The sequence below is a fragment of the Centruroides vittatus genome, unplaced genomic scaffold, assembly GCF_030686945.1.
Source record: "Centruroides vittatus isolate TY-2023 unplaced genomic scaffold, ASM3068694v2 contig_847, whole genome shotgun sequence".
NCBI classification, from domain to species: domain Eukaryota; kingdom Metazoa; phylum Arthropoda; class Arachnida; order Scorpiones; family Buthidae; genus Centruroides; species Centruroides vittatus.
The window spans coordinates 264,145-397,159 of NW_027122552.1; the positions used below are offsets into that span (position 1 = coordinate 264,145).

Consider the following 133,015-nt stretch of genomic DNA (forward strand, 5'->3'; position numbering starts at 1 on the left):
TGCCTTCTTGAGTGATCGGATCAGCTTACTCGAGTCAATTGAACTTACTGAACATTGTTAATATTATTGACGCACCGAGTTGGTCGCCAATCGAGTACGAATTGTACAGTTTAAACTTCACTGTAGCCCATAGTGCAAATAACAACAAATTGCTAATTGTCTTTTGTGTTTGTAAAGAAAAGCTTTTTTCCCGATTATCAGTGATATGATAACGTATATATTTCATAATATCGAGAATTATGATTTATTTAGGTAACCCTCCGTTGCTTTTGTGAATTCCCATATATTTCATGCAGCTTTCATTAAAAAATCTATTTTTATAAAAATTTAAAAAATCAAAAGTTTCTAACTTGTGGAGTTACAGAAAATGCAATACACAGAGGTTCCATTTTGCAAATTTTAACTAAAAGATAACTTACGTCTATGAGATGCTATACAAGTAACCGGGATGTGTAAAATTTGCACAAGTTGCATAGGCACTACTTTTAAGCATTTCATGTTACTTACATGTAATGCTGAAAATAGTAATACTATCAATCTAAATATTAGTGTAGAATAAATATAATTTTATAATAATACTCTTTATAATATTTGTTTTTCTTGAATGTGTGGACTAAATTTAAATCCCGGCCCACCAGTAACAGAGTGGATAAAACCACTAAACACAGGTAACTGGACGTGGGTACGCATCTGGCCAACCTGAATTGTCCGGTTTTGATAACGTTAGAAACACCCAAATAATGCAAAATTTTTCTTTGGAGACCTCCAGAGAGGCATTCCCCCTTGGCAGATCACCCACATGTCGCATTGCTATAAGCAATAAACCTAAACCAAAATTTTAAAACCCTTAACATGGGTCATTGTATTTATTTTTTGAGAACATGAGCCACTGTGAAATAATGATATTAATAAAGAAATAAAAATCACATTACGAAACAATAAGAGGGAATATTCTATTGGTTGATTATGTTATTATATAATAACTTTCTGAAAAAACAGTAATAAAAAAATATAAATGAATTTTAACAATGGTGTGAAAGATATATTTTCGCCAAAATAATAAAACCATTTTGATATAAATAATAAGACATTTTATTTATCATAAATAAGCCAAACATCTACTTTTTTAAATGATTTTATGAACTCTATTTGACATTATTTTAAGAGTTTTCCTGTCCTGATATATGATTTCGTGCCAAATAACAGTTTTTGCGTTTTTTTTCATGATTTAATTGCTATTCATTACCAAGATACAAAACATGTTTTATATAGGATTCACATTAGTAAAACATGATGTCATTTCATAACCTGCTCATTATTTACAATAAACAACTCTCAAGTTGATTTTGTATTATAAGTGGATGCATCATCTTGTTGAAATTGGTAAAACTTCCTCTAATTTTTCTAGTAAATGGCATCAGGTACATTTCTAGTAATTGCAGATATCCTACAGCAATAACACGATAAGCAATAGAGGCTACACTTGTCATAGCACACTATCAAAATGCACATTGCACTGTGACACTGCAGTCTTGAGCAAATGTATTTATATTTTCAAATAAGCAATTTGATTATAAAAAGTAAATTTAAGAAAATTGACGAAGAGATTGTACGCGTGCCAACTAATAAAATCCTTTATTAATTGAAAATTTAAAAGCACTCATTATGGGGTATTGCTGTTAATATTTGATCGTTAACAAATTTCATTAATGAAATTCATAATAAATTTTATAATAATACTCACTTAAATATTTGTATTATTTATTAACGCGAATTAATTAATATGATTGCTTTGTACATTAATAAATTAATTAATCGTTAAACCATGTTTATTATATAACTTCATAATTAAATGATATATAAATGATGTTGAAAATAAAAAAGTTATTTAATTTCAATTTATCTTATCACATTTTAAAATGTTTTATATTCTGTAATGTCGATTTTGAATATCATTTCGAGTTATTTAATGATTTAATGTATTTATTACGCTCAATCGTCTTGACTTTTTTACACGTGTATATTAGAAACAAATAGTGATCTTCTGATTTTGTAATTCCGCCCATTTTTTAATTTTTCTATTCTAGTGTAAAATATTTTCTTTCTTTTTTAAAATATTTACTTAGTGCACTACTAGTCGCGTCGATAAACTTATAGGGTACGGGTTCTTTAGTCACCAACAGACTGACGAGATATCGAATGTTCTATGAGAACCGACCCCTATTTAAAAGTTTTTTTTTTTGAGAGACACTTCTGTCTGGTAAATTGCTTATAAGTTGCTTAGCATTGTTCCATCAACTATTACATATTTTACTTGTTTTCTCGTTCTCTGGTAACCGCCATACTCCTTAATTGTTTGTATTTTTATCTAATTCATCAAATTTTCCAACTTTTATACTTTCTGATGAAGGAAAGATAATTTTATTTAAATATTATAATCACTACTATGTCGGAAATTTTTATATTAAACTATGGATGTGTCAAATCATAGTTAAAAATATTTCTAAAAAATGTGGAAAGTTCACAAAAATAAGTAACAAGGAAAATCAATTAAAATCCCTTTGATCTATAAATTAGCAGTGAATTCGCTCTTACTTTCGGTTTAATTTCATGAAATACGAGAACACAAACATGAACAATGTGTTTTCCGAGAGTGCTTTCTGTGGGAAATTGAAGGAAACATGGGAAATTTCATGCATATAGCATGTAAATGAGGGGAAAACTAGCTCAACTATTAATTTCAATAGTGATTTTAGAATATTTTGTGAGGTACAATATATCTCACTTATATCGATATAAACAGTTACATTAATATTTTAGTAAAACTTCAGAAATGAGGTGTAAGTAATAAATCAAAGAAGTCATTTAATGCAGTGAGCTTGTTTTATTTATTATCTTAATCAGGACAGTAGCATCTATGTAGTATACCCTCAATAGCAATTATGTTCGGAGATTACAATTTAATTATAATTTGTTTTACACTACTATGAAAAATAAACTATAATTAACTTAAATTTTATTATAGTTAATTATTTTATATCACATTTACTGTAATTATTATCAGTAAACTATAAAATACAGCATTATTAATATTATAATATCTTACATTCGAATTACATTTATATTCATTTTATAATTTAACCTGAATATATAAATTTGAAACTGAACAAGAACAAATCCATGAATCGTAAGGAACCTTTTCAACAATTGGGCAAAATCACCCTAGTTCAAGTATTATATAATTTATACTTAATAATATTATTTTACTTCTTAAAATACATCTCGATTATAATCGAGTAAAGCCATTCAATTTAAAATATAAAATTAAAGAAAATGCTCGTTAGCATTTATTAATTAAAAATTTAATTAAACAGATTAATATAACACCGTTGTTTGTCGCTCGTAAGCAGTGTTAGTAAGTACTGTAGTTGCCTTGAACAGCGATATTATCTTGTGTTGCGAAGGTTATTTTGAATTCCAAACAAATATTTATGTCTACATATAATTTTATTGCATTATTTTATGTTTGTTAAATATCGTCAAAGTTATATTAACGTTATAATAGATTAGAAACAAGTTTTACTATATTACACAAATTTTGATTCATTTTTTCATAACTTATTATTAAATACGTAGAATATTAAATAGGTGCTATCACTTTATTTAGGAATTGAATTCGAATATAATTTATTTTAGAGCACCACTAAAAATAAATTTGTCTGAGAAATATCTCAGACAAATCTGAAGTAATGAAGTAATCGTAACAATGTTTTGAACATCCCTACTTTAATTATAATAAAATTACTTGTAGTTATTCTTATTTTACATATTAAAATTTTTTATTATTCGTTAACGAAATCTTTATTATTTTGTCTATTTCCGAATGACGCTATTTAATTCATAATGTAAATTAAAGGATAATATTAATTAGCGATTAATAATTAAATAATTTAATAAAATGATACATGTAACAACATTATTGTTTTTCATGCATAATTGAAAAGTCACAGTAGTAGAAAGGTAAGTTGAATGGCCACACTAACTTCACCTGTCCTGAAGGTCATGTTAAATTCCAAACAAATAATGACTACATCTGTTTCAGGTGTGTGTTAAACTACTATATTTGATATTAATACAAGGTTTTTACCGTATTATAATAAGAATAAAGTGAGATGAAATGGAAGAGATTCCAAAAATAATCGTTTATATCATTTCTTTTTAAAACACATTTGTTAAACGTCACCCATGTGTGTTTTATTATTTTTTGTATTTTTCTTTTTACATTTATAGTCCATTTTCTGTTCAAAAACAATTAACTGAAATAAAAATTTTGATTTCTTTCCCAACTTTTGTTTTTGTTTTTAAATGAACAAAAGTTATTAAAACGTTTAAAGTAGTTTTCATAATTTATCGTTGTTCCACTATTTTTTAAACGATTTCTTTCAAGTTTAAAAATTGAAAGGTCAATAAAACAAGAAAAAAAAAGAAAATAAACAAGAATAATTACAGATTTCTTTACTTTTGAAAAAGTTATAAAAATCCAGAATGAAATATATTTGAAAAAACTAAACACTAAATAGAAATAAAACTTTGATGTCTTCACACATCCTTCACAATTACAGGAGGAAAATTGACGAGATGTGACTAATATTGTATAGGGCTCTTCTCTGCTTACGGATATATAAATTGATCAATATAATGTACAGGGGCAACTTAATACTAAGTTGAGATGGAGAGCATATATTTTAAGTTAAATAAAATAAAATATAATTAAATGTTGAAGCCCGACATTACGACGATGTCGCAATAAATAATTGTTGGTTTGATAATTATAATTATATAAATAATGTATTATTTTATGTCAATAAATAAATATATAAATATAAAATAACAGAATTTTACTCTCACACACGTAAACTATAACTTTTTGCAACATATTTCCACGCTCAATTTTAATCTTATTTCAAAGTATTACACAAATATATCAATAATAAGATTTACTCAAGTTATTATTTTTTTAAATAATTTAAACTTAAGAGTAAAACTATGAATTAATGTAGTATTTTTAAATATTTAAATGTAAAAAGATAAAAATGACTGTTTTGTTACTTTTAAAATTTAAAACGCGTTTTAATTTTCTCGTTTGACAGCAAAATAGATTGAAGTTAGAGATAAATAAAAATTATTGTATGAATATGTATTTGTTTTAATTATATTTATCAGCTTAACATTAATTGGCTCTTTTCCGGTTTTCAAGGAAATTTTTTTAATCGGTAAAATCAACAAAAAAATAGAAAAAGTTGCAGAACGAATGGATATTACAGTATTTCGTAAAGCACATGTTGAATCGTATACATTATTCCTGAACTGATTCTGTAGTGAAATTCAAGATGAGTGGAATAATTCTCGTCTTTGTTTTCGTCTTAGTAATTCCCTTTGCTGATTTCACAATTGATAAAGATTCATCCAACTTAAACAAAAGTACAGTTTCTGATGACGTAGAAAAAGCTGCTCGTATTTTAAACGATGTTGAGAATGGGTTTAATTATGTATCGAGTAATGTCGCTCGATTGATGCGTCCTGTCATGTTGAAAATCATTCAAGAAGTAAACCTGTCTCGTTCGTGTGTAAAAGATGGGATGCGTTTTTTGAGAGATTTAAAACAAAATAAAGGCTGGACACTAAAATGTAAGTAAACTAAAATTATTATATTGACACGAGCGATTAGTTATTGTGACGTAGTCACAACGCCAGGTTACAATATCTAATCATATTTTAAATTTATTTAATTTAAAATATATACTCTCCACCTCAAATTAGTAGTAGCAAATTAGTAGTCCCTGTACATTATACTTTTCCTTTAACCATAGATTCGTGCCGTAATCTATTAACTGCTTTCAGGAGAAGAGATTTGAATTCAAATAACGTAACTTTCCGTTTGTATCGGAAATTACTATACAGTTAATCGGAAGGATTAACTGTATAGTAAGGCTGCTGCTCCTGCTCCTGCTCCGAAAGGATATATTTCCTCGACTTTTATCTATGTAACTCTCCTCGAGATTAAGAAATGACAGCCTGACTGTGAAAATATATGTCTACAAATTTTATCAAATTGCATTCCAATAATTATGAAGTGAATATAAGTGAATAGTTATTTATTCGCGTACTTGTATAAATAGCATTTTATGAGGTTTAACATGTATCTAGAAATAGGTGTTAAAATATTAACTCAAATCATATTTACTCTATCTTCTTATACGTATCGAATGGTGTTAAAAATATATAATAAAGGTCATTGTCTACTGTAGATAATTAGAGACACTTCTCTTAGTATGTGCAGATGCACTATGAAATAATCTGTTAATATGCAAAATTATCAATATTATAATTAAAAGCATACAATTGAAGTTTAAAAACATATTTAAAAAAACGTTACTTTGAATCGTTTATATATGCAATTTTATTTAATTATTTGTTTATTTACAAAGAAAAGCTGAAATTCCGGCCTTTTTCCTCAATATTAGGTTAAACTACTGAATGAAATACACAGTAACAAAAAATACTCAAAATTTTGTAAAATATGCGGCTCAATTGAGTCTTCTTCATCTTATGGAAACGAAGGAAGTAAATTGTCCTTTTACTGTTTGATAAATGTTATTCGATAGAAAGAAAATTTCATCTTTTGAGTAGATAGATATTATAAAACGTCATGTTCTCACCTAATTTATACTCTGAGGTATAAATGAAAAATATATGTATACTCTTATTATATTGATGCTTTTAATGGTGTTTACAAATATAATTAATTTGTTAGCGTTTCCTTTTAATATTAAATGTAGAGATATTAAAGACTAATGATATTAAATGTTAATTAGAATATTAAATAAGGTATAATTTCAATTTAGAAATAACAAAATGTTAAAATATGTATTAACACGTTTTAATTGTTGCGTGAGTCGCACGGGTCTTACAGACCCGGCGCGAACTTTAGTTAAAATTTTTTAATATTGAATATTTTCCAAAAAATCTGAAAAAATTAATATTCTTCTAACTTTCTAACCCGATTAATATGCTGTTAAATTTTTTTGAATAGCAACGCTCATTTTTGAGAAAAAAAATACTTTGGGTCTATCAGACCCATGCGACTCATGATGGGGGTAAAAAAAGACCGTTTAATTTGTCGCCGTTGCCGATAGCGAGTGTCGCAATAACTTTATCGCGTTTAAGTTGTCGCGCGGTGTTTATTAAATCCTATCATATCGTTATTTATTTGTATATTTATATTTTTGTTTTTTTTTGTTATAATATTGTTTTTAAAAGTAATGTCTAATTAATTTTTTATTATTTTAATTATTCTTCATTCTTATCATATAATTTTTATTTATCACTTTTATAATTAATTTATGATTATTTTTCGTTTATTAGGCGATGCAAATTGGCTTTTTTCACTTTTACTAACCAGAAACTTGTGAAAACAGTCTAGCTATAAAATTCCGGGAAATATCCTGCCTTCTCGGAAATGATTTTGGTAATCGAATTTACACAATCGCTATAAATTCTTTTGTTTTAATCGCGTTATGAGTTATAAATTGCTAATTAAATGTTCGACAGTGTTCAGATGAGTAAACATTAAAAAATTAGCTATATTGAAAATAATTACAAATACGCGACAATCATATCGCATAGCTATAATTATTCTATAATCTAATAATCCGGATTAATCTGATAAAAATATTTTTAATTATAATCTGCTTTTATTATTTATTCATTCTTCATCGCGGCACAACAAAACAAACCTAAAAAGTTAGCCCGATCTACATAACAAGTAATTATGAATGAAAACGCTGCGTTTGATCGCGTAGCGACTGTTTTGTCGCGCGATACACAAAGCGCGACAAAAAAACTCAAAACTAAATTATGATAATACAAATTGTGAAAATTATAAAATTTTTGATAATTGCATTTTGATAACATTCAGATATTGATATGGATGCCTTTTTAAAGTTTTATTATGTGAATATTTTATATTATAAAAAAAACAAATTACAGAATCGAAAACATGTCATTAATTGCCGAATTTTTGATGGTCCTCTCATTATTTTTTCGATCGATTCATTTCGTGCAGAGAAAACATTTATATCTAAACTATCAACAAAGAATTTTGATAGATTGAATAATATTTTGGCCGATGTCAATTTTTGAATTAGGTGATCGAGTTAAGCCTAACACACGACTATATCACATTAAAAATTAAAAATAAAATTCATGTGTAAAAATCTAACAGAACTATCTGTTAAATCTTGAAGAAGACATTCTAGTGAGTAAAACAAAATAAAACAGTTGTCAATTAGTCGATTTGAAACCCAGAAAAAAGCATTTTTTAATAGAGCCATAAAACAATTAATATTTATTGACTCTCGCGATAGGGGGTAACGCGAGGTCTATTATAAAAATTTTTAGCAGTAGTACTGAATTTCTACTTACTTCACACGAATGAGTGATCTTTCTTCCCCATTTGCAAACAAACTCGATAATTATCGGTGAAACGTCAGATAACTTACAGCGAGTTGAAATTTGATATGTTTATTATTTTGTGTTTTTTTCATCAAATTACGTAAAAATAAATATTGAAAAGACAATTTCGTCAATACAGAAGTAATTTATACTACTAGATAGAAAACAAAGCGTAGAATTTAACGAAAAAATTGTAGTTCCTCTACGCGATAGAAAAAATTTATTAATTTCAAAATAAAAATGACAGACCCATGCGACCTAAGTAAGAGAACGATTCCTAGCGACTCACGGAGGGTTAATATACCATACTATTTTAAATAAATATAAGCAATTATAACTTAATTATAACTTAGCTATTTTATATCATATGCATTCCTATAAATTTATAAATATACTAAAAAATAGCATTAATATAAAAAAATCATTCAGTTCAATTATATTTATATTCATTATTAAATTTACTTCGAATAATATAATATTATATATTACATAGCAAAAATTTTTATGTTAATACATAAAAAATAGTATTGAAAATACTAATAATATATACGTAATATAAATATTAATATATAATATTGCATTATTATTTATTAACTTTTTTATTGAGGCCATTACCGAATGAGGTCGTTCAATTTAAAATATATAATTAAAGAAAATAAGTTTATAACGTTCATTAATATTATAAGATTGTTGATTGTCCCAGTTATCAGATATGAGCCATTCGCAAAAAAAAAAAAAAAAAAAAAAAAAACTGTTGAGTAAACTGTCTTGAAAAACAGCATTTATTTATTAGGAAGGTCGTGTTAAATTCCAAACATTCATTTATGACTGGCTATACGTGTTCTGGTTGCTGATTAAAATACTATATATGTATTTAAATCTCTCCAAGTTTATTAGTGTATAATTTAATTATGACTAAAGTGAGATAATGTGAAAGATTTTTCAGAAACTTTACTTTATAGCATTTAACAAATAAGTGTCATTGCATTGCATTAATTGTCGAAGCGAGGCGCTGCTGAGCGACGACTAACACTTGACTTCATGCATCCCTTGTCAACCTGATAACTCTAGAATGAGTAGTCCAATCTTGATGAAATTTCGTAGGACGATTCATCATCACTCAAGGATGAATTCATTAAAAATTCAAATCTCAAAAATGATCATATTTGTAGAACTGGAGATTGGGGTCAAAACGAAGGTCGCGTTTTTCTTCAGTATCAGAGGTCAAAATGAGTTGACTAAGGCAACGTCCTACGTGACAGCGTCTATTTATCGAACCTAAATATCCAGAGATGAACTTGATCAGTTCCAAACGGCAGTAGAGCTACATCCAACAAACGAGCAAGTCAAACAAAGCAACGAAGACTAATTGCAATCAACTGGGTGCCCTGTTGCTTATGTGAGATAAGCAGAGGGTCAGGGGGAAAACCTCGCTGACCACTTACGCTGCACGGGTTGGTAAAACCTGACCTCGTTGTCGTTGGATGGCTAGGAGGGCAAAAAGTGAGTGGGGAGGTGCGTCAGTAAGTCGACAGACATCCTTACTTTGACAGGAGACAGGTTTTAAAAATAACAATAAAGGTTTATTAAATAACAAAAGCGAACATACAAAAAGATACACATACAATGAAGATATAAAGATAACTGCTGCTAAAATGCGGATAAAATATCCCTATCGCTAACCGCGATCTAACCAATAAAGTGGTCACGTGCCTAACTTCTAGTGGGAGAGAGTTTTCAAAGTCGATATACCTTAATATGTGGTCCGATGACCGTATGCGACGACCTCCTGGACTATGGAAGCTGGAATCAATCTTATGTCCGGGGCTGGAGACACTGGATTCAAACTTTCCTGGACGATCGCGCTCTTTCCAAAGTCGATCGGGTTTTTTATACGATCGTTGTTGGCACTGAGCCAGCCTATCATTCAACGTTCGATGACTAATTTGCTGACTCGCGATGACTTGGATTTTTGTTTTCTCTTTCTGATCGGATCGGATGTGTAATCAACATCCGATCGATTTCCTATCGAACTTGCAGGTCATGAACCCCCTTTTAACTCTCGAATTTACGCCCTTAATACCTGCGGGCTCACACTTATATAGCATCTGAAAACACTGCAGATGCCGAGAGTCAACTTATGGGTGCAAGGAGGTCTCGTCAATGGTTCACTAGGAACTATACATTCCATTATATATGCTCCTAATGCTCGCCCTCCAGCTCTTCCTCTAAAATAAACAGACCTATAATAAATATTCGATAGCTATCAGGGACCTTTCATCTATGGTAATCTGTTTTCAATAATCCCCATAACACGCTTTTTGAACGATGGCACTATATTACCCTCTCGTAGACAGTTTTCCCTTATCTTAGCGTACTCGATGACTATACATAAATCACAGTGATTAACTCTTCCAAAAATCAAAATAGATATAGGTAAAAAGGGATAGCTATCGATCTTACCTATGTTGCATTCAGTCGAGTGAAAAAAATAACTGACATAGTATTTTTAAACAGTTACAATAAAGATCGCTACGAGTCAATCTATAAGTTCAAGGCCCATAGTGATACACAGAATTTTATGATACGTTCGCATAGCAATTAATTAATGGCTTATTCTAACCTTATGTTTGTACCTTTAAATGATACAATGGAAGTCAAATGTATTGTTGAAAACGAATGATTCTTTCTCTCTTTTTCCCTCATAATCTGGAAAATGAAGGTGCGAGCAGCCTCGCTCCGACTATACGCTAATACAGCGATACTTAACTAGTTTTATTTAGTTTAAAGTAGAGCGTTAAGAATTACTTGAAAAATTATTATATGCTATCACTTTATCCAAAAATAAAATTCTAATGATCTTAAATACATATCAAAACTGAAAGTAGATTTCTCTTATATATTGCGTTTGCAAATGCATAATATGAAAACAGTTTAATAATTTTACTTTTCGAATCAACACAAATAAAAAAATTGTGACCAGAAAGTCGTTTATGTTCGAACTACGATGCAATTTAGATGTTAAATTACAACAAAAATTAAAAAGTAAGGAAAGAAATATGACAAACGGTAATCTAAAACTAGTGGTGTTTATTGCCACTTCAATATACGTTATAATAATATAATAGAAATAACGCTTGATGTTTTATTAAAATATTATTGCAAATTGAATCTTTTTAATTCTAGTTAGAAGAAAAAAGTATTGGGAACTTTTTGTGATTCTAAAATTAACATTATTAACCTCATTTTGAGAAAGTCAATAAATACAAATTACGGGAGAATTAACAATCATGAATATGTAGATCAAGAATGCAGAAAATTCGGTGACTGAATTTCAATTAACCCGCTGTGACCTTTGTACAGGTCTAAACAATATAAAGATTTATAAACAAAACAGATTAAACAAGCGATCATCCACGAAAATTCATTATTAAAAGGCAAGGATGATTTATCAAATAATGCACACCCGGCTTTCCTCACACACAAAATCACTATAGAGTTTATCATAGGAGAACAATTACTTGCATTAACATGTTTACATGGGACAATCAAAGGAGAATGTTTACTTCATACAACAAATTTTGCATTAAAGATTTAATTTAATTTACTAAAACCTGAGCGGTATCCATACATATAATGCACCATTCATGTTTCGCTGTAAAGAAGGACAATTAGCACTGACTAAGAAATAATTGAAGAAACATCAATTGAAAACAAATATTTTAATAGCGTGTCATAGTTTTAATGATTAGCAAAATTTGTGTGAAGTTTGCATTTTGTAGTTATTGTCAATGTGAGAAATGTTGTAACAAAATCTGTTAATACTATGAAAAGTAAAGGTAGGGTGAACAGACATTTTTAAAAACATTTTTGAAGCATATTGGAGCATAATATAATGTCGAGTTGTTTGATGGTGAAATATTGTGAAAGGACATCGGTACTTTTGAAAACAGATGAAACGAAACTATCATATGTACCAGTGTTTCCCAACGTTTTTTGTGCTATGTCCCACCTAAGCCTTTTTAAAATTCTTATGGCCCCCTAACATATACACTTAATTGCCACAATGTTTAGTCGTAACCACGATAAAACCCGATTCTTTCATCAAAGTCTCTTGCTTTCCAGTCGTTGCCAAACGCGACCTGGAACACCAAAACTCACGTCTGTCCACCTCAAGGTCTGGGCAAAGAATGCCCTTTCTCCTCTTTCACCGACATCAAAACTTCGTTCATCTCTTTGTTCTCGGTGGTTTCTAGAATTGTTAATCCCACCTCAAGGGAAAAGGGTTATAAAGGAAAGTTCTAGAACAGGCCTGGCCAACCCGCGGCCCGTCACGTTAAATTGTGTGGCCCGCTAAGCGATATTATATATCAGGTATGGCCAAACTTTTATCCCCTAGGGGCTACTTCTTCGGTAAAATATAGTCTGCGGGCGACTATGAATATAGGCAAACAATTTTAGGATTTTTCATAGATATTTTAATAAAAAAATAATAATGATAAATAAATAATGATAAGTTTTTATTTTTTCCGGTCTGTACTTGGTTTATTCATTCTAAAATAATAGGATTAAATATTAATAACATTTAAAACAATAATTACTAAACTAACATATCTGCTTCTGTTCGCTGTATGAATAAATAAAAAATAAATAAATAAATGGGGATACTATAGATTACCACCTATAGAATTTCGGGTCTTTGCGTATATACCTGAACTCAGGAGACCGAGATGAGTTCAACGGTATTCTACTTTTGGACCGGAGACGAAAAATAATAAAGTTATCATACTTTATTCCGGCAATCGCGCGATGATAGGGAGTCGCGTCGCTTGCCGTTAAAATTGCCTTTAGTAGACATTTCCCTCTTATTTTTTTACTTTGTTCAAGAACTACCGTGAATCAATAACTAGTGACGTTTAGCACATGGAGGCCTGCCGGCGGCTCCCCTCCGGGAAATCAGTCGGGAGCACGAACAGTAGGAACGGCCGCCATGTTCGTTGCCATAAGTAACATTAACCGAAATGGCGATCGCGCGATGATCGGAAGTCGCGTCGCTCTCTCCGCGTGTTTAACCCTACTGGAGACGACCGTAGTCCGACGTCATGGTTTGCAGACTTTATCGCAAGATGGCAGTATTAGTAACTATGGTGCCGTCTTCGCGAGAGCATTAAAAAAGTATGGTAACTTAAAAAGTATGATAAATTTTTTATTTTTCGTCTCCGGTCAAAAAATAGGGTACCGTTGAACTCGTTTCTGTCCCCTGAGTTCAAATATATAATCAAAGTCCTGAAATTCCATAGGTGGTAATCTATAGTACACCCAAATAAATAAATAAAATTGAAAGTAAATTTAAGTGTACAAACAAGGAGTAACAAGTGAATTGAAGCCAGAGGCTGTCACGTTACTGTCTGACACATGATTTTGCGACATTTTATGCGATTGCCATTTATATGCGCATGCGTGGCGACTACAATTAATTTAAAAGTTAACATTCATTTGCATTGTTCATCGGGATAAATACAAACAGCATGTGCACGTTGCACAGACAATCTATTATTATAAGAATAAGTTATCGAATTAAAATTTTTAAACATTAATTTAAGTGAAAGCAAATTGTTCAACTTTAGCTTCGCGGGCTACGTACAAAACCTTTGCGGTCGACCGGTCGACCGCGGTCTACGTGTTGGCCATCCCTGTTATATATCTATTAAAACTTTTGTTTCCGGTTATGTGTATCTCAAAACAATTAAATAAATGAAAATTTGCATGTGTCATTGTTGTAATGCGCAAATGCGAGGACGAACTCTTCGTATAACAATAAAATCTTATTCATTTTGTACTTCGTTTATTCTTTTACAGGCATGTTTGCCCAAATTGTGGCCCACCGTAATGTTACGCGTAATTAAAGGGTCCCGCGAAACAACTTGGGTTGGCCAGGCCTGTTCTAGAAGGAAAGGGAAACAAAGAAGAAAGAAAACTAAAACTAACTTAAATCAATATTCACAATTAATATAGCGCACTGCGGCTATACGGTTAACTTAAACTCTGGACGAGTCTATTTTCAAATTTTCCCTCTTAAAGATCGAATTTCCCCCTGTGGAGCGCGGGCCCCACGTTGGAAAACACTAATATATACAGTACATCTTAGTATTTAACAAATACTAAAATGTATATATGGTAGTTTGTTTTAAATTTTAAAAACAGGCCAGGACGATCTAATACAATAAAGAAAAAATATATTTCTCTTTGCAGACAATACATACATAATGTGTCTTTAAAACTATACGTCCTTTCTCACGCAGTTGAGGAATAAGACAATTCCACGGCGGAGTCGACCTTTTATTTGAGGCTTCTCGTCCGCCTACAACTGCGTGAGAAAGGACGTATAGTTTTAAAGACACATTATATATGTATTGTCTGCAAAGAGAAATATATTTTTCCTTTATTGTTTATGGTAGTTTGTTTTTAATATTAATATTTGCTTGCTTTGGTAGTTACAAATTTACAAAGGTAGAAATTTTTATAACGTTAATTTGCGTGTACAGGAAATGTGACAGTTATTTATATATTACCTTTCTGGATCTGCTACAGAGAGAAAGTAACGTCATCGGTCAAAAATTGATTCGTATGATTTTTATATTTTTGGACTCCAGATCTCGCATTATCGAGAATTGCGAAAAAAATTTGCGGTATTTTTCTGATATATATGGATGTTAATGTGTGAGTTGGTGTGGCACGATTTTGTTCTCTCATTTTAGAGCTTAATATCTCTCGTGCTTTTTCTGGATAATTTCTGAAATTTTGTACAGAGGTTTACGGATTAAGTCGATTGACACTGATAAATTTTGGTGGTTAAAAGTCGAAGGAGTGGGAAGATAGAGAGTTTCATATCTCGAGTAAGATCGAAATCAATGAGATGTTAATCGTCATTAGATTACAATTTTTATAAAATGCATCCATTTCACAAAATTAGTCTGTTTTTGCTATTTTATAATAATTAAATATATGAAAGATTTTATTAATAAAATATCACAAGAGATGACACCACACACATAATTTTAAAATTTGCCCGGAGAGTTAAGCAACTCTTTGCTGTATTCTTCTATAATTAAACAAAATACTTCGTTCTCAATTACTTTAGGTTATTATTAATATACATTTGAATTAAATTTGTTTTTATACAAATAATATTGTATTTAATATTATTGTTAATTGTCTACTTGGACTTCACTTATTAATAGGACTTTATACTGGTGTTTAAAGATTGGCACAGTAATGAGAGTTATTTCAGGAAAGAACGAAATTTCTTTATTATATCACCTGTAGTAATAATTTCTGTACACATATTACACGTGTTTCGGGCTAGCACGCCCCTCATCAGCAGTATTACTACCAAACACTAAAAAGTAAGAATAACAAAACAAATAAGTTACTGTATATCTTAAAATTTCACAGCAATAAAATACAATTTTAAAAAACTTACTGTAAATACATATTCCAATCCCGAGTACAACTGGATAATATTTCTCTTTTTACAGTTTAACATTTCACTGTATAATTAAAATTAAATAAAGTAAATAAAGACGGTAAATTATTAAAATCTAACAATATCATGTAAAATTTCATTAAAAACTCACATCAAGGTTTCGTTTGCCACCATTCAACAGCCTTATGATAAGGAGACTATTAACTACGATTTTTTATAAACGTCATCAAGTATGGTGCTCCAGGATTGGTGGATTATACGACCCAAATTATTGTTTATTATATTTCTTTCTTTCTTTATGTTTAAATGTTCGTATAATTGACGTTTGTAATTATTCGATTCTTTTTTCTTAATTTTTATAGTATTTTTAGTCCTTTTTAGTGTTTGGTAGTAATACTGCTGATGAGGGGCGTGCTAGCCCGAAACACGTGTAATATGTGTACAGAAATTATTACTATAGGTGATATAATAAAGAAATTTTGTTCTTTCCTGAAATAACTTTCATTACTGTGCCAATCTTTAAACACCAGTATAAAGTCCTATTAATAAGTAAAGTCCAAGTAAACAATTAACAATAATAATAGAATTTAAGGACAGTAAGGCTTTTACATTTAAATGTTGTATTTAGTTTATATTTTTTTATGAAAACAAGATTCTAATTTTGTTTGAAATCAATTTTTGAGAAAAGATCCTTCCTGAAATAACTGATAAAACTTCACAGTTAAGAATGAAAAATTCAACCGTTGGTATTTTAGCTGGACCGCATTTCATCAGAGATAAAAACTACTCAGTGTTATCATTTACGTTAGGTTTTCATCTTGGAATATTTTAACGTCATTATTTATTTATTTATTTGTTTATTTATTGTAAAATTTCAGTTATTTTTAAGCGATTAAATTTATTAGAATTTTCGAGACTCAAGAAATAAATAAACATGAAAAGACTTATAAAATTTTATTTGCTAAATGACTTATGTTTTTTAACGTTAATATCTTTACAGTATATCTAAGAAAGTATTAGTAAAGGAAAAAAATCTTTATTATTGTTTCACGTACAATGCATTACGAAAATGTAAACTTTAATGAAGCTTTTATACAATATTTTTGTTTTGAAAATTACAATATCTGAACAATTAAAAATAGGTTTATATCTGAATAACAAAAATTTTAACATGAATTTTTCAGTGATTGATTCTTTTGGAAAACCATTCGGCTTATTGGGAGGAAAGTTTTGGTATCACGGTGATTACGATCAATGTTTGAATATCGAAGTTAAGGACGATAAAATAAGCAAAAGAAATAAAAGTATAAACACGATTTATGGAAAATTTTGTTCATTAACTTTTGGATTTAATTCGTATAAATTTAATGACGTGCCAGAAGATAATAAAAGTAGAAAACTGTTTACATTGATGGAAGATATTTTTGTAAGTATTGATATAATAATCCCAAATTATACAGGCCAACTGGTATAAGTTTTATATTTCAGAAACCGTTTCCGGTGAGTGTAGTGTTTGAAATAGCAAAGTATTTGAAAAATGTACGTCGTATGGATATTTGCATACCGAGCAAATGTAGTCGAGAAGACGTACAAAGTATTCTTCAATGGGGTAAGTTAATTTAGAAATTGTATTTGTTCTAATATAAAGTGCTTTCCAGTAGTAAACGGCCGGTAATAAACGGTGCATTGTGAAATGACAAAGCTATATGTAGAACACTATTGTATAGAATTGGTTAGCAGTCCTTAACGTTTGAAATAAAATATCGAAATCTACTTTATCGTTATAAATAATTGTGTGTATATATATATATTACTCTGATAATATTATTTTTCGGCAGATTAAAGCGAATTAGAAATTGTCAAGGGTGAGTTAACAGAAGTACAATAAGCATTCTGCTTTCAGAACCGATGATCTGTCCTGCAGATATCAAATTTGAAATTAGCGATTGGATTCGAACCACTGATATTTTCCAGAATTCAATATTAAGTTTACCTTATTGTTATCTCTGTACGTTCTGTACAAAGAATGTGTACACGCAATAAAAAGCTCTGACTGGAGTAAATTTTCTGCGTTTTATACGTATTCACTGATGATATTTTAACTATTGCATCAACATTGAATTGTGATTTCGAAGTTGTAAGCGACATATTATCTTCTTAATCAGAAATACGTGTGTTTTGTTGGATTTTCCGATTTAAACGTACTATCAAAAATTATGTAATGCAGTGTTGTAGTTGGTGTTGAAACAGTAAATGTATTTCAAGTAATTTAGGCTACAAGTATTTTGATAAACATTAATTAATCAATCAGAATCCTTCACAGCCTTCTTGCAGTTTTTCATAGGTTTTCGTTTGTTACCACGTAGCCGTTTTCATACACGAGGTCATGGTAATCTGAAACAAATGAGTGCCCGCTAGACAGAAATGTATACGTATGATATTATTTAACGTTATATATTATATTGCATAGCTACTGTAGTTCATACTTTTTAATATGTAATGGCATCATTTAAAGTGTATATATATATATATATATATATATATATATATATAGTTTAAGTGATGCTGTGCTTATAGTTGTGAGTTATGTATCAAATAAACTCTATACGTGGAAGATGTCATGTATGAAATAATGTTCAAAAGTGCATCACAGGTAATATTTAAAACCTGTACAATATTAATGTTATAATAATTATATGCAGTTATTTAATTGTTCTGATAATTTATATGATTAACGATTACAGCTGTAAGAGATCCTTACAGAGCAGAAGTTAAATTTTGCAAAGTGAGAGACGAGAAGGTTTACTTTTCTACAAGTCAAATAATTTGCATGTAAGTGCTTGTAATCTTTTATTTTTATAAAAATTAAAAAATTTTCACATTTCACAAAATTTTAACATAAGTTTATTGTAAATAAATATTGCAGCATTCTTTAATATGCAATTAATCATAAAAACACTTCATGTCAATAGACATATTATTTTAGCTTATTAATTTATTATTATAAATTTGCAAAAAGTATAAAACATAAATAAAAATTCGAAATTGTCCGAATTAAAAATGTAGGGTGGTAGTAATTATTAAAAAAATATGATTTAAAATACAGGTAGTTTAGTAATACATATTTTTAAATATTTTAGTAAATAAATTAAGATTCATAATTGTTTTTATAAATAGTGTAAGTAGTAAATATATATTGTTTGTTTTTTAATTTGTCAAACATACAAAACTACTGAAAACTTTAGCTGATTTCACATTTGTACGTGAATCAGCGCCTGAAATTTTTTGAGTGTAAATTATTTTGATGTGCAAAACATCAAAATAAAGATACCCTTCCTGACAAATGTTCTGTATCAAAACACGCTAAAAATACTTGTGCTGAAACGATGCTTTCATCAAATATTTAATTATAGATTAATTTCGCTTATTACAGCGTATAAAGAAACCAAATGAAAATTTTAGTAATATTCATTCATAATATTAATTAGTAATTTTTATTAATAATAAAACGCAGGTTTCTATTTTCAGAATCAGCATCAGCATCTTTATCATATGGGTTTTTACTGGAACAATTCTCGACATTCTGTTAACGCTGAATATAATAAATGTTCCTGACGGTAAAGGTATGACCATATGTAATGTCTAACTGTATTGTAATAAAAACGTGAACATAAGTGAGGATTTTATAATATTAGTAAAAATTTAAGTAATAATAGTTTTGTCAAAATAAGTCATGATTATGAAGTATCCGTAAATACTGAAAATAGCATCAATTGAAAGGGAAAGAATTGGGTCCCGACTAAATTGTGATTATCTTTACTAACACTTTGCTTTCACATAGTATAAAATTTTTTTATAAAACTGTTTAATATTAAATTTTTTATGATTATTTTATATTTTACGGTAGAGAACTATGAAATTTTATTCGAACAATATAACCGATAGGGAATTTTAGCTGCTTAAAATCAGTGATGCCAGATCCTTCATTAGGGAGAATAAAGATGCTTTATAAGAATTCATCATTAGGCAAAATAACAATTCAAGGAATGATTGGAAAAGTAGTATTAGTAATAAATTAGTTTTCTCTGTTAAATACAGAAAATGTTAATTTAGAAATAAAAAAATAATAAATTTCAGTAAAACAAAATAAATATACTTGTTTATTTCTTCTTTCTTAATGAAACTGTGTTTTTTTCTTTGGTACTTTTTCTTACACACTACAATGTGCTATAATGAGACAATATGCTATTAATATAATATTTAATAAAGTGAATTTATTGATAGTCTATTGCTTTTCTACACCACTTCCTTTTGTATAAAAGTTATTTCATTTATTAAAATATCAGTTTTCTGCTCGTTAAATTCTATCACTAATAATGCGTATATTCGAGATAAATGACGTGCCACTTGACCTGCTTTTCTATCGAACCACTCAGTACGCAATGTTAATAATAATTACCTAAAGAAATATTGTCGAGTTTAACAATATTCTTAGAACCCATAGCAAAATATCGATATAGTAATTCGTCTTTTTGATTGGGTGATTTAAATCTGTTTATTGTGAAATAAAAAATAAAACATCATCCGGTGACCTAATTTCACTCATTTTACTAATAGTCATTTTGACACAAAATTTTTCTTTTTTGTTCTCACACTTTCTTCTTTCTATTCTGCTTATGAGGAGGTTATGGAATATTGGTATACTGCTCGTAAGATCATCTTACTTCAGTAGTTAATTTGAAGGAAGATCCTACCAGCAGGATAGATTGATTGTTGTCCATTCCATCTTTACAGTAAAGGAAAGAAGTCCCATTATATACAGTATAAATATTTATAATTTTGCAGATATTTTTTATAAAAGTGGTATTACATAAATTTCTGGTAAAGTTTTTTGGGTTTACTTTACTTGATAACGCCTAAATAGGGGAGAAAATTCCTTTAAAAGATCTCACTTAAAACACATTCCTTGAATGGCAAATTGTCCTCATGATGCGTTGCCAGTATCTAAACTGTAGCAACCTATAAAGAGGTTTTAAAATATAATAGTTTAATGAAATTCATTATGTTTCACGTAATTATTTATATTTTACAGATACATTACATATATTAAATATGTAAGCATTTTTATTTTAATTTGTATTATAACATTATTATTGTAATTATTACGAAGTTCTGATAATGATTTGTCTTTTTTATTTAGGCCACATTCTACACAATTTCGTTTCAGTTTCGTTAATTACGTCGACTCGAAAACTCTTCAGTACGGATTCTGATAGAAAGACACGATTCTTATGTGGAATAAAATTCTTACTTGTCTGTTTGGTGGTAAATGCTCATATAATCATTTATACGACATTTACATATACAACGACAGGTAAATCAAAATAATTTATAATATTTATAGATAATTTATATTAATTAAGTTTCTAACAATTATTGAATTTTTAATTACATTTCGTAAAGTACTCTTTTAATTAAAATCAGTAAATATTTAATAAAATAATTATCTTCTATTCTTGGACTAGAAATGTAATTACTGTTACTACTATTTTAATTATTCGATCGATTTTTCCTTTTATTGTTATATTTACGGTCTACAATTATACTGTTGCTTTAATAACTTATACACGTATTTCATTCCTTACATACTCATTTACATAACCACGTTTTATGTCCGGAAACACTAGTCTCCTTTTTTTCTAATGGAAGAAAATTCCATTCTCCAGTACGTGATTATCTGTAGTATTGTTTAATTTAAATTACAATTTCTTTATTTGTTCATTTAATAAAAGGTACCGAAAAACGAAATAGTTTTGATAAGTAATATTAAAAATTTTAGAGTGTAAAAACTTCTTAATGTAATATGGATGCTGCATATTCAAGTTATATATATATATATATATATATATGCGTATCTATATATATAGTCACTCTATAATCCAAAAAAATCTTTATTGGTTAATGGTCTCCCCTCACTTTTGGTTAGAGAATTAAGACTTTATTGCACAAATAAGAGACATTATACTCAAATATGCAGTTTGGAAAATTGAAAGAAATTTAATAAAATATGTTATCAGGTTTAAATACAAAAAATAAAATAATTGAAAATACCAAATAAGAAAAGTATTACGTAGATATAATTATAGTAATAACCCATAAAAAGGAATAGGGAATGATTATAAATATAAAAAGGATATGAAACTAAACGAGTTATTTTAAAAATTTAATACCAAAAGAAAAAAAATTCTTGTATAAATAATTTAATCATAAATAAATCTGACATACAAATACTTAAAAATATAAAAAATTTTTCGCATTGGGACTAGAATATAATATGCCTATAAATAATATAACAGTAGACATGATAGTTAGTATAGATAAAAGTACAAAAGATCTATCAGTTAAGAAAGAAGAAAAGGAAAATTTATTTGCAAGTTTTCCAGAATTTAAAAAATGTGAATCAAAATAGTAATAAGTATAAAATAAAAATTAACAAAAACAGTAATTATAAAAAATACAATAAATTATCTCAAAGCAAATAATCTTTCGATAATTAAAGCTGACAAAACAAAACAATTAATAATATTCGATGATAATAATCTAAAAAATAATATTATAGAACAAATTAATAATGATAAGTATATTAAATTAAATAATAACCGATACGAAAAAATTTAAAAGGATTTAACCAAACAGTCAAAGAAATACACCTTAGTCAGAATATAAGTGAAACTGATAAAAATTATATTTTCAATTTTAAAAACGATAGAATGCTTAAGTTAAATATAAGGTTAAAAATTCATAAAGAAAAAGAAAAATTTAGACCAATAGTCGATTTTAAATATTCATTATTTATAATTTAGAACAATACATTAAGCAACATTGTATTCCAATTACAGTTTAAAAAATGCTGATATGGTTATTGATAGAATACAGAAATTCAGAAAGAAAACACTGAAAAATTAATAAGCCGAGACGTAAAAAATATGTTTCCAAATATAAAATGGAATTTAATAGAAACAAGTCTAATTAAACTTAATATTGACAAAACTTTAATTGATTTAATGCAATTTTCATATAAAAAGAATTACTTTCAAGTGAATGAAGAGGTATGGGGTCAATGATGGGGCCAAAATTAGCGGAATTAGTTATGATAGGTATAGATGAAATAATAATATTCCACGCATAAGGCTGGTAATGATATATGCTGATGATTATTTAGTAATATACATAGTGAAATAATAGATGATAAAATTCTTTCTAATACTATAAATAGCATGAACGAAGATATTCTGTTTGACGTAAAAGAAAAAAAATGGGCAACATAATTATTTAGATATAACTATACCAAATAACCTTGATAAATTTACCTTTTTAACATACAAAAAGCCTTGCAATGTCAATAAAACAATTAACTGTAATTTATATAATCCTGAAAATATGAAAAAGAATACCAATATTATAAATTTGAAATATTTATATATACAAGAATATCAAATACTAAAAATAAAGAAATTGAATTTAAAAAGTTGGAAAGTAAGTTTATACTTAATGATTACCCTAAATTAAAAACTAAAGAAATAGCATAAACAATATTGGATGAACAGATATAATACAAAATACTGTACTTTAAATAGAAGAACTAATGCTCAGTTATCTATACATATAATCGAGACGAGTTGATAATAATAATAATTAGCGCAGAGCCCAAACGGTTAGGAGTTGAAAGTTGAAATTTGGTGCACAGTTAGGGTACGTCACGAGAATGCACACTAAAAAGGAATTTTTCGAAATTCCTCCCCACGGGAGAGAGGGACAGGATTAAGTCTTAACATTTCCATCAACTATGAAAGTGTTACATAACAATGGAAGTGTTAAGAAAAAGCGACGTGCAAGACGCAGATGCAGCAGTTTTTTTTTGTTTTTGCGGAAAATCGAAATATTTTTATACCCACCTAAAAATTCTCTGATTAGTCTGAAAATAGGGAAACCCAATTCTTGCATTCTGCGAAAACGGGTAAGGTTGATTATAACGTAATAATCTTAATCTTCGCTATCGTTACTTTTGCCCGAGCAACGCCGGGCCTATATGCTAGTTTTTATTATAAAAAAGGAACAAGAAAATAGAATACATAAAACACTAGATAAATTTATAATAAAGTAAGATTTGAATTTTAGTGTATCTTTATGTTTTATGTCATTATAATTTATATTTTATACAATGTAGTGGTTTTTTAATGTATATTTATGGAAAATACAAATGTGAAAATGGAGTTTTTATTTGTTTTTCTATGAAACATGTAAGTGGTTGTTGTAACACAAATTTGTGTTCAATACTTCGAAGAATAATACGTCACGGTTTCACAAAAATCATCTATATTGATGTTGTTTTTTAACAGCACTGAAGAGGTGTTATAGATTCACAACAATCCGAAATGCATTTGCAGCATGTGTTCAATTTGTACAATAATGTCTTAATTTTCTAACCGGAATTTTCCTGCGTTCTAGACGATACATTTCCGGCGACCGACCTTCCTTTCTAGGCTACTAGCCGCCAAAAAGTTAAAAAAGTCATTTAAAAACACGAAAATTTTTTTCAATTAAAAACATAAAGATTTTCTAAAATCATAACTGGTGTTATACGAAGGTCTTTCTTGTTACCATTTGTACCTTCTCGGGGATGTTTCGACCTTTTATCCACAGGGAAATGAGCGCTGGAAAATGTAGATTAAGAAGGTTCCCCCTGGTGACGATATTTTACAGTCATAATTCGTAATTTCTTTGTCCGGTGGTTCTTTTTTATTTTTTAATTTCTGAAGACAAATTCGCCCAAATAGGGATCACCATTTCCGGCGACCGACCTTCCTTTCTAGGCTACTAGCCGCCAAAAAGTTAAAAAATGTCATTTAAAAACACAAATTTTTTTAATTTTCCAAAATGTATCGTCTAGAACGCAAAAGTAATAAATGGTGATCCCTATTTGGGCGAATTTGTCTTCAAAAGTTAAAAAATAAAAAAGAACCATCGGACGAAGAAATTTCGATATATATATAACATTGAAAACTTAATTTTTCTGTCAGAACCAAGATTTAGTAAAAATTTTTGAATAAAAAGTATATGTTAGAGGAAGTTGAAGTTACAGCGTATTTAGAAACTGCAATATTGTACACACAATGGTAAAATATATAACCTTCCAAAGACGTAACAGCGATTTAAATGGGAAAACAAGTGGATAAATAACAGATAAGAAGATACAATTTAATTAAGAAAATCGATATGGCTGAATAGTATATGAAGATAATAGAAGGCCCAGGTAACTAATGTAAGAAAAAGAAATTGAAAATGATAGAAGATACAACAAAAATGGAGTACATAACTCTTATTCTACATTATCAACAGCACATCATCTGTGTGAAAGCAAATAAAAAGTTTCCAACAAAGGTAAAAGTCTTTTGGAAGATAAAAACATATTGTTAAATTTCGTGGGACTAACAGAGAAAACCACTTTAAAAGAAATGTAGATAAGTTCAGTAAATTAACATACAAGTGTGATAAATTGTAAGATTTGTGCAAAAAAAAACTGTCGTTTGTGTATAAAAATTAAAGCAAACAGCATTATGACGGTAAGGCCGCAACTCCACTAGCCGTAAAAGGGCCGTAAAACTCCTCGCCGTAAAAGCTTTTAATCACGTGACCATGATATTTTACGCCTGAGCAGGTCGTAAAACCAACGTAAAAGCGAGTTGAGCAGTGTTCAACTTTCGAAGTAAATACGACCGTAAACCGGTACCATCCACTAATCAGAAGTCAGTTAAATTTAGGTCATCGTGACACGGTGCGGAAAATGGCGGAAAACGAGCTTTTGTGTACGTTCTCTCGTGGCTACTCTAGAAGATCTGGAAAGATTTATCGAAAACATCCGAAAGTATTCATGTATCTACGATAAGAGGTATCCCGATTATAATAATGGATGCCTAAAACACGCGATATGAACGGCCAAAGGAAAATCCTTCAATTTAGAGGAGTATATAATAAAAAAGCTAAGCTTATAAATGCTGTATATTATCTTAATAATATAATAATAAAAGTCAATGTATGAAAGTAAAGATATTACTTTTACTATATTTGTAATTATAGTATAGAGAAAACTCGTAGAATATAATTATTGTCTTTATATCGATATATCACGTATACACCGTAATAGTACTGTCGCCATAAAAAGCTTCGCTAGCCGGACCTCCACCGCAATCCGAGCGCAAACGCAAGTAGGTCACGTGATTAAAAGCTTTTAAGGTGAGGGTTTTACGGCTGTTTTACGGCTAGTGGAGTCGCGGCCTAAAGAAGGACTTATAAGAACGTCAGGAATCATATACAATAATACAGTAGAGAGTCGAAAATCGGAATCAATTGGGGACTGGGGTTGTTCCGATTAGTCATTTGTTCCGATTACCCATTATGTACGAAAAAATACATTAACCTGTCCGATGTTCAAATTTTTCTCCGTTGCGTGTCGCTTCGCGTTGAATTTTCGTCGATTTTAAGCCTAACGAAAATTTTTATAATAATAATCGAGGCTATCGTATCGTTAAAAATTATTTCTTTATTTTGTACAAACAAAATAAATATATTGAAGAATATAAAAACATGAAAATTATACTTTAGAAGTAAATCTAGTATCAAAAACGTTCGATTCAGCACGACACAGTCCGACTGAAAATCGTTCGATACCGTTCCGATTACCGGCCATTCCGATTACCGGCGTTCCGATTAACGATTCTCTACTGTATAAACAATTTTTAAGGCTGTAGAAAAAAAAAACATAAAATATGTAAGAATGGCATATCTCACAAGATAAGACAAATAGTTAAAATTACGCAGGAAATAGATGAATCAGAATGATTAGCATAATTATTTACTAAAGAATTATAAACTGGGGACAATGGAAGCAACGATACTGAATAGACAATTGACTCAGTAGCTAGTAGCAATACGATTGAAAGAATATAATTACTGACAATGTTTAAAAAAATGAATGTAATGTAAAATTAGCGAATAAAGATATAAAATGTTCTAAGTAAGTCGAAAGAAACGAAGGAAAAATCATAGAAACCGGCAAAGCAATGCTCGAGAAAAGAAAGAAAATATAATAAAAGAATAATTACAACTACATTAACAAATGGGAAATAAGGCTTTATTTCTAGAAACGAAAAATAAGATAAGTGATTAAATTTTAAATCCTCGTTTGAGACAGCGTGCTTACAAGTAAATATAATGAACTATTTGATTTAATTATCACTACGATAGCGTGCAACTATCTACCGGACACTGCCAGGAGATTTCGATAGCAAACTGATGAATTTTCCTCAATGAATGATCGCGCTTAGACAAACAAGAGACTTTATGTTTGCGCAGATTGGAAATGTTGATAAAGCCAGTATTTGGCTAGATATATACTTTGCAATTCCAAGATTGATAAAACAGCAAAAGGACTGTTAAACAGCAATCAAGAAAATTTCAGTCATTCATACACTTCAAAAAAAAATTTTTCCAAGAATATCAATGACTATCGTTTTCCTTTCATTTATCCACACTAACAAGTAAGAGGAGTTTTTCTATTTCTCAATAACGTGCGATCTCCTGGAAGTCAACGTACGTTATCTCAAATGTAACCACATTTACGTGCATTTATTGCTTCTTTGTTCATAAGATTTCTGGAAATCATGGATTTTGGCATTTTAAACATGGATGCCAGACGAAACACACGTGTAATGCTTCCATGTTTCACCATACAATCCATTTTTACGTCAATCGACGATACTACAAACGTTTTCTTAAGCTTCGTTGCTTCGGTAATATTTGCAGCATCGTTCAAATTTCAAATGGAATTTCTCTGAAATGTTTTAAGTACGAAGTACTACTATATTAAGAAAGTTTATACAGTAAACGTGATGTAAAACAGTTAACAAAAATACGTTTATTGCTGTTTGAAGAACTTAACTTTTCGCAGCAGAGCGTTCGACAGTACAGTATGCGAATAACATTTAAGAACATACCTCACATCGGGTTTGGAGGATTTGAAAATCGGGTGACGAGTAAAATAGATGAAACAAGTAATGTCTTCTGACGTTACGTCACAGATGAAATTTCTCTTGTAATATAACTGATTTCCATCAACGACTTCGCGATGTCATTCGTTAAGTAAATGTAAGAACGAATGAATTTCTGCCCTTACTTTTCTACAAATTATCTCTCGGAAGAATTTCCTCAAAAAATGACAAAAATTGGCAACACGATTGTGTGGCTAATAAGTTTGTGCTACATTTTGTGTTTTTATTGTCAATGAATTAATAAGTTAGCGATATATAAAAGCAAAAACAATTCATTCTGAACAATTCTGACAAAACAACATTCTGACATCATTACAATGCCGGCTGCAATTTTAAATCATATCTGTAATTAATTTAATTTTCCCGATAATTACAACTCATTTTGGTCAATGGGTAATTCGGTTCTGGGAAAAATTTTGGATTAAAATAAAGATTCTTCTGCATTAGAGCGGAGGATCTGGTACAGTTTATCGGGTCCTACTGCCCGCAATCTTTTCACACATGGTTTCGAATTTCATCAGTCTAAAATTGCTTCGAGATTAAGGAAGGACAGCCAGATAGACGACAGTAGGAATTTATAGCTGTACAGTTATTTTCAAATTGCAGCTCAATTAATATGTTTGGTTCGAAATGAAATCCAAATATTTCAGATACAGCCAATTATATGAGAAAATTCAATAATAATCAAAGACAATGTAACATTTCAGAGTTTAACTTATGAAAATGGAGAAATGATGTTGAAAGAATTTTCGGATGCCAGTTCAAAGTCAAAAATAAATAATGGAATATTAGCGTATGTACTGACTTTTCAGGAATTAGTTGAATATCCGCAACGAAACCAATTGTATATCGATTGCCACGTTAAGCTAAATATAAAGCTCTGATAAAAATACAGAAAGAAGTAAAGTGGTTAGAGTTGTCTTCACCAAAAGAAATATTTTCGAATTTGACATCTACAACATTGAGAATAGAGATATACAACTTGGGGGTTGTACATAAGGCAGAAAATCCAGTTACACGCTAAACGTAAAATCATAAACTTAAAATACTTTTTCCTTCAGATGGTAAATAAAAATAGAATATTGCACATTAGCAGCTGGCCTTGAAACATGTAGAAATGCAAAAGATCGAGGAATTGTTTCTGTATGTATGAATGTTAGTGTTTGTGTGAAGACACGATTTTGTTCACCCTTTTGAAGCTTAACTTTTGTGCTTCTTGTTGAAAATTTCTGAAAATCTGCAGAGAGATTTGTATATTAGGGCAGCATTCCAAACCCTTTTTCATTAGCGTACCCCCCCCGTGGCATTTTCAACTTCCCAACGAACAACGCATGAGCAAATCTCGCACTGTCTGTTTTTAGAGAGTGTCGCCATTTTGACTCAGTTCTCGGTCCCCCCGAGTACCTAAAAGTTTGGTTTTTATATGCGCGCATGATTTGGGCACCTAATTCTCTGTGCCGAATTGCAATTTTTGACATGTACTCCTTCATACCTCTAAGCTGGTATCACAGCAGGCAGTACGATTTTATAAACAAGACATAGCCTTGTCAATAAAAAATTAATAAAAATACTGAATAAATAATGCAAAAATTACCGCTTATAGAGAAAACCTGGAGAAACTAGCTGTCCTTTTCCTTGCTAACAATAAAAAATAATTTTTATAAACAAAAAAATACTTTTTTCAAACAACACGTGGGGATATTGTTGAGAGATAATAATAATAACGGTAACATACCCCACCATCAAAAGTCCGTAGCATAATCACTAACACGCATAATAGTATCCCCACTATCATTGACCGACTGCGCAACATTTATTGATCTGTACATTCGGCAGCATAAGTTTTTATTTCTATTTTTGCATTTTCAAATGTATAATAAAGTTTGTGATTGTTGCAAGTAACAATTTTTACCTAATAATTTTTTAATACTATTAATTTGTGATACATAATATATTATTTTTTCTGCAATAATAACTAACTTTTTTCTGTACCCCTAAACAACCTATCGCGTACCCCGGGTTTGGAATCGCTGTATTAGGGCATCAATACTGTTAAATTTTGCTGGTTAACAATTGATGTTATGGGGGAGGTAAAAGGGATCGTGATTGATATCTCGAGTAGAGTCGCACTTAATGACGATTTTATTGGTCTTTAGCATTTACAATTTATTTTTGAAAAAACTCACCCCACCCTCAAAATTAAGGTTTTTTCCATTTTATAATAAACAAAAATATAAGAAAAATTTTTAGCAGAATATAACAGTTGGCGCACCAAAATTTTAAATGATGTTGAGAAAGTTAAGCAACTCGTTGCTAGATTTTTCAAAATGTGTTTTATATGCTAAAAATTAAAGAAATGTGGTTTCTTTTATTCTAGTAACGGTTTCTGTTGACAGTTCGTAGCGTTCTACAGTTTAAATAATAATCCATTTAAATCTTCACTAATTAAAAATAGCATTAAAAAAGTCTTTCAAACATAAATTCACTTAAATACATTTTGTAAAATATACCAACTGGTGAGTCGTGTGGTTGTATATTTTCTGTGTTCACTTTCGTTTTAGAATGGCATAAACAACATCAACTTAATTTACTATTTTAACTCAAAAACTCTTGTTATATCCATAAAATATTAGAATATTTAAACGAATTAATTATTCTTTGTTTATATTTTAGAAGAATTGAAGAACTTTCCAATTCTGTCAGCTAATGCTTCTCTAGAAATTATGTCTCAAGGATTGTCTATGATTGAAATATTCTTTTTTCTGAGGTAAGTGCACGATTTTATCTTTACACCTTATGTTATAGAATATATATATTGTGTAGTAATTAATTAATCCATTAAAACTGTAATCATGATATCTTTGAGATTTGGAAATTTTCAAAGACATTTGCAAGGGGAAGTTATTTATTTATTATATACTTTTTGTCAACGTGGACATTAATTATTAATAGGACAATTATACTGGTTTTAAGCTTTTACGCAAGAATTGAGGAAAAAAGTTCTTAAAGAAAACAGACTTTCTTTATTAAGCTAATTATTTATGTACATCATAGCTGCTGTATGTAAAATATGCGAAATTTTTAAACATTGTACTATATTTAAAAAATTAATCGCGATTGTTCCCTTAATTCAGTAAGTTATAGAATAAAATATATAATTTATATAAATATACTGTTTAGTTAACGGAGTAAATCCTTGTACTGTACACGAGGGATTTTTACAAATTATTCCTCTGCATTTGAGAATAATTAAAAACTGAAGTAAAATTGAAATTAAGCGCATCTCACGTTTAGATTGTACAATACCTGCGTACTTAATTGTCAGATCACTATACTGTACTAGTATTTATATCTATCACATTTTTTAAATGAATTAACTACATTAAGAAATGTAGTGTGTCTGTTTGTGAAACTTCTTTTTAAATTACGTGAACGAGTTTCTAATTATTTTCTTATGAATTCCAAATGTATTTTCGTAAAACAAAAGTTAAATCACTGGCTAATTTTAGTCTGAATTATGAAAAAAATATTTGTATTAAGATCAACAATAGGCATTTTTTTATAATTTGTATTTACATAGTTTGTACATTTATATATTTATATGAAATTAAAAGTTCAATTTAAAAATTTGTGATTCCTTTTCAATTTGTTTAAAAAAATAACATTTTATTTAAGGTGTTTTTATTACAATTTTAACAGTAGATTATATTAAACGCGTATTAATTAAATTCTATGCAGTGGTTTTTTAACATTCTACCTGCGACGAGTGAATAAAAAAAGACCGGCGTTGTACTACTTAATGTTTTTAATCAAGCGATACATCAGGTTAATTGTTATTTTATCTCTTTGTTTTCATTCACTAAATTAACTTTTTATGTACTATTAAAATGTTATTCATTTTATATTAAAGACTGACTTTTCCTTTGCTCTGCATATTGGCTTTCTTCATACTGCTGCCTCTTTCTGGCGAAGGACCACACTGGGATCTCGTATATAAAGAAGCGGAAAACGTTGAGAAATACTGGTGGAGATATATCCTTCAAATTCAAAATTTTTACTACAGTAAAATAACTGTAAACTGCTGAGTATTCTTGTTTTTAAAATAAAATGTTATTAAACTATACTAAAAAATCATTTGCTTTTTACAGTATTCTATACACATTTGGTTTCTGAATGTGTTGATGCAATTAGCTGTAATCACAGTTCCTTTGTTATACATTCGTGACAGGTAAGGATAAATATAACTTTATTACTTTTTATTTTCTAATATCTTATGATTTTATTGCTTTAATTCATTGTTTTCTTTTATCCCGTGTAACTACTATAAAATAAAGTTTATATTCTTGGTAGCATGTGCTAAATTTTATAGCATGCATATAAATAGGTATTATTATTCATATTTTCACATAATTTACTTTTGTATTTTTCATTTTATAAATACTTTTCAATAATAAAATGGCGATCATAAAATTTATTCCTTAATTTATCCTTACAAACGATTGTCACTGTTTGAAAAGAAATGAAAAGTTTTTAAAGTTTTTGTTTTATTTATTGAAATAACTAATAGAAAAATTAATTTTTATTTATTTTCACAACTCTTACAGTTTATTATTATCATATTATTGCACACATTATTTTATTTCATGCTCTGTTCGATGTCTATCCTATTTCTCTTTTAAGTATTTTAAGTGGGTGAAATCCTCTTTGAATTTGTTTTCGAATGCTTTTTTTTAAAATTTATTTTTTCATAACAAACAAAAATATACATTTATATAAACTTCAATACATAGTTAATATAATATATTTCAATATATTCCGACATATATTTATTGTGACATCGTCACAATGCCTGGCTGCAATTATTAATCACATTTTTAAAATTTATTTAATTCGAAATACATGCTTTCCACCTCAAATTAGTAGTGGCTTCCTCTGTACATAATACTTATTTTAAACAACACAATCCTGCCGGTTATCTAACACTTTTCAAGGGAAAATAATTGTCGAGTATATATATATATATATATTATATATATATATATATCAATAATGTACATATAAAGGGTATTTTTCACGATATCTTATATATAAAATACTCGTGTCACAATTTTTGTTACCGTACTCCTCCGAAACGGCTTTACCGATTTTTACCAAATTTTATATGCATATTCAGTACGTCTGAGAATCGGCTACTATCTATTTTTCATACCCCTACATTATTTCCCCCTTTCAAAAATACATTTATATATGGATTAAGGCTCTTATGTCCAACAGATGGCGCTAACTTCCGACGACCTAAGTTTGCTTTTCTGTGAGGCATTATGCTTTTCTGTGAGAATGGACTGAAGCAGATCATTTTCTATCTATCTATATAAATAAAATATAACGTTCGTTTGTTCCTACCGATTCCTTTGAAATTTTGACACAACGTTGCATTCGAATACGCACGTGTTTGTATATAATATACATGTCGAAATTCTCCATACTGGGGGGAGATGGACGGGATTAAGGCTTACCGTGAAGAACTCGGCTTCTATTATACTATTTTACATGCGGTTTTTTGCGTTTTTAATTGCGTTTTAATAGGTTACGTCAACAGAATATACACTAAAAAGGGATTTTTCGATATTCCCCAGCGGGAAAAGTGACGGGATTAAGGCTTACTGTGAAGAACTCGGCTTTTATTATACTATTTTAGATGCGTTTTTGATTGCGTTTTAATAGAGTACGTCAAGAGAATGTACACTAAGAAGGGATTTTTTCGAAATTCCCCCCACGGGGGAAGTGTTATACATTTATAATAGATACATTTTGAGCCACAACAACGTGTGGCCGGGTCAGCTAGTTTAGATATATAAATTATCTATGATTTCGCATAAACTGTAAATCTGTATTGTAACACATATTATAGTATAATATATATTACAATCACGATGTAAAAATTATGTAATTTACTATTTATTTTGAAATATATATTTTGTTCGATTATAATTGTTTTGACTCTATTCACTAATAGATTTTAGATATAAATTTAAGTATTTGTTTTGGTTGTTTAAACTTATTAACATGATTTGTAAATGAGAAAATATAGAAATTATATTTGAATTTTTAAATATAATATTTTAATACACTTAAACTGAAATTGTTTTTATTGCAGATGGCCAAGAATTGTAACTGTATTATTGTACATATTGACAGTGGCAGGAATCGTATCACACGTTTCTCAATCGCTAATTCAGAAATGTTTTGTGATCGTTGGTTTAGCAGTAAACTTAAAGTATGTTTTATGTGTTAAATATTTTTATTATATACACATATACACAATTAACTGAACTGCACGAGTCGAAATGAAATGGATAAAGTAATAAGTTTAAAAAAGCTAAGAAGGTGGCGTAAAGTATTGACATTGCACAAGAAATATTTCCCCCCTTCATTTTCTTTTTCTAATGTGAAAATACTGTATAGCCTATGTTTATTTGGAAGGAAGAAGTATTGGAAAGCCTCTTCCTTCCAAATAAACATAGGCTGTACAGTATTAACTTAACGAAATATAGGAAAGATAGTGAAAAATGATAGCCTAACTTTTTTAAAACAAATTTTAAATATCTGAAAAATTTTCAAAGTAACGTTTTCCAGTATTTATTGTAATGATGTTGATTGTTATTATACATATATTAAGTTAAAGCATTTATATATAGTTTTATATAACTTTGATTGAGTTGGTTAGAAAAAACTTATCACATTAAAAATTTTATTGTATTGTTTAAATTTATTACAGAAATGTCGTGAAGTTGCTGATGAAAATCTACATCAAACCTTACTTTTCACACCTAAGTTCTTACTGTTTGGGCTTATTAATTGGACACATTTTATTGGAAACGAAACAACTGAAATTAGGAAAGGTATGTTATAAATAGGGCTTGATATATTTCCTAGAGTTTATTTTAAATCTAAATATTTCAAATAAAAATTGTACTCGTATGAAACAAGTGTTTGACATATTTGGTATTTGGATACAAAATTAATTTCGGTATTATTGAGAGCTTACTCATTCGGATGCCTTATTCTCACTAACACTCGAGAATCTCATTAGCAGAAAAATCAAATTCGACAGCATCAACAAAATACAATTAATATCAGATATAATAACGTAAGACATTCTGGTATGAATGTCCATTATAAATTGTAATTATGTATTGACCAGATTTACATATGAAAAATTCTTAATCTTTTACAAATTCCTTGTAAATCCTCAGCAATACTGACTGTAGAATTATACGATATTATTACAAGTAACAGTACAATAAATTTTAATGTTCAAATACTACTGTAAGGTTTGCAAAACTTCCATACTCCGAGGAAATGAAAACTGTAACGTAAAAGTTGTTTGACACATAGTGACAGTAATCACATTTTTGTATTTCAGACATCATGTGCTTTCTAATGTTTGAATTCGGCAAATTTTAATTTTATATTTATACAAGAAATCTATGTTAATATATAATTGTTTTTAATTGTTCTACTCGAAAGAACTACTTCATTTTGCTTATATGATAATTAGTTGTTACATACAGGAATGTAAACAGTAAAGTCAAAGAAAATAATTTTTAAATACAGAAATATATAAAACGATCAATGTGTACTTTATTAACCTCATTTGACACGTGTTCGAATACATAATTTATTCTGGCTTTCTATGAGTATTTAAGTAATCATATTTCAGTCTCTAATTTACTTATAGAGTATGACGTATCAACGTCATTTACAATGATTTATCTCCATTTTTTAGGGTTTTTTTCATATGTTCCGAAAATAACACTAATATATTTTAAAACGTAATAGAAGTATGTCAACCTTTGACACAAAACTTTTATTTCAAATCGCTGTGGCTTACAGATTATTTGTAGTACTTCATAAACAATAATTTTACACGTGTGTTTTACATTTCATTCTAATTATTGAGGAATGTAATGTATACCACACATAGTAAATATCAGATACGAAAATAATTTATACAACACAATTATAATAAATCTCAGATATGAAATGACGTTTTAGGTACATTTTACTGATATCAACATTTTGATACTAAAATTTGATTTTAACATTCAAATCAAATTATTTTTCTTAAGTTATTGTTTTTAGTTTCGTATCATTATGATTTCTGTAATTGGCTGTTTTATCCAATTTTCACTAGATTTGGCCAAAACGATTGACACAGAATTTGGCACATGCATTTCGATTTAAATAAGTGATATTACATGGAGGAATAATATGTTTCAACCGTTTTGACAGATCGATGGAAAATTGGATAGAATAACTAATTACAAATTTAACAAATTATTTGTCATTTCCATGCTTGTTCCATGCTTTCTAACTGCATTGAGTAATACTGATACCCATACTGAATAAAAACATTTTTATGTCAGTATTTTCAGTGTTCAACCTTCATCAATAGAACGATATTATGACAATAAAAAGCATGAATTGCTAAAATAACATCTTTAATATTAAATTATATTCCAAAAATTATTCAATTTTATAATTATATTTAACTTTTAAGCAGCAACATACATAAAAAACAAATATTGAAGATAAAAAATTGATTAAATTATAATTTTACAAATACAATTAAATTGAAAATATAAAACAATTTTAAATTCGATAATTAAATGTATATTTACAATACCATTACAGAGGACTCTCGTTTCCTGTTGGATTATGACAACTTGTTCGATAGGATTGGCTTTCTTCGGTTTGCACAATTACAGACTTGATCCTTCTCCAAATGAATCAGTAATAGCTGCTCATCAGATTCTTACTTCATTTGCGTGGACAGCCATAATAGCTTGGATATGTGTAGCATGCATTTCGGGATACGGAGGTATGTTGATATCGTTAAAGATTATTAGGAATACATTATTAGACAGTTTGGTTTATCTTACAATATGAAATATAAGGATGTGTCAGTAAATAAGGTTCACATTGACTCATTATAGTAAAAAAAATTGACTACACCATTTCGTATTTTTAACACTGCTAATTGCCTTCATTGATCAATTGACTTTCGTGGTAAGGTTTTCATATACCTGAATATAACAAAATTTAATAAGTTATCGCTGGAAATTGTTGCATGAAACCCTTGTCATTACAAATACAAGTTACATATTTGAAACAAAATACAGTAAGTAAAATATATGTAACATGCTATACGTACATTCACAAGCTTATATGTAAGAAAAATACCTTTAATTATAACTTCGTAACAAGTTTCATGTATGCAGGAAAGCTGTCCAGAAGCATTTTCTAATTAATAGACGACCGGCAAGAGTGTTTCTAACAGGAAACGTATAATGTACAGGGGTAAGACACTACTAATTTGAAGTGGAGTATATATATTTTAAATTAAATAAATTTAAAAATAAGATTAAAACTTGCAGCTAGGAATTGTGACGATGTTACAAAAAATAATTGCTCGTTTAATTAAAGTTCTTCAAGCTACGTTTTTATTATATTTTTATATTACAATTCTAAAATCGTTTAAAATTTATGTTTAACGTGATACTGGCTAAATTATGTTTGTCTGAATTGAAAATCAAGCCTTATTTAGTGGTAGGACCAAACATAGAGAAATTGTGCTGTTGATAGTCCGGAGTGTTGTTTGATTTAAAGGCAGGCTGATTGATGATATAAACGGCGATGCAAAGATATGTAACGTCTCATTCAAAGCTATGAATGAATTAAAGAAAATTTTCTTGAATATTAATAAGAAATGTACTCTTAATCCTCGGTCTTAATAACTTTCTACAACTCTTTATATATTGTGGGTGGAAACAAATGAAGTGCTATTGTTATACCCTGGCTGAAAGTACGATTTTGCTTTGTAAATCATACCGTAATTCACTATATATGCATTTCGTAAAGATATTATAGGAAAAAAACAAATCTAACGGATTTGCCGTGAAAAACAGATTTGTGCAGCTACATTAGTTTGTACGTAAACCAACAGTAAATATACAGATGTGTAAATACAGCAGAAATGACCTTCGTAATATAGTTATAGATACTTCACGGAAATAATGCAATTCTAAATTTTAAAAATATTTTAAATATTATATTCAGAAGAATAAGAGACCATAAATTTACCTATACCTGTGACTAACATTCTGTATTAAATAAATGAAAAGACATTAATAGCTTTCACAGTCATTAGAATCTTGGCATTGCCTTAAGTCAAAAGAAAAACTTAAAAGTAATAAATAATACAAGATTTTCTGTTATTTTTTGTGTGAAGAAATTTCTTCACTAAAATATACGAGAATTATTAAGCACCAAAAAATTGAATATTTTCTCTTGTTTAAATTGCCCTTTATAAATGGCATTTAGAATATATGTTTTCTAATTACTACTTTGTTTTACTTGATTTATTAATGAAAAACAAGCAAAAATTATTGTGACATCTTCACAACGCCGGGCAGAAATTTTAAGAGTTTTTTAAAATTTGTTTAATTTAAAATGTATGATCTCCACCTCAAATTATCAGTGGCTTGTCCTTGAATTTCATACTTTTTCTGACACCAACGAATTTATGCCAATCATCTATGTAACTCTCTTTCGGGAAAAACTTAGGATTAAAATCACATGACTTCCAGTGTATACCGGAAGTTCGTATATACTGTAGTTACTCCGGCCTCCGTCCGTTAAGATTTTAATATCTAGTCTCGATTTTCATCTATATCAGTGGTTCCTAACTTTTTCGATTCTCGGTACCTTTGCCAAATGTTCGTTTCCCATGGCGCCCTATGTCAAATTCTAACAAGAAAATTTGCAAAATAGCAAATTATTTTTTTATTAAAAAATTTAGGTTGTTTAGTAAATAATAAATAATAAATAAAACTCGTATTTAAGTTAAACATGTAATTGAACATAATCAATTAATTATAATTAATGGGATGGATCACCTGTTGATCACCGCACATTTTCTCACATCTTGGAATGACACTGAACACAGTCACTCTCGTTTCCTTCTCGACATTAATTTTCGTGCAACACTTACTTTCTATCACAGCGACAGCCGAAAACCACAAATAAAAAGTCGCAATTGAAATTAATATTTTCTGAGCTTTCCACTCAGAAAGGGATATTCACCATCCGAAATTCAGTTAATTCTATGCTGCTAAATTTTATTTACAACGTATTGTTGTAAAGCATATCAATATTTTTTTTCTTTTGCAACGGTAAATTTAGATGGAGCACTGGCATTCAAATGGATCTTGAATCCATGCAAATTTATCGATATTATAATTTTGAAAATATTTCTGATACCAGGTGATGTTCTTCAAAAATGGATTTCATACCTCGAGAGAAATCAACTCTACTAGAGATCAAATCTACTGCAACAAGGAAAAACTTTCTTTTTTCCATCTTCATGTATTATTTTTTTTTAGCGGAGTTAATTTTTTTATGAAAGCTGAAATTTTATGCACTTTTTAAAGTAGATTGAGAAAATTTCAGCTTTTATGAAAAAATTAAAACTGAGGTAAAGAAAAATAAACGAAGTTGGGGAACTGCGTGTTGATTTCCTGTACAGGGCATTCAGAGCATTCAGCTTTTCAAAAATATCACATACGTATGCTAATTTTACCAAAAACCCTTCATTCACAAATTTTCGGTATACTTGTGATCTTCTTCTTTAAGAATAATATAAATTTCCTGTCACAGTTCAAACGTACGAAACAAAACATTACCCCGAGAGAGCCATGGCGAAGTGCTGTAGACGTGTACTCGGATCCCTTATATTTGAAAAATCCTGCCTTCAACGGCGGATTTTTTTCTAAAGTTTGCTACATTCACTACGTGTTCTAAGACCTGGTTCAATGTAAGACTCGGATATTTTGATGCGATTGCTTCCCTGTGAATGACGCAATGGGTTCACATTGCATAAGACTCTTTGCTTCGAATAAGTGCTTGCAATCTTCCATAACAGCCGGACATAGAACGAGCATTATCATTACAGATATCAACGCACTCCGTCTACTTCAAATTATTTTCGGATATGAATGTATCAAGGATCTCGAACAAGTCTTGAGCCTTAGCACTAGCAGTGATACTTTTACAAAAGAAAAGGTCTACAATGTTATTACTATCTACTCGTATAAACTGTACATGACAAATCAAGTGAGCGATTATTATTATCTGTAGCCTCATTCAGCTGCAACAAAAATTCCTTCCCTTTTATTTTTTCAATTAACTGATCATTGATGTTTTCCGGTGTGTACTGTATCCTGCCAGTGATGATTTTATTAGACAAAGGCACTTTTGAAAGCTGCTTCCCAACAGACCCACCGATATGTTCATTATTCTACTACAGCAGCCGATAGAATAAGTTTTTCTGCTATATTATGAGGCTTTTTATAATTTGCAATTCTCTATGCCATCTTCAAAGTTGATAGTAAAACATTGCTTGATATTGATGTTTACTCATAATAAGTACCTTTTCTTGATTTAACTCTTTTAACGTTGTAGTAAAGTAGTCACATGATTCAATAACTATGCTAAGATAATTGCTTTCTAAACGACGTTTCAACTTAATAGCATTCACTCTGGTGCCAATACTTACAAACAAAGTACACTGCGGCCTCTCTTCACCATTGACTCTGTCGATGTAAAACCGACGTATAAATAACTATCATATTTTCGATATTTACGCTTCTTTACTAGATGACTGCGTAACCTCTTAACTTTTACTCTCACAACGCTTATTACTACTTAATAAAGACCGGTTCATTCTCGAAAATGCATGCGACAAAAAATACATCAAAACCTTCACTTGCCTTAATTATGACAATATTTAGTCGATACAATCTCCGAAAACTTATTAAATACTGAAATCGCATGAAAGCGGCATCTATTTATATACGAACACAAATTACCAAGAAAGTTTGACAAACTAATAAAACAATTTAGAAACTTATTACAGAGCACCATCTGCTAAACCTTTGTAGATGATTCTGCAAACAATTACTAAGTGATTTAATGGATTGCACTAAATCTTCTAAATGTCAGATCTTATCACATTGAATTGAAAATAGAAGTAAAATCATGGAAATTTTATATTTCGTGGCTCCCCTGTGAGGATGCCGCGGTTACCTAAAGCACCACGGCGCACACTTTGGGAACCGCTGTGGCTTCTACATAATACCGTTCTCGAGATTAAAGAAAGACAGAAAGGCTGACAGGTGTGGTTGGGAATTTACAGGTCTACAACATTTTAATATTGCATCTTAAAACTTATTCCAATCAATGAACCGCTGAGCCATTTATCGAAACTTCTAAAGAGAGTAAATTTGATTTTATAGCAAAACTATTTTATTTCATATGTAATACAGTACTGAAAGAGGTAAAATATTGTACAAAATATGTGGATATTTACTCATAAACTAAAAACCGTCATGTTATATCAGGAAAAATAACTATTTTTCCTAATCCATTAGTAGGTCCATTAGAATTAATTTCTCCCAAATATATGGCGAATTAATCTATGTCGTGTCATTTTCCATGTATTTTCATGTAAAGTCGGTAAGATAAATATAAAAATGTTTACTATTTTTAATGTTACAATATGGATGTTGATGATATAAATTCCTCAAATAAATATAGCTTGATACTGTTTCAGGTGTTGTAAATAAATTCCTCTCTTGTCACTTTTTCGTCGTAATGGATCGAATAACGGTTTGGATTTATATTATGCATCCTCTATTTCTTCTATATATTAACGGAGACAGAAGGAAGCCTCACGTACTTACAGAATTAGATACGGTAATATATAAATTTTTAAGTAGCTATAAAATTCTCCGAAACGCAATGTTTAATATTCATATTACAAGCCTTTTCTATATCTTAATAAATAAGCGAATTATATTTATAGATGTTTAATATATATTTTAATGTTTTTTCAGTGGATGTTATACCTATTTTTGTTGTCAGTCTCTATTGTTGGATCTGTTTTCTGCTACACCTTCCTGCAAATTCCGTTTTCATATATTACGAACAAAGCATTTTCTCCGAAAAGTTCCATAGAAAATGTCTATAAAGATAATAAAAATCACAAAGTGGAAACAATAAAGAAAAAAATTTCCTAATTTCCAATACAAGCATTGTTAAGATGTCTACAGAGCCGTATAGTTTTGGAGACTATCAAACATCGCATCTGGTGCCTCCGTCTCAATGTTAATTACATGAAATATCAAATTAATTGTTACTTTGTGGTTTTTCAAGTAATTTCAATTTGATGAATGTTTAGAAATAATAGAAAAAACGAAAATAAAATATACTTATTAATTTTTAGTATAAACTATGCTTACATTTTTTTATTTATAACACAATATTTAGTTTCTTACATATAACAGACAAGTCAAAAGACCCGATGGCATACTAAATTACATCGGGGCATACTAAATTACATATAAAATAATAATATTCTAAATATTATACTGTAAAAATATAATATAAATATAATATAATATATATTAATTTTAAAATATAAATTATTTTATATTTTAAAATTAAACGGCCACTAGAGGCACTAGGAGCGCCCCTAGTGGCCGTTTTTGGCATATCGTGACAAAGAAAGAGACTGCCCATTTTTTCAGCTTTATATAGTAGATGGAGAGTATGGTGATCATACAACAAATGACTCTTCAAGATTTTAAAATTCTTTAACACAGGGTAGCTTGAAACGTCGAAAAATGCAAAAAAATTTTGAGAATTTTTTTCGGATGTATGGATGTTAGTGCGTATGTTTGAGGAGGGAGCACGATTTTGTTCACCTCGAATGTAAGTTTAATAACGCTCGTACTTTTTGACCAAAATTTCTGAAATATGGCAAGAAAGTTTTATTTGTCAGGGTGATTGATGGTGTTAAATTTTGGGGATCTAACGTCGAGATTATTTCCCAAAATGACGACGCAGAAATGGACATTAAGTGTCGTTTCGGAAAAGCGGAGATCGTCTTCTGGCGGATAAACAAGATCTGGTTTTTCCCATTCATCTCTTGAGAACCAAAATCTGCCTGTTCACTTCCATTTTGACTCCGATAGCTGCTTATGCTAATGAGTCCTGGAAAACATCGGGAAACATCAATAGAAAGCTCGATGTCTTCCAACAGAGATGCCTACGACGAATCTTAAAGATTCGATATTTAGATCATACCCCTAATGAAGAGGTCTCCGAAGGAGTGGGATGTGCAAACTTCATAACATTGTCGCCCGTAGAAAAGTCAGATTGGCCGGCCACATTTTTCGTATGAAGAACAATATTATAGTTATATTTCATAATTTTAAAATTTTATGTAAACTACGTAGAAGAAGAAAGAACATACTACAAATTGATTTTCATTTTATATTATTTATACTAAAAATCCTAATACAATTGTTATAAACTTTTTTTTCATTGTATGTCTACAATATGATGATGATAAATCAAATAATGCATTTATTAATTAAGCTTTCTTTGCATGCTTCATATATACTGCAAAAGGTAGGAATTTTTAAATTTCATCCATGTTATATTGTATATTCACAAAGTCTTCCAGGATGTTAATGCATACGTTTCAAGACACTTCTAGAACCGAATGAAATAAAATGATAAACAAGAATTGTATATTGTGAATAAGAGAAACTTTTAAGAAATAATTATGTATTTTGTAGATTTTAGTGTTTTCGTATAAATTAACTTTGATAAACATTTTTTTTTCTCGTAGACGATGTTAGTAAATCAAGACAATAAGCCGTATAAAAATAGATACTTTGAAAATTACACATGACAAACGTGTTTGCTAAAATTCGTGAATGTAGAAAAAGTTATGGTTCTTAAATGTTATCCGCCGTATCTATTCTAGATTTACTTTAAAAAAATCTTTTAGCATATAACGTTTGCATATATATATATTTAATTTTAGTTGATATTATAAAAAACAAAATTTTCATTGAATTTTACTTGAAATTTACACATCTGCTGTATTAACTTCCGTGTACTTGACTCATGCTTAATAATATTCAACTACAGGCAGTCCTCTACTTACGAACATTCGACTTACGAACTTTCGGCGTTACGAACAAAGCCGACAGATGGCGAGTTAAAGTGCAGTTGGTTATTTTTTATGTATAGTCAAGTTTATTTTTAAAGTTTTACGTTAGAACATTTACAGTACATACATATGTACATTTGTAATTGTTTTAAATGAGTAATTTTAATAAATAATGTACATGTGATTGATTTGAATTTATACTTCCCTTTAACAATCTTAATTCAACATTATTCAAGTAGCCTAAACATTACATAATTGTAAAAACAACGTTGTATTTGAGTTTTTGCGCCAAACATCGTCTTTTCGAGTTACGAACTTTTCGACTTGCGAACGACCGCTACGAACGGATTAAGTTCGTACGTAGAGGACTTACTGTAATTGAATAATAATAAGCACAAGTTAAGGACACGAAATGACGAAGGACATTTTTTCCCAGTTTTTCTAGTTAAAATTTTACAATTATTAAATTAATAGTGTAATTATAATTTATTTACAACTGTAGTTTAATCATAGTTATTAATTTAAATAAATTATAAAATATAATTACCTTACTGTACCAAGATATATTAATTCATAAATATAAGGGTGATCAATAATAGTATCCGTAGACTTTAAGTTCTTGAACATGAGAAAATTGCAGATTGTTTGCGATTATCTTCTTTATTTTAAACCCCTCTTTAAAGGTTTTCGATGGGACTTCTTACTGGCCAAAGTAGAATATTAATTTTCTTTGCATTACACCGGCCTTGAGTTGTTTTTTTAGTTACGTCAGGAGGCATTGTCTTGTTGAACATATTATTTGCTTTTTGTAAAATTGATCTAAGAGCAAACAATTTTTAATAACAGCTGATAATTTTCAGATATTTATTTAATGTTAACTTTAACGAAAACAAGTTTATCATCATAACGGAATGCTCTCTAAGCTATGACAGAATCTCTATCCATTTGTCTACTAAATATTCCTTAGGAAACCTCAGAAATCACGTCAATATGCATTATTTCTATCTAGGTTTACAAGATTAAACTTTCCATCTGAAAACATCACACTGTATCACTCTTTAGTCTAAAATATGTACAGGTACTTCTTTGTCCTTTCTAATGTTGTTGTTTATTTGCCTCAGTCAATTTCGACTTAGGCTTGGGTTTTAAACATTTTTCTCGTGATGGTGTCGTAATGTATTAACAGTGAAACTTGAATTTTGTAAAATTAATAAATAAATGTGTTAAGATTGTGAAATTAATTGTTGGAAACGTGATTATTTATTATATTCGCTTTGTTCAGAATAATAGTTGACCGTTAAACATGGTTAGTTCTGAGAAAACTAAAAAATATATTGGTTTTATAATTTATTGGCAGCCTGCCTTATATATATATATATATGCACCAACTCGGATGTTGCTTTAGTTAGAACGTGGAACCGCAGGAAAAAGTCGCTCTACTTTCCCGCCAACAATTCAAATTTTGGAGGCACCATTTGTTATAATATTTTATTATGAAAAATATATTTTCAACTGTTATAAAATGGGAAAAACCTTCATTTTGTGGGTAGACATGAGTTTTATAAAAAAAATGGAAATACCAATAACAAGTAAACTCGTCATTGTGTCCGATCCTACTGGAGATACACACAACCATCTTTACCTCCCCATCTTCTCGACCTTCAATCACTAATATTTAATAGCATCAATCGTCCTAATAAACAACCACCCTGCATAAATTCAGAAATTTTCGACAAAAGCACGGGAGTTATTAAACTTCAAATAGGGTAAACAAAATCGTGCCCGCACAGAAACTAACATCCAAACATACAGCAATTTTGTACGTTTTTGTATTTCTCGACGTTTCAAGGTGTTCTATGTCCTAAAATGTAAAAATTTGAAGACGGGGTCATTTTTTGACTGATTTCCATACTTTCTGTCTGTTGTATGTAACAGCCGGGAAAGTTATAAAAAAAAAGAGAGGCAAAACTTTTACTGGTAGAAAAATTTTAATATCGCTCTCTGTAATGAGAAAAAAACGAAAGATACAGGATCCAGTATTTCAGTTGTAAAAAATGGGTTGACAAAAATGCGCGGGTAAAAAAGATTTGTAATTTCTAGTTGTTCATTGCAATTGTCCATATAGAACTATGCAATGTTTCAAACGAATACAATTAAAATTGTTTTCTGGACACTACCGTTTTTACATGGTCCACTAATGAAACACGATGGATTCATTGAATCTATCGAGTTTCTGGAAGCAGCTCCATATGATGATGACAAACAAACTCACATTATCGACTTTTTATGCACTATCTGCCCTTTGTGGGTTGCAACAAATAGTTGACATCTGAGCACCATGAAGTTTTTAGCAAACACTTTTCGAATGACATTGTGAGCCTTCTTAGCATTTTGGTCACTTTTGAATTCAGAGAGCAACGGGCACGCAATTCTGTTTTACAAAAGTTTAATAATTTCAGACATTTCTGATGCGTCAATTTCCAATGAAACATGTGAGGAAACGCTATATATACTAACATCCAACGTTCTAGAATATTTTGTCCACTCGTATGTAGAAAAATCGAAATGTGTAAAGTTTCTGTTTATCAACTTATACGATTTTTTCATATTATTTATGTATATTAAAGTTAACATAATTTCTCTACATAACTATCATTTAATAATATTGTATGTGTTGTGAACAAATTCCTTTCTCTCGACTTCTTTGTCGCAATAAATCGACTGAGATTCTGAATTTACCTTCTGAATCCTGTGCTTTTTCTTTATGTCTTTGGAAAAATTAAGTCCATATTCATTTACAGAAATAAGTTTGGCAAGAACTTTGTTTATTCCTAAAATTGTCTCTGTAATTTTGAAAAATATTATTTTCGACATTTAAATTATATACTTTTATTGTAATTTATTAAAATTTTAAATTATCCATATATTATTTCGTAATATTCAGAATTTTTCAGTAAGTAAAATTAATGGAAGTTTCGTATTTATTGTCCAACATGACAATGTTAGACGAAACTGTTTGCATAAATTATGCAGTCAACGTTATTTTATTCTTATTTATTTCAGTACAAGTTTTTCACCCTTTGCAAGGAGAACAAATTAATAGTAACATGTCAAAGTAAGATTACAAACAAAATTTAAATAATTAATAAATATACAATAAATATAAATACAACTTGTTCACAAAAATAAAACCATTGCTTCCGTTTCCCTTCTGTCGTTTTACACTATCAGCAGTCCATAAAAACTCACAAAAATATGGAAACGACCTTCCTTTTTAGGCTACTGCCTCCACAATAAAGGATGCTATACATAGTAAAATCGTCCTCTGTTGCTCCTGCCATCATCGGAATAATACGTTTAAGTAAAAGAAGTAAATGTGATAGTCGCAGAAACACCGGAGGACAATTTTACCATATTTTGCATTCTCTATTGTGCAGGCAGTAGCCTAAAAAGGAAGGTCGTTTCCATATTTTTGTGAATTTTTATGGACTGCTGATAGTGTAAAACGACGGAAGGGAAACAGAAGCAAAGGTTTTATTTTTGTAAACAAGTTGTATTTATATTTATTAAATGTAAATGGCCGTCGGAGATGTTTAATTTTTACTATTTTTACTAAATTTAATTTTTTTTTCTTTTTGTTTTCACTTTTGACTAAGACTTTCTCTCTTTGCTAATCATCAACTCTACCAGTATAATACGTCCTATTAACAAACCAGGGTTCAAGTACACAATATAGAAACAAAAAATAAAACAGTAAGGACATAAAGTAAATTTTAATTCTTTTTTACCTCTATTTCACAGGACTGAAACTAAAAACGTTTAATTTTGTCTTCGTTTTTAGTTTTAGGAACTCTTATTTAAACTACAAAAGATTATAAAACGAGCATTTATTCATTATGGCATCCTCACAATGGCGGACTGCAAATTTAGTAGTATTTTGTAATTTATTTGACTTAAAATATATGCCCTCTATCTCAAATTACTAGTGGCATGCTCCTGTACATCACAGTTTTCCTTTAACGATACAGTTGCGCCGGTCATCTACGAAAACCTCCAGGAAAATGTTTTTGATTTCAAATAACGTAATTTTCTTTTTGGATCGGAAGTTCGTATATAGCTATCGGGGTCTACCTGCGCATAAGATTTCCATATCCGGTCTCCACATTCATCTATTCCGTAATCTCTCCATTCTCGAGGTTACGAAATGACAAAGGTACGGACAGAGTTGGAATTTATAAGTCTACAATTTTTTCATATTGCAGCCGAATAGTTGTTCTCGTTTTGATTTACTGTAAATTATTAAAGAAAACAAGAGTTCGAATACTTACAGAATCTAAACAGCTTATTTTCCTTTCACAAACTGAATTGAAAGTTTTGACAAGATGTTGTGTGTATGAGACAAACTATACACCAAGATATAATTTAGAAAAAATTATAAAAAATTCGAAAAAAATTCGAAATTCGAAAAAAACATTATTTTTTTGAATTTCAAAACATTGTTTTAAAAGTAATTTATGATGAGAAATTTGATTTATCGGATAGTTCTTAATAGAGTCGTACACGAGTTAACAATAGGGATGCTTGTGAGACTAGAGGGTCGGCACCTCTTTGATGCCTTGTCAAGACTGACACCACCGGGTCTTCCGGATACGGAAATTTCGATGGCCGTTACGTTAGAAGTCGTGCGAGCGGTCGCGCTTGTAGGCTTCCGGACTCTGAATGGAGACGGAAGGAGACAATCGGAAGAAGTACACTCCACAAGCTATCATTTAACAAAAATACCCGTTTATTGGTCGAGATTATTTACAAGTTATACGATATAAATTTAGATGCTTAGCAGATGCTAATAATAGGACATATATTTTTATACAGATGTTTAGCGGATGCTAAGAATATAGTAACCTTATCATTATTATCATGACCCTGACCGCGCGAGAAAGAGCCTACAATCATTCATATAAATACCTTAAGATTTCGTAGAGATTGAAGTTCGGAACTTCCTGGATTGAGGGAGTCGCTTTCCTCTGGAGCAGTGTTTTCTTTTCTCGAACGGGGACGGATTCTCTTGAGTGGCGACGGCTACGGCTAAGATCGGCGAGGGCGGCGGCGATGGCGAGCGGCGGGTCGCGCACACAGTTCAATAAAACTGAATGACGGCAAACTGTCGTGACGACGAACGCCTTCCGTTTTATTTCAGGGGGATCTATCGTGGATTTTTTTCATGACTTCATTGGGAATTATTCTGAATGGCACAATAATTAAAATTCAATCGTTGGTTCCGGGTGACACATTAGGATGTTGTGTCACCTTTGAAAGGAAGCAAATTAGCAAATTCGTGGGAAAAGATTGAATCATATCTTCTATGATTTTTTTCCCGATAAATTTCTGAACTAAAATTTTTCGTCAGGCCCGGGCTCACACTTATTAATTATTGAATTACTTTTAATTCTTGAGATAGATTCCCATTGGTTATTCCTGAATCCACTACTATGATTGTACCTATGAAGCAATAATAGAAATTCGTAGGTGTTCATATATATTTTTTTATTAATGTAATGTTCGAATGTATAGATCAATAATACTTTCTAGAACAGTAAAACTTTATTTTTTTGATCCTTGTAACAACGAGACAAATTTTTTCATAAGAAAAAATATAAAATAGATTAATCCTGTTTTGACACCCAAATCAAAGCCTTTTTTATTCATTTCAGTTGTACTTTTTGCATAAGAATGTCTAAAAATGCAATATAATATTATATTAACAAATTTCTTAAAATGCAATTTATCTTTAAATTGCAGCGTCATCGATTATTCGTGTCGTGACGTCTAATGATGCGTGGCGTTCTCGCTGCCACTAACTTCCGAATTGGTACTTCTGTCGTTAATTGGTCGAGCCCTCTACTTTCATTAACGTGGGAATTAACAGGGAGTTAACCATATTTAGCCGGATCTAGCCGATTACCTTGTTCGGAAAACGTGGCAATAATAAGTTCAAAATATTGTTCGTAAACCGAATTGTTCGTAAACCAATGTATTCAATTATTCGTGTGTAGTATTCATCGATCCCTATTTTTAACGTTGCCAATTACAGTTGATGCAGCTGTACAGTACATATTTTTCAAGGTGAAATTAACTAAATGTTATCTTTGTACAATTACTGCACAAAATAATTTAATTTGCAACAGAACATTAGTCATAATCTACACAAAAAAACATACATACAATTAAGTGAATTTTCTAGATGCCATGCCCCATTTTGTGTAATTATAAACCTACAGAATTTTTTCAACAGCACGCTCCAATAATAACACGTAAAAATTTTCTTATAAATAAATAATGCAAGCATAGCTTATATTTATTTTTTTATTTTATTTTTTACTCTTATTTCTAAACATTTATGAAATTCAAATTATTTCAAAAAGCAACAAGTATATTTTACTTATTTATTTTATATAATTAACGTTAAAAAAGAAGTGTCAGATACAAGGTTCGATTTAGACTTCAAAACAGTTTAACACAGCCATGCCGATTTCTAAACGTTATTTGTATTGGAAATTAGGAAACTTTTTTTTCTAATGCTTCCTCTGTTGAATTTTTATTACCTAAATGAGCATTTTTCTTGGAACTTTCTGGTGAAAATATTTTCACCACAATATTTGATATTGGAATTTGCAGAAAGGTGTAGCAGAATACAGATACAATAATGGAAATAAACATCGCCATTATGTATAACATCCACTGAAAAAAATACGTAAATATACATTAAACATCTACAAATTTATTTTTCAATTGTTTCAATTAATATCTAATATATATTAACACTAAATATGTAAAAAAATTGCATGCTAAAGAGTAATAAAATACATTAATTAAGTAAATCATTAATTAAAACAGGATTTTCCTGGTGTTAATTTTACCTTAATTTTAGGACTTTGTATATTATAAAGAATATTGAATATAAATTACAAAAAAGCGTTTAATTCAAATATCAAATATCATATTTTAAAGATTTTTAGAGAAATTAAAAATGTATTGATACCAAATATATTTCTCTAAATACTTGATGGTTTCTTCTTTGTCCATAAATATAAAGAATAGAAAGAGGATGCAGAATATAAATCCACAATGTTAGTCGATCCATTATGAGGAAAAAGTCAGAAGACAGGAATTTACTTAAAATACCTGAAACATTATTAATATATATTTGTAGAATCTACATTATAGACATTTGATATATAAATATCTGTACTCTTATAGTATTAAAATTAATTTTAAATATTTTTATATATTTCTTGTGGACTTTATATATGAAAAACTGTACAGAATGGATTAACTCGCTTTATACTTGGAGAAGTTGCTACTAACGCACTAGCTAAGTATTTTCCTTGATAAATTAATAACCGCCGCATTATATATATGTATACTGTAAGTCTATATAATAAGAAAATATTGATCAGTTTACTTGTACAATTTTCACATCTCGGTACCATGTTACTTTTCAAATAAAATCGAATAAATTGCTTTATAAAAATTTTGATAAAAGGATCAGTTGTTTATTGATTTCACGAAGAATTTTTCATCATGAATCCAAGTACAAAGCACTAGTGATCAGAGAACAATTTAATTGTATTTCCTTGAGACAAATTCCAAATATCATTTTTAAAGAGCAATTTGAACAAAAAAAAAATTATATAATAAAAGTATGAAGTGTGTGTCATGATGTTATCATGTAAGAACATGATACATCAATTTAAACTTATAACGGACACCGTTAAGAAAAGATCGTTAAGGAAACGATCAGTTAAATTTTGAATTTCTGGCGTATGCGTCTCAAGTTATAGACGGTTGGCAAACATCACGCCATGTGGTGGACCTCCGATAGAGCTACGACCAGCGTACTCACTGATTGGTCAGCCGGCTCATTGTCGACGACTATATTAGGCCGATGTGGATGCGGGAAGTTTAAGTTCGTTCAGGAACTTCAAGTGTGCATCGAAGTTCAAATCAAGTCTGGATCCGTCACGTGTCTGTACCTCAACAGCAGAAAGAAGCTAACTGCTGGCCACCAACTCGTCGATTCGTCGTAAGGTGTACTCTCGACAGTCAAGAACGGGAAATACGAAATATTTGGACTTTGCACAGTGTCATTCGCGTGCCGTAACGGTCGCCAATTGTGAAACAGTAGCGAGAATGAGGCCGAAGTTTTAAACGCGAAAATATGTACGTCGGACGTTCAGCGCCGCTTTCCTGTAAGCCTGAAGCTTGACAATGGCGTTTGGAAAGTCAGAGAAATCATGCTCGACATTTCAAACGCCATTGTGAAACTTTTAGGCTTACAGGAAAGCGGCGCTGAACGTCCGACGTACATATTTTCGCGTTTAAAACTTCGGCCTCAACCTCGCTAGTGTATATTTTTAAACTTTACTGTGTAAAAGGACGTTTGAAATAAAGAAGACACTATTACAAACTTAATGCACAGAAGTATCACTTTTGTGATACTTCTGTGCATTAAGTTTTGTAATACAATAATTTTTTTTCCTATTTGCACGCATATTTTAGTATATTAATAATTTTACATTCAGTTGCAAAATTTTTGAACTGCAATTTGAAAAATTATCTACCTATAAATTCTAGACTGTTTCTCTGCCTTTCTTTAATTTCAAAAACAAAGTTAGATAGATGAAAGCTGAAACCAGATATGAAGAAATTAGGGGGCGTCCCCGATTTGCTATGCACGAAATTCCGCTTTGCACCAGAAGTCACGTTATTTCGATTCAAAATTTTTTGCTAGATTGAGTTAAATGACTGACGCGACTTTATTGCTAAAAGAAAAGTCTGATATACAGGGGCAAGTCACTACTGATTTAGAGCGGAAAAGATGTGTTTTAAATAATATGAATTAAACGATGATAAAGAATTGCAGCCTGGCATTGTGACGACGGCACAATTGCTCGTTTTTTATCAATTATTTCCTGCACAGTAAGCAACACCAAAGTTTTGCTGAGTGTAAAATCTGCTAATGTCCTTTCATGTATTTATTGAAGAATATTAGACGTAAACATTGGTAAATGTTTGGTCCACATTCTTACGAATTAAATATCTAAATTATATATTTTTACAATTAAAATATTTCCGTAAATTGTACGTAAGTACGTTAGGAAAATGATTTGTGCTGTTTTTGTGTCTATGTTCACTGAAATTTATGTACTATAACGCACTAATATATTTGCACACCTCTGTCCATCAATAGCAAATCCATTGATTATATAATATTTCTCCGGCTATTTATATTCCCAAAGAATATATGGAAAGAATAACAATGCAATTTACAAAGCAGAAATCGTACTTTCAGATTAGATTAACGAAAGATCCAGAAAATTTCACCAAAATTTTTTTTTTACAAATTTATATTTTGAGTAATTCTCCTCTAATATGGACTACTTTTTCATAATTGTTTTAGTTATTCATCTCTTCTATATTTAAAGTGAATTATTATACTGCCAAATGAAGTAAATTGAAATTCAGGAATGCAATAAATAAATAAAAGAACGAATCTTGCAGTCACTTCATAATTCGAAACAAAATGGAAGAAACGTATACTAATGTACTATTTTTGCGTTTCTGAGTAGACAAAGTAATAGATTTCTGTAAAAACATTCTCACGTGTATGGTATAAAAATCTTTCTAACACAAATTTTTTTATGGGTACAAATGTTACTCCAAATATCACAATTAATTAACGAATTCTTCTTATATATAAGCTAGTAAATATACTTGTAGTATGCTGCCTATTACAAACATTTAACTTAACGTATTCCCTTTAAAATATGTAACTTGCTTTTACACTGTAAAACAAGTACAAGGTTTTCTGGTCATAAGAACCAGAGTTAACTTTAAAAACATTTTTTAAAAATATCTTGTGGATGAAAGCCTTAGCACGCAAGTTAATTGATCCGTGATACCACGTTGTCTTCTTAGTGTGAAATAGTGTTATCAATTTCTCTTACTTTATTTTATCGTTGTGATTCTTATATACCGATCCTCTTTTAAATTTTATATTGTAATAAAAACCAAAATCTCTAATAATTTATTGTTTATATTCCTTAAAGATATAAACATACCTCCGTATTCCGAAATGCACGCAACACATATCCAAGCTATTATGGCTGTCCATGCAAATGGAGATAGAATCTGATGTGCCAGAATTATTGACTCGTTTGGAGAAGGATCGACTCTATAATTGTGCAAACCGAAGAAAGCCAATCCCATCAAACAAATTGTTGCAATCCAAAACGAAACAACAATCGTCTGCAAAAATATTGTAAACATATATTTCAATATCAAATAGAAAATTTTTTCTGTTTATAATTCAATCGGAGAAGTGAAATTATCTTATTACAACGTAAAATATAAATTAAATAATATTTGGTTTTAATTCTCGTTGTTTCTTAAACGTTATCAATGATTATAAAATTTAACAATTTTTCTGATATAATAGAATATGATAAACGTTGTAATAGCTATTCAACGCCTATAACGCCATTATATCGTCTTATCGAAGGAGGTTCGAAACTCAAGTACACCTCAGTGTACAAATTACATATGATATAAATAGAAGGTTTGAATGAGAGTATTTGATTCACTACGACTTTACTAATCTTCAATGCAGTCAGCAAGAATTAAACAAGAGTATAAATTTTAAATAATTTGATTCGAATGTTAACATCCAATATCAAACTATTGATACAGTAAAATGTATTTAAAACGAAATTTCATAACTGATATTTATCTTAAATATATGTGGTATACATTAATACTTTCGTGTGATATGCCTTCGATTTGATAAAAGTTCTTGTTTTAACCGTCAAGCAAAAGAGAGTAATTAGAAACAATTACATATTCACATAGATTCAGTGTATAAATATTTAATTAAAAATCGCCGAATTCAAAAATTACAAAGCATATAATGTCTTTGAAAGACAAGGACATGCTAAATGCCATTATGGGTAAAATAAGATTTACATCACAGCGTGCAGTTAGATACAGTATCTATGTTTTGAAATACTTTCGGTAATATTCGAGCATTAACAATACTTATACTGTTACTTGTAATAATATCGTATAATTCTGTACTCATTATTGCCGAGCACCTTGTGAAGGATTTAGTAATTTTTCTGTTTTTAAATTTATCCAGTAGTAAATTTAGTCATTACATGATTACATTTACACACCTCAAAAGTGAAATCGCAACATCACGAAGACAATGCGTGTACCGCATGAAAATTTCAGGACCGGTAGACGTGACAGAGATATGGAAATGGTTAAGTTTTCGTAAGAATCGAGTCTCGTGGTACCCAGTTTCGGGGTATAAAATCCAGCAGCTGGCTCTTATATCTTTGTTTGTTCTTTTAATCATGTGGAATTGTCTCTCACCTCTACCCTGTCCTGCAGGGTGTATGTGGCTATGCGCATTTGCATTGCGATTTTATTATTGAGATCTATCATACGGTAATACCTTACGTTATTATATGCGATATTAATTGAATTTTTGCGCTTAATTTTGCATAGTTTCTTTATAGTTTGCTCCGGAAATTTAGACTACCATATCAGTCGGAACCCTTAAATTTTTCTCTGACTTCATTTCCCTAGTATCAAACTTCCAAATCTGTTAAACACTTGTTTTATACAATTTTTGTTTGAGACATTTAGAATTAAAACGAATGCTAGGAAATATATCAAGCCATATTTAAAACATACCTTTCTGAATTTCAGCTGTTTCTTTTCTGCTAAAACGTGTCCAATTAATAAGCCCAAGCAGTAAGAACTTAGGTGTGAAAAGTAAGGTTTGCTGTAGATATTCTCCAGCAACTTCCCAAAATTTCTGTAACAAATTTGAGAACAAAAATATTATAAAAACACGAACAAACGTGTATGAACATATAAATAAATAAGTAAATTTAGTACATTAAGAAAAGAAATCAACATCATTCCAATTATTATTGAAAAAATGTAAATTTTAAATATTTAAGAAATTTTCACATTTATGACAAAAAAATTTAGGCTAACGTTTTTAATAAATATTTCTTTTTTAAATATTATATCTTTGTGTTATGAAAAGAACTTGGCCGTTCTTTGGTCAAGCTTTGCCTTGGTCGTTAATAGTAGTCAAGTTATCATATACGTTTATAAGGAGAAAATTTACTTCTCTTACATGAAACTGAATTTTTGTACGTAGGCTTATAATATTTTTAAGTGTTTGTTGTTTTAGTGTTAACTCTACTAGGCCTATATCATTATTTAAAAATAAGAATGTATTATGTGATGTCTTCCTAGGTAAGTTGAGTTTTTCGGGTTAGTTTTCAAATGTAACTTATCAATGATATTAATGCATACGAAAGTTACAATTGTCACGAAATACATCGGTGTCCTGACTGATTTCTGAAAATTTCATTTTCCCTAGAAAATTCCAAACTCATTGATCGATCTGGACCAAATTTTGCATAGTTTCTTTATAGTTTGCTCCGGAAATTTAGACTACCATATCAGTCGGAACCCTTAAATTTTTCTCTGACTTCATTTCCCTAGTATCAAACTTCCAAACCTACTGAGCGATCTGAAGAAAGTTTTCAAAGCTATTCTTTACAATTCTGCAAATACTATATGCTTCATTAAAACTCGGACCTTCTCTTCTTCTTGCTGATTTTATCTTCTACAAATTGTCTAACCCTATGATTGATTTGCACCAAGTTTTTATAGTTTTTTCCACCCTTCCAAAACATACGCTAATTTATAACGAGAATAACTCAACTGTCTGATTTCCAAGGCATTCTTTGCTACTATTTAACAGAAACATGAATATACAAATGAAACATACTCTAAATTTATTGATAAACCAAGGATAAAGATACATTTCGTAATTAGTAATTGAGAAGTGTGTGATATGATTCCTGCCATTGTCAAAATGCATAATAATACAGTTCCAATTCTTGGCCATCTGCAACAAAAACAAATTCTCTTAGATGTACTGAAAACCACATTTAAAAACATACATTTAAATACTAAATTTGCATATTTACAATATATTTTAATACGTTAAAATTAAGAAACTGCAAAACTTAAATTTATACCAAAAACTATGAGATTCAAAACAAAAACTATTATAATGCAACTAAAAATATATTTCAAAATAAACGTTATAGTACACCATGTTCTATTGAGGAGATTGTAGATCTGTGAATTCTCACTGTTGTTTGTCCACTCGCTGTCTGTCTGTTTTTCATGAATCTCGAGAACGCAGTTAGATACATGAACATCCAGACAAGAAGTAGAAATCTCAGCAAGTAGAGGCCCAGATTAACTGTATACTAACATTCGGTTCATACCGAACGTTATGTTATCTCAATTCACACATTTATCACGAAAAGGTGTTAGATAGATAACTGACTTGCCCCTGGACAGTACACCAAACTTTATGATGTGCAGGGGCAAGCCACTACTAATTTAAGGTGGAGAGCATACATTCTGAATTAAATGAATTAAAAATATAATTATAAATTGAGGCTCAGCACTGTGTTGATAACTTTAATTTCTTCGTATTGTTAGGTCAAAAATAGGTTTTATAATCTTGTAGTATATACTCCACAACAGTGTACAAGTTAAAAAACAAGTTAGGAGAGAAACCCGAAGAAAATATATCATAAATTTAAAAAATTTCTTGAAAGAAATTGAAATATTAAAAATAGATTTCAATTTCTCGCATGTATAACTAAAAGAAAAAATTTACAGATAAAGTCTTTCATTAATCGAAATAAAAACAATTTTCTCATGTTAATTAAGTGCTTCTTTGTTAACGAGATTAGCAGTCGAATGATGAAAAAATAATTGAAATTAAAATAAATACAGTCATAAGACAATTGGATTAACAAGTAATATAAAAAACATTTTTTTAAAGTCAATTCCTATTCAGGTCAAGAAAGAAAAATTTTATTCTAGTTACTTTTTATTAAATAATTACAATTAATATAAATATGTATATACATATGCTAAATATCTTATATAAGAAAAATTTTTTCTCCCATATAAAACTAAAATTAATTAATTAAATTTAATTAATGAATTAATATTTGAAAAAACTGTATTAACATCAAGTGTCATCCACTACAAGTTTTAAAAAATGTATTTGAACTTCAGTGGATGAATAAAAAGTATTTTATTAACGATTGAAAATTTGAACAAGATGTGTAAATATATATAGGGAGAGTGTGAAGTAATAGTAGGAATTTAAAAACAATTACGTTTTAAAAAAACCGATTATAAAAATAAGTTTCTTATTATTAGAAAGTGTATAAGTAAGTATAGAAAGAAAAATTAAATAAGAAGTTCATAATTTTACCCAACAATAAAATTAATAACAAACATAGATATTAATGATTCGCAATAACAGTTACCAAAGTCTATATATGATATGTTAAGAAATGTTTTCATTACAATCGTCAATGCCGATGAGGGCATTAGTTGTTGTTTCCATTGCGGATAATATACGTAATATAACTGAATTTATAAAATAGGAAACTAGATTATTATTACTATATTAAAATTTGATATTTATAGGCATATGTAAAAGGAATTATTTGAAAAAAAGCATTACATCTGAAGATTTTCAACAATATAAAATGAAATTTCGAGAAACTTTAAAAAACTTTACAATTCGTTTCAAACAGTAACAATCATTTGTAATTAAAAAATATAATTAAAACATGCAGGACAAAATTTATACATTACAATATTAAATGCACAGAAGTAATCACTAAATTGTCTTCTTTTAAATTTTAACGTCTTTTTCACTCATCGGGAACTAACGAAGAGTAAAAATGACGTTAAAATTTAAAAGAGGACACTTTTGTGATTACTTCTGTGCATTTGATATTGTAATGTAATCATTTGTAAGTTTAACAATGTTGAGTCTTTCAATAACAATAACAAAAATAAATTAAGGAATACAGTTTATGATTATTTTGTTATTCACAAATGTTTATAAAATCAATAACAAAAAAGAATATTATGTAAAAAAATGAATAAGAATACCTACTTATTTGCGTGTAATTAAATTTACCACATGCTACCAAGAACATAAATTTTTCTTTTATAGTACTTACTTAAAATAAGAAAATAGTTAGTTCATATAAGAATTATAAGATATTCGAGCCTCAAAAAGTAATAGTTATACTTATCCTTACCTGTCACGAATGTATAACAAAGGAACTGTAATTACAGTTAATTGCATCAAGACATTCAGAAACCATGTGTGTGAAGAAAACTGCAAAAAGTAAATGACTTTTTTAGTATAGTTTAATCAAATGTCATTTTAAAAACAAGAATACTCAGCAGTTTACAGTTAGGTTAATGTTGTAAAAATTCTGAATTTGAAGGATATATCTCCACCAGTATTTCTCAACGTTTTCTGCTTCTTTATATACGAGATCCCAGTGTGGTCCTTCACCGGAAAGAGGCAGAAGCATGAAGAAAACGAATAAGCAGAGCAAAGGAATAGTCAATCTTAAATATAAAATCCATCACATTTTAACAATACATAAACGGTTAATTCAGTGAATGAAAACAAAGAGATAAAATAACCATTAACCTGATATATCGCTGGATTAAAAACATTAAGTAGTACAACGCCGGTCTTTTCTTATCCACTCGTCGCAGGTAGAATGTTAAAAAACCACTGCATAGAATTTATTAATATTTTAAAATTTTAATAAAAATAGTTAAAATTAAATGTGTTTTTTTGAAACAAATTAAAAACGAATCACAAATTTTTAAATTAAACTTTTAATTTTATATAAATACATATATGTACAAACTATCCAAATACAAATTATAAAAGATTGTATTTCTTGTCATTCTTATTGCTGCCATTTTTTATAATTCAAATTAAGATGTAAAATTAGCAAGTAAATTAAAGTTTCATTTTAAGGAAATATATTTGAATTTATAACATAAAGTTAAAAGCCGGTTCACGTGATTTAAAATATTGATTTCAATACGTAACCGGTTAAACACTGTTATTTTCTAAGAATTATCATCCACAGACTTCAAATTTCTAACCTATTAACAACTTTCCCTCTCCAGACCAACTGAAGAGAAAAACATTGTTGATAGGTTAAAAATTATTGTCTGTGGATGCGATAATTCTTAGAAAATGCGGTGTTTGAACCGATTACATATTGAAATTTTATATCTGAAGAAAGTAATAAAACAATTGCGATTATTTCTCCAAATATAGTTGAATATGTAAAATTCTTTCATATTTTATAGTTGCACTTGAAAACTTTTTCAAACATTAAGTTCAATAATTATCACGAAATATTTATATTGCATAAAGTAACATATGAAGTAAAAAATCATGCACTCACCTCAGAAAAAAGTATATTTCAATCATAGACAAAGCTTGAGAAATCACTTCTAAGAAAACATTACTTGACATATTTGGAAAGTTGTTAAATTGTTCTGAAATATATACAGAGAATAAGTAATTTTGTTAATTTATGGATATAACAGTAGTTCCTTTTAGTTAAAATAGTAAATTCAGTCGATTTTGTTTACGCCATTTTAAGAAGTTATTTAATACAGAAAAAATAGAACCTCACGATTCAACAGTTAGAATATTTTACGAAATGTATTTGCTGTAATATAAATTAATAAGTAAATTAAGGTAATTTCTACAAAATAGTTAAAATAGTTAAATTAACGCTGAACTCCTGAAAATCGAATGTTATTGAGGAGATGGAACTCGTCTTAGTGTAAATAAATAAGGAACAATTGAGTGGTGATATCATTTCTGGGAGTATATTTGTGAGAAAGTCAAGAAAACTGCACAGTGACCATAAGAAATAGACATCGCCACTCTTCACTAAACTATAATAATTGTACATTTCATTTTATTATACTGTAACTATGTATTTTATATATTGCTTTTATTTTTACTTTAGTGTTTAAAGCATTTCGACTGTGTAATGTTTATTTTAAATATGTGTTTCGTGTTTATGTTTATCGAATTGACTATTGTTTTGCGTGTGGAAACAAATTAATTCACTTTTCATTATTTTTTATTTGAAAATTGATTCTAAAGTAGAACGTCTTAGAGTCCGAACAACTTGAAACGAAATAAATTCCGAGTACGAGTAATCACAGCACATTTATTTCTTACAAACAAAATTACGATAGATCAAGGTTTTCAATGCGAGAATAAATGGCTTTCAAAACGGTTTTGTCACAATGCCATTGAACGTATTGTTCCTGAACAGTATTCTTCAATGGCCTGTTAATGCTGTCATCCGTGGGCTGAAAAACAAAAGTTACTCTGCCAAAAATGAAGTTCGGCTTTCATACTGAGTTTGTTTTTTTACTTGAACTGTCATGTGTCTTTACTATAAGTCTAATGAAGAGTCCATATTGGGTTTAGAAGTGCTCAGGTACTACGTCAGCGAACAGTTAGTCAAAATTTAATTGTTACGTTTACCATTCCATAACCTGTGTGGGTACGAACACGTCAAAAAGGAAACGATACTCATTCACAGTGTTCTTTTTGAAATTCGTGAATGCAAGAAATTACCGACTGTTCATAGCTACATGACTGTCATGTTTTGTTTGTCTTGTTTCTCGTAGCTGGATGATTTAATTGAAACTTTTTTAAAAACCGCGAAATTGCGGGGCGTATTTAGCAAAATTCTGACTTCATCAGTATTATGAATATGGTCTAACATGAAGCCTGCAATTTGTCTAAGTGCGATCATATATTGCCTAATATTTAGCAGCTTGCTATAGAAATCTGCCAGCAGTTGGTGGAGGATGCTTGCGACAAGGCACTGCGCTTCATGAAACACACCACCAATATCCAAAGATTCCCCTTTAAAGATTCCCCTGGAATGTTTAGAGCTTGTCAAATTTCATTTTTTTTTTTTTTTTTTTTACTCTATTCGTATACGGAAAGGTGACGGATGGGTGACGCCTTCCCGTCCTGTTTCCCATAGGAAAACTATGGGAAACAGGACCCAGTTAAAGTTCAACTAACGTGAAAAAAAACCCGAAAAACTCTACATAGCTAGCTAGTTGGTGAGGAGTGACTCCACCACAAACTACCGGTGTTCTTTAGTGATGGGTTCGACATTACTCGTCATGGTGTCACTAGGTCACAAGTAAAAATTTTTCTTCTCTTTCCTACAAACTCCACAATATGTTCGTCAATATCTGGTTGTGTTCTTTTTGATAACAGTTTCTGTCATTTCGCCTCGCACGTTATGTTGTTGAAACAATCGAAACTTGTTCTCTGACAAATCAAGTTTCTTTCAACATTTTTTTTTTCCAGCAGACTACTAAAACCATTTCAAAACAAAATATTTAATTAAAAAGCAAAATCAAAATAGTAGTACTTGGAGAGACCTATATCACTCCTAAACTGTTTACCCACGCAAATCTAGAAAGCGAATTGAGGTTATGATAGGTTAGGGAAGCTTTCAAATTTTTACAAATAGATTTCCATTAAATCAAGTAATTGCTTTAGTTCGCTTGTAAGCACGCTCTCACAAATACATATTTAAGGTTTATCTAATTTCCCCAGTTTCATGTTTGGAACTAAAACGTCAGTTCTCATTTCTTCATACGGATGTAAATGTTCCTCTACTATGTTTCTCACTTTTCTTAATATTTGCTCTGTTTTCTTTTTCTGTGATTTTTATTCGTTTATTTCTTTTTCTTTAAAATATCTTATGGATTTATTCGCTAGTTCTCCGTTATTTGCATTTTTCCTTCAAAATTTGTCAGTAATTATTTTCTTTCAATCAAATGACTACTAGCTGTTGAGTCAATTGTCTATTATCATTGTTTCCATTTTCTTCAGATTTCAATTTTTCAGCAAATGATTATTAGAATCATTTAGTTCATCTACATCCTATGGAATTTCAACTATCCATCTTTTCTTATGAGATATCATAAGAAAAGATGGATATCGTTGTTGTGTCTTTTATATGTTGTTTGTCTCTAGCCTTTACTGTTATTTTTATTATTTTCAATTATCCCTATTGTTTCTTTAAATCCTTTATTTTCATAATAGTTTTGTTTCCTCATTTGTACATTCATTCAAACATTTCGGTTAATATAAGTAACCCTTGGTGTCAAGATGGCGGCTCGTCTCTGATTCCAGCAAGGAAACAGTGGGACGCACGTTCTAACCTAACCTAACCTATTTTAATAAATTACCATAATTAATAACGGTTACCTTATTAGCAACCAAATTATTAAAATAGGTTAGGTTAGGTTAGAACGTGCGTCCCACTGTTTCCTTGGTGGAATCAGAGACAAGCCGCCATCTTGGCACCAAGGGTTACATTAACCAAAATTTCTTTCCATATTTATCAAACTTATATTGTTTTACTTGTTATCTATCTTTACGAAACTTTTCTGCATAACCATTAAAACTATTTTTTTTTCTCTTAGTTCCACAATACTTAATAATATTTGTCATTTCATATTTTTCATATTTCATTTTTGTTAGAAACTTTTTTTTCTTTTACTTATATAATACACTTTTTCTGATTTAGAGTAAGATTTATTCAGCCCTTTACTTGCTACATCTGCTGCTTTGGCATGTTCAATTTTTTTACCTACAGCTCTAAATTACAGAACCAGATCATCTATTATCTCCATACATTATTCATCTATATCAGTTTTTTTTAAATGAAACTGTATTAATTTGTCTGTTATTTCTCCACTTATTTTTCAATTTAAATCGATCTATTCGATTTCTCAGATGGTTACGTTTTATAGTCTACAATTTCCATTTCTAATTGAACTGTAACTCCAGATTTTTCTATTGTGAAGTTTTCAGTAAAAAGCTTTCATGCCTGTACATCATTCCTTTCCTTTAACAATACTACCGTGCCGGTCATTTATCTAACACCGTTTAGGAGAAAATATTATAATTTAAATAACGTGATTTCCTATTTGCAACGGTACTTCTTATACAGTTAATTCAGGCTTCTTGGCTTTAAGGTTCTCAGGTCCTCTTAGTACTTCATCTACATAACAAACGGATCAAGATTTAGGTAGAACAGGCATCAGACAGACCACAATAAAAATTTATTCGTTTTCAATTTTTTCAACTTGTAACACAATGAGTATGCAGGGAACGAAATGTATATTACTAAAGACAGTGCAATACAAGAAAAAATATATACATTCTAGATAGCAAAATAGATCAAATAATTAAAATAATATTAACAATAAATTCAGTTCTGGCAAAAAAATAAAGAAAATTTATTTTAATATGTATTTATTGATTTTAAATAAAATAACGCTTTATTAGATACAATTAACAATTTAATAATTGTTAGGAACTTAGACATTTATTTTATCCATAAATTTTTAAAGTATTTCAATTTACCTGTTGTTGTATATGAAATTACGATAAACAGGGGTATATGACTATAGACCTCCAAACACAGAAGTAAGAACTTCATTCCACATAAGAATCTTGTCTCGCTATCGGAATCCGTACTAAAGAGATTTTGGGTCGAAGTAATTAACGAAAATGAAACGAAATTGTGTAGAATGTGGCCTAAATAGAAAAGGCGATTTATTGTCAGAAGGTAGTAATAAGTAGAATTTAATTAATTACAGTAATTAAAATAATAATATAATAATACAAGTTTACGATAATCATTTAACAACTAGCCTTTAATCACATTATATATGTCATACAATATGCTTTCTATAAATACGTAGTATATAATTTTTGTAAAGATTTATCACACAATTTAAATCATTATTGCCTTATATGCCTCCTAAAACGCATTTCGGCGTCTGGTGTTAAATGGCCCTCATTAGTTAGGTAATCATATATTATTTATATGGAAAAAATATTTACGAATGTTACAAGACTCGCAAATTTATTAACTACATAGTATCACTAACACAACAACAATAAAATATTTGAATCATATTTTAATAAAATTATGTACTTCGTACTGTACAGAATATATTGTACTATGATAACATTTCTATCTTTATTACTGACCTTAAATATTATAGACTAAATTATGCAATTACCAAATTTTTATTCACCTTTATAGTTTGTTATACTAAAAATGTTTACAGCAATAACATGTTATTATGTTAATATATCATATGGAAAATTTAAATAAAAATAGTCGACGAAACGAACATGCTGTCTCCTTGCCTTTATGAAACCGCCATATTTAAATTTACGATTAATAGCGACCAGATCGCAAAGTTATGCTTCGATCAGCCCTTTTCTTACAAAGAAATATTATATTATATCGTCTGGGATTGTCCCCTGTGAACTTTTAGACTGTTTTGAATTTTTTTTTGCAGAGGCGTAGCCTTTAAAGAAATGTCGTCCCTACAGTAGGAGATAGCTGTTCCTGGTGATTGGACATGGCGAAAAGTGAAGACATTTTTAATCAGTCTTACGTATTTTTATTAAAGATATAAACCATCCTGCTGGTATTATTTCTAACGATTATAATGATCTTAAAGAGCAGATTATCTCTGCTACCAGCAGAATGCTTTCAGTTGTATTTTTATTGCTAAACTTCGCAATATTTCACTATGTAATAATTATTAGTTTTACCAGCTAAGGAGGTTGGCAGATGAGTAGCATAACTGACAATTAAACATATTATTAATAAAGTTTAACAATTATTAAATCTGATATTTTACTAAAATAAATATATTTATCTCATGTTACTGATATTTATTATTTCTTCATTTCTAAATTAATACTTTTCTATATTTTTAACAGATAAACAGTGTTATCATTTGCAAAGGACCTTTCCATACACTCCTTCGATTACTATTTTGATTAGGCAGACGTTACTGCATTAATGATTTCCAGCAGCTGAAATCCTTAATGTTCAAAATTTTTAAAAAGAATTTCATAGTATTCCAGTGTAGAAAATAATACTCAGAGAATATTTACATTATTAAACGGTTTCATAAAAAAATTTTATGTTGTATGCGAACTAGGTGTTAATGTAGATAATCATAATTTTGTACAAAATATCAAAATTGTGTTGAAACTCAATCCTTTCTTTACATTAGATGCTGCTTTTAAAGAATTTTCCGATACTATATAATCATAAGCTTAATTTATAGACTTACTATCACTGAAATTTTTAGTAATCAGATAAAATTAGCATATACGATCGCATTTTTCATCTCAATACCATTAAATATAAACATACCTTTACCACAAGGAACGTTTACTAAATTTAGTGTAAACAGAGTGTCGAGAATCGTTCCAGAAAAAACACACAAGATAAAGATGCTGATTGTAATTCTGAAAATATAAGATAAATTTCATTACTAATAAAAATTACAATTTTAGAATTATTTGTCGTTAATTGTATGAATAATTATTTTTTTAAATTTTGATTTGAGTTTTGATACTCTGCGATAAGCAAAATTAATTTAAAATTATATAATTGTTAAAATAGAACATTGTAGTCTAGCGAAGGAAAATCTGCTAAGGAGAGCCCTTTGCAGAAGAAAATTCTTCAGGGAAAAGCCTCTATTTTTTGTTTGAAACATGAAGAAACCTCAGAAAATTTTACGCGCTAACCTGTTAGTGACGGACAAACGCAAAATTCGAAACACTTTTCAGTAGTTTAATTCATTCGTTAGGATATAAAAATAAGTCCTTTCCACTAATTACACCATTCAATTTAAGTTATTTATTAAATTATTTAAAAATGTAAATTATTAATCTACTGGTACAATTCACATTTTTTACCATTGTTTCAATTTATAAGTGGAATTATTTCGAATTGTCTTTCAAAATTGCACTATATTTTAGAAATCTGTTTCATATAAATTATAGTTATATATATTTATATAAAGTTCTATAATTAATTACATTTCTAAAAACCTTTGGCATATCCTAGTGCGAAAAGTGCACAAGTCATTGTACGAATTGCCTGACAGCTTCAGATCCTGTGATCTTTACATCAGTTCCTATGAAATAAATGAATGCCTCGGTAGAATCCGTGAAAGTGGTTTAAAATAATGGTTGGAAAAGGGTATGAATGCAATTGCGACTTTAAGAAAGTATATGGAAATATTCATGAAGTAACTTTTGCTACATCTGTAAATGTAAATTATTGGTTCACTTTCCCTTTTGTATAATGCTTAATATACACAGCCTGGAGCTTTGATAGTCTCCCAATATTATTATCTTTCTCCCGTAAATATGTGACATATTTATTAATGAACGTTTTTTAGTCTAATTTGAGCAGTATTATGAAACAATAATGTTTTTAGCTATAATAAACTGTATTTAAAACTAATTATTGTTAGATGCTTTGATTATAAAAGCAATAGAGAAGGGAACACAAGAAATTCCTCGTTGTAGATGTGTATGTAGGAATAAGCTTGCTCCTGAAGAAATCCGAACTATTCCATAAACATTTTATTTTCTATATACACCATGCTGCAGAACGTATATTTACAGCGATATACGCAGCTAGTAGCACCATCTCGTTCGAGGCCAAGGAAAACACTCCATATTTACAACCGCCATGTATTCAGTTATTTTTTTTTTTTTTTTTTTTGCAATGGAAGGTCGGACTGCAGATTTATGCAGGTTTGCATTTTTGGCAGTCTTGAATATCAAACCTACTCGAGCCTTATGGGGCCATTCTGATAGACTACCGCAAGACAGCAGAAATCCAGAGCAGACGTTACGATAACAAAGCGACTCTCAACAAGATACAAGAATCTTTATTGAATCAGCCACTTCTACGTAATAGGAAAAGCAAAGCTTTTGAATGGAATTCCAAGTTGAAATTCCAAAATCACACGAGAGCCGATAGAAGTTTTAATCTATCCCCACGTGAAAACAGTTCATTCGGAAATTAGAATTTAAAGAAATTCATAAGTGTAATCGACAGCGAGTGGATTTGACTGTTGAAAATTGGCAAAAAAGGTTCCGATTGTCCATTTTTACATGAAGAAATTATGTAATAGATTTTACAAGATTTTTCGTTAAAGTTTAAAATGCTAGTAATTTCTGCGGGGACAATGTGTGCATTTACGTGCAGTTGATATTTTATTTGTGATCATACGAAATAAAATTAGAATTTTATTAATATAGCTAAATTTCTTTATTTCGATCTTGAAAGTCCCACCTCGTCCTATATGCGAGATCACCTTATACGCGAATAAATACGGTATATTAGTAAAGCGTAAACGTCACTTAAGAATAGTTGAAGTTTTCAAGATGGAATTTAAAAATATCAAGTGGAAACGTCAGCCGATACCATAGCAATATGTATAAATTATGGAAAATATGTTTATGTTGCCTGTAACGAACCTTTCTGCTGAATAGACGTGAACTCAGAAATCACAATTTCAGAGTCATACATTTGGAAACAGGTGATATAATCTTACGTTTTTAGGCGAAAAAAAATGACGATAAAGGAACTAAAAAATAAAAATTATCTTGATTAAAAGAAAAATATATCATAAAAAGTTTGAGATTTTTGCTAGTAACCATACAATTATCTGTTTTTGTTTAGACTAAAACAATTACTGCTTTAGTCAAAACAAAAACAGTTATTTGTATGGTTTTCTAGATAATTTGGCACTTACAGATATGTTTGAAAGTATTACTTTAAACAACTTTGGTATGCGATGATGCAATAGTTTTTACTTGTTATATCTACAGGTTTATTTGTATTAATGTAAATTGATTTCTTAAAAATAAAACATCAGGACTTGTAAACATTTTAAAATATTGTTATGCAGTATACAGATTTACATTTTTTATGTTTAAAATATTCAATAATAAAAAAAAACATTATAATGATCAATCGACGTAAAAAGTGGTGATTTGTTGGATTCTTCTATGATTGTACTTTAATATAATTATTGCTTGCGAAAATACTATTGGGCTGCAATTTCAAAAAAATGTTGGCCTATAAATTTCCACTGTCTTCAGCCTGTTTGTTCGTCTGTCCGTACACAATCTCGTGAAGAAAGTTAGTTACAACGAAATGGAAACAACATTTGGAAAGAGTCGGGACACCCGGCTCTGGGTTACTATACAAGAATGACCGACACAAAGTGTAAGTCACATTATTTTAATTAAACTTTTCTCCTAAAAGGAGTTAGATAGATGATTGGCGTGACTCTAGTCTTAAAGAAACAGTATGATGTATAGGGGCAGCCATTACTACTAATTTGAAATGGAGAACATATAATTTAAATGAAATAAATTAAAAATATGGTTAAACATTGCAGCTTGGCATTGTGACCAAGTCACACTAAATAACTGCTCGTATGATTTGCAATAATTTACAACATTATTAAAATCTGAATTTATATTGTCTCAATTAGTGTAATATGTGACTTGTGCACTTTTAGTCTACTTTCCACATTTATTTTCATAACATTTATAATATATGTTAACTGTATCATAAATGTTATGTTTTCTAACTTATTATTAAATGTAACATTACAAGCACTTACATGCAAATTATTTGAGTTGAAGAAAAGAGAACCTTCTCGTCTTTCACTTTGCAGAACTTAACTTCTGCTCTGTAAGGACCTTTCACAGCTGTAATCGTTAATCATAGAAATTATAAGAACTGTTAAATAACTGCTAATAATTTTCGTAAGACATATTTCTTAATGTGTTTAAATATTACATATAATATACTTTAAAGCAATAATTCATACAGAACATTGCGAACATATAAACTTTGCTTAATTAACATATCACTAAGCATAGCCTCGATTAACGTACTACATGTCATACAATATGTTAAAAATAATATATTTATAAAAATAAATAAGTGGTGACTAACGAAGTCCTGTATATGCAGTATGAAATATATGTAAGACGTCTCGATAGAATCTTGATTAAATAGATCGCTGGTTCTCAAATGAGACAGAGTGATACCTTTATTGCTTCGGTCATCCAATAATATAACGTTTTGAAATAATATAGGCCTAAATATAATCTGTATGAATGAATATTAACAGATAATTAATTTAAATAGTTGTGATTACTGAAAGAACCGTTCAGCTTTAATATTTTCAGTATTAAAATTGAATTAATAAAATATATAATTTGTTCGTATTATAGAATGTTTCTATGGTCTTTCCAGCAAGACACTTTTCACCAATTTTTGTGATTTTTCTCGAATATCTCAACTTTTACACCTGCAAGTAAATCTTTCTTTAAGTTCTTCCGACCTTCTAACACGTCGTCCCATTTTTTTTTTTTTTTTGGTCATTTTAATGTAACAACTACCGGCTAGCTGAGTTAGGTGTCGCCAGTTTTTCCAAATGTAAAGTTCGTCGCCAATTTCTCCACAACACAAGAAATCGTTGTTAGTCCCTCAATAACGAAAGTCACTTCCTTCTCCTTAAACAATACAGGTCGAACATCTCCGATAGAGGAATACCGTCATCTCCAAGAAAAGAATATATCACTTCAGAAACCACTGACTAGAGGGTTGGCACCTCTTCGATGTTGTGTCAGGATGGCCAATCCTGTAACCTAATTTCAAACAAAAACTGTTTGCCGTCACGGCTTCTGTGTTGAACGGGACACAGTGGTGTCATCCTGATGCAGCATCGAAGAGATATCAACTTTTCGGTCACAAAAATACCGAAGAAATTCATTCGTTCATTAGTTTATACTTAAAAATCAATTAACTTTTTAAATATTTTATACTATAATTATTTATGATCAATGTTTTTAATACATTATCTAAAATATCAGATATTTCTTAAACTTGCAGGCATTCAGAATGAAAATAAAACAGTAAAAATCCGTCCTAGTCTAAAAAACAATAACAAATATAGAAACAAGAGGAGCCGTTTGGTGTGCTGCAGTTTGCATAGTGTGAATACTTTATTGAGGTGCAAAGTGAATTCTGTAGTCGGTTCAACAAATTGCGACCTCATAATATGTAAGTAAACGGGTGGCAAAAATTTTTGTAGAAGACAGTTACATATAAAAATGGAAAAGCACCAGGATCAACGAACATCAGATGAAAATGTTAAGCGTATCCGAGGTTCTTTCGTATGAAACCTTATGAAATCCAAAACACGGGCAAGAATTAAACTTGAAATTCCTCAAAGAACAGTATGACAAGTTCAAAATTCTAATCTTTTATTATAGTTGCTTGGGTGAAATGCCTGCAATAGCTGCAAATTATATGGCTTCATCTTCACACAGTTATTAAGAACATGTGAGTTATGACAACGCGACTGTTTTTGACTGACGTCAGACTTCACGTCGAACTTCAATTACCGTATTTTACGTTACTATAAGACACACTTTTTTCTTCGAAAAATTGTCTCCAAAATTCAGGTGCGTCTTATAGTCCGTAAAATGCGATATGGTTTCACACTACAAAATTGCAACACAAATAATGGCTTTTACTGTGAGCCATTATTACTTTTAATTATTATTATTTATTATTAAGACAATTATTTTAAGACAAGTAACAATTATTACTTTTAATTGTTAGAAATTGCTATTAACACTCCTACACACGATAAAATAAAAACGTGGTAGGGTTATTGAGTACGTCTACAAAAAAAAAAAAAAAATTATCAATATAATCAAAATATTTAAATTATTTACGACATTATTTAAAACAACGTATGTAAATTTACTATAAATAAACAACTATGTATCTGTAACAATGCTTTTACAACAAGTAATTTATATTTTTCAGAATATACTTGCGACTATTATTAGAAGAAAAGTATTAACGGAATAAATTTAGTAACTACTTTTCACTTGAATATTATTGACAGAACAGTGCGTAAAAACTAAAAACACTCGCAGTTTATTTTAAAGTAGGAGAGATATAAAATAAACACAACAAAGATAAACTGAATGTGCAATTTTTCAGTTCATGCAACATTTACTACCAATGAGCTCTGTATAGATTTTATATTACAGCGCGTTCACTAATGAAAAGCGCTGTATATTGTAATACAGTATATACGATATTATTATTAACTTACCCCATTGAAGAATATTTTCTACATCTTTTCTATTACATGTACTTGGTATGCAAATATCCATACGATATACATATTCTGTAAAGTCAGCTATTTCAAGCACTTTACTCACCGGATACGGTTTCTGAAATTCAAAAAAATTATACAAGTTGGCCTGAATAATTCTAAACTCCATTAATATTTGGACTATTAATACTTACAACAGTTTCTCCTATCAATGTAAAAATTTTTTTAGTTTTATTGTCTTCTGGCACATCAATAAATTTATACGAATTAAATCCGACAGTTAGCGCACAAAATTTCCCATAAATCGAGTTTATAGTTTTATTCCTTTTGCTGATTTTATTGTCTTTAACTTCGATATTCAGGCATTGATCGTAATTTCCGTGGTACCAGAACTTACCAGTAAATATCCCCAATGGTTTCCCTAAAGAATCAATTACTGAAAAAATCGTGTAAAGATTTTTATTATTAAAATTTATGTTAATATTTTGTATTAATTAAAGAATTTTCAAAACAAAAATATATTATAAAAGCTACATTAATGTCCACATTTTCTTACCGCTTAGTACATGAAATCAATAAAGAATTTCTCTTCTGTTAGTAATTACTTTTTTAGATATACTGAAAGTATATTAAATGAAAAACCAAAACCATTTACCAAATGAAATTTTATAATATAACTCTTTATGTGGTTTATTATTCTTTCTATCTCATAAATTCTAAAAGTGTTTTTTCCTGAAAATATCTAAAATTTCACATTATTATTATAGTTAATAGAATTAAATAAAATTCATTAAAGTTAAATAGCAAGCAGCTAAAGAGAAATCTGATTCAGGAGTAAATTGGTAATAAAATTGGAACATTTTCCAAGGAAATCTTTTTGGAAATATCCACATTTTCGAATTGTAGTAATAAAAAGTTGGTTCAAATATGTAATATACAAATGTGCGTTTTCTGTACATTTCCAGTATCATCCTTTTGTACGTGTATAATTATCAAGGAAACAAAAATACTATGTAGGCCAGTTTGTTTTTATACATTTCAAGCTGCTGTAGGATGATACTGCTAGTCTGGTGAGAGTTTGGAAATATTAACTACATTGATAACATGAAAACTAAGAGTTGGTTAACAAAATATTTCTACTTATGTTTTGCGTGTAAGAAGAATCTTTTCCTAATTTAATTTTCAGAAAATCTATTTGCGTTGATATGCTGTAGAATGCTTGGAAGCTCTTTTTAGACATACTTGCACAGAACACCAAACTTATTAAATTTAATACTTTTGTGTAATATCAAATTAGATTTTACTTTACACTATTTTACTTTAATTACTTTGGTTTCGCATTTTTTCAGCTCGATTCCATACGTTTGAAATTTTCAAATCTATTCTGAAATTGATCAAAATATTTTAAACACTCGTCAATGTGCTTACACTGTAGATTTTGGATTCGTTCTCTCAACTTTGAACAATGTAGAAAGCACTCGAAGCTTCGATAGAAAACTACTGCTATGAATGAAAAAATACCTAATCATCTCATTGAGCATATCAATTTTAAATTGATTTTATTTTTAGTTGTATTTCTTAAAATTTTCAAATTACCTAAAAATCTTTTGCTCTTTTAATTCTATGGCGAAGGAACCATTAACGTCTGTGAACAGACTCATTTCATCTTTCTCTTCATAAAAGTGCTTACATAGGTTATTTCAGATTCCTTTAATCACTGAACCTCACAATTATACAAAAGGGTATTATGCTTCAAAGTAATGGAAACTATTTTTAAACATCTTTCTACTCTACTCTTTGCGTTTTATAAAATTAGCAAATTTTCTACAACTTTCATTACATTTACAATCTTTAGAGAGTATTCAATTTTATACAAATTACACATTGTTTGTTCTTAATGATTTTCAAATATCCCCAGCCATTTTTACTTTTTACTTTTCAGTTTTTTATGTATAACAGAGGAAACGTATGGCGATCGGCAAAAAAATGACCACCAAGATCTTACACTTTTGGACTCAGAAGACCTTGAAAAGTCGAGAAATACAAAAATTTTAAGTTTTTTTCCCTGTATATTTGGATGTTAGTGTGTGTGGGGTGGGGCACGATTTTGTTCACCCAATTTCAAGCTTAAAAAGTCCTGTGTTTATTGTCGAAAACTTCTAAAAATTTTCAGGGTGGTTTGGGTATTAGGGAAATTGATGATATTAGATTTTGATGGATAAAAGTAAATGGGGTGGGAGATAATGGGATTCGAGTATTATATCCCTAGAAAAGTGAGAGTTAAAGACAATTTTACTGCTTATTAACAAATACCATTTTTTATATAAAATTCATCTCTATCTTCATAATTAAGCTTTTTGCCATTTTGTAATAATTAAAAATATAAGAAGGTTTTAATAATAAAGTATCGTAAGAGATGGAGCCACACAAGCAGTTTTATATGTTGCCTGGAAAGTTAAGCAACTCATTGCAGAATTTTTGTTATCTGGTTTGGTCTTTCAAACTGTTCTAACTTCTGATTTCAGTTACAAGATGTCTTTAGTTAAATAGGCTTTTTTTAAAAAAATTGTCGTTTTAATAATATATTTTGAAGGATGATTTTGTGTCTAAACGTTCTTTTATATTTACATCTATATAATTTTTGGGATTGCATAAAAATCAAAACGATTTAATTGAAATTAGGTCGCCACTGAAATTTCGTCTTCTAGCAAGTTTATCTGCATTCCTGATCTACATATTCGTCATTGACGATTTTTCTGCGAATTATTTTTTTTAACCTTGTTGAAATTGGGTCAACAAAGTTAATTATGGAATAAAAAAGATTTAAATTCTTTTTCTAATTCGAATTCAAAAGATTTAACTTGAGACAGTATTTTAATAGGACATTTTTGTTTTTCTGAAAGGTAAATAAACTTGATAAATTACAAAAATGTACAATCTAATTATCTTTTTTCGATAGACATTTTTCTTAAATTTTGGGCAAATTGCGGTTATTATGAGAAAAGTTCTAGAAGCTGTGGCTATAAAAATAAATTTTATTTAAAAAACTAATTGAACCGGTGTATTCTTATCATATAAACCAACACAATAAGAAACAAATTAACTATGTTTCTTGAAAAATATATTTGAACGAGCCATTATTTATTGTTACATGGTCAAAACGCCGGGCTGCAATTTTTAATAATACTATTAATTTATCTAACTTAAAACATAAGCTCTCCACCTCAAATTAGTAGTGGCTTTCCCCCGTTCATCATACTTCTACTTTAATAATAGAGTCGTGCAAGTCATCTATCTAATAATTTCAGGGAAAAATATGTGAACTGAAATAACGTTACTTCCGGTTTGCAGCAAAAGTTCATGTACAGTACACTTAATTAATTTGGTCAAACTACCGCGAGTCTTTCTATCCCTTCTCTCGACTTTCATATATCTGACATCTTTCTCGAGATTAAGGAATGGCAGACACAAAAGTGAGAATTTATAGGTCTACAAATTTTTCAAATTGCATCTCAAAATTACAATATAATTATCTGCTAATTCACCATCTCATCCTCAGAAGTGTTGGTTCGATGGTGAACAGCATATGAATGGCCCTCTACAGTTAACTCTGTTATATTTGACCGATTACACGTAAGACTCATTATTCAAGCTTCTAAAGTATTATATACAAAAAACTATTTTCACTTAAGATTTTCCAGGCTGCGCTAAACATAAGTACAATATTTTGCAAACCAGGAAGAGAAAGATCTAATTTGGCTACTTATTTACATAGCAATTTCCCGGAAACACTACACATACCAAGTATGGTTTTCACTTAGCGCAATAGATTAATAAGTGGCACTATATTTTAGTTTATATTGTAATGACACCTGATAACTATTTGAGCTTCATATTGCTATATAAATAGTGTTGAGTAGATCCTAAACAACGTGGAAAGTGTTTATGTTTGTCGTGAATATGAAATACGTTATTATTAATATCATTAATTTTTACAAATATCTAACTATTTGCAGTTTTTTTATCATAACTATTTCAAATTAAAACTGACTGCTTTGTGTATTTTCTATATTACATAATTTACATATTTTATGTAATTTAACACGTAACATCTAGAAAGTAAAATCCTTCTATTGAACGATGCAACATCTCTCGCCAATTAGTTTTATAAATGTCACGTGAATACTCCTACGAGCTCCATTACGTTTTGTATTCTTATGCATACAAACATAAAATAAATATAATACACTTTTTCTACAATTATATTTATTAATTTATAATAAAAATTAAAAGTTTATAATATACATTACATATATTATATGTTCGAATCTTCAGTGTTCGAAAGAAAATTCGAAATTGGTAAGTGCCTACATGTTATGTAATCACCATTTCGAAGTGGTAACTCACATTAAGTTCTAATTTTAGATTATTATATGTTGTATTTTTCGTCTTACAATTTACTTTTATTACAATTTTATATTACAAATGCAGAGTAATTTTAAATGTTGTGATTTAATGCTTATTTTGAATATGTATAAGATATAAATAATTGTTTGGAATTTAACATGACCTTCTCAAGATAAGGTTGTTTGGCCTTTCAATGGAGCTAATGTAACAGCGTTTGCTAATGATTCTTATCACATGTGTGAAGGATAGCATATTGTTGTTGTATTAATAAATTTTATTAAATTACTTCTTTTAATTATATATTTTAAATCGTATGGCTTGTCAAAATAATAAAGGTTTCGATAAACAATAATATTTTTTATTGTTTTTATAGAATTTTATCTCTCTCTCCTTTTATAATGCACAGGTATCCATTTTATTAATATTTTTTAAATTTAAAACTGTTTACTTATTTTACGATTTACTTGTGTATTGTAATATATATTAAAATCCAGTTGCCACTTTCATAACCATAACACACATAAAACTTTTGCCATTCAAGTAATATTGTGTTCGTTTTAACTTTACATATATGTTGTAAATGCTTCGTATCAGATTGATGTAAAGAGGAGAAATGAGGGAATTATTGTACGAAGTGCATATCCTCTAGAATTAATAAAGCCAGTATATCTGTTTTCGATGTTTGTTTCGGTGTGATTCGTTCTCTCAACCAATTTAATGCTTACTCCTAACAATTCAAATCGAAATGAAGAGGCAATCAAGAAAACTAATTGTGCTGCAATTTCAAAACATTGTAGATCTGTAAATTTCCACTCCGTTCGTCCGCTGTCTTTTCTTACTCTGGAGAACTGAGTAAAACATTTGAAAAAAGGAGATAAAGCATGTAAACCATCGGAACATGACGCCCAGATTAACTATATAGGAACTTTCCATGAAAACCGGAAGTCACGTTATTTCAATTCAAATATTTTTCCCTGAAAAAAATTAGATAATAGGCATGACTCTCTTCTTATCAGGAAAAGTATGATGTACAGGGGTAAGACACGAATTGAGACGATGAATGTATAACTTTTCTGTTGGCCATTTATATATACTTATCAATGTATACAGTGTACAATATGACATATAAGAGGTCTTTCTTAATGCAGGGTATTGTTGAGTACACCCACAGTGGTACTGAAATGAATAGAGGTTCGTAGGTGTCAAGTAAAAACAATATAATTATATCCTCCTATTTGATTTTGATTTGATATTATATCTTCCTGTTTGATGTTTAATTACTCCTGTGAATTTGAAGAAATGTCTGAATTTAGCATGGGGTTGGTGTATAAGGGTTATTGATGCGATTAAATATTGATGTTTAAAAGCCGACAGGAATGGGGAAACAAGAAGGTCATATCTCATGTCTGGAATGGAGTTGGACTTAATGACGATTTTACTGATTATTAGCATTTACAAATTTTTATAAAACATTTCCGTACGCTAAACATTCAGTTTTTGCCATTCAATAATAGTCAAAAATGTAAAAACTTTAAAAAAATAAAATATCATAACAGATGGCGCCACTAACATTTTAAAAAATTGCGAGGAAAGTTAAGCAACTGGTTGCTGGATCTTTTAGTATTCTAATTGTATACTTTTAAAATTAATATTCATATATTTTGTTTAGTTTCACTTTTTATTAAAAATATTTTGGCATACATTAACAGAGGACAGGATACAACGATTAATATATACAGGGTGGGCCAGCGAAAACGAAACGGCAGTGTGTTCGTGTTCGTCCAAGCAAAGCGCTCGGACAGGTCGATTTTACTCTCGAGGGGACATCTTTTGCAATAAAGTTTTTGCGATTCTGAATATTAACTATACAAACATTTTTTTCGAAATAAATGCTTGTTTAGTTAATACAAAATAAATGAGTTTTTAAAATTTTTTGTCGTCTGTTGTATTCAGAATCGCAAAAACTTTATTGCAAAAGATGTCCCCTCGAGAGTAAAATCGACCTGTCCGAGCGCTTTGCTTGGACGAACACGAACACACTGCCGTTTCGTTTTCGCTGGCCCACCCTGTATATTTGGTAATTATGTAAATTTAAAAATTTTAACTTAAGAAACAATAATTACTTACATTTTAAGGTCCAGCTTTTGCTTTGCTTTAAATCGTCCAAAAATCGCATCCCACCTTCGATACAAGAGCGAGAAATGTTTACTTCTTGAGTAATTTTTAGTATGACAGGAAACATCAATCGAGCGAAATTACTCGTAACGTAAGTAAATGCATCGTAAGCATCATTCATAATACGAGCAGCATTTTCTACGTCATCGTAAACTGCACTTTTCTTTGACTCGGATGAATCTTCAACTGTTATAACATCAGCAAAGGGAATTACCAAAACGAAAACAAAGACAAGAATTACTCCATTCATCCTTGCTGTAGAATTACTCCACATACTGCTGCGTGCAATTGAAATACAGTAATATTTAATTTGTCATGTTAATATTTTACTCTTTCGTGACTGTAGAAAAATTTAATTAGATAAAGGAAATGTTCGGCTAGTAAATATAATAAAAACGCGCATTTATAATCATTTATTATCTCTAACTTGAATCTACCTTTATGTTAAGCTTCAAGGTTAACAAAAAAAATATATTAAATTCCAGAATTAGCAGAGGACATATTAAAAAATGTTTTTAATTTAAACTTGTTTTTTAATTTTTAATTCCATCTATTCCATTTTTTTTTTTTAGCTAGCATTATTTAAAAATTTATAACTGTGACAAACGTCTTTGTTCATTTACATGTTATGTTATATATATATTTACATGTTATATGTCATGTTATAGTAAAAAAAGAATTTTTACATAAATAAAATATAGAAAATTTTAATTCTTCTTCAGTTCTGTCAAAGGAGATTGTTTCTGATGATTAAACATGAGGAAATTCAGGTAGAATAATTTTATTCCATATGTTTTACTTGTCTTTATTCACAATTTCCTCGAAGATTTTGTGTGAATATTAATTTTTGTTATTTTATACTTAGGTATTTATTTATTTAAGAATAAATAACTTGTGTAATCGTGAATTTCAAATTTTGCTTTACTTGAATATTTTATGTGATTTGGAAATTTTTGAGACAAAATATGAAAATCGCCTCAAAAATGATAAATAGGGAAAATTTTAATATTTAGCTCACATTACTTTCCGAGATGTTACATAAAGCAGGGAAAACGTATAGCCCCACGAATTTCATGTTCTTGCACTCAGAGGGCTTTGAAACGACGAGACATGAAGAAATGGAGTTATTATTCTGTATGTTTGGATGTTAATTTGGTTGGGGCAGGATTTTCTACAACTTCTTTGAAGCTGAATAATTGCTGTGACTTTTGTCAAAAATTTCTGAATTTACAGGAAAGGTGGAAAATTAGGGGGATTTCTGCTATTAAATTTTACTTCTTAAAAGTCGAGGGGGTGGAGAGAAAATGAGGTTATTGTTTTGGTTTATCTCCAATACGGTCGGACTTAATGACGGTTTTACTCGTTATTAGTATTTACAATTTTTCATAAAACCCATCCCGCCCTCAAAATTAATATTTTTGCCATTTTACGATAATTAAACTATAAAATATTTTACATAATAAAATATCATAACGAATGGTACCACACGCGCAGTTTTAAATGTCTTTGGGAAAGTTAAGCAACTCATCGCTGGATTTTAAATTTTTTAAATTAAATTTTTGGTAAAGTATTCCGATGTTTATAAAAAACACATTGAAATATAATAACTCGTTTTATTATTTATTCTAAAAATACCTAAGGAGTTTTATTATTATATAATTGTACAGTACATAATCTCAGTTATCTCTTTCTTGTCCTTCATCGAAACTTGTTAGTGTAGGATATATTGAAAAGAAATTATGATGAGTAATATAAGTTAAATATAGTTACAGTACAGTATCATAAATATATTAGAAATATCGTCATATTTTATTTATTTTTAAAGGTTTTAATGTTATTTTAGCGGTCGAGTTTACGAGAATGGAGGCGTAGGGTGGTGGAATTAGCACATTACGTATATTTTCATCATTAAATTGTACTTACAAACAGTATTAAATTTTAAATTTAGTCATGCTACTAGGGATTCGACAAGGCTAAGAAGGTGCAGTATGGCATTTTCATCAAACTTAGGTATGTTCACAAAGTTTGTCTATCTCTATATGAATAAAATTTAAATTTCATAATTCGAGGGCAATACAAAGCAACTTAATTATTACAATTCTTAATTGTTCTTTTATATAAAAAATAAAATTTTTGTTATACATTTCTGATTCTGGTTATATCTGAATCTGATTTTTGTTATATATTATAGAGGAAAAGTATGGCAATTGGTCAAAAAATGACTCTGAAGATATATACATCTGTTGGACTCATAGGACCTTTAAACGTCGATAAATGCAAAAAGAAATTGGAATTTTTTCTGTATGTATCGATGTTAGTCTATTTATGTGTGGGGGATGCACGATTTTGTAAACCCTCTTTGAACATTAATAACTCCTGTGTTTTTTGCCGAAAATTTCTCAAAGTTTGTGGGGAGGTTTGTGTAGTAGAAAAATACATGCTGTTTAATTTTGATAGTGAAAGGTCGTAGGCATGGTGTAAGAATACAGCTGATATCACTCTTATGTTTGACTATCGAAAACTTGTCAGGAATGTAGTTGTAATTCAGACGTTCGCCAGCAAATAAAGTCTTATCGGAAAGTCTGTTTTGTATCGTTGTTTACAATTTAATATCGCCTCGTTAAAAATGTTGTTAGGAAATTCTTGCAAAATCACGTCTTTTATATGTTGTTTGCATAATTGCATAGTCAATGATTATTGAAAGAAACAAAAAGTAAACGTATTGAAAAAATAAATAGATTTAGAAAAATTTCAAAAATGGAAACGAGCGTTTGATGAGAAACCAAGAATTTATTATGAAAAAGTAAATTAAAAAATAAAGCGTTGGAAAAGAAAATCATAGAGGATCTCACCCACTTAAAGAGATTAAAAGAGAAATTTCTTGGAGACATTGAGAGATGTACTTGAAAATGTGATGAGATAATTGATTATGTTTATGCGTATGGTATGTTAAAATGCATAACATATTATGCTAATGGCTTGTAAAGTTTGTATTAAGGTAATAGCCAAAGTTGAAAGTAATCATTTTGTGACACAGTTGACTAACTTCAAAACGAAAAGCAGATTTACAAACTCAAACACTTTTTTCACTCTTTTCTCAAAGTTATCAAACAACAGTTATCAGTCAGCATGCTTAGTGATGGCATTCAGAATAACTTTGCAAAAGCACTCAGATATTTTTATTATATACAAGAATGTAGTGAACATGCCCTGTAAAATACTCGTTTCTATGTAATGCACATAAAAATAAAATAATAAAATATTATGTACTCCAAGGTTAATTTGCCAAACAATATAAAACGAGTTCAAGACATTTCAAAAGAAAAACAAAAATATTGCAGACTTCTTTCTGAATAAAACTGTTTATTGAAAATTTTCTGATATTTTTATATTATTAAGTTTATATGTTTCGAATGATCCGCTATTAACAATTATTTTATACTAAAATTTGTCGCAGAAACAAAACAAAAATCTATATTCCAAAATTGCTGTCAACTGTCATACAGAATAAAGCTGTTTGTAAAGAACACTTCCAAATAACAAACATCTTTAATAAACAAGCGTTTTAACTATTTCGACAGGATTAAAAGACATCTATTCTTATTGCCTAGTATATAATGATTTACAACGTCAAGAAATAGTAAATTCCTCGAAATAAAAAGTCTTCATTACTAGTAGATATCAGTCATTAACAGGTTAAAAAAGCAAAATGTAATATGATCAAGTCATATTAAACAGTGATATTGTTATAAAAAGAAGTAACAAATCTATAACAAAGTATATTTATAAACTTTGCATATGAAGCTAAGGACACAACTTTTTTATGCTTATTGAAATTTATTTTTTAATCTAAAAATCAAATATCTTTCCAGCATTATTTTATGCAGGTTATGAGAATTAACAATGTGATATATTTTCATTTCTTTCATTTTGTTTTAAAAAATATCTTTAAAACAAAATTTTGTTTTAATACAGTTTCATAATAATTATGAAATATTTCATCTAGTTGAACGATGAAATTAAATGTCCTTTCATTGCAAAAAAAGTACAGTGGATGATCGGTTAATAAATATAATCCGTTCCAAAACTTTGTTTGCTATCCGAATTATTCAGTAACCGATTTTCGATTTCCCATAGGTTTTTATGGGAATTTGATTAATTCGTTCTGGAGACTCCCCAAAATAAAAAAACATATACTTTCTTACTACGTTTATTTATATGTAATAATAAAAATACATATATACACACTCTTGCATTTTTATTAGTCATATTTTTTTTCATTTGGGGGGGTTAAAGAATCTGTCTAATGTCGATTGCTATTCTCTTTTCTTCAGGATTTTTCAAAAGTAATTAATAGCATTGTAATTGTAGAGATCCCCCAAGCCTATTAACCTCAACCTGGTTTGGATGCCATTCTAAGACCGTTGTTCTTACTACTACGTGCCCACTTTTCCAAAAAAATGTTTAAAATAGCAGATATCGGCATTAATCCTCTTTTTCAGAAGAAAGCATATCTCGCCGAGTTCCTTGGTGTTGTTCTGTCGTCAGATCCGTTTCAGGTTCCATCATGAGCTCTTCAATGTTCTTTATTTCGTAGATGTGAGTTTTGTAACTCCTTTAGCTGCTTGAGTCTTCTTGATAATACAGTATCTTTCTTAGAAAAGATTGAACTGTGCCCTACTGTAGATCTGTTGCATCCATACTGCCCAGCAACATCAGACTCCTTCTGCCTACTCTACCTTTGCTATTATACTCTTACCTTTCGAAAATAAAAACCGACGCAATCTCGCGAATACCATAAAAGAATTGTTTCTGTCAGAAAAATAAAAGGCTGAGATTACAAGGGAGAGTTTCAAAGTTCGAGGAATACTATCCGATCAGTATATACCGGGATGAGCGTCGATGTCGACGACTTCCCCGCTCCGAAAAGTTTCGAATTGTTGCTTGAAAACAATGGAAGACCAATCGGTATTCATTATTTTACATCGTTTCGTCTTGTATTTGTTCTGTGAGGTGTTCGTTACCGAACATAAAAATCTTTCGCGAAAGTGTTCGTTATCTGATTTGTCCGTTACCGATCACCCAGTGTATTTTCTTTAACATATTTGATTTTTTCAACCTTTCATTTGGCATTCCATACAGACGTAATCTTCCAACCGAATTTAAGCAATTTTCTAAAATTTTATTATTATTTTTGATGCTTTTTGTTATGTATCCACCAATGCAATATAAAAAATTCATAAAAGTAAAAAAAATACAGGCAATTTTTCTACTGTTGCTCGGCTATCAAATTAGCATTCATTTTTACTATAACTTATAGTTATGCTCTATGGAAATATTCTGTATTGTTAGAGCGTATATAGAAGTAATATTTGGAATTGGGTTTTACTTACTTTTGCTTTGATTATTTTTGATGTTTATATCATAATATACAACGAGTTGACAAGTGTTTGTGTGATTTTAAGTGTATTTGTTGGAGTATCGCACGAATACCAATGAACCTATTTTTGCAAAATCTATTTATATATTTATTCAGGATTAAATACATTTTTCCAAAATGTAGGCAAATATTGCAAATACTGAGATAAACATCGAATCCATTTCGATCGTCTCGAAAGATCATTTAACGTCGACAGTCCAAGCAAGAGATTACAAATTACAACAATTTCCCGACACAGAAAAATACTGAAACTAATATAATATAAAATTGTTATAAATGTTTTATGTTTATTTTGTATATTGTGTTAAATTCCTTTATTTGTTAGTGTAGAAAAAGCGGAGGTCCCATACTTTTCCTTGGTCGATCTGTTTTCATTAAAACAGATCGACCAAGGAAAAGTATGGGACCTCCGCTTTTTCTACACTAACAAATAAAGGAATTTAACACAATATACAAAATAAACTTCCGGATATTTATACATTGCTGATACAAAATATACTTCCGGATATTTATACATTGCTGATACAAAATATACTTCCGGATATTTATACATTGCTGATACAAAATATACTTCCGGATATTTATACATTGCTGATACAAAATATACTTCCGGATATTTATACATTGCTGATACAAAATATACTTCCGGATATTTATACATTGCTGATACAAAATATACTTCCGGATATTTATACATTGCTGATACAAAATATACTTCCGGATATTTATACATTGCTGATACAAAATATACTTCCGGATATTTATACATTGCTGATACAAAATATACTTCCGGATATTTATACATTGCTGATACAAAATATACTTCCGGATATTTATACATTGCTGATACAAAATATACTTCCGGATATTTATACATTGCTGATACAAAATATACTTCCGGATATTTATACATTGCTGATACAAAATATACTTCCGGATATTTATACATTGCTGATACAAAATATACTTCCGGATATTTATACATTGCTGATACAAAATATACTTCCGGATATTTATACATTGCTGATACAAAATATACTTCCGGATATTTATACATTGCTGATACAAAATATACTTCCGGATATTTATACATTGCTGATACAAAATATACTTCCGGATATTTATACATTGCTGATACAAAATATACTTCCGGATATTTATACATTGCTGATACAAAATATACTTCCGGATATTTATACATTGCTGATACAAAATATACTTCCGGATATTTATACATTGCTGATACAAAATATACTTCCGGATATTTATACATTGCTGATACAAAATATACTTCCGGATATTTATACATTGCTGATACAAAATATACTTCCGGATATTTATACATTGCTGATACAAAATATACTTCCGGATATTTATACATTGCTGATACAAAATATACTTCCGGATATTTATACATTGCTGATACAAAATATACTTCCGGATATTTATACATTGCTGATACAAAATATACTTCCGGATATTTATACATTGCTGATACAAAATATACTTCCGGATATTTATACATTGCTGATACAAAATATACTTCCGGATATTTATACATTGCTGATACAAAATATACTTCCGGATATTTATACATTGCTGATACAAAATATACTTCCGGATATTTATACATTGCTGATACAAAATATACTTCCGGATATTTATACATTGCTGATACAAAATATACTTCCGGATATTTATACATTGCTGATACAAAATATACTTCCGGATATTTATACATTGCTGATACAAAATATACTTCCGGATATTTATACATTGCTGATACAAAATATACTTCCGGATATTTATACATTGCTGATACAAAATATACTTCCGGATATTTATACATTGCTGATACAAAATATACTTCCGGATATTTATACATTGCTGATACAAAATATACTTCCGGATATTTATACATTGCTGATACAAAATATACTTCCGGATATTTATACATTGCTGATACAAAATATACTTCCGGATATTTATACATTGCTGATACAAAATATACTTCCGGATATTTATACATTGCTGATACAAAATATACTTCCGGATATTTATACATTGCTGATACAAAATATACTTCCGGATATTTATACATTGCTGATATCAAAAATCCGTTAATTTTCTTTATGCTGTTTCATTTCGTTCATTTTTATTATGCGTCCTTTTTCTTATAAATTTTCTTGAAAGCACATTCCCGCAGAAAATATGAAACTGGAATCTCCAAAAACATGTAACAGAATACAGCTCCAATAGTGGAAAGAAACATCACCAACAGGAATAGCATCCACTAAAAACAAAAATATACAGATTTATTAACGTTTAATGTAAATTTACTATATTCATTCGCTTAAATACATATATGTAAATACTGTAAATATAGCCAAAATTTCAAAGATATTACTTATTGAAAAGTAAATGTAATATTTTAACTAAGTAAATAATTGTTTAAAATAGTCAATGAGAGGAAACAACATGGAAAACAATATAATTAGTAAATGCATTCGTCAGGACAACAGTTATACTTATAGAAAATAGAAGAAACTGTAATCGTCGTCATTAGCTTCTTTCATACACTTGAAAACACAAATGGTTCGCTTGCAGATACTCTAGATATTATTTTAAATGTTTTTGCTTATTACAGTGGACGAGTGACCTCTAATGAAAGGGCGACATCATCTTTAAAAAACATTTGTGTTCCTAAGATGGATGAAAAGACGGAATGAAGATGTTTCAGTTTCTTCTATTATTTAACCTGCTCAGGTACTATTGGACCATAAACAATCTTTGGACCAGCTCTCTTTGAATCATGGTTTTTTGGAAGCTTTCACGACACTTCGCCTGCCACGTATTTTCTCGTAAGATATTCCTAAGTATGTGACGCATATTCGATAGTTTCAAATTTCTTCCGCTTATTTTTTATTTAGATTTATGTTCTGCTTCGGGTCAAATTGACCCCATAGTACCTTCAATATTTTATGGTATTTTTCCCTATTCCAAGGTTGTGTGACGTGAGTGGCATAATAATATGGCGAGACGACAATGTCTTTATCACGAAAATGTGCTGAAGTGTTCACGTAAGCTAAGTTGAGTTGACAGTGAAAATGTGCCTAACTTTGGAGAACATAAGAAAGACAAACGACCAAAGTTCTCTAAGGAATAAGCTCTCGACTTCATTATTCCACGGGCACTTCAACGATTTCAACTACAGCAGACGTCGAAAAATGTCAAACGGTTCATTCGCACTTGGTACATTGTTCCAGAAGCACCCTCACCAGCTGCAAGCACCACATAGCTTCATCCAGGTCAACGCAAGAAATGCAATATTTGTTCCAGGTCTATTGATATAAAAACCAAATTTGTCTGTAACTAGTTCAATAACTTTGTGTGTGAAGAGCATATCGAACGGTTGTGCAACCAATGCCAACAGTAACATTTTGCCTACAGCACATGAAGTCTTGTGCAATATTGTTTGGATTTTATAAGCATTGCAATCCCATATTGTTTGATGAATAAAATATTTTTAGTTAAATATCTGAACACAAAGTCCGCCCAAATAGGCACCACCATTTATTAACTTCCTGCTCCAGACTATACATTCTTGGAGACAGATTACATATTTATTTTTGGTACGTCTCGTAACTTTAGAGGATAAAAGCTAGGCTAAACTAGCGTATGATAAATTTTACAGATTCTGTTCAACGACAAAGGATTGCACATACAATTGCGTCGACATTGCAAAATCTGTCAGATCGACTTGGTTTTTCTTTGCTACGGCTATTTCAGAATCCTCATTTGATCGAATGTTATCAACCGTTAATTATAATACTGTGCTTTGAACTAAGTATACAAGAAGATTGGTCTCTGTTAGAAAAGAAAAACACTTTCCATTATATTGCAGCATTAAAACAACGTTCGTGTGTGAAGATTATTTGCTTATGGACATAAATTATGTTAAACGAAAAACGAAAGACCAGGCCTTTAAAGACTCCTGACCTTTCTTTTTAGGCTGCTGGCCTAGTCTGGAACAAGAAGTTAATAAATGGTGATCCCTATTGGACGGACATTGTCTTCAGATTAACTATAATAATAGCCATCGGACGAAAATCTAAACCAAAGGGAAAAATATTGTAAAGTCTTGTTAATTTTTTCACATAGCAAGTTTTTCGCTTGGGGTCAAACTGACCGTGTGGTACCCAAGAATAAGATTTTTTCTTGGAACCAGAGCAGGGTTATGTTAATATAATTGTTTTCTTTCATAATCCGAAACATTAATCAAGGAATTTAAAATGTTTAATAATATTGATTGTTTGTTTTCGATTATTTATGAACTAGTAGATAAGCCCGGCGTTGCTCGAGCAAAAAGTAACGATAGCGAAGATTAGAATTATTAAATTATAGCCAATCTTACTCGTTTTCACAGAATGCAAGAATTAGGGTGGGTGATTTAGATGAGTCTAAAAATATGTTCGATTTCCCGCAAAAACACACACACACACAAAAAAAAACGTATCTGCGCCTGAAAATCTTGCACGTCGTTTTCTCTTAACACTTCCATTGTTGACACTTTCTTTGTCAACACTTCCCTCCGGGGGGGGAGTGTTAACAACCTCTCTCCGCGGAAGGAATTACGAAAAATCCCTTCTTAGTGTATATACCATATTAAAACGCAATGAGAAACGCAAAAAACTGCATCTAAAATAGTACAGTAGATGCCGAGTTCTTTAGGGTAAGACTTAATTCTCTCCCTCTTCCCCCGTGGGGGGAATATCAAAAAATCCCTTCTTAGTGTACGTTCTCCTGACGTACCCTAACTGTGTACCAAATTTCAACTTTTCACTTCTAACCGTTTGAGCTTTGCGTTTATTATTAGGCTATTATTAATATTATAAACCAATATCGATTATATATTTAGATAATCATGAAAAGAACGATTATTTATGGAAGAAAAGAACTGAGTCGGGGCGAGGGTTGAACTTGCAGCATCGGCTTCCAGATTTTTCTAAATTATTTAATTAATTATTAAAAATTATAGTTATTAATTTAGTTAAGAGATGGCGCCTAACGTCTACCTCTAGTGACAAATTACTTTATATTAATTATTTGATTAATTATTTAAAATTAGCGCAATAGTAGACCGATTATTTAGGCGATTGTTGAATGTTCTTATATTCAATTGAGTAACGGTGATTTTAGTTTGCCATAATTTATGTTGCGCATTTCTAATACCTTTCATGCAGACTAGAAATAACATTACTTTGTTTGATAATTTTTTCTCTCTTTGTTTTTCTTTTACAGGAAAAAATGAATTTTGTCACAAAAATGTACTTTAATGTAGTGATTAGTTTTAATTTCATTAGAAAATTTTTGTGAATTAGAAGTACTGTAATTCGGTTTTTTATCTTAATAAATTTGATAACCTGAAATACTGTTTTGTGATGAATCGACAATTCAGAACAGTTTTCACATTTTGTTTTTAGGCATTGTATACAGTATTATGTATTGTAGACTTAATTATCTACAATTTGTTTGTTCTTTTAGTTTGTTGTATTACTATTATTTTGTTCTCCGTACAAAAGATGGAAAACTTCTCAAATAAATAAATAAGAATTAAATAACGTTGACTACATAATTTAAATTAATTTAATTTAACAACGTCATGTAAACAGTTTCCTCTAACCTTGTCATGTTGGAAAATAAATACAAAACTTTGATTAATTTTACTTACCTGGAAATTCTGAATATCACGAAATATTAAATAAATAATGGATTAAAATTTAAATAAATTACAGAAAAAGTAGTCTATATAACTCAAATACCGAAAATTATATTTTACAAAAATTATGAAACTATTTTAGAAATAAACAAAGTTCTTACCAAACTTATATCTGTAACTGAATATGGGCTTCTAATTTTCCCAAAGACATAAAGATAAACTACAGGATGCATAAGATAAATCCAGAATCCCAGTCGATCCATTACAACAAAGAAGTCGAAAGAAAGAAACTTGTTCACGACACCTACAATATTATATAATTATATTTATATATAGAAATCATGTTAACAATATTTATATAGATAATTGATATCAATAATCTTATTAATTGATAAGGGGGAAATATACTCATTTCTATTTTTTCCATATACAAGTACGACTGGAAAAAATATTTTGACTGTGTGTTGGTATATATGGCGTTTTATCACATGTTTAATTGGAAATGGACGCATCAGCAATGTCTGTAATTATAAAACTTTCTATAAACAAAATCTAACACCTTAACTTTGCTGAGAAAGTTTAATTTAAAACAAACGTTTTCGACCTATTCCATAGGCCATCAGCAGGCTAAAAAAATTTGTTTTAAATTAAACTTTCTCGGCAAAGTTAAGGTGTTAGATTTTGTTTATATAATTTTTTGCTGAGCACGTTCTATTTAATGCTATTTAATATAAAACTTTCAAAAAACAAAATTGCGTGCCCGTTGCTTTCTCAATTCAGAAGTGACCATAACGCAACGGAGGCTCACGATCTCATCTGGAAAGCGTTTGCTAAAGCCTCCGTGGTAGACAGATGTCAATCATCTGTTTCAAACCACAAATAGCTGTTTTATTTTCTTAAAAGCAACTCTTCTTCAGCAACTCTTTGTTGGTTTTTTAGGATATTGTTCACATCATTTGAGAAATTTGTGATTACACGTTCGAACAAAAGCAACATTCGCGTTCTTATACATATATAAGCCTGTCAATAAATTTTAAGACAAATACATTTTTTATTTTTCTCAAAACTAACAATGTTTAACCGTTAAATGTTGAAAAGTAACAAAGTTACATTTCCTTATGTGATGAATAATTCCGTTACCTATTTATATAAGATGATTAAAGATAAATCATAATGAAAAAGAAAGTTTTATTTTCTTATCATCACCTCGTCATTAGTTAACATCCAGAACGTGTCGTGGCTTTAAACCTTAATAAATCTGTTGCAGTAGTTTTTAACCCTGACAGCTGAATTTTATTTCATCATGTATAGCAGTGTTTTTCAATCTCTAGGAAATTGTCGCCCCCCTTCAATAAAACTATTACGTAGTATCGCCCCCTTCAGTTCTAAAATTCCGATGCCGAGGGCCGAAGCTAACGCCAAATTCGTATTGCATTGGATAGACTAGTGACTAGTAAAATCTGCTACTCATTAGCACCCCTACCGATTAGCTCCATATCTGCGATCATCTAGAATTCAGAGAACTGAGGAGTCACGAAGGGAAAGGAATAGCTCGGTCAGAGGAGACAGGAGAGAAAGGTTCCCACCTTTCAGACTTGACATACGTATAACGGACACAAAATTCATCTGTGCTTATGAACACCTCTTTTTTTAGTTCAATTATTGTATTCTTAACGTTTGTGTGATATTACATTATTGTACGATATAACGAATAAAATATCTAATTATTCTTAATATAATGTTTTAGTATATCGCCCAGAAAATTGTTTTTCGCCCCCAAAAATATAAATTGTTACTAATTGCCCCCAACAGGGAAACACGCCAACATGAGGACGATATCGCCCCCGTTGAGAAACATTGGTGTGTAGTATATCAAACACCTACAACTAGTTAGACTTTTAGTACGTTTTAGCAAAACAAAAGAAACAAATGTGTATTTTTCTCCATACATTTTTTCTTTCAAATTCTTTTAAGTATGAAAATTAAATTTGTAGGAAAACTTCTAGAACTAATGTTCAACATTAAAAATTGTAAATAAAAATGTTTCGAGGCTAGAATCCATATTTTAAAGTTAGAAACCACTGTGCATCGTATAATCCTCTATTGTGGTTGCATCAGCTAACGTTAAGAACGCGTTATGGCTTTTCTTAATCACCACAATGCGTCGTTGTGAAATATCATGAAAGCCACGACATGAATTTCTCGTTGTAGCCGTTTTGAGTTAGCCACAACGCGTTGTGGCCGTTTTAGAAATGCCACGACGCGTTATGTGGTCTTTTTTTCGCTCAACGAGCGATTTCGGTCTTTGAGCTTAATTAACCTATCTTTGTAAACATTATTTAATGCTCCTTTTATTTTTATTATGTAAAAAGCACTAGAAATTCCAATAGAATTTCCTTACATTACATAAGATTATCAACATACCTCCATATCCCGAAATGCATGCTACACATATCCAAGCTGTTATAGCTGTCCATGCAATCGGAGAAAGAAGCTGATGTGCCATTATTATCGATTCATTTGGAAAAAAGTCAGTTTTCGAACTATGCAAACCGAAAAAAAGCAATCCCAACAGAGAAATCGTCGAAATCCAACATGAAGTAAATATCTCCTGGAAAGATATAGTGAATATAAATTTTAAATTTTCTTTCATTATAGTGTAACTGTATTTTATTGAGTTTTATCTCTATAATCTATCCGTTATCACGTGTATTATTTGAAACAGCGAAACCAAGTATCCATTACAATAAAGAAAATAACTTTCTCTAGTAGACAATAAATACGTAATGTGTCTTTATACAATCGGTCCTTTTTCTCGCAGATGAGGAATAAGACAATTCCACTGCGGAGTCGACCTTTTATTGGAGGCTTTTCGTCGGCCATGAAATAGTCCAACATTTCCCTCTAGCGGTGGCAGCACAATTACAATGAATTACATTTTTTTTTTTAAATTCCCCTGAACGATATAATGTACAATAAAAAGAATTTGTTATCTCTAGTAGACAATACACACATAATGTGTCTTTATACATTTGGAGGCGGACGAGAAGCCTCAAATAAAAGGTTGCCTCCGCCGTGGAATTGTCTTATTCCTTATCTGCGTGAGAAAGGACCGATTGTATAAAAACACATTATGTATGTATTGTCTACTAGAGAAAGTTATTTTCCTTATTGTACATTAAATCGACCTGGCTTAATTTTAACAGATATCCATTAGTTTAAAAACATACAATTTATAATTCAGTTTTTACTTGTACATATGCATTGCATTTTTTACTGGTCGACGTAAAATCTTCCTTTTGCCAGTGCTATAAACACGCCATTTCCTCTTATTATAATTTAAATGTAAAAATTATATATGCCAACTTGATGACTATGTATTTACAATTTGTGCGTGCTTTTATAAAAAAAAAAAACAATTATAGGTGGAAATTCAATTGCGGGTACAATAGTAAGTACTGTACATACTGTAGCTGATTACTTATAAATTAGGTTTTAATATGGTGTTTCTCTCTTTCCTTAGTATAACAGCGCTGGTTCACAAGGACGTCCAAAGTACACACAAGCATAATGTGAGAATTCGGACCCACCGGAATTTGGCCGGTAATGATTCATCCTTTCCGCGCGAGTAGAAGGAAAAGGGATATGAGTCAAAAGATAGAAAAAATGAATCAGGAGGAACAAGAGTCGAAAAACGCGGGTTGGCGAACCGGGAACTCGTGACCGAGAGAATAAAAGGGCGACGACGGAGAAAAAGGGGGTCGGTTACGTTTATCTCTTAGCCTGTGCGCGAGCGGCCAAAAAGTCGAGGGGAACCGCCGGAAATCCACGAAATCGTATCGACTGTGAAGATCGACCCGGATCACGAGGTATGACCCGAAGTTTTGTAAACTCTCCCTCCGCGAATACGAACTCAGGCGACCGACGCTCGCCGTATCTGTAATTGTCAAGTTAGCTTTAATAAATCTTTGTTATTGTTTTATCCGTTGTAATGTCCTTTATTCGAATGTCATCATCCGCCGCTCTACCGTCGAACCCACTCACTTCCTCCACTCGCGTAACGCGTAACGCGTAACCCATCCGAACCGCCATCTTGACGTGGGCAGGTCTCACGGACCTGTTAGCCGACAAAAAGGAGGAACGAGAAATCGGCCGCCTCCCGGCACCCACAATAATATAAAAAAATTTTACATTTTATAAGGTGTGCTGTCCTACTATCCTATTGGAATTCAGAAGTATATAAAATGTGAGTAATATTATGTTAATAATTTAGTTATCTCTGTATTTAAGTACTGTAATATAAATATATATAATATTATGCTATTAGTATAAACAGTGGATATGCACTTTTACCTGGAATTGATTTTTACCTATAATTGTTCTTTATAGAAGCACGTACAAATGGAAAATAGTCAGTAAGTTGAAATTTATAATTTTCACAGTAAAGTAATAATGAAATGATATTTACAGCACTAAAAAAGAATTGAGATTGTACGTCAACCCAAAATGCATACAAGTATGTAAAAGAGAAAATTGAATAATAAATTGCACGTTAATAAACCAACGTATATTTCGTTTGGCTGTTTGAAATACTAAAACCTACAATGAAAGGTTTATAGTTAAATCTCACAGATTTTAAATCAAATTTAAAATTTCTCAGGTTTCATATTCAATCGTACAAAACAAGTTACTATCAACGTAAAAAATTATTTAAATTTTAATATTATTTTCTATTGTTACTTAAACTTTATCCGCGATTTCCAGTTAAATAAATTTCTAGATTACGATATTATTAGAGCCATTCACGGCAAATAACGCTATAACATTATCATACATACGAATATCAGAAACTGAAGTTGTTGAGTGTACAATTAAAATATGGAATACTGAAAAGGATTGTATAACAGTTTTAGTTAATATTATTTATTATAATTCCAAGTAATCAATTCTCAATCAAATCAGCAAGCAAGTATTGAGCAGGAAAAAAATGACAAAATTGCTTTGAGAATTTGCATTAAATTTCAATCTACATACAGATACAAATATATACATATAACCTCGTTTATTGTCTGACATTACAAATATATGCTACACGTTATTACCTTCTAAATAATTATAACTAAATGTGAAACAAATATTGAAACTAATTGTTTGTGAAATACTACATTTACAGTGCTTGTTGGATTTCAAATATATCTGTAACAAAGTGAAATTTACTTCTGTTTTCTTATGACATTTATTTATGACACGTATAAAAATGAAGATAATAATGCGTAAAACTCTTGTAGAATCTTGATACTCCATATGTAAATTCCCACTAATATATGATTACTTTAAACAATCATCGATAGAAAGTACATGTCGCAAAAAGTTTACGGAGTAAACCAGGAAATATTTTATAATTTTATAGTTAAAGATTATTTACTTTATTTATAATACTGATACACCTTTATATAAAAGAAGATTATCATACAAAGGAATAAAATAACTTACTTATTACTGCCTTCTTAAAAAATATTCATCTAATTAGAAAGAAATAAATACTAACTGAAATTTGTTGTATTAATATTAGATAAAAATTCCAAATATTTGGCGCTAATATTATTCTAGGAACAAGATAATTCTGTGTGCTTTAATACTGATAAGTAAGTTTTATTTCATATTTGCGCTGGCCACAAATGTAGGTACGTTTCGCAAAATTTTTAAGAACATTCGACTAATAGCGTTGGATGTACTATTACTTGTAACAACGCTGTATATAATAATGCTTTCTATATCGCTGAGAATATCTCGTAAAACATTAAATTACCAATATATATTGTTGAGTTTATTCAACAACATGAATAAAAATATAAATAAATAAGAAAGAGTAAATCTATTAATGACATGATTATAAGTTATTATCAACCTATCAAAATCCGCCAAAGTTATCAAAAGCGTTAATTTTTATAAGTGCGTATTGTTAACTTTATTGTTTCAAAAACTAAAAATGTTATAATTATGTTAAAATCAATTTTCATACATCATCACAAAAAACACTTAATATCAACTTTTAATACTGTACCTTAAGTATAATAACTGGTAAAATAACATATCGTCTTTGGTTTAAAGTACTGTACTTACGTAATCCCTGTTTTATGCAACTCCTTTACGTCCAAGATTTATAAATTAATTATAAATTATTATAATTATGTCCAAAATATTTATAAATAAATAGTCAGAATTATAACAATGGTTGTTTCTAACATACCTTTCTGAATTTCAGTTGATTCGTTTTGAGTAAATAGTTTCCTGTTAATAATCCCAAACAGTAAGAACTCACGTGCAAAAAACAAGGTTTCGTATAGATACGTATTAGGAAACTGTTAAGTTTTCTGTAAATAAATTTACAATACAAAATGACTTTTATATAACAAATGTTTTTACAGCGATATGTACAGCAAACAAATATACATAGCTTAAACTCAATGTATCAATAATATAGTGCTGTATTATTTCAATTAACACAAAAGATATTACTTTAAAAATTTCTGGAATAGTAAATATTTAACAAAAAAAATTAAGTAAATATTCATAATAATTTTACTTTATGGTTTACTATTTCAATTATAATACATATCTTATAAAAACAATGTTTATTGTATAAGAAAAGCTTAATTAATTAATTTCTTTGTTTTGTCAGATTCTATAACACACTCTCTACGAGTGTGACGAGTGTGGCAAACATATCAGCTTGTTAAAAATTAAAAATACTTTAAAATGAAATTGCTTGAAACGTGTATTTTATACAATAATTAAATAACGTTTAAATAATTAGTTTAATATACCGGAATAAAATAGAATATATGAGTGCAAAATTTTTCATATTACAGATATCCAGAATCGCGCTAATATGACTTTGCATGGTTAATTAAAAGGTAACAATCAACGTCGTTATCCGCATAACCAAAGATTAATCATAAAACACAGATAAGTTTGTAACGCTGCATCGTGACTTAATTAACATTAAAAATTTGAATATAAAATAATTTTTTTAGTTAAACTAGCTTTATGATTCCGGAGATGATGCAATAAATAACACGACCTGTCTGACATATTTTTTGCCTCCACGATAAGAAATTTTTATTACTAATGCACACAGCACAGTGTCACATATTTCATTAACTATACCAATTTGATTATATTCAATAAAGACATTTAATTTACAAAACATACTCAAGATTTACTGCTAAACTCAAGATCGTGACGTATTTCTTTTGTAGTGAATAACAAACGTGTGAGACTATTCCTGCCACCGTCAATATACATAGTAATGTAGTTCCAAATGTCGGCCATCTGCAATAAAAACAATTAAAATATAAATGTGCTAAAATAATATTTTTAATAATTTCAATTAAATTACTTAATACGATTATTTACAGTTCATTTTTGATACATTACAATAACTAAAGTGCTTACGTGAATTTATATCAGTAATAGTAATTCGATATTGTAGTGAGTAGGAATCGCCAAGATTCAGACTCAACGTTGATAAGGAGTTCAAGAGCCGTACAAAATAAATATCGCACAAATACAATTTAAAGGACAGAAAAAAAACAATATTTATATATCTCGCAAAGATTCGATAATTAATACACTAGTACACTAATTAGTATGATTACAACGACAATAGCCTAATAATGATAATTACGACGGTAAGGCATTTATAATTAATGTTTATGATGCTTCTAAATCATTTCCTGATATATTTAATTTTAGGAACTATGCAAAAACATAAATTATAAAATGTAACAAACAAAATTAATTAGCATATATTAAAGATAAAACGTTATCTAAACAAATAACTGAATTTTGTTCATTAAAACCAAAAGTGTATTCTTCTATTTTCTCAATTGAAATAAAAACCCAGTAAAAAGAATTAAAAAATCTTTTCTAAAAAGTTTCATCCATGAAAACTGTAAAAACGTTTTACTTAATACAGAACTGTTAAGACATCAAGAATACGGAATTAAAAGTAAAAATCATGTAGTGACATATTTTGAAAACAAAATATCTCTCTCCCCAATTTACGATAAAAAAAATGTATTACAAATAATAAGATAGATTTAATATCTTTTGGTCATTATAAATTTACTTTTACTTCTTACAGATTCTTTTGATATCATTATCCTTTTAATATGGGATATTTAATATTATTCAAGAGAAAACAAAGTTATAAATCTTATGTAAAACATGGTGTTTGCACAAAAACATTATCTTGCCTAAAACAGGCAAATAAAATAGCAGCATTAAAATTATCACAAAATAAAAGATATAAATGTAAATTTTTTGTAGTAAGTAATAAAGTAACAATACCATTGTGCGAAAAAATTTTATAAAATATAATTGTATTAATTGTAATAAACAAATATTTTTAGAAATTGTAATAAAAAGATAAAAATTAATATTTTTCTATTTTGTAAATTAATATTGTAACCTCTATCAATTTTTGTGCTGTATTTTATACATATAAAAAAATTTTAAAAAGTATATGGTACTATGTAGAGATAGTAATTGTAGAGATCGCCAAGCCTATTAACATCACCCTGGTTTGGATGCCATTCTAAGACCGTTGTTGTGACATCCTCCCACTTCTTCAAAAGATCTTTAATAGCACATGTTGGCATTGATCCTTTTTCATCTTCCTCTTTTTCAGAAGAAAAGACATCTCGCTGAGTTTCTTGCTGTATTTTATTTAAGAGTTCTTGGAGTTCTTCTGTCATCAGATCAGTTTCAGATTCCATTATGAGCTCTTCAATGTCATCTTTATTCACCTCCATTTCCAGATCTCTAGCAGTTGTCATAATTTCATCCATAATTTCAGCGACATTATTTCTCTCTCCCTGAATGCAGGACATACATAGCTTTCGCCAAGCAGAATTCAACTGTCGTTGAGTATTCCTTTTGAATGAGCCGTGTAGCTTCAAGAATATCACATTTTTCTTTCCAAAACGTTTTTAATGTCATTGTTGACGAGAACTGGCATGCTTCGAAAAACTGATGAAACAGTGCTCGAGTTTACAAGTTCTTGAAACCTGCAATAATTTCTTGATTCATTGGTTGAATCAACGAAGTAGTATTCGGAGGTAGAAAGTGAACTGTCAGCCAGGGAAAGTCTTCCAGCAAATTATCTTCAAGGTCTTTTGGGTGTCCTGGTGCATTTTTCAATAGCAACAGTGCTTTTAATGGCAATTCATTGGTCTGACGGTAATCCTTGATGCTTGGAGCACAAACTTCAAACAACCATTATTTGAAAGAACCTTTGTGACTCTTGCCCTTTTATTCGATCTCCACATCACTGGCAGTTTTTCTTTAATTATGGAATTTTTTGAATGCTCTAGGGTCTCAGAGTGATAGACAAGAAGAGGGATAAGCTTTATATCACCGCTAGCATTAGCTCCCAAAAGTAACGTCAATCGGTCTTTCATGTGTTTATGCCTAGGAATATTTTTCTCTTATTTCTTAATGTAGGTACGGATCGGCATACGCTTCTAAAATAAACCAGTTTCATCACAATTGAAAATTTGTTGTGGACAATATCCTTCTTTTTTAATGAATTCTTTAAATTTGAGACAGAACTTCTCTGCTTCTTCTTTATCTGCACTAGCAGACTCGCCGTGAATTACCACATGTTTAATGCCAGTTCTAAACTTTGCAAACCAGTGGTAGATTTGAGTTCTATCTCTTCATGTGACGAATGTGGAGTTCGTTTCTTCAGTTCTTCAAAAATTTGTCTTGTTTTCTCTTGAATGATTATCATAGTAGTTACTTCTTTTTTCATTTTCCTTTCTTTTATCAAATTAAAAGCAATCTCTCCATTTTTTCACGGATGGAACATCTTTGTTTCTCAGATGTGATTTTCGTTAATCCTTTAGCTCCTTGAATCATCTTGATTATATCTTTCTTAGCTAAGATTTTGTCTACTGTAGACCTGTTCAAGCCATAATGCCTAGCAACACCAGACATCTGCCCACTCTCTACTTTGGCTATTATCTCTTGCTTGGTTTCTATGGTGAGCCCGGTTCTTGACACTCCACTCGTTTTAGGTTCCATAATATTATCAATTTCTTTTTGAAATAAAAAGTTCAGAAATGCACTCACAAAAATTCAGAAACCAGAAATCAACTAGCGCACGAAAGAATTATGTAAATGTGAGACCCGAATGTAATTCGAAATTTTGGTGATAAAACGTTAACGAATACCCGACAGGACAGTTAAACTCTCACCTTTAGAAAATAAAAAACGACGCAATAGTTAATTAACGTGTGCCGGACAGTCTCGCGAAGACTATAAAAAATTATTTGTCAGAAAAGTAAACAAAAAGCTGGAATTACAATGGAGAGTCAAAGTTCGGGAAAACACTATCTGATCGGTATCGGGTTGAGCGTCGATGATGACGTCTCCCGCGCTCCGAAAGGCTTCGAATTGTTACCTGAAGACAAGGGAAAATCAATCGGCTTTCGTTATTTTTCGTTGCTTCTTTTTATGTTTGTTCAGTAAAGAGTTCGTTATCCCATTTCTTTGTTAACCGAACTGTTCTTTGACCGATTACCCACTGTATACGTTAATTAGATATGAGAATAGTTTTAAAATATCAACAAGTAAAAGTGACACTCTACGTGAGCTAACATATTATCTACATTGGGATTTCGTTCCCTGTTATCAAATAGTGAACGACGATTTCATTCATTATTTAAAAAATCATCTACCTTGGTGTTATGTTTTAAAGCATCAGACAGTATATCAGAAATACGTTGTTGATAATTTACATAGTTTATTACTCAATGTACATCACAATATTTGTAATGTTCTTGATGATATGAGAGAAAAATTAAATAAATATAAAGAAAAACATTAAAACAAATCGTATATCTTAAAAAATATACACAAAAGAGTATCTGAACTTTACATATATTTTCTTTTTGGTAAAAAACTATACCCCACAGTGTGTTGAATCACTTCTACTTATATCTAGAAACTGTTACTGAGTATAGTCGATTCAAATTAAACTGAAATAATTATATATTCAGAAATACTTTTGTATATATTTGCTAAATATGTTTTATATGTTCATATATGTTATATTATGAAAATAGATTTTTATTATAACATGCATTTATACATTATACCAAATTATAGAAAAAATATATAAATATCTAAGAAAAAATATCTTTTATTACCATATAGAATGTTAAATAGTTAGTCTTCATTATGCATAAAATTCAACTATACATGATTATAATCTTAAATTAAAAATTATTATATTAATATGATGTTCAAAAAACCTGAAATTAAATATCAGAAATAAATTATATTAAAATATCAGAACTTTGACTCTCCATTGTAATTCCAGCTTTTTGTTTACTTTTCAGAAATTTATTATTGAAAAATAATAAATTTTGTTAGAAATTTAAAAATATAACCTTCATAAATTAAAATGTTTAATGATATTTATGTAAATTCAAATATTTTGGTTGTGTTTATTATGTAAAATTCTGAACTAATTTGGCGTATCAGAACTATTATTTAAAGATATCATTCGGGATTGGAAATATGGTTATACTCTTCTATTAAACTCTCTATTTAATAGACCAACTCTCTTTAAACCATAGTAATTATCATCCCTGGTACATCAACCTAATCGAAATTCCATCTTCCTAGCCATACATGTGGCAACCAATTGATTTGAACGTAAAACGACTAATAATCCAGCTACGGCTTAACCAATATTCTCTCTTGTCAATAATACCTACATAAACTTTTTAAATACTCATTGTTGCTTATGTCAATCTGAAGACTTCTCAGCATTCCACCTTTTACAAAACTGCCAAGAACTTACAAATATGAGTGAACAATATCATACAAATATGTAACTGTAGATATCCTCTTGAACTCAAAATAAATTTCAACTTTCTCAATAAAAAGGATCTATATAAAATGTATAATTACATTGTTAAAATCACGGAAAAATTTTAAAAAATTAAATAAATGTTATTAATAGTAAATAAAAATCATTATAAAACTTAAATAACCTAATACGGTATTTTTTACTTATTCTGTTCCTGTTTATAAGATATAAGGCAAAATGACTGTATGGTTCTATTAAATTATGATTGTTTTATTATTAATATAATACTTTTGGGTTAATGTTACCTATGGTTCCAAAATGGCGGCTCGTCTCTAATTCCAGCAAATAGAAGAAAGGAAACAGTGGGGACGCACGTTCTAACCTACCCTAACCTAACCTATTCTAATAATTTTGTTGGTAATAAAATTATTACCAACAAAATTATTAGAGACGAGCCGCCATTTTGGAACCATAGGTAACATTAACCTACTTTTGTAAACTAAAATTGTTAACTAATATCATCTATATGTATCACGCCCTGTAACAGGAAAATCTCTCCCTTTTGCTAATAAATTTGAATATGAATTATTATAAAATTGCTGAAGTTAAACATAAATAGACTGTTAAAAGTTCTTTTTTAAAGTTTATTAAGTAAATCACTGAATAACAACAGATAAACTTATATATTTCTTTATATAAATAAATGTGTAAGAGTTCATAAATAACCTTTTTTATTGGAAATATCATTGGGCTGAAATTTGAAAAACATCGTAGACATAAATTTTTACTGATGGCTGACTGTCTGTATGCCTATTCTTCCAGCATCTCGATACCAGAGTTACATAGGTAAAAATGGAGAAAAATTTGGAAAGTCTATGTACAGGAGGCCCCAATTAACTGTATGTGAGCTTTCGATAGAAACATAAAGTCACGTTATTTTAATACAAAAATTTTTCCTCAAAGAAGATAGATACGTACATGTTGGACATTGCTTTAGTTCCTAAGTGAACGTATGATGTACAGGGGCTAGTGACAATCAATTTGCAGTCGTGTGCATATATTAAAAATTAAATAAATTTTAAAAACGATTAAAAATTGACAGCCCGGCAATGAGACTATATCACAATAAATAATTGTTCGTTTGTTTTGGCACCCATTTTCTTTTAGGCAAACAAAATAATTAAGAAAAATATTCACTAAATTCTGTTATATGCACTTCATCGTGTTAGGAAGCAAGAGCATTGTTTCTTTGATCCCACTGTATCGTGAAAATGAAGTCATAAACACAATTCTTTACTACATTTTTGGATTTCTTTTAATCATAAATAATGGAAAACGGCAGATTTTATCAAAATCGATGGTACAAATCTGAGAACGAATTCAATTCTCTACGGCCATGGTTCTCAATCTTTCTGAAGTCGTGGGTACACTAAACTTTGACATTTTTTTGCGGAACACTTGAAGCCGATTCACGGAGCCCCCGTGTTCCGCGAACCACGAATTGAAAACCATTTCTCTACTGTAAGGTATGGAATCGCCAAGACGCGCGATTCCCACCTGTTTGTTATAACGAACTTTCATAACGGAAAAGTCGTTAGGATCGGCCGGTAGAAACGACCGTTGGGAACTTCCGTGGGAAGAACCGTTAAGTTTCAAATCGTCGACTATCGGACGATTGGCCGGCGGGAAGCGACCGTTGGCGGCCGTTGCGGGAACATTCAAATTTGATTGGAGCCGGGTTCGAACGTCGTCGACTATTTAAGTTCGGATCAGATCGGAGAATCGGAATCGTCGTCATCGAAGTGCTAACTAACTCTCTCGTTGGACGTTACGTGGTTGTGTACGAACTTGTTCCTGACTCGGAGGTTTTGTTAATTACAAGTCTGTTTGTTCGTAAGGAGTTCTTTCGACGAATTTGTACAGGAATAGTCGGTTGTTGTTGGAATTAGTGTTGTGCATATTTAATTGTAACTCTAAAGTGGAATATTTTGTACATTTACTGTAAATATAAAGTTTGTGTTTTTCGTCAAACCGACCGAGTGGTTAATTGTGAACATTACTTCTACGGTGTAGAGAAATGGTTTATTGTATATCCTGTAGAGTCTACAGGATATACAGTAAGCTTCGATTACGCTCCACTTCAAAAATCATTTGTAAGATTAAGAAAGTAAATAAAAACTCATTTCTTAGTGAACACATTCAACCGATTAATTAAAAACGTGAAATAGTTTTAATTTGTTTAAAGTTTAACAATTTTAAGTTATTTAGTAACTCGGACTACAATCAATTAACAAATATATTTTGTGATTGTAAGTACTTTTAAGTGAACAAACGTGAAAAGGAAACAACACGAAAGTAAATTGAGTAAGAATTTAAATAATTATTGCTTTTTATTACTCTGGGGTAAAATAATACATAAAACAAATATTGCATATTTTTTACGATAATTGAGACTGATTAAAAAACTAGCTAATACTATAATTATAAAATAGTGAAAAAGAATATGAAATTATAAAGATATATCAATTCTTACCTGTCATGAATGTATAACAAAGGAACTGTAATTAGAATTAATTGCATCAATACATGAAGAAACCACGTATGTACGGTAAACTGTAAATACAAATGAATTATCAGATATAATTGAATAAAATTTTAATTGGATTGAAGAATATTGAACAATTTACATATGATTTAATATTGCTTAAATTCATAACATGAAGAATATATCTCCACCAGTGTTGTTCAGCTCTTTGTGCTTCTTCGTATACGAGATCCCAGTGTGGTCCTTCGCCACAAATTGGCAGAATTATGAAGGAAGCCAATAGTCAGCCAAGAAAAGCAAAGGAATAGTCAATCTAATAGAAAATGCAGAATATAGTAATATATAACGTTTAATTTTATAAATAAAATTGGAAAATAAAATTATAATTAACCTTGTATATCGCTTGATAAAAAAAAGAAAGTAATAAGATATAGAGTTTACTTCATCGTTTATTCGTAGATAGAATGTAAAAAAACCGCTGTAAAAAGTTTTTAAATGTTTTTATTAATTTACACTTCATTATAGCAAAATATATAGTTTAATTCAATTATTATTTAACATCTTAAAATTAATTTATTTATTACAATAAATTACAGAGGAATGAAACATTTAAAAACTTGTCCGACTTTTAACTTTTAACTTTATGTAAATATATAAATGGAAATAAAAAAATCTTGAACTTACATTTATAACTGATACGAATATTTTTATTACAGATATTAAAATATAACATAAGCAAGTAATTTATCGTTTTATATATTATTTAACAAAAATACTTCTCAAATTCCTAATATAAAAGTTAAATTACTATTCTACTATTTAAAGCAAAAATTATTTTCACAAAAAAAAAACATTTTTTATTAAGCATTTTCAATAGTGAAATCTCTCTGAGAATAATTGCAAAGATCTTATTATTCTTGATAAAATTATATTCTTTCGTTAAATCTTTCTTCTAAAGGCTTATCGGAGTGTACAATATCCAATTGTTATAAATAGTAACACAGTGCTGTACACTACAAAGAAAGAGATCAAGCACAAACAAATAGCAATATGCACTGTAATTTTGATTTTCTTTTTTTTGTCAAGTGGGAGACAATCTGTCTAACATCCCTTATCTGCAGGGTTTTGCTATCTAAAGCAAACAGTTTACTGTAAAAAGTGTGCTTAATTTTATATCTCAAGAAAGCAGAAAAATATCGCAATATTTCTAAATATAATTCAATGTGTACTGGTAAGAAATTTGAGTAACATACGCGACAACGCATGCAGTATCGATAAACGGTATGCAAATGAGCTATGATGGCGTACGTGTTTTTCAATTTAAAAGACCAAAAAATTGTAATTACATTAATTTGAATTGTGTTGATCATTATGAAACAGTTATACTATATAATATAACTATAAAGCAAAATTTATGAACTTACCTCAAAAAAAAGAACGTTTCCATAATATGGAACCCTTGGGGTATAATATCTATAGTAATACCATCACATATATTTACAAGATTTGTTAATTTTTCTAAAATACGAACAAAGAACAAACAATCAGTGCGGATGTTCTAATATTTCTCGGATATAAAAAGTATTTATTTATTTAATATTGTAAATTTACTCCATTCATATTCACGAAGAATTGAAAAGTTATTTGAAATATAACAAAATTCAGCAGCGAGTTGCGTAACTTTCCCGAAAACAATACAACACGTGCGTGGCACTATTTGTTGTGATATTTTATATAAAACATCTTTACATTTTTAATTATTATAAAACGGCTAAAAGCTTAATTTTGGAATAATCATGAGTTTGTGAAAATAATTGTAACAAGTAATACGGTTATTGAGATCGACTCTACTCGAAATATGACACAAGACCTCCCCTTTTATATCGCCTTTCCTCGAGTTATAAAAACCAAAATTTAGCAGTGTCTATCTCCAACTGCACAAACCTTCTTAAAAATTTTAGAAATTTTCGCTAAAAAGTACAAAATGTATTAGGTTTCAAAGAGACTGAACAAATTCGTGCCTCAAACATACACATTAACATCCATACATACAAAAAAAATCGCTAATTTTTTTTGCATTTGAGAACAATCCAAGATCCCATGAGTCCAAAAAAAAGGAGGTAAAAGTCCGGAAAGGGATTCATTTTTTGACCAATTGCCATACTTTCCCTCTGTTATATATAACACCTCCAAAGAAGTTACTATATATACATTGTATAGAATGAAAGTTAGATGAATCAGTAATTAATATATTTTACGAAGGTATTTTGTATAAAGTAAATTTAACGAATCAATTAAGTTAATTTTGTATACATAATTAATGTTTCAAATTTAATTTAAATTTAAATTTTTGTTGTTGAAAATTTTTTCCTTTTGGGTTATGAAAAATAAAGAAATTGGAATGTGGAAAACACCCAGTATTAGATGTGTTTACTCGATTTTTATGATCAATCGGATGTACTCTATTTTCAAGACGTGAAAACCCCAAAAGTTGTAGTTCACGATGTATTTTGGGCGCTATGTGTCGTCAAGCATTGTCATTGTCATTGTCACGTCTGTTTTTTACAACACAACATTTATGAACATATCTAATTATGTCGGTGTGCACCAGCATAAAATTTCGAAATACGTACGTACTATGGGAAAAAATACCTACAAAGAACTGAATAGTGTTCGAAATCTTTTACGCTTCATCTCCATCAGCTCTACGGACTTCAAAGCCAAGTCCACGATTTTGAAGTGAAATGGCCAATAACATCAGTGTTGTCATTCTCTGAATCTGTCATTTTTGTTTCTCTCTGACGTCACCTGACTTCAATGCATCACCCTCGGTGACGACTACAGACTTAGAAATACAACACTTTCTGAACGACTTTTTGATGGACCAACCATGAATTCACTTCTAAACCGAAAAATGCAACTTGAAAATTCGTAGGGTTTTTAAACTTTGACCTTAGTTACCGTCACTTTTCGGCTTTTGTCTGAAAGCCACTCGTCATAAGTTCTGGAGTTATTTCTGAATGGCCTGTTTATGCCGACATGAAAAGGCTGAAAAATTGGAGTCATTCTCCAGAAATCCGGAAGTGCTGAGCTTTCAGTTAACAGAATTTGCTTCTTCTGTCAACCGTCACGTGTCCTTTCAATAAGTTCAAGGAAAAAGTCAATGGGTGATATATAAGTGTGCCAGAACGTCATATCCAAACATTTTTGCAGGCAGTCAAGCATTAATTCTTCTCTCATCCATATCTTGACCTTGGATCACACGAAGATGTTGGAAGAAGAAATGTGCTCATTGGTAGAATTGTTAAGACGAGTCTTATTATGAAGATCGGAAATAGCCGAAATCTCTGACCATTCGCCATGATTGTTAGGATGACATTCAATCGTCATTTTTATAGCAGTATGAATACCCTCTGCAATATCTGCTATCTGCTCATTATCGTTTAATCGGTTTCTATAAGTTTAGACAGTTTATAATAACTGTTTCAACACAAACAGCAACATCAAAACTGAAGTAGTGTAACAGACGTGTCATGTATACCGTTAACATGATACATACGAAACTGCGGAGTAAAATGTGGAGCAAATTTTGTGATTGGGCTGCACTGTAACTGTAATCTAATTGAATTAATTGCAACGAATGATCTGAAATAATTATTTAAACTAATATTTGTTCTATATTTTACCAAATTAATTCAAACACATACATATTCATTCAGATGGCGGACTGTTCTTTTCATGTTTCTCATTGAACTTCCGTCGTTGATAAATCGTCACGTACAGGAATTTTTTATACATTGATGTAGATTTAAGAACTCCGGATAGAGAGATTTCAAATTTAACGGTTCGTTATTAACAATACCCAAAATAGTTGCAAATTTTTTTTATTTTCATTCCTATAGAAACTGTTTCATCTGAATTCTGGAACATTTCGTTGACTATCCAACAGCTTGTTTCATTCCTTCGAATATTTTGGTTGTTTATTATCATTATTTTATATACTGATTCTAATTTCATAAAAAGTTTTTAAATTCATATTTAACGTTACATTGATTGATGCGGTTGTAATTAATATGTCGATAGCTTTTTACTGTTTTTCGTAATCGTTACTGTGTTTTACGTATGATTTTTATTTTATTTCATTCTTAGTTCCCTTGAAAATTTTGTTTTTCTTTCCTGATTCTATTTTTGTACTTTCAGATAGAGTGTTTGTTATTACTCATAGTTTTCTCGTCGTTTCTATTGATCATTATTGTTTTCATTATTTTCACTTTTTAACTTTTGCAGTAAATGATTATTCACACGATTCTCATTCATTTTGTTCTTAACCAATTTTAACTATATTTTTATTCATGTGGGATTTTTAAATGTATTGTCTTTCATATGTTCTTTTCTTTTATTCTTTACAACTGTTTCTATTACTTATAAGTAATCTATTTTCATAAACATTTATTTTTTCAATCGTGCATCAAAAAGACATGTTCTTTCCATATATCGAAATATATTACACCATTTTACTTGTATCGATTTATTACACTTATTTACATTTTCACAAAGTAGTTTTCTTAGTATCAAAAAGTTTAATTACATTTTCCATTATATATTTCATATTCTTTTTATTTTACTTTTGTTCAGTCATATTTTATCTTAGTTATAAAAGTTCTATCTGATGCACTCGAAAATACTAGCTACTATTCTAGAAGAAGATTTATATATATAGCCGTTTTACTGCTACGATATATATCTGTTCTTTCTGATTTCATTGTTTCAGATTTCTATTATTTCTCCATCATTTTTATTCTATATCACTTTCTTGTGTCTACCTTTTATCACGATCTACCATTTTTCGTTTCTGATAAACAATAACATCAAAATCCTATGACGTATTATTGTCATATAAATGTATTTCCATTTCTTGAGTTGTTTCAGCCAATTTCCTTCCTTTGACAATAAATGATAAATTGTTCGGCTTTAAAAATGTAATTTTGTTCTGTATAATTTTCCACTAAGTAAACAAATTAGAAAAGTTTCTATGGTTTAAAATGAAGAATAAAAAAGACATTGAATACATTTAACTGCTAAAACATTACTGAACTTTGTTTTATTAGCATAAAAAACATGAGAGATTTTTGAGTTTAGGAAATATAGACGATAATACAAAAACATATAAAAGTATGCAAACTAAACTAAAAGCATCAAAAAATAAACTATAATAAAAATAAATTTCTAAAATGCAAATTCAATCAACTAACTATAAAAATAATAACAGTAAATTTAGTCAATTTGTTGTAACCAAAGAATCAACAAAATTAATTTTAAAATTTCTAATGCTGACAATTACCGGACTACATCGGGCTACTTTTCTGTGATAATTACTAAATAATTTGTCACTAAAGGGTGGCGTTAAGTGTCATCTCTTACTAAGTTTAATTATAATTAATTACATATACAGGTAGGCCTCCTACAACGCATACCTTTACAATGCATTTTCGCTCCAATGCGGTTGGAAAAACGTGGAAATTTTCTTACAACGCGATACTTTTACAACGCGGTTTGGGGTATTTATAAACGAATTATCTTTCACATAACAGAAAAATCGCAACGGATCACATAAGTGCAGTGGAACTTAATGAAACAAGCTCAGATCTTGAAATAAGGCCAGTCAAACATTCTCGAACAACTATAATAAGTGACGATGAGGACTGAATTTGTATGTTTCTTTTTGATTTTGACTTAAAATCATAATCTTTTTAGTTTTTATATAATGTTTAATTTTATTTAAGCTTTTTATGTACATAAATTTAAAAAATGATGAAAATGTTACACCATAAAAGGCAGTTTTTATATTAAGTTGGTGTCTCCTATAATGCGATTTCCCACAACGCGGTATTTTCGAGGAACGTATCTACCGCGTTGTAGGAGGCCTACCTGTAATCGCGGGCGGGAAAGTAGCCTGATGTAATCCGGTGGTTGTTTGAATTTACAAATTTATCGGGTTTCGTAATGTTTTTATGTATAAAATTTTTAATGTTTTATATAAAATAGTGCCATATGGTATATACAGAACAATTTATAATTACTACGAATTTAATTACTAAAAATTATCTGTAAAGTTTAAAAATTAATTTCCATTTACCTGCTGCTGTATATACATATGCCGAAAATACGAAAATATGTGAAAAAACTACTACACACGTAAGTAAGAATTTAATTCCACAAATAAATCTTGTCTTATTATTGAAGTCGGTAGTGAAAAGTTTTTGGTTTGATGTAATTAAGGATACTGAAACGAAACTCTGTAGAATTTTGCCTAAAGAGAAAGAAGAAACCAATTTCATAAACTGATAACAAAAGAATTTGAATTTATTAGAGTAATAAAAATAATAATATAATAATAAAAATTACAATAAGTAAGATAACGGGAGGGAAGATGAAGGATAAGAGAGTAGACGAGAGTTTCTATTTTTAAACTTTGAAGCATGTGATAATTACCGGACTACATTGGGCTACATCGCAGTTGTCGTAGTACACAAGAAACGACGAAGAAGAACAAACATTTGTTAGAGTTTTCTCCATATTACAAAGGAGTTTCTTTGACAGTTAACATTTTTATTTGTCTGTATTTTCGAGCAGTCATTGCAATACTTTTAATACACTTTTAAATAAGAATGATATAACGGTTGATGGCTGTTGAGATTGAGATCATAGCCATGTTGTATGGTAAAACTTGTTCTGTTCTTACAAGTTTAAACCAAAAAATAAAGGTGCATCTTTACTGTTAACAAGAGTTGATATACTGTGAAGGAAGGAGAGTTGACTGTAGTTTCATATATATTTTAATATTGGTAAAGTACACACTGAAATACTATTCTAATTGTGTATTTTACCATCATTCTAAATACTTATATTAGACATTCAAACCATTTATTATATTACATGTAGCCTATCCATAAGTTTCCTTAGAAAGTTCATGCATTTTCCCATACTGTGGCGCAACCGTCGCGCCACCATTAATATACTGCAAGAACTACGGAACTGCAGTATTATAGAACTAAGAATATAATTGATTTTGAAATTACAAATAGAAATTCCTTCATAAATCCACTTTGTTAGTAATTGTAAGCATTTTTATATTCTAAATTATAAAGAGAGTAATTACAATAGTTTTTACACAAGTGTAAATTTTTTCTAACGTAAAGAAAAAAATATGCTACATCCATCGTGGGGAAATATGTTTTAGAACTGATGAAAATTTAAATTAAGTAAACGTAAGGGTAACTGGCCCCTATTCAGGCGTTACAGACATGGAGGGAACTCGGAAACTCTACATGGCCAGCTGAGGCACGAACCCACAACCGAACTCCCACTGTTCAGGAAATGGAACGGCTTCGTCACTGGTGAGCTAGCAGTATCTTAATGGCTACCAAGACATACGCCCTCTTGTGGCAGAATTCAAAAACACGTTTTGAAAACTTGTGGATAAGTATTAATTAGGAATTAAAATATGCTGATATTCTGCTGAATTATTATTGTTTTACATCTACAAAACTCGTGAAATAATATAAAAACGAATACAAATGTTTTTTTTAACACATCGTAGAGTTTTCAACTTGTATCTAGCATTGATTTCTTCATACGGCAACTCTCCTACCGAGAATATCATATTAACAACCATACAAGTCAAATAGGAAGTACCTTAAATATATTTATTGTAATTAATTTTGAATTATTTTGATTTTCAAAGTAACGCTCTGTAAAGAGATTAATTATAGGAGGACCCATTATTATTCGTTCTGTAATATTGGGTACAGAACAATTTCACGAAATGTATGTCCTTTTCTCTTGCTGTACCTCCTACTTTATAGGTATTATAATCGCTGTAATAAGTCTGTATTCCAGATTCGAAATATCTTTAATAATACATTTAATTATAATTACAATTTTCGATTATAATAAATATTCAATTATTATTAATGATGTGATTTACCTGAAAAATTATAACCTTGTTACCATAATTATAATAATTTTAAGCATCTTTATCCTTTCTTAAGCTAAGGATGTTTACAGTAATAACATGTTTATGTTATTTCTTATATGAAAAACTTTAATTTTTTTCTAGTTTTGTAATTATAATACATAAATGCCATTAACCACTACTTCTCCATTTTTATAGCAATGCAATTAGATATTATTCGGGATCATACCTTTACCGCAAGGAACATTAACTATGTTCAGTATAATCAGAGTCTCCAGAAATGTTCCAATAAAAACCCACGTGATAAAGATACTGATTGCAGCTCTGAAAATATAAGTAAGATTTTTTATTAGAAATACAAATTACTAAATATGAAATACAGTAGAACCATGTTAAGAAGTTTTTGAAGGGACCACTCTAAAAAAGGTTTTTAAGCAGGAACAGTTCTAATGGAGGAATTGTGAAAATAAATAATTTTTTAAATTTATTTTATTTCAATATCAAGATGTAATATATAACATAACGTAGTATAACATAGTAGAATAGTAACGTGCACTAACTATAGCAGGTATTGAAGTGACTGGTGTCGAAATGAAGTGTCAATAATCAATAGACAGCATGGGGTAAGGAGCATGTTCAAGACAATAAGACTCCAGCTGATTTAGCGTGCACTTCAGGGGTTGCATGTGATTGATATACAATATTGTAAACATATAGAATTATTTTACTAAAACTTTACTGTAAAATTACTTTCAAGCTATGTATAATGTCAATGTTTGCATGGCACAATTTTGTTCTTCCTCTTTGAAGCTTAATAACTTTAGTGCTTTTGTCGAAGATTTCTGAAGTTTTTTAGGGAGGGTTGCTCATTAGGAAGATTGATGCTGTTAAATTTTGGGGGTTAAAAGTCAAAGGAGTGTAGAAATTGAAAAAAGTGGTTTTGGTTTATCATATTTTGAGTAAACCTGACTTAATGACTATTTTATAGGTTATTAGCATCTTAAATTTTATTTTATTTTTTTTAAATAAATGTCATCTCTACTCTCAAAATTAAGCCTTTTGTCATTTTATAATAATTAAAAATATAGAAATTTTACATTCTAATAGCTTTGTTCAAGAAGTTTAATTTTATAAATTTTGAGGCAAATACCGTCAGGACATCAAAATAAGCGTCTCGCTAATTGTAGAATTACCAACTGATAACAGATGGCGCCATACGCTGTTTCTAATATCGCCGGAAAAGTTAAGCAACTCGTTACTCGATTTTTTATACGTGATAAAGTTATGGTGAGGAAAAGGATTACGATTTGTATTCAACATAAATGTCTTAAGTGGATAAAATAAGATGTGTTTCAAATTTATACGAACACGAAAAAATTAAAGTGAAACACAAATTTGCTGCATTAAGTGACAAATGTTTTATTAAAAATAATATGGATTTACATGTTTCTACACTGCAAAAAAAGAATTTTAATCAAACATTAACATTTTGTCATTGAAAATAATGTTTATGAAACTCTTATACAAAAAAAATGTTACATATTTATCCGGACAGGCACTCATTTTATGACTTAAACAGAATATTGTTTAGTTTCAAGCATTGAAATATGCAAATTAGCTTACATATCTAATTGTAATACAAATTCTTTATGTTGTTCAACGTTCTAAAATGGGTAGAACAAAGAATTTATCTGATTATGAAAAAGGGAAGATCGATGCCTATAAATCACAAGGCAAGTCAATAAGAGAAATTGCAGCATATATAAATCGTCCAAAATCAACTGTTGGTGATTATTTATCAAAAAGACGTGGCAAGATGTAACGGACACTTCGTACATGTGCCTGTTCGAGTGGCTAGTGGCGCGAAGCTATTGTTCGTGGGATTATGACTAAACACCCCTAAGGCAGAAGACCCCTAGCGCGGCAATGGAAGTCGTTGCGATAGTAATCCTGCGCGGTACGAGGGAAACCGGTAGGTTCAGACAGTTTGTGACCCTTGTTGTTAGGACGTTAATGAGTGTGGAGCAAGAACGAACATATACCCCAGAATAGATTCGAACCTTGGGGTACGGACTCTCGAGTATCGACAACCCTGAACTTGTACTTGGCTAAGATTCCCGTTAGCCGTAACAAACTGGAGCCACCAGTGAGAAACAGAGGTTCATCACATCTGAAGAAAAGGAAAGAAAACCAAAAAGAAACGATAGCAAGGTTCAACTTAAAAGGAAGAGAAAACGGTAAGTTCATTGTTCCTTTGTCTCATACATAAGGTCTGGCGATAATTGGGTTTTGCGACCAAGAATTATTATATATGATCATAAAATAAGTTACATTTTGGGTAACCTAATATTAAATTGTGACAGGAATTATTGTACCTAACCAAAATGCCGAAAAAGTTGGCCATGAAAGACAAAATTGATATTTTAGAGGATAGAATTATTTCTAAAGATAATGAAATTATGCAACTAAAATCAGTTATTCGTGAATTACAAGAGAAAATTAAAAATCTTGAGAAAAAAGAAAAAAATAGATCTAGCAACATCGAAAACTCGGGAATGGAACGAGAACCTTCCCCTACTGTTCTAGAGGATGATGGGAAGTCGGACGTTTCGTCTGTTTCACCTATTAACATGATGATTAACTTAATAAACCAAATTAGAGAGGAATTCGAAACTAGATTTAATAAACTTGAGAATACGTTTGTAAATGCAAAATGTGCTGACTCAAATCCTTCGATCAGTCCTACACTTCCGAAAGGTCCTACCATTCCACAAAAGTTAATATCTTGGCCCGCCTTTGATCCACAAAATATAAATATTTGGCTGGAAAAGCTGCAAGGAATAAAAGAATGTTTCGAATTAGACGATACAACATTTATTTCCACACTAAAGCTACAATCAGATATAGATTTGGTAAAAAGAATTAGGCTAGAAGAGGCAAAAGGTTATGAATTGACTTGGACTAGGTTGAAGGCACAAATAAAGAAATGGTATGAAACAGATTCCACTGTAAAGAAGACAATTAAAATGTATGATAGAGTTCAAGGGAAATTAGAATCAGCCTTTTCTTATGTTTTAGATAAATTAGAATTAATTAATTCTTTAAATCATGAATATTCGGAAATAGAAAAAATCGAATTATTAAACAATGGTCTGCAAAAGGAAGAAAGAATGTCTATTGCAAATAAAACATTCCATACCTTAGATGATTATACTAATGCCATTATGGAATTAGACTCGATAACAAAGAGAGAGCGCGAAAAATACTACAAAAGTTTCAGTGTAGGCGAATGTTCAAATAGACCTAATGGGATTTCAAGGTCACCTAAGCCTTACAGCTATTCTTACAAAGAACAATCGAGTCGTCAAAATCGTGAATTAATGGACCGTGAAAGAAAATCCGTATACAATAAGCGTTCTAAAACCTTTAGGAGAACTAACAATAGAAACAATGGCATACAATCAGAACAGGCTATTTCTCGAAATCAGACAGTCCCAGAAGAAAGTTCTAACGATATTATTTGTCACAACTGTTGGAATAGGGGTCATTATAAGAAAATATGTAAATATCCAAAATTTTATGCGTTCGAAAAAATGCGCCAACTCATGGATAAACTCGAAAATCAAAACGAGGAACAAAAAAACTAATCGGTCGGGCTCCTGAGGGAGAGCCCTGTTTCCAAGCTGCTAGAATCCCTCCTTACCTTTTAGAGTGTCTCGCAATTTCGAAATCAAAATTACGCACTATTTATTTGGAAATCGAAGGCTCTCCGTTTAGTGCCATCATTGATACGGCCTCAGAGAAATCATTGATAAGCCGAAAACTATGTATAGAATTAAGACTAAAAATATGTCCTGAACCTATTAAACTCATCGTAGCAGATAATAGAAAGATAGAGTGTGAAGGTACTTGTATGTGTAGACTACAAATAATGGGAAACAGTATTGAATTTGTGTTTGTAGTATTGGAAAATTTCCCACATGATTTATTACTAGGTAGTGATTTTTGTGAACAAATGAAAGCAACCATCAGCTTCAAAGACAACTTATTTATAGTGCCAATGGGAGAGAATTGTATTAGTCAAATTCAAACGCCCCTCTTACATCACACCAACGCAAAATTCCGTACCACCGAAGAAACACTTGTAAATGCTTTTACTATGCGTACCTTAAAAGTCCGCTGTCCAATTAAGCAGGGTACAGTAGAAATAAAGCACGAAATGGGCGAGAATGGTATCAATGTTTTGTCAGGTATTTGTGAGGTGAGAAATAATGAATGTATAATTCTAGTATTAAATAGCACTCCAACTCCTGTTTTACTCCCAGCGGAATCTACTGTTGCCAAAGGGAAACCATGTGAAGAATATGCCTTTGTAAATTTGTCTTTATCATCACGATCAGACAGTAATGCAACAGATTCAAATACTATAAAGCCAAACGCTAACCATTCGAAGGAAAGAAATGTTAGCTTATTTGTTCATTCTTATCGAAGACTAAACATAGAGTCATTTACTTTTAATATCGGGAATGATTTATCTGAAGATTCTGTAAAACAAATAGAAGATGTATTGAGAGAGAACCTAGACGTATTTGCCAAAAGCAGTTTCGATCTTGGAGTATGCACCCTAGGATCTCATGAAATAGTAACGAAGCCGGATGTTAAGCCAATTAAGCAAAACGCTTATAGAATGTCTCCATGTCAACGAGAAATTGTCAGAGATTTAGTAGAGCAAATGCTTCAAGCTGGTATAATTAGGCCGTCAAAGAGTCCCTGGGCCTCACCTATAGTGCTAGTGCCAAAGAAAGATGGGAAACATCGATTATGTGTGGATTATCGTCGTCTGAATAGCCTCACCGTCTCCGATACTTATCCTCTACCTCGTATAGATGATGCCTTAGAAATCTTGGGAGGAAACAAACTCTATTCGGTAATAGATTTAGCCTCTGGATTTTGGCAGATACCCATGGCTGAAAATGATATATGTAAGTCCGCATTTATAATCCCAGATGGCATATATGAGTTTTTGAAGATGCCATTCGGTTTAAAAGGTGCCCCAGCAACATGTCAGAGGATAGTTGACCAAGTTTTAGGCGATCTAAAGTGGAAGGAAGCACTTACATATATCGACGATACTATAGCATTTTCCAAAGACCTCCCAGCACATTTGAAGTTACTAAAGGAATTGTTCGAAAGATTTAGAAATGCTCAATTGAAAGCTAAACCTGAAAAATGCATATTTGCCGCTAATCATATTAAGTTTCTTGGATACATCGTTGAAGATGTAGGTTGTAAAACCGACCCAGAGAAAATAAAGGCAATTACTGAAATGAAAGTACCTACTACGGTGAAAGAACTTCGATCCTTCTTAGGAATGTGTGGATATTTTAGAAGATTTATAAAGGATTTCTCGACTATCGCCACACCATTATTCCGTTTACTTAGAATCAATCAAAAGTTCATTTGGAGAGATATCGAACAAGAAAGTTTTGTACGATTAAAGGAAAGTCTATGTAACTCACCAGTTTTAAGTCATTTTGACCCAGAAAGAATGTGTTATATACACACAGATGCATGCGATATAGGATTAGGAGCTACTCTGTTTCAAAAGGATGATGACGGAAGAGAGCATCCCGTATGCTACATCAGCCGAACGCTTAATAAAAGTGAGTGTAATTATCCGACAACACAGAAGGAATGTTTAGCCATTAAATGGGCTATCGAGAAACTACGTCCGTACATCTATGGCAAAAAGTTTATAGTTGTAACTGATCACCACAGTTTATGTTGGCTAATGCGCTTAAAAGACGCGAATAGTCGTCTGTGTAGATGGTCGCTGAGCCTTCAGTGTTACGACTTTGATGTAGTGTACAAACAAGGTGCATCTCATAAATGTCCTGATTGTCTCAGCCGAATTCCAAATGAAAATAACATAGACCTAGAAAGCAAAGAGGACGACTTTTCCCTATTCACTACTTCTGTTGAGAACGTAGACATGTTAAAAGCACAAACAGAAGATGCATTTTGCCAGGAAATAAAAAGTATTATCACAGGAAGTAGTAACAGCGCTAACAATTCGAAACGTGTTCATACTATTAAGCGTTACTTCCTACATGAAGGTATTCTTTATAAACATCTTTATCTTCCAACTGGTATAAAACAAGTGCTGGTTTTACCTAAAAGTCTGCAGTTAGAAGTTCTTCAAGCTGCTCACTCTAGCAAATTTGGTGGACACTTTGCAGTGAAGAAAACGTACGAAAAAATACATTCAAGATACTTTTGGCCAAAAATGTTTTGTATGATTCGTGATTACGTAAGAGCATGTCCATCCTGTCAATTAAGACTAGGTCCTAATGGTCCTAAAGCAGGTATGCTGATGCCAGTACCAGTCAATGCGCCTTTCGAAAGAGTTTCCCTAGATCTAGCTGGTCCATGGCCTAAAGATAAGTTAGGACGTACTCATGCAATAGTTGCAGTCTGTGATTTTACAGGTTATGTGGAAGTAGGTGCGCTCCGGACCGAATGCTCCGAGGATGTAATTGACTTTATAGAAAACTTCATCGTTTTAAGGCACGGTTGTCAGTAGTATAAGAGAGAGAGACTCTGGAATAATTTGTTAAACTTTTAAGACTTTAAACTTTTATCTTAGTAACGCTCAACCTCCCGAGGGAAAGACGTCGACCAGGGGCTAAAAATGGCAAAAACCGTTGAATCGTTCGAGCGTTTCTACAATATTTGCATTCCAAAAGCTCTCGTAGACATTAAAACCACGCCCATTTTTGTTGCCCCTTCAGATATACTTCACCGCGAAATGTGAGCGAGCGTTTTTAGAATACGCTGCCGATATTTTTGTTATATATTTTCTTAAGAGATATTTTTTTGTTTATCGCCGAGTCTTAAGAGAAAAACGATATTTTTTTTGTTAAGAGATTTTCTCTTTACAATACGACGAGTCTTAAGAGAAACGATGTTTTAAGATTTTTTTACAATACGACGATCTCTCTCTTAAGAGAATCAATATTTTCTTTATTTAAGAGAATTAATATTATTATATATATAACTTTAATATTTAAGATATTTTTTTCTTTTCGTTAAGCCAATGCCATCTGTTGGCAAAATATTAAATTGTTAAGTCTCGAAGGTGCCATCTGTTGGCAAAATATTAAACTTCATTTTTTTTTTAAATTATTTTTTTCCTTCGAAATTTCGAAACCGATTAAAAAAAATAACAAACAGCGCGAACCGTTCGTCGCTAATCGGATCGCGCCATTTGCTATTTGGTTTTTATCGATACTTTTACGATATATATATATATATATTTTTTTCTCTTTCTTTTATTTATTTTTATATTTTTTTATTTTTTTTATATTTATATATATTTTTTATTTTTTTTATATTTATATATTTTTATTTTTATAAGTTTTTTGTTTTGTTAAGCCGGCGCCATCTGTCGATAAATATGTGTCGCGACTACGATTAAATAAACGACGACAACCACGATGACATCAATTTCTTTTCTTTTTATTAGCTATTAACTATCAATGATATTAACAAAAAAAATGATGATTAGCAAAATGGATTAACAAAATATTAATAAAAATGATGTAAAAAAATGAATGGATCTCCGTCGAATGTGCCTAAAAAAAAGCAATAAATATTATGTTGTATATTTATTTTTAAAAAAATTTTTATTATAAATAGTTTAAATTAAAAATTAAAAGTAGATTGTAAGGAAAATCTGCAAGAAAAAAAAAGCAGAGGGCGTTAGTCGTTCTTCTTTTTGGAAACAAAGAAGATTGTCAAACAAAGAAAGATGTCTAGTCATTGTGTCTAAAATGCAACTGTTGCTTTTAGACTTACAATTGTTTTTTAAATATAAGAGACGATCGATAGGATTAACCGATGTATCGCCAACAACCGCGAAGGTAAGAAGTTTAAGATTGAAATTATAAAAAAGCGTATTAAAAAAATTATAAAAAAAGTTAGTCGTAGAAAGCTTAAATTTATTTTAAATATTAAAAAACTAAAAGAATTTAAATTGACCTAATGTCTAGACATTCATCTTTGTTCGCCTCGAAAAAATCTTGCGGAATATTCTTACATCTATTATTTAAAATTTATATAAAGTTTTTTTGAAAAAACTTACCTTTTATTCGTTGTCTTCAAATAAAATTACTTTTCGGCAACCCATTTTTATTATTATTTTTTTATAGGATTCTTGGAAAATAACTACGTTTTTTTTAAAGGTTGTGTTTAAGTTGGTTATTTTTGAATATGTTTTCCCCTTATAATAAATAGTTTCTTTTTTATGCACGGTTATTATTATTTCTGATGAGATATTTAACGGAATACTAATTATAGGTTTAACAAAATAAATATTATGCTCCAATATTGTTGTTTCTGAAAATTAGCAAAAACTTTTTAAAAAAAATACAAGTAAAAAAATTTTACTAAAATATAAAAAAGATAATTACCATTTCTGTCTAAAATTCTCCATGCTCCTTTGTTGAAGAAACATATTTGATTTTCTTCGTCGAAATTTTGTAATATTTGAACTGAATCCCATCTTTCATTTACAACATGGTTGCCGGTGTAAATGCGATCTTCAAAATTTATGCTATATTTAGTATAATATTTTGTTTCTAAAATCGTCACATTCGACAGAGATCTCATTTTGGAGAGGGTTAAAAAATCGGATAAAAGCGAAAGTATTTATACTCTAGGTTTATTAATATATGCGTTCACTTTCGCTAGTCCCCATCTTAGCCTACGGCATCAAACTCGCGTCTTATCTGTCCCTCTCTATCTTTTTACATTCTAGGTCAAAGATAGGCCTCCTAATTCAAAGTCAAGAATTCGAGGTGACCCAATTCCCACACAAAGCGACTAATGTTTTATAGTTTCAATTAAAAAACGCATTTTTTTAAGTTTTAAAAAAAATTTTATTTGAGTAAACTAACGCTACATTGGTTACATTTAATGAATATATTTGGTGGTATTTTACCAAAACGAAAATTATTGCGTACAAAAGCGAATACATAGTTATCATTAAAATATTTAGTATTAGGCTGAAGAATTTTTAAGTCTTGGTTTCTCGATATTTTGTAGAGAAAAAATAAGCAAAAGTATCCGCACGTAGAGCTATACGGACCTTGGAGCGTTCTTCGATTCCAGCGCAACTCCTTGGAATTCTGTCTTATGAACTTTATAATTTTCGGGATTTTTGGCGGTAGTCCGTATGAGTCAAAATAATAACAAGTCGAATTTCGGAAAAAAAGAGCTATCCAGTGTCGTCCGGGATTTTTGCTGTTCTCCGTATTAACGATAAAGCTTCTCTTCTTTCCGATTGTTTGAGGTAATAAATCCGACGGATAAACGCCACCGAATGTCTTGCTAATTTCGGAATCACCTAACGCCAGTTTCCAGAGCGTAATCGTATCCATTAGTTGTTTAGTAGTCGACGTAAATGTTTCGCGATCGATCGATTTCTATTGTATTACGATATTCTAAGAAGCATATGACGTTAACTGTTTCTGGCAAAGGTCTTTTGAACTTTAAATCGAAACTAACATTTCCATGCGTCAACACAGAGGTATGATTTTCGAATGCAACGCGATCGGGAGTTAGGTCGAACACGTAGAACATGTATCCTTGAGCGTAGTCGGAATACGATATATTAGCAAATTTTCCGTAGGGAATTCCCCCTATTTCTTTGAATAATGTTGTGTAACTTCGTGCGTAGGATTTTGCATCGAAGTCTGGGCAGTACAGGTTGGGCGGGATTAAAATCGAATCTTTTATAACAGAAATATAGTTTAAGTCGAAATTTTCAAAATTGAAAGGATTTAAATCGATCTGTCCATTAAAAGCGTTATTTCGCACCAATCCGATTATAATTCTTTTCGGGATTTGACCGATTATCGCATTCGAAATATTTGAACTTAAAATCCCTTTACTTAATGTAAATACTTTAATATTAACTCGTCGATAAGGCATTTTAATTACAGAATTTTCTAATGTTTTTTCCATTCCAATTAAGATGCTAGGACTTACTTCTATTCTATTTATTTTTAACGTAATATTTTTTAGTCGAATCTGATAATTATCGGCTGTTGCCATTAGAGCGAAAGCGTCTTTTGAACGTTCCAATTTTATCCGGACGTCTACGCCGTTTATCAATAATTTAGGTTGATTAATAAAATCAAAATGAAGTCATCCGTATAAATCTAATACTTGGCTTTTGCTGCTTTTCTTAAACCTGGCGACTAATCCTTCATTCTTGGCGTCTTTAATCGGGTTGGTTTCGTTTAAAAATCCGGCGGTGTCTTTGTAGAAGAAAGAGCTGGTTAAATAGGTTTTTTGCGCTTCTTCGAAGAAAAATAATAGATTTTCTATTATCGCTCTATATGGGTAATTAACGTGCGTAGATATAGTTTTATCGTTAAATATCGTAGTACATTGAGAGAACATCGAATGCAATAAATTATTCACAGGTGTTACTAAGTCGGTATCGAGAGTAGAAGTTCCATTTTGTTTAGTAACAGTAACTTGCGCATTAATCGAAATACTGCTCAAATCTATTAAGTTTTCTCCCGAGCCGAGGATTAGAAATTCTATAAGAGATTTCTGATCAGTTATCGAAGCGATGGGATGTAGAATAGCCTCGGTAGTATTTAAAATCGCCAACTGGGTCAGAATAGTTTTAAAAAAATCTAGTTCCGATTTTAAACACGGGCAGGAGAAAGGATTCATTTTTTTAGGAGAAAATATCCACTACTTTCCTCTTCTTAGTATTCTTTCGTTTTAAGCTTTTTCTTAGACGTTTTCGTTTTTTACCCGATCCGCTTTGAATTTTTTGAATGACGTCATCTTTTATTTCTCGACCTGCTTGATTAATTCTCGATAGAGCCGAGTCTTTTAACGATTTTCCCGTGAGTATATCCGATCCAATATCTTTTGCTATATTTAACGCTTTTTTTCCAATATATCGACCCGCATGTTTTAATATTAGTATTGCTTCGCGAAAAATTGAGCCGAAAAATCCATATCCACGTTGAATCGGCCGACTTTTAAAGTACGGTCCTCTTCCCCATTGAGGAGTAACATAAGGGGTGTGAGGAAATATAGAATCGGGATATCCTCCCGTCTGCGAACGATAATAACTAATACAGTCCTCCGGTTTAAGCTTCATTTTATCAAATAACCGATTCTTTAATGAATCCGGTTTTATATACTTTTTCGACGAAAACACAATACCAAAAGCGTTTTTCCCGAAGTAAATATGACGTTTTCACCTGTTGATGTGCATATGTCTACGGTTATAGTCTCGATATAATTCGATCGAAGAGGGAAAAATAACGGAGTATTATAAATTTTAACGATTTGTTGATCTTTTTCTCCCATAACTGGAATTACTCGGAATAGTGGAGCCGAAGTATCGCCTACGTGATGCGATTCTATTAAATTAGAATATACAAATATTTCTGTTATTCCGGCGTTTAATTCTAAGGGATAAGTTCCCGTAAATTCTCCTTCGGAATATTCTAATCGATCGAATCCTAATATATCTTTTAATTGACTATTAAATTTTACGGTAGTTTCTCGTGGAACTTTCAATAATAACTTTTTATCGGGAAGCGATTTAAAACTGATTGTCTGAAATGATTTAAGAAATTCTCTTTGTCCGTATAATCCAATCGGTATACGCGTCGTATTTTCGACGTTTTCGATTTTTACTTTATCTATATATCTATTTTTTTCGATTAATGTAATAAATTCTTCTTTAAAATCGGTAAAAGATGAATTATATTGAATCTTTTCATCTTTTCCTCTTACAATATATTGTTTTAAATACTCTAGATTTAGAGCCGAAAGAAATGTAGGAGCATCTTGATTTATGCGTAATTCGCAATCTTGAGCGATCTGAATCGACACAAAGCTGTCTTCTTTGTTATAAGAAAATTTAATAAGACCATCCTTTCCTAATTCTTTTAAATTATTCGTAATAGTCTCGAATATATTACTTGATTTGTTCTCTCCTATAGGATATAACGGAATTAGTGTAGTCAAATCATCAGTTTTTACTTTAATCAACTTCGTCTCTTTAGAAATTATGTTGTAAGTATTATTTTCGCTAGTTATATTAAACCACGAACGAGGTATTATTATCTGGGACAATGCCGCTTCCCACGACCCGCTTAAATTTATCGGTGGATTAATTTTCGATGTGAAGGACGATTGAGTATTTTTTGGAAAATAGTCCATACTCGCCGTACTGATAAGCGTAACATAAAACCTATCCATTTTTGACTTTCTGCAGTTCTTCGTTATAAAATCGACCCGTAATCGTCTGGTTGTTGTAATCTTTTAACACATAAGTGACCGGGGTCGTCGGAAATCGGTTTTTTATATAGAAAACCTCTTTACTCCATCCTGCCAAATATCCTCTAGAAAACGTTTTACGTTTCTTAGAAATTCTAACTTTATCATTAATTTTATATTTATATTTTATTTTCGTTTTCGTTTTACCGTAAAGTCGATTAAAAATTTGTAAATGGTGTTTAGGTTTCACCTCGGCCGGAGGCATTCCTATAGTTCGATGTTTACTATAATTATATGCCTTCACCAAATCGTTTAATTTATCGATATATTTATTAGAATTTCGATAGGTAATAAGACGATAAATTTTATTTTTTAAAGTTTTATTAAACCGTTCTACGACCGACGCTTTCGTTTCGGAATGAGTATAATAATGATTTATTTGATGTTTTTTAAATAAATCCTTAATAACAGAATTCATAAACTCTTTCCCTTTATCGGTATGTATCATCCTGGGTATTACTTTTCTAAATATTTTTTGAAATGCTTTTTTTATCGTTTCGGGTTTTTTGTCTTTTACCGGAATTACATACGCATATTTAGAAAACACGTCGATAGTTGCTAATAAATATTTTATTCCATTATTATCTTTCGAAAATTGTCGAACATCCATAAGATCCGACTGGAGTAGTTCTCCTTGATATAGCGCTTTAGTTTTACGGCGACTATAATTTTTTCGTACGGGTTTATGCAACGTATACGTATCTTGAGTCGATAGCCATTGTTCGACGGTTTTTCTAGGCAACTTTGTCGCTTTTATTAGTCTCGTTACGCCGCCAAACGATGCCGGATGAGATGGATTATAATAAATAGAGCTTAATAATCTTTCCATGAAATATGTTTTCTTTTAGACGAGCCAATCCGTTTAGGAATTTTCGTAGACGAAACTCTTTTTTTTCTTCCGCTAGTAATTGATCGTATGGGAGGCGGCGGAATCGACGGCGTTCGAAAACGAAGTATGGGCGATTCTTCTATTCGTAATCGACTCGATAGCGCCTTATTTCCTATCCATTCTCTAGGAATATTAGATTTAATAATCGCTTGATAAAATTCGTTAAATCCAACGGGCACGATAGAAGATTTTCGATTGCGCATTAAATGCGACATCAGATCCGCTATATGGGAGTTAATTATCGGCTCATTATTTACCAGAAATTCTCCTTTTTCGTTCCAATCGTATTGATATTGCTTTAGTAATTGAATGATATGCGGAACATATTTTTGATATCCCAGCGGGACAGAAACTGATATCTGATCTTCGATAGTCGACGGTTTTGTCGGTTCTAACGATGGTTGCGATTCTTCGATCGGTTCTGATACCATCGAGACTCGAATCGGTTCTTTCGGTGCGTGAATAGTTTGTTTAAATCTCGAAATTAGTTGACTTAATAATTTAACTTTCAAATCATCCGATAAAGTACTTTCTTCTAATAAATCTTGGATATTATCGTGCAATCGTATTTCTGGTTTTTGCAGTTGATATTTAGGTACTAATTCGGGAGGTACTAACGCCATTCGTTGAGCCATTTTTTTTATAATCCAAAAATTCTTTTAGCTAATGATATTATTGGATCTAAAATCGCGCCTAAAAATCCTCCCGATTGATTTATCAAAATCTTCTTTTTTGCTTGGAGACCTATTTTTTTATTTGCGAGTTTTCGAATACATTTTTTATATTTTTTTAATTTATTAATGTTTACCGGTACTCGGCCTTGCAGCGTATTATCGCAAATTTCGCATATGACTTTTATCTGATCGGGCGATGCTTCTTTTAACAAAGCTTTTCTCTGAGCGGGTGTTGCCTTTGCCAGCACATTTAACAAATGATAATTTTTTCTGATATTCTTCATTTTTGTGGAATATAAACCCAATACACGCCTTGGTTGTCGGGAAAACACGAATCTCGTAAACACAATTCTTTATCGGTCGACGGATGGAAATCGATAAACAAATAACCGTACGGTTTGGATGTCGCGCTTAAATATGCGTCTTTGAAGTAGGGCATTTTGCCTATAAACGCTTGACGAGCGAGACAGTTGATTTGGCTTTCATCTCTATTATTCTTAAATAAAATCAAATAATGAGTATTTAAACTAATATCTCTCATTACTTTATTACGAGGAAATAAATTCTGCATTATCAATATAACGCTTATATTTTTATGATGCGATTGAACGGTAAATAATTCCGCAATTTTTTCGGTTATAGAATGCATTAAATCGTCTATAATTATTAAATCTACATTTTCGTCGATACTTTCGGAATACCACATTTAAAATGAATATTTTTCTCTTCCACGAACCAAGGTTGATACATTGAATAACACCATAAAATGCGATTTAATCGTTTTTCATAGATATTTTCGTGTAGCATTTTCCGAACTAAAGAAGTTTTTCCAGATTGAGATGGGCCCACGACGATACAACTGGACAGATGTTTTAAACGCATTTTCTGCACAGTAAGTTAAATTCGTTCTTTAATAATTGTACACCATTATATTTGTGAGGCAATCCATCGATCGAAAATCTTCGAATGTCGTATACAGTTCTTCCAGCATTCGTACATTTATGTAAATAAAAGTTTCTACCTAAATGTAAAGAATATTCGCAAGTAGTGTTTTTTATATTAATTTCTTTAAAATTTGATCCTTTTAATAAAACTATAAAAGAAATTGTTAGCGAAAATATTTCTATACAGCTTATAATAATAAAAGCGACTACTATTTTGCGAGACATGATGATCTAAAATAGCAATTAAAACCGAAATAACTGCTTATTAAATAAAATCAAAAACACTAGTGCACATGCGCGAAAACATAAAAAACCACAATCGCGAATTTAAAAATTATTTTATTCGAAAAGATGGCAGGGTGTAGTGACGATATGCTACCCGTGATTCGTTGGACGGCGTTTGTTCCATTGAAAGAGAAATTATTAGTTCCATACGCTTTCTCTAGAACCTCGTTTCCCTGCATCGAATTAGCAGAAGAATCCGCCAAGGCCGCGGCTAAAGCTCAACAGTTTCCTCCGACTGTTAAAATTCTATACTCCGCAGATTTTTGCCCACGATTTAGACCAAAAACGAAACAGTTCCGTTGGATGCTGACTGCGAAAGAATCTTATCATCATTTCAGCCTGGAAATTTTAGAGAAATCCGACAAAACATTCGAAACTTTCGAAACATGTTTTTTCCGACGCCGAGAAGCACGACCCCCATTGCGGACCCGAAAATAATATTCCAAAAATGTATTTTGAATACGAAAGTAAAAATCAATAAATCCAAAAAAAATGTATTTTGAATACGAAATTAAAAATAAATAAAATTGTATTTTTTTCCTCGAAAATTTGTGTTTTATTTAATAATAATACTACAAACCATTAATTGTAAATAATATATACTTTTTAAATTCGTTGATCTAAAACAAATTGTAGCGTGAAAAAAAAATTCGAGACCTAAAAAAATTATAACGTAATAAATACGTTGACCTAAAAAAAATGGTGCGTGAGAAAAAATTCTCAGACCAACGTAATAAATACGTTGACCTAAAAAAAATGTGCGTGAGAAAAAATTCTCCAACCAACGTAATAAATGATCACGTGAAAAAATAATTAATTCTGTTAATAACGATATTTAAAAAAACGTGTCGCAACACGAAAAAATATATAAAAGTTCGAATAATATTTATAAAAAAAACATGTTGCAACATGAAAAAAAATATAAAAAGCTCATTTGTCTAAACGATTGCATCATAAAAAAAGCTTATTGGTCTAAAACAAAACTAATCGATTGCATCATACAAATTGATTTCGTCATATAAAGCGCTACAAACTAAAATTAAATTAGTATTATATTAATATCGGAAGAAGACAAGTCGTATAAAAATGGAGAAAAGAGAAATAGCCCTGCTCTCTGACGAATTAAATTCGTTGGTTGATTGGAAAGATTTCTCTAAATTAAATTTGACGGAAGACATAATAAGACGACTTCAAGATAAAGTTGATTGGGATATTATTTCTGAAAAAAATCTTAGTGATGAATTTATTGAAGAATTCCAAGATAAATTAAACTGGAATAAAATATGGAAAAACAGACATTACTCTCCTATTTTTTTAAACAAGTATAATCATCGAATTAATTGGGATGATGTTTGTCGTTATCAGCAGTTAACAGAAACATTTTTGAGTGAATATTCTGATTATCTAAACTGGGATCTCGTATCTCAATATCAAAAATTGAGTCCACAATTCATTATAAGTTTTAAAGATTCACTCAATATGCCGCTTGTTTGTAAATATCAGCGATTAACCGAAGAAACTATTAAAGAACTTGAAAACCATGTGGATTGGGAGATTATTTCAGAATATCAAGATTTATCCGAAAAATTTATGAAAGATTTTAAACATAAATTGGATTGGTGTAGTCTCATCAGTAATCAGAAACAATTATCGGCCAAATTTATAACTGATAATTATCAATTTGCTCTAATTCGTGTTTTGGCAAAAATATGTGAAAGACTTTAATTTTTTTAAATATAATTAATACATTTATACATGTATTTTGTATACTTACTTCTTAATTGATGTAAATGTTTTTTTATTTCAATAAAAAAATGAAATGAATTGAATATTTCTGTTGTATTTTTTTTACTTACTTAACACGAATCGGTTATAATGTATTTCTCCTCTCCCGGTGTTGGCCTCACATCCGGTTCGTTCGCTCTTTTACAAAACGAGGTCAAATCAACTCCCCCCAACGATATAAAGACGGGAGGTTTACTTTCTTCGGTTAATTCGTTAGCGAGTTTTTCTCTAAACACATACGCTTTTAATCTCACAAGGAAAAGAAAAAAATGGAAGGTAATTATCTAGATTTTTTTGTTATTTTTAAAAATAAGAAAATTAAATTATTAATAATTTTCATAGATAGACATTTTTTTTAGATTCTCAATCCTTATTTGTAATCGATCATCCTTTTACTTCTAAGAAGCGAAAAGCTACAAAAAATGATGATGCGCCAGCCGATAAAAAGAAAAAATACGATTTAATTATTTCAAAAGACGAAACAACTTATAAGTCGATTCCACCATATTCTGTATATATTTCTCATGGTTATAATTTAGAAATTAAGGAATTTCGCCAGCAATTTTACATCTGCTTAGCAAAATCAAACTCTAATGCAGAGATTCAAAACAGATTTAATATTCCTATCAAGGAATTCCCTTTTTTCCAAAAAGCTTTCGCAGCCGTAGAAAAATTCTTGGAGGAGTACATGTAAATAAAAGTAAGTAAAAAAATTTTTTTCCAATTTTATAACGTTTTTTAAAAAAATTATGTAAATTAATTGAATGTTTTTTTATCAGAAAAACAATTCTCTCCCTTCAAAGAATATTGTTCGAACAACGAGGGAAAAAAAGCTCGACCTAGATTACATCAGGTAAAGAAAAAATGTTTTTGCTAATAGAATCCGCTTTTCAAAATTTTTTACAATGTTATCGAAAATCTAATCTCGAGTATGTTGATCCGGTCATATTTTTTAGAGATATAAAATCCGAATTATTTAATGTAATTACGAATTTTGGAAATGACTATAGAATTCGATTTGTTATTAGTCTTAAAGTAATAATGTATAAATGCGTAGAAACAGGACATCGATATGATTTTAAAGATTTTTTTTTTACAAGCTATGCTGAACGAGTTTTATCCCCGTTTTTGGCTTGGAAAAATATCGATAACGCGATAGAAAAAATTCTAAGCGATATATCAATCGCCGTTACGTTAGGTAGTGGATGGATAATTTATAAACTGGCTTTTATAGATGTTCATAGATCGCCATATGATACAATTAATGGCGGGTGCGGATCGATAATTTTGCCCAAACAATTAGCAAACAAAAAATGTCTTTTAAATATTCAATGTAAAGACGATAAATGTTTCGTTTATTGCATTCTCGCGTCTATTTTCCCGCTTGCGAATAATAAAAATAAAGTATCTACTTACAGAAAATATTTAAAATTTATTAATTGTTCGAATTTAAAATTTCCCGTTTCTTTGGATCAGATATCGAGTTTTGAGAAATCAAATACTGTTAGTATTAATGTATATGGTTATAAGGCTGTCGTTTTTCCTTATTATATAAGTAAATTTAAGTTCGATAAAAATGTAAATTTATTACTTTATAAGCAACATTATTTTTTAATACGGAATTTTAATAGACTTTTACACGAAAAGCAAAGATCTCTTTATTACTATTGTAATAATTGTCTAAACGGATTTCAACGCGAGTCGAGTTTAAACTTACACAGAGAAATATGTACAAATTTCAAATTTCAAAGACTGTCGGTTCCTAAACTCGAAAATTCTATTCTTAAATTTACAGAATTTTTTAAAATGCTTAAACATGCCGTAGTCGTATATTGCGATTTTGAATGTTTAACTGAAACGGTTTCTAATGCGATGCAATCGACCGATACTAGTTTTAGTACTGTTACGCAAATTCATAAACCGATTTGTTACGCTATGATCGTATTAGATAAAAACGAAAGAATCATCTATTCTAAATTTTATTGTGGGTTAAATGCAGTAGAGGATTTCCTATCACGATTGAAAGCATTGTCGGAACATCTTATTAAAGAAATAAAACTGAATATTCCATTAGATCCTCAAACAATTCCAAATTCTATTAATCGAGATAAATGTTATATTTGCGGACGAAAATTTTCCTCTAATGATGTAAGCGTAATCGATCATAATCATCTAAATGGCCAATTTCGGGGGGTGGCTTGTCAGGGCTGCAATTTGAATTTAAATCTAAAACCATTTATTCCCGTTGTTCTGCATAATTTTTCTGGTTACGATTCGCATCTAATTTTAAAAGATATTACTAAAAAGTATATATCTTCTCTAAGTATAGTTCCCATCAATATGGAAAAATATACTACATATTCTTTAGATTGTTTTAAATTTTTAGATTCTTATCAGTTTTTAAACGCTTCTTTAAATAAATTGACAGATAATCTAGTACAGTCAAAGTACGACTTTCCAATCTTTAGACAATTTTTTTCCGATAATAAAAATAGCTATCTGTTGAAAAGAAAAGGCGTTTTTCCGTATAGTTGGTTTAATAATATTTCAAAATTAAATAATACTTCTTTACCCGACAAAAAATATTTTTATAATGATTTAACTAGAAGCCACATAAGTTCCGAAGATTACGATTTAGCTCGGCTTGTCTGGAAAGCTTTTAATTGTAAAAAATTTTCTGATTATTTGCAATTATATCAATTTGTCGATACAATTTTACTCGCTGATATTTTTACAAATTTTCGAAATTTATCATTAAAATATTACGATCTCGATCCTCTTCATTTTTTAACTTCTCCCCATCTTACATTTACTGCAGGATTAAAAATGGCAAAAATAGAATTACAGCTTTTTACGGATCTAGACATGTATCTTTTCGTTGAATCCGGCCTTCGAGGCGGGCTCTCGTTAGTATCTAAGCGTTTTAGTCGCGCTAATAACCCTTACGTATCTCAAACTTATGATAAATCGAAGCCTCATAGTTATATAGTGATGATTGATAGCAATAATCTATACGGATTGAGTATGGTTCAATATCTCCCATATGGAGAATTTCGTTGGTTACGTCGAACGGAAATTGATGAATTTGATATAAAAAATGTCCCTCTAAAATCCGAAATAGGATATATACTCGAAGTTGATTTAGAATATCCTGTTTCGCTACATAATCGTCATAACGATTTTCCCCTCGCAGTAAATCATGAAAAAATAGAATACGAAGATTTATCCGAATATCAGAAATCGCTTTTATCTTCTTTAAATCTAAAATTTAGCAATAATATTAAAAAATTAGTTCCGACTTTAAAAGATAAATTTCATTATATTATACATTATAGAAACTTAAAATATTACCTAAAAGAAGGATTAATTTTAAAAAAAATCTATAGAATACTTTCATTTAAACAATCCCCATATTTAAAACCATATATATTTTTTAATAATGAAAAACGAAAAGCCAGTAAAAGCCAGTTTGACAAAAATTTTTTTAAATTAATGAATAACAGTTTTTATGGAAAATGTATGCAAAACGTTCGTAAACAAATTAAATTTAAAAGTAGGATTGGATAAAAAGCAATGTAAAAAATATGTAAACGATCCCGCGCTAGAGAGTTTCCAAATAATAAACGAAGAGTGTAGCATTTTCAGAT

General features: G+C 30.1%; 7 protein-coding genes and 1 long non-coding RNA gene across 8 annotated transcripts; 4 read left to right on the forward strand and 4 right to left on the reverse strand.

Moving 5' to 3' along the window:
* The first annotated feature begins 5,162 nt into the window (after positions 1–5,162).
* On the forward strand, positions 5,163–35,878 carry LOC136982514 (nose resistant to fluoxetine protein 6-like). Its single transcript, XM_067279009.1, has 9 exons — positions 5,163–5,688; positions 17,185–17,609; positions 18,745–18,832; positions 19,529–19,623; positions 21,201–21,374; positions 30,781–30,874; positions 34,265–34,384; positions 34,886–35,009; positions 35,849–35,878. The coding sequence occupies exons 2-9, from the start codon at positions 17,549–17,551 to the stop codon at positions 35,876–35,878; spliced, it is 786 nt and encodes a 261-aa protein (XP_067135110.1). The 5' UTR covers positions 5,163–5,688; positions 17,185–17,548.
* Positions 35,879–50,682: 14,804 nt separating this feature from the next.
* LOC136982515 (nose resistant to fluoxetine protein 6-like) lies at positions 50,683–72,434 on the reverse strand. The gene is made up of 13 exons (XM_067279010.1): positions 72,263–72,434; positions 69,743–69,830; positions 66,460–66,554; positions 64,638–64,811; positions 60,613–60,706; positions 59,835–59,921; positions 59,587–59,749; positions 59,431–59,510; positions 57,069–57,188; positions 55,952–56,075; positions 54,316–54,502; positions 51,234–51,376; positions 50,683–50,932 (listed from the first exon to the last, which is right to left on the reverse strand). The coding sequence occupies exons 1-13, from the start codon at positions 72,432–72,434 to the stop codon at positions 50,750–50,752; spliced, it is 1,710 nt and encodes a 569-aa protein (XP_067135111.1). The 3' UTR covers positions 50,683–50,749.
* A 13,959-nt stretch (positions 72,435–86,393) lies between these two features.
* Positions 86,394–105,895, reverse strand: LOC136982524 (O-acyltransferase like protein-like). Its single transcript, XM_067279019.1, has 9 exons — positions 105,863–105,895; positions 104,830–104,916; positions 104,581–104,751; positions 104,427–104,506; positions 97,222–97,341; positions 96,257–96,380; positions 92,431–92,617; positions 90,168–90,310; positions 86,394–86,580 (listed from the first exon to the last, which is right to left on the reverse strand). The coding sequence occupies exons 3-9, from the start codon at positions 104,605–104,607 to the stop codon at positions 86,446–86,448; spliced, it is 816 nt and encodes a 271-aa protein (XP_067135120.1). The 5' UTR covers positions 104,608–104,751; positions 104,830–104,916; positions 105,863–105,895; the 3' UTR covers positions 86,394–86,445.
* Positions 105,896–114,797: 8,902 nt separating this feature from the next.
* Positions 114,798–116,060, forward strand: LOC136982516 (putative leucine-rich repeat-containing protein DDB_G0290503). The gene has a single exon (XM_067279012.1). The coding sequence runs from the start codon at positions 114,798–114,800 to the stop codon at positions 116,058–116,060; it is 1,263 nt and encodes a 420-aa protein (XP_067135113.1).
* A 5,800-nt stretch (positions 116,061–121,860) lies between these two features.
* LOC136982517 (uncharacterized protein F54H12.2-like) lies at positions 121,861–122,529 on the reverse strand. The gene has a single exon (XM_067279013.1). It carries the CDS (start codon positions 122,527–122,529, stop codon positions 121,861–121,863), a length of 669 nt encoding a protein of 222 aa, XP_067135114.1.
* A 93-nt stretch (positions 122,530–122,622) lies between these two features.
* LOC136982518 (uncharacterized) lies at positions 122,623–123,162 on the reverse strand. Its single transcript, XM_067279014.1, has one exon. The coding sequence runs from the start codon at positions 123,160–123,162 to the stop codon at positions 122,623–122,625; it is 540 nt and encodes a 179-aa protein (XP_067135115.1).
* Positions 123,163–129,624: 6,462 nt separating this feature from the next.
* LOC136982525 (uncharacterized) lies at positions 129,625–130,192 on the forward strand. Its single transcript, XR_010881898.1, has 3 exons — positions 129,625–129,644; positions 129,728–130,068; positions 130,148–130,192. It is a non-coding gene; the product is annotated as an uncharacterized lncRNA (long non-coding RNA).
* Positions 130,193–131,174: 982 nt separating this feature from the next.
* Positions 131,175–132,560, forward strand: LOC136982519 (uncharacterized; the record flags this gene model as incomplete). Its single annotated transcript, XM_067279015.1, has 1 exon — positions 131,175–132,560. A coding segment is annotated over exon 1 (1,386 nt), but the record flags the coding sequence as incomplete, so codon positions are not given.
* Between the last annotated feature and the right edge of the window lie 455 nt (positions 132,561–133,015).

Bases quoted from the DNA above. Each gene is read 5' to 3' on its own strand.
- LOC136982514 (XM_067279009.1), top strand. From the start codon at position 17,549: ATGGATATTTGCATACCGAGCAAATGTAGTCGAGAAGACGTACAAAGT. The intron at 30,875-34,264 runs GTAAGTGCACGA...TTTTTATTGCAG, and splicing joins GAAATATTCTTTTTTCTGAG to ATGGCCAAGAATTGTAACTG. The intron at 34,385-34,885 runs GTATGTTTTATG...AATTTATTACAG, and splicing joins GGTTTAGCAGTAAACTTAAA to AAATGTCGTGAAGTTGCTGA.
- LOC136982515 (XM_067279010.1), bottom strand. From the start codon at position 72,434: ATGGAGTTTAGAATTATTCAGGCCAACTTGTATAATTTTTTTGAATTT. The intron at 66,555-69,742 runs GTAAGTGCTTGT...TTATATTTTCAG, and splicing joins TCAACTCAAATAATTTGCAT to AATTACAATCAGCATCTTTA. The intron at 54,503-55,951 runs GTATGTTTTAAA...ATATTTTTGCAG, and splicing joins AACAGCTGAAATTCAGAAAG to ACGATTGTTGTTTCGTTTTG.
- LOC136982524 (XM_067279019.1), bottom strand. From the start codon at position 104,607: ATGAATTTAAGCAATATTAAATCATAT. The intron at 96,381-97,221 runs GTATGTTTTGTA...ATTTATTTACAG, and splicing joins AGTTTAGCAGTAAATCTTGA to AAAACTTAACAGTTTCCTAA. The intron at 90,311-92,430 runs GTATGTTGATAA...ATAATATTGTAG, and splicing joins ATGCATTTCGGGATATGGAG to GTGTCGTGAACAAGTTTCTT.
- LOC136982516 (XM_067279012.1), top strand. From the start codon at position 114,798: ATGCCGAAAAAGTTGGCCATGAAAGACAAAATTGATATTTTAGAGGAT.
- LOC136982517 (XM_067279013.1), bottom strand. From the start codon at position 122,529: ATGGCAACAGCCGATAATTATCAGATTCGACTAAAAAATATTACGTTA.
- LOC136982518 (XM_067279014.1), bottom strand. From the start codon at position 123,162: ATGAATCCTTTCTCCTGCCCGTGTTTAAAATCGGAACTAGATTTTTTT.